Consider the following 143822-nt stretch of genomic DNA (forward strand, 5'->3'; position numbering starts at 1 on the left):
TTTGTTACGCATTGTATTGGTTAAATTTTATATTATAATTAATTATGCATATGTTTATATTACACTCATAATTATACTGTATTTATATTAATAAAAAAATTTAAATAATAATAAAATGTCACGTACTCATATTCAACGTAAGTGAAAAAATCAAAATTTTGAAATCAGAAAATGTAGGGATTAAATTTTAAATTTTCAAAAAATATAGGGACTCGTAGGAGAATTGAACTTAATAACAAGCTACTGCAACAAATGGGGTTCTAATTAAAGGGCTTTGTTTTCATTTTAATTACGGCTTTCGCCATTGATCCATCGGTTCTCTGCTATATCCACGCGCTTTCTTTCGTCCATCCAATAAAAAACACACAGATTCCCAAAACACGTGTTATTTTAATACCCAATCATTACTCGACACGTAATCCGAAGTACAGAAGATGCAAAATATCTCTTTAATAACGTCACCTTCTTAAGTAAGTTTGGACTGAGTTTTTTTTAATTTGAATAGTTTTAAAAATCGATTTAATTCAATTTATTTTTCTATTACTTTTAAGTTTTAGATTTTAAATTTATTTTAATAATATTTTATTTTATTTTATCAAATAAATAATAAATAATTCTTATATTTTATTTTTAAGAATATGTTTTATATGAAATTTTTGACTTATTTTTACTATTTTAATTACAAATATTTACTTTTTCATGATAAAGAGTTAAATTTAATTATAAATTAAATAAAAAGAAAATACGGTTAAATTCCATAATTATGATTTTTTAATTGTATTTCAAAATTATACAAATATTTTAGTTCATTGGTTTTTTTTCATGTTGACGAGCAATTCGTGACTTCCATCAATTAAAATGAAAAATAAACTTACTTGATTAATCATATATTTTATCTGATTAATCGATCGGTTTAAATTTTAAATATCTCAATCGAATCAACTTAATATAGATTACTTCAATTCACTAACTATTTTTTCTATTTTTCTCCTTCCAACTTTCAAGTGTGAAAGAAAAATAAAAATTAAATGATTATTTTGATCCCATTTTTATAATAAAAGACTTGTCTAGATGATAATTATAATTACGAATTTGAATACCTATTCAAATTTTGTGGATTAGAATATTGAAAAAAATTAAAACTATCTAAAATATGAGCTCAAGGTTCGAATCCATCATTTCTATTTTTATAATTATATTATTTCAATTTTATATATCTTGTAATTTAAAATACTTATTTTTAAAATTATAGTAACATGTAGTACTATATGTAAGCATTAAACACAATGTTAAGTTACATATAGATATGATTTTATAAAAGGAAAAATATATAATTATTAAAATTAAAATTAAAATAATTTAAATATTTTTCAAAGATAAATCCATAAATTGGGTCTGCATAAAATAGCTTGGGTTAGTTCCATATAAATAAAGTTATTATTTGTCTTTGTTTGTGGATAAAAATTATTTATTGTTATCTATTAAATTTATATCTTTGAGTAAGTTTTTATTTTGTAGATTTAAACAACTATTCAAAAAATCAATTTTTCGAACAAAAAGACTTAAGGTGTCGAGTATGGACAGTAAAAAGTTTCTCAACTCGGGACCCCGCCTCCTTGCAAGCATCATCATGATTAAAATAGACGAGATAGAAAATCACGCATAGTTGAGATGAATGCTAAGCAAAAGTCTCTATCAAATGGATGTACCAAGATGTGGCAACAACTCAGGGGTGTAGCTGGGGGTTGGCAAGAGCCACTTTGAGCCCATTTAAATTTTTTTAGTAAAAGTAAACTTACATTTAACTCTTTAAGATAATAAAATTTTAATTTAATTATTTAAAATTTATAAAAATATATGCTATTAAAATGATAAAATTATATTTTTATTATCATAAAAATTATAATTTAATTTCGGACTCCTTAAAAGAATTTAATGGCTTTATCCTTACAACAATATAAAAAGAAAAAAAATCTCTGCGATCATCTTCCTATTCCATCCAATGGATTGAGAAACAAAATTTTTTATACCTATCGAATCAAAATTCAATTTTACATTCTTTCTTTAGGGATTTTATATTTTTTATTCATAGCATAATTTTATAACAGGTTTTTAATTTATTTAATTTAGTCCATAATATTACAAAGTTTTCTAATAAGTTCAATTTACTTTTTAAGTTAGTCTTTATCACCATCTAAGCCTAATAACTATCGATTCCTTCAAATTAAGCCCAAAATTAAAAATTTCTTTCTAATGGTAATTTGCTAAAAACTTAATAATTGAACAAATTGATACATAAACTAGTTAAATCAAGCACTCATAATTATAAATTTATGAAAATTACAAGAAAAATGACTTAACTAACTTACAAATTGATGGTGGAATGAGAGCTTTAAAAAATGGTGATTTTTCTTTGTTTTGACGGTTGAGCACTTGAAGAGGAAGATGATATGTTGTCATCTCCACTAAGTTAACTTATATTCTTAGATTATATTATAATTAATCTTAATCGATTAGTTAATTAAGAAATTATCATGCTTATTTTAATTATAATTCAATCTCAATGAAATTAACCATCATTATCCATTAATTCATGTTAAATAATGGTTAAATAATCATTTTGACCTTTTAGACAAGTGCTATTCAATATTCAATATCGATTGAATTTTATAATTTAATTTCTGAACTTTAATTAATTATTTTTGATTAAATTACTTAACTAAACTTTAATATATTTTTATAATAACTTCATTAATCTTTATATTTTATATTTACGGATTCAATTTATAGAAATTAGATTTTGAAATTGTATTTTTGACACCATGATCTTTACCATACCCATAAGGCTATTGTTATTAAGTTTATTCTTTTTAATCGTAATGTGCTCTCTTTTTTAATCGCTTTGTTATCTAATCTTGTTTCTTAATTCCTTTTTGAAGCAATAAAATGATTGTGGGGATTGCGTTAATTATTTACTCCTACGTTGTTGCTGCAGCTTATGTGGTTGTTAGCTAACAACATTTCATATACGGCCTTTTGCTCAGGATTCATCCCCGCTGGTGTCTGATTTCTTGCCCTCGACTATTCCATTCGTGTAGATGTTTGTGGTGGGTTGGGATCCTATGTTGAGAATCTTTTAACTGTCTATGGCCGGCACCTCGATTCTTCTTCCTGCAAGCACTTTCCGCCATCATCATTCAGTGCGTGTCTATATCATGCACCAGGTGTTCCTGACACATGGTTTGCTGAGATCAACGAACATGACGTTCTGTGTACTGATGCTAAAGCTGGTATATGTGGTAATTTTCTAAAAATGAATCTTTCAGAGAAACTATAATTATAACAGCTTGAATCTTTACTTTGGAAACTTTAGATTCAGCAGCTCGAATTTTTCAGTTTAATGTTTTCGAAGTCAAGATTCAATCTATTCCAGTTTTAGGTTCTCCAAATATTTACATTTTTAGAAAATTACGGCATATACCAGCGTTAGCAGCAGTAAACAGCGCGATGTTCGTCGATATTAGCAAACCATTGGTCGGGAACACTTGCCGCCTCATCAAAGTTGAGAACGAGCAGCAGAGCAGTGCAGGACCAGACAGATAACAAACTTGGATACACACCGGATAATTCTGGAGGAAGGTGTTTCCACGGAGAAGAATCAGGGTGCCAAGCATGGAGAGTAAAAAGTTTTTCGGGCAGGACCCAACCCACAGCAAACATCACCGCGGATGGGATGGTGGAGGGTAGGAGTGTTAAAATTTCAATTAACATCAAATTAACCCATCAAATTGATCTAAGTCGGTTAATCGGTAGGTTTATTAATTTCATTCAGTGAAAGTCAGTTAATATTCTTTTGAAAGTTCAGTTATTATTTAATTCTGTTCGAAGCAAATTAAACAAACTTAATAATTAATAATACATTTTTGTAGTTTTATTTCGATTAATTCAGCCAAATGAATATTATTAATTTATATATTTAATATATTTTATACATTTTGATTGAATTCAAAACAACATATTAAAATACAATGGTTTTGTTACTTATCTACATTAAAAAAATGATACATTTATTGATACAATACCGATAACATTGCACTCAACCTATAAATAGTCTAAAAAGTATTGTTGGAATATGACTAAATCATCGATTGGATCGAAAATCAATTGATATATAAGTCTAAGTCTGAACAAGAGATTGGACTAAACTTTAAATGAACCACTCAAAACCAATAAAAAATGGAAACTAAAACAAAAAAATTGACCGATGAACTAAGATATAAATATATAAATATTTTTATGAATTTTTATTTTTGTTTAATTATTATTGGACCAAAGGTTCAACTAGTATTCTGGCTGGTTCGAGCATCGAAACATTGTAAAAAAGATTTCATTTCAAAGTAATAGAGGGATTAAAATTATAATTAACTCATAAATTTCAACATATTAGAGGGATTAAAACTATAATTAAACCAAAAATAAGGTGGTTTATCAACCCAGACTTTGATAAATCCGCCTCCCTCTCCTAACTCTTCTTGCCAACGGACTTAACAAAGCAAAACACATTTCTCACTGTCTCTATATTTCTCCTCAGATCTCTCTTTTTTTCTTTCACCCAAATAAAGCATTCCCTCTTTTTTCTCTCCATTTCTCTCTCATTTTCCCTCTTGCCAAACAGGTTAAAAAAAATGCATTCTATTTGCTTTCAAGCTACTGGAGTTCCTGGATCGAATTACATTTTCGATTCTTGTTCTCCTGCTTTAGCTATATCCAAGCCGATCAATCTCCGTTTCTGCGGACTTAGAAAGGAAGCCTTCGGTTTCTCTGGTTTGACTCACTCGAGTTCTGGCCGAGTTCATTTCTCGAGTCGTGGACATTCTAAGAAAGTCTCTGCTTCCGCTGAAAGCAACGGAAGTCCTCCAAAATCGTTCGATTATGATTTGATTATCATCGGTGCCGGCGTCGGTGGACATGGAGCTGCGTTGCATGCCGTCGAGAAGGTAGTTTGATCCTTTGTTTTTTTTTTCACTTAAATTTGAAACTATTTATCCTTGTAGTTTCAGCTGAAACTTACTGAGATCATATTTCTGTCTTTTTTTCTAGAAGTGGGTAATTATTCAAGTTTGGCTTGCTTATTCTGTCATTTAATTTTTACTTCAGAATCTAAAGAAGCTTCCTAGTTTTTAGTTATTAATCGTTGGCTTACTTGCGTTAAGTGAAGATCAATGGTGGATTTCCTTGTGAATGTATTGTTTATAGCGGTCTTTCAAGCAATTAATACTCGTTTTTAGAAAACATTGATTTCGTTTGAGTGTAATTATTCTGTAGTAATATGCGGTTTGTACTCAATGTTTGAAATGGAATTTTTATTTTTTCTGCTTTGCTTTTTGCAGGGATTGAAAACTGCTATTATCGAAGGAGATGTGGTGGGAGGAACGTGTGTGAACAGAGGTTGTGTTCCTTCGAAAGCTCTCTTGGCTGTGAGTGGTAAAATGCGTGAACTCCAGAGTGAGCATCACATGAAGGCTTTGGGTTTGCAGGTAATAGGATTGAATTGTTGTGATCGGTTATTTGAGAACTTAAGCCGAAGCACACAACATTAGTTTGAAAGAAATTAGCGTTTGCATTTAAAATTAGTTTCTAGGTTCAGCATGTGTTTATGGTGCAACTAAATGACTAACATGTATCTCTGCTGCTGACCAACAAGATTCCATGTCATGAAGTTTCTTAAGCTATAATATCGCAAACTGTGGTTTTTGGACTATTTTCACATTCTGTAATAACCTCTTATCATTTCCTTTTGTCCTGATCTTCATGTTACACTTGGTAGGTGTCTGCTGCCGGGTATGACAGACAGGGAGTTGCTGACCATGCAAATAATCTTGCTTCAAAGATTCAAAGCAATTTGACTAACTCAATGAAGGCGCTTGGAGTAGACATATTGACCGGTGTTGGTACCATTGTGGTAAAGCCTAACATATATATCCTGTAACAAAATGTGTATTCTGCAGTTTTCTGTAATCTCTGGTATCCTTACATTTTGTATGTGTACTCAGGGTCCTCAAAAAGTGAAATATGGGAAGGTTGGTTTTCCTGATAACATAGTAACTGCAAAAAATATAATCATTGCCACGGGTTCTGTCCCCTTTGTTCCCAAGGGCATTGAAGTTGATGGTATGAGATTTTTTCATTTTCTTCTCTTTAATCTGTCTCTATGGTCTACTTTTTCATTAAATGTTTGATCAAAAGAAATCTGGGTGTTCAAGACTGCTGAGGCACTTGTTAGAGTTTTACTACCCATGATACTCCTTTTATTGTCTGTCATCATCTTCTTTTACACTTTTCTCCCTTGATGAAGCAATTTGCATGAGATTTTTGGATGGTCATATGTCACATAACAAAGACATGTGCATCAGTTTTATTAAGTGAAATGTGGGTATAAAGTTTAGATAACAAACTCCTAGTTATTCAATTACAGTCAAACCGATGGAAATTTGCATCTGCCAAATATACATGTAGTTTGAGTTTATCAACCAGCCGGAAATAAACTTTTTGAATTTAACATTTATAGAAGGATGTGATCATATGGCAATGCTTTTCTGTTTTATTAGTATTCTAGGATTTTTTCTAATCATTCAGTGATAACCTGCAGGGAAGACTGTTATTACCAGTGACCATGCCCTGAAATTGGAGTCTGTTCCTGATTGGATTGCGATTGTAGGAAGTGGTTATATTGGTCTTGAATTCAGTGATGTATACACTGCACTTGGAAGTGAGGTGAGACCATGTTCTTTTTTCTTCTTCTTATTTTATATGAAATGAATATAGGAATCTTGCTTTGAGGATTAAAATACTGTAAATTTACGTTATGTTTCACATTAAGTTTCCACACCATCTGTTTTATCCTAGTTACAGACCTTCATTATGTTTTATCCTAATTCCTAAGTTACTGCAATATGTCCTTGTTCTTTTATTCCAAGGCAACAAAGTTTACATAACAGGTTTATGCAGGTCACCTTTATTGAAGCTCTAGATCAACTTATGCCTGGATTTGATCCTGAGATTGGTAAGCTGGCTCAAAGGGTGTTGATCAACCCTAGGAAAATTGACTATCATACAGGAGTATTTGCAACAAAGGTAATATATTGTTTAGATTTGTGTGTACTTTGAGTGGCTTTTAGATTAATTGATTACTGAGTTTCCTTGGTTTTTATTTAGATCACTCCTGCAAAGGATGGAAAACCTGTCATTATTGAGCTTATTGATGCCAAGACCAAGGAACCCAAGGACACCTTGGAGGTATGTCCATTGTACACTTTTCAATGGAAACTCCGGTATCTGCCTTTTCTTGTTTGCTAGTTATAGCAGCATATTTCCTCTGTAGACAATGCCATCATGCACAAAAATTGTCGGCTTATGATGCTTTTCCTGTTTTTTAAGTAGCATACCTGCTTGGCCTTACTCAATGGCATCTGTTAAAGTGACATTTTTCCCGGTTCTACTCCAGGTAGATGCAGCCTTAATTGCAACCGGAAGGGCACCATTCACCAATGGTCTCGGCTTGGAGAATGTAGGTCTTCTTGATGAATACTGTAATATGAAACTGTCCACTAAAAGGAAGTGGATTAAAATTTTTGTAATCTTTTTTTTCCAGGTTAATGTAGTAACACAAAGGGGTTTCGTGCCTGTTGACGAGAGATTGCGAGTAATTGACACAAACGGCAATCTGGTTAGTTTTAAACTTTGTTCCGGCTATATATTCTCCCGTATGACTTCTAGTTAATGCTAATCTTGCATTTGGTGTTAGGTTCCTCATTTGTACTGCATTGGTGATGCAAATGGTAAAATGATGCTTGCTCATGCAGCAAGTGCGCAAGGAATTTCAGGTAAGTGCCTGCTAACTTTATTCTTTACTAATTCAAGACAATATTTTCGTTTAGATCCACCTCATTTTTTCTTCCCTTAAAACTATCTTATCAGTGGTGGAACAAGTGACAGGACAAGGTCATGTGCTTAATCACCTTAGCATCCCCGCAGCCTGCTTCACTCACCCTGAAATAAGTATGGTTGGGTTAACAGAGGTAAGCATTACAAACACCCTTGTTCTTTTTATTCATTATCAAGTTTAAATTGCTGGATAAAAGATTGTGTGCATGGTGTTCAAATCTTGACATGCTTTTAATTCACAGCCTCAAGCAAGGGAGAAAGCTCAGAAGGAAGGATTTGAAGTAGGCGTTGCCAAAACAAGTTTCAAGGCTAACACGAAGGCACTTGCCGAAAATGAAGGGGAGGGACTTGCTAAGGTTATTTCTCTTCACACTTGTCTAAACCAATAAGCAAAATTGACTTGTTTTCTTTTAGTCCATGAGGTTCTCCGTCTGTTGTACAAAAGTTGGTCTCCAGATTTTACAAAAATTGCTTGAAACAAATATCTTATCAAACTTTTAAAACGATAAAAAAACACGGTTTCTCTGCATCCTTTTCTTTTCTCTTAAACATCATCGTTGTCTATCAGTACAGTTGCTCACTTCTACCAATGTTATATGTCCATGCAGTTGATATACAGACCCGACAACGGTGAGATACTCGGAGTTCATATATTTGGCTTACATGCAGCAGACCTCATCCATGAAGCATCAAATGCCATAGCTTTAGGAACACGTATCCAGGTTTGTCTTCGGTACAAAAACCAACTCATTTTTTAAACCACATTCGATCTTGTAATTAAGACCCTTTCCTCCCATCACGCAGGACATAAAATTCGCCGTTCACGCACATCCAACACTTTCTGAAGTTCTGGACGAACTATTTAAATCAGCCAAAGTGAGTTTCTGATATATATTTTTCCCGTTAACCATTTTCAATTTCACGGCAAGTTCATATTTTCCCCACATTCAAACCAGGTTAAAGCTGCTGCTTCGAGCCACGGTCCAGTAAGTGAACCGGTTGCAGTCTAAACCCTTAATCGACAGTTTTCGGATTAAAAAAAATAGGTATAAATTTTTTGAAGAACTTTGCTTGTATTAGGGACTATCAAGAAACATCATGGAGGAATTTACTTATAAATCTAAGATGATCGTTGTGCCCGAAGCTTTTTACAACATAGTCTCGTCGTTTGTTAAGTTATTTTCAAAAGCAATGCAGATATAGCTGTGCCGATATTTTTATTTATCCATTTTGGAAAATTTTATTCCTTGATGTTTGTGAAATAAATTATACTTAAATTTTTGTTTTCATTTTGAAAGGATTTTTGCATTTACAATTTATTTGAATATCATGTCTTTGCAAATTAATTCTAGCCTTTTTAACATTTGATTTAACCTAATGCCTGCATTCATGCCATGCACAATTCTACCAAATGGTTCTAAATCTAATTTGTGTTGGTGAACAAATGAAATGCTTTGAAAAGCTGGTGGTCAAGCTATTGTTTTGCCAGTGAAATCAATTCAATCGGTTTGATTGCTCGATTCAATTGGTTTTTTTTGTTTAGTAGATTCGTATTGATTTTTAAATTAATTGATTCAATGCTTTTCTTCGTTCAGTACTCTAATCAATTTTTTATTCAATTGATCCAATTAATTGTATTGAGAAATCAACAAAAATTGTTTTGTTTTGCTTCATGGCCTGCGACTAACCATAAATGTCAATTCTCTATATTACAATGTACAATGCACGAGATATAAGTTGCATTAGAGTTGCTAGCTGGTTGCAATAGTAATAAGATATACTGGAGTAAGAGGGTTTGAGTTTAAATCTTAAAGATACATTGTTAGATGAAAAATTTATGAATTCAATAAGATAATAGAAACGACAATCACAAATATAAAAAGAATTAGTCTTTATGTAAATATTATTAGAAAAAACAACCATATAACTTTAAAAGATTAATCACACTAAAAAATTATGAAATATACTTTAATCATAAAAAAAAGAGTATTCCAATTAAATGATTACAACTCACAATTCATTAACTCAAATCATTTTTCAAATTGATTCTAAAATTCAAACAACTCAATTTTTACCATCTAATTTGAAAATTAATTTTTTTCCAAATCAATTCAACCGAGTTTCATATCTCTTAACCATGTTATTAAGTGAAGCTGATAAAACAACTACTTCTGGATTTAAACAATACAACATTATTCTAATCAATCAGTATGATTGATCAATCCATTAATTCCCAATCCTATCAATACATCATAGTTATTCATTTTATTAAAAATAGATCTTAATTGATTTTTGCTTGATTCAACTGGTTTTTACTCCGATTCAATCTCTCTCCAATTTTATAATATTAGTTAAACTGATCTTCAATTTTCGACTCAACAACTTCAACCCATACCCCTATTTAGAAATGAAATTTATATATCCACTAAAATTGAAGAGGAAACCAAACATCATGATCATCCACAACTAAAACAACCCAAATTCCAATGCCAATTCAATGAATTGGTACTTTTTAACATTTAAAAGAAAAAAAAACAGTAGGTAAACTCGAAACATGTTCTCAATATTGATAAGCTCAAAGCTTCAAATATTTTATAACAAAGATAATAATCAAAATAGTGCTAATGCTGAAAAAAACAAAACCCTAATTTCCATTGAAACAAACAAAACAACCATAATTAGAAATCCCTAACCCAGGCTAGAATTTTCTTTTACCCCACTAAAAGCCTACTCTTCTTCATTGGCTGATTCTCCATTCTTCTTCTTGTGTTTCCTTGCATACCTTTGGTTCCTCAAGAACTTAGGATCCATCTATAAATGAAAAAAAAAACAATCTTTTATTAAAAAATTTGATGGAAATCAACCAAAATTTTCACATAAATCAATTAAAAAAAGCTAAATAAATACCCCTTTGGTGGAAGTGTGGCGGTGCCTCTTGGGTTTCTTGATTCCATTCTTGTGAGCCTTGTAAGATTGGTTGTGAGCCGTGTGATTCTTTGACTTCGCCATTACTGCAAAACCCCATATCCAAAAACAAAGAAGATGTTGTTAACTTGATTTCTGTAGAGAAATTAATGCTTTTATTTTTTTCACATTAAATTGCAATAAGAAGCTTACTAGAGTAAAGAGAAGCTGCGGCCCTAACTGGGTTTTTTGAATGGAAAAGAAACAAAAGAAATAAATTTTTGCCCCTTTTATTTGGAAAAAAATTCGAAACCCTAGTTTTTTATGTTTAATAACGAAATTGCCCTCAAATTTTCGGGCTTATTTTTTATGTTTATTAAGCTTTTCATTTGAAGCCCAAACATTATAGGCCAATAATTCAATCTTCCTCCTACCGATTGAACTAATTGGACCACCGATTTTCAATTGAATCGGATTCTAATGACCATGCCCGTAACCAGGGGCGACAGGGGTCGGCCCTTCCCTAAATGGGAAAAATTTCACATTAGTCCCTTTAAATTTTATAAAATTATAATTTAGTAAATGATAAAATTTTAATTTAATCCTTTAAAATTTATAATGATATAAGTTAATGTAATTATAAAATTACATTTTAATTCTTATAAAATTACATAACACAATTTTATCCCCAAAAATAATTTCTAGCTTTGCCCCCACCTATAATCCTTTCTTTATCATTATAATATTAAGAAAAGAAGAAAGATAAAATTGATAAGATTTAAACTTGCACGCAAATTGAGCAAAGTTTTGCTTGAAAGTTTTGCTTCTTGATAGAATCTTATTCTAGTTGTCATTTCTCACTTATGTTATAGTAATAGGTATAATTATTATTTTAATCCCTAACCTTTTATTTTTTGCATATTTAAAATTCAGCCCTCTACTTTTAATCTAATAAATTTAATCCCTTTTCTGATTTGATTTAATGATAAAATTCAATTGATAACATGTAAAATGAATTCCATAAAATATAAATATAAAAGACTAAATTCTTAATTTTCGAAAGAAAAAACTTATGACATATTTTAACCATATTAAGAATACTTGAATATCTAACTTGAGTTATAAGCTAAAATTTAAGTAAAGATAAAAATGGATAATACAAATTCAAATATTTACGGATATTCAATTTACGGTTTTGGATTCAAAGAAAAGGAGAATGTTAATGCTCAACCATTTGTTTACTTTTACATATAACATATACAATATGTTATTCATTTTACTTAATTCAAAAATAACTTACTTCAAATATATAACTGAAATTTTAATTAAATCATATTTTATTCTCGAAAATTTATGATTTCGATTTTTTATAAAAATAATTACCGTTATTATTCCTACTTTGATCTGATTCAAAAATCTGTTGAACTCAATGGCCTAACTAAATATTTTTAATGATTGCCAAAGATATATACAAGCAGACGTGGCATGTCAAGTTTAATAATTATTTTCATTTTCACATAACTTTTAGTAGAACCAAAGGATAAAGAAGAAAATAATATAAAATATAAAAAATATATATAATTGTAGATATGGTTTTGTATATTTATATCATATTCATATTTTTTATATTTTAATGTTTTTATTTTCATATAGAGTTTAAACCTAAAATGAATAACAATGTTATGTATTTTTTGAAAATTAAAATTTAGTCTCTATACTTTTCAGGTTTCAAAATTAGTATTCAATTGTTAATACTATTATTATTTTTATTAAATTCAAGTTAATTACAAAGTCTTTTATTTAATTACATAGCTACCAAGTATATGTATTTTTTTATTTGAAATATATCATAACAACAATTTTAACAAAAAAAACTGTTAACAATTAGACTTTAATTTTGAAATCTTAAAAGTAAAAAAATAAATTCCATAAAATATAAATACATTAACTAAATTCCTAATTTTCAAAAATATAAAAATTTATGACTTATTTTAACCATTTTTATCACTGTTTATTTTAAAAATTTAATAATTTAATTCACTAACAAATGACCATGCGTGTGGCTATGTATGTTAAAAAGAACATTATGCTTATAATTTAAGCAAACACTCAATTTGTAGGTTTAGGATATTATCATGTTTACTTATAAAAGGAAAAAAGCCACACACAGACGACAACATAAATTCGATTAACAGTGTATAAAATATATGAATTATTATTTCATACGATTAAATTTATTTATTAATAAACTATTTTTATTATAAAAATTCTAAGAGAAAAAAGAATAGATAAGATAGGAATTGATGAAAATAAGCAGACAAAGACTCAAAGAGTCAAGAGTGCCATTCTGTACGTCACTTAATTATTATTATTTTAAGGATAAGAATGTTCTATTTATTAATTATTATATAATTTATATTTTTATGTGAATATTATTGTCGATCTCATTGAAATCTCAATTCCCCAAATTTCAATTCAAAACATTTATTTTATCAATCTTTCACCTAATTGAAAGGAAAATGATGATACCATCTAAATTGATTTTAGTTCCATAAAGGGTTAATAACACCTTATGTCCTCAATTTATGGTTTGAATTTTAATTTAATTTTGAAGTTTGCAATGTTTTAATTGAGTTCTTAAAACGTAAATATTATATTAATTAGATTTTTTATCAACTTAATATTGTTAGGAAGTTAAATGTCAACTCGAATATAATATGAAGTATATTTAAAACACGTAAATCAAAATTTTAATATATATATTTATTACATAGGCAATTTGTGTCTAATGTATTAAAAAAATAAATAGAATTAATCTTAACAAATCTAAGAAGATAAATTCAAGTTGTTTATACGATAAATATAAATAATTGATTTGTAGATGTTAAATTTAAGTTAACATTAGACATCGGAAATCCAATTAAAGTGAGAATAAAAATTAAAATCTGAATTGGGAATGTTTAACCCTAAAGTAAATGTTGGATAAGTTAATTAAATATTATAATAAAAGTATGTATATTCATTCTCATCCTAAAATTGTTCAGATTTTCTAGGGTAGTTAAAGACCCAATGCCGGTCCCATTTAGAACCAATCGTTAGCCATTCTTTTGCATGCAAATTGTCAAGTGTCACGTTTGGGGTGTCAATTTAAAACCTAATTATTTAAACCCCACAATATCCATAAAATACATGTTGCTTTGAATTATGTTTTTGGGATATTAGAGTTTGATGTTAGCAAGAAAACAGCTGGGATTGGCTGCCAATGTCTGCAAAACCATACCTTCATATCACCTATTATCTCACAAATTTTTTTAGAGGTTATAAATTGAATTATAAAAATTTTAAATGTTATTTTATAGTTTTGTTGTTTTCTAAATAAATTCTTTTATCAAAATATAATTTTATTATTGATTAATTTGTAAATTTATTACTTTAAAAGGATTAAATTAAAAAAAATCATTTTTAGAAAGACTAAAACCTTGCCACCTATGCACTTCACGAATATTCACAATATGAGTTTAAAAACTAAGTAAAAATATTTATTTCAAAATGTTTTGATATTATATGAAAATATAAAAGAAGAGAAATACATTCTTAATATAATATAAATTATTTTGCATATAATGATATTTTAATAATTTTTAATTAAATTAGATATTAAATCAAGGGTTAAAAGAATATCACATGCTTTATTTTGGACTAGACTTATCCAAACTCTATTTTCATCTACCCAAATTTGAAAGAAAAGCTAGACTCGAAAGAGTAAAAAATAATATTGTGAATCTCATGAACTATTGCATGTTAATATATTAATTGGTACATGAGTTTGATTTTAATATTTAATTTGATATTTAATTCTTTTTGTCCTAATTTGGTATCTAAGTTTTATTTCAATGCTTACTTTGATACCCAAGGATTCTTGTTTTTTTTATTTTATTTTATGTTTTTTGGTCTCAATTAAGTACCTATGTTTTTATTTTTATTAGAGTACATGCATAATACATTCATTTGATTGTTTGATCTATGTACTAAATTTAACACTAAAGTCCAATTTAAGCACAAAATTGAACGTCGAAGCTAATTTCAGCTACTAAATAGTATATTAACCCAGGTATTGCAAATTGGTTTTGTTTTAGAATCTTTATGGCAGAAATATATGGATTTTTTGTACATGGAATGAGGAAATTCGAATTGTTTTCTTTGGATTTATCCCCTTTTTAACTTTCTTTTTTGAAAGAATTGAGTTGTAATAACCACTTTCGTCCTTGCATTTGACCAAAATTAACTCAATTTTGATTAATACAATGAATATGATTTTTTCCTTACAAGTTAAAGTGCATTAAATTCTTTAAACATGTCCAATGTGTATATGTTTGATTAACTTTTTCAACTTTGGTGGGTTTTTTTTTAATAAAACATGAATTTTCTAGAAATTACCTCGTTTTCACATGTTCAATAGTACAAAAAGAGGAAGTAGAAGATATTTGACAAGTTAAAAGGATTTGGAAATATGTGTTGGATATTAATTTTTAAAGATAATCGTCGAATGAATTAATTGAGTTGTTGTTTTTTTTTAAATTATGATAATTTTAAAAGAATTAATTAATAATATTAGTATTGGTATTGATATTGTTATTAGTGTAAAAACGTAAATTTAAATGGATTAAAACTTTAATAGTATTGGAATATTTGACATCACTAACCATATAAATTGTTGGGTTTTTTTAGGTGTTTAAGTTCAATGAGTAAAAAATAAACTTTGAATTTTCTTTTTTCTTCTCTTTTCTAAATATAGATATATTTGGTTGGCAATCAAGTTGCAAGTGCTGGTTGATGTTGTTGTTGACATTATGGTCCACAAAGAAGTTCCATTTCACAAGGGTGCCTTTCATCCTTGGGAAAGCAAGAGGATGATCATGATTAACACCAGTTTAGATATTTTGGATATTTGATATATTTTTATATTTTATAAATTTTGATTGAATAATATTTGGGTATGAATACTTAAATTATTATTTGTAATAAATTTTGATCGTATGTAAATAATGATTCTCAAATAAGGATAAAATTTTAAAAATGGGTATTAAAATTAAGTTGTATTATAAGAGTTTGAAATGTAATTTTATTATTTAATGGCTTATATCTTTATAATGCTTTTAAACAATAAAATTAAAATTTTATTATTTTAGAAAAAAATATAATTTTACCATATACAAACATAAAATTTATAAAATTTAAAGGACTAATAGTTAAAATTTCAATTTAAGAGCCCGATTCCCGCATATCTTTGAATCTAATTTACTTTTGCAAATAATGGGTTTATATTTAGATATCCATTATTCAAATTTTATAAAAAATACAAATATCCAACCTACTATCATTCTCAGTAACGTAGCTAAAATGGGCAGACAGGGGCTTTGGCCCCTTTGCTCAATGGAAAAATTGCTTTATAACCCTTTCTCAAAGTTAAAAGATTAAAATTTAGTTTTTATTAATTTTAGCCCATATGAAAATAAATAAATAAATACATTTTTAATACAAAATATTTAGCTTTAATCCCCAAATTTTATAATCTGATCCCAGGCTCCTAAATAAAATTTATGGTTTCATCGCTGTATATAAGAGAGATGATCTAATATTACAGATTATTTGCAATCCATATCAATGGAATTAATTTGGAATTGGTGAGGTTTATAGCTATTCATGTTGGTTATATTCAACTGTGCGCTATTCTCCATACCATGGCCATAAATGAAATAAAAACAATAGTCCATTAATGTAAAACTAAAAGGGTCTTTAACACAACAAACCTCTGAACAGTTGAAACTATAATAAATCTCAATTTAATGCTACATGAAACTTTTTAAAGATTATCTTTTAACGAAGTCACTTAATTTTTTTGATAAACTATAAATTTAGATTAGATTAGATTTGATAATGTGAGAAAAAACACGTGTAATTTCCAGCGAGGTAAAAAGAAAATCCAGTATATCAAATTAAAATAATTAATTAATTTTATAATCCAAAAAACAGTCTGGATTTGAAAAACGCATAATATTCCATAAAAAGCCGAAACTAAATTATATGCATGAATTAATAATCGTAAAAGCATGTGAGCGAATCGTAGGTTAATTGGTATTATGTCTTTTCATAATTTTCTTCAACTTTATGGGTCCCAAAACCAATATTAAATGGTCATATATTATCTTATACGTCACCAACCATATCCAGAAAATATTTGATCACCTCTTAAAATACTTACTTTCATGACATGAATAATTGATATATTGAACCCACCTTAAACTTATTCTTTTATAAAACTATATTAATTTTATAATTGGTCCTCATTTTTTTATTTCTTTGTATATAATTTGTTGAATTTTTATTTTCTAAGTTACCAGTTTAAGGTAAGGTTTACTAATATTATTCAATTTATTTACTTTTCAATTTTCATAAAGTATAAACTAAAGTAATGAAAAGTTTTCAATTTTATATAAAAAATTGGAATTCATAATTAAACTTCTTAACATATATAATTTTTCAGAACTTTCAAAAATAAAGTCTATAAAATGATGAGAAAATTTAATGTTTTATTAGGTAAGAATGGAAACTATATATTTATTAATAAATAAATATATTTTGACCCTAAAAGATAACCAAACCAAAGACAAATTGCATGATTTTTTCTTCGGATCATTCAGTAAGAGTCAGAGATGTTAATTACACGAAATGTCACCAATTGTTGTGATTATTTAATAATTGTAGAGGAAAAAATTTATGTTGTTAGGGATAAAATTATTTTATTTTATTTTTACGAGATATTTTAATATTTAATAGTTACAAATTGAGTTGGATCAAATTCTAAACAAGAGGTAAACTCTCTACTTTCTCATTATTTTTTCTCCATTCTTAATATTTAAAATTAAAATTTGTCCTCTTAACTCTCTAAAATAATAAAATTATAGATTAATCCTTTTAAAATTTCCATAATCACAAGGTAATATAAACCATTCTAAAACTCATAAATTATTTTTAATTCTCTTACAACTTTTTGAAACTTTATCTTCGAGTTTTGAATATCCAAATTTAAATTTTATCATATTTGTATTTTATTTTAATTTACTCACACATCGTTTTTGTGTAACCAAAACAAGAGCATAATTAATTCCTATAAATTACCTCATAATTTAATATGTATAACACGAAAAGCTAAGACTAAAAAGGGATTAATTTTGGATGTATTATAAAATTCATAACCCTATAATAAGTAGTATTAATTTGTTTTATGACCTCAACTAAACAAGAAGGTAAATACCCTAAATCTCAGTCATTGAAAGTGCGATTTACATGGCTAAGTTCAGAAAAAATAATAATAATAATAAAAATAAAAGATTCTTTGGTCCGTGACCCACTCTCTCCATTTTAATTTGTAAAATTTACGTAGAAATATTAGTTTATTATATTTTGTTCTTTTATTTAAAAATAAATATATAAATTTTTACATTAAATTAAAAAGTAAACTTATCATTTTTATTAATAAATTTAACCCTTTACACTATTAAAAATTAACGTGGCTAATGAATAAATAGACAATATACAAATTGCTAAGAGAAAAATAGAAAATTTTTCATTTAAATCCCTTTATAATTTATTAAGTTTTATATTAATAATGGTAAAACTATACTTTAACCTCCAAAATAATAAAAATATAACGATATAAGCTATTAAACAGTGAAATTGTATTATTATTTTTTAATATTATAATAAAATTTAATTATGTTAAGATGACTTGATTTATCAATTGAAATTTTTCGATCAAAACATTTCAATTTATTTATTTGAATAATTTTAAAATTTTAAAATCAAATCATTTTACAATTTAATATATTAAAAATATTACTCGTTTGGTTTGGTAGGTATGGTAAATATAAATCGATGATGAATAAAATATATATTTTAATTTCAACCGGACTAATTAAAATTTCAGTCCGAATTATAATTAGTAATATATTAGTTTATTTAAATATATTAATTTTAATAAAGAAATGAATTATTTAACTAATTTGCCCATTCCAGCATAAGAAAACACAAATTCTGACAGTGGCATAGCTCGTGAGCATCTCAAAGCTCTAATAACTAAGTAAGATATAGTTATCCCCCACGCCACTTTATATTTTGCTTTTGTCTTTTTCATGTTTTAGGTTACAGTTTTATCTTATTAAAGTTAAATTGGTTGCATTCACTACACTAATTTAAAATAAAGCAAATAGTTTATGTGGGTTATTGAATGGGGATTTATATATATATATATATATTTATGAATTTTAATTAATTATTTAATTGGAATCAGATGAATTAATTACAATTAGCATGCATGGTTTTCATTCTTTAATCAAATCATACATAATTCGTACGTTTTGTTCGACTATATATCAGTTTTTCTTTCATTTTGTATTACTTATAGATATAATTATAAAAATAAAAAAGAGGGTAATTATTAAAATATTTGAAACTATATATTTTAAAAGATAACTGCAAAATAGAGTTGAACTTAAAACTAGATTCTCTTTTTTCTGAAAGAGCAAAAAGCTTTCATGGTATTTTTAGCTTTAGCTTTCATTGACGTGGAAATCCAATCAATAAACCCCGAAACCTTTTTCACATATATATAACACCATTAAGGCCCTCACCCATTTCACTCACAGAATAAGCTTTCGAAAACATGTCTAGAACAAAACATGATTCTCTTATACTTCTCCTACTGCTTCTCATTGCTATCCTCTCCATTTCTTCGGTGGAGTCTGGCCGACCGCCTTTCGCCTGCGACCCGAGAAACGGGTTGACGAGGAGTTTACGGTTTTGCCGGACGAATTTACCTATCCACGTGAGGGTTAGGGACTTGTTAGGGAGGTTGACGCTGCCGGAGAAGATAAGGTTATTGGTTAACAATGCGATAGATGTGCCAAGGCTTGGGATTCGAGGGTACGAGTGGTGGTCCGAGGCGCTTCATGGGGTGTCCAATGTAGGTCCCGGGACTAAGTTCGGTGGTTCGTTCCCGGGCGCCACTAGCTTCCCTCAAGTTATCACCACGGCCGCTTCGTTTAACGAATCGCTATGGGAACGTATCGGACAGGTAAAATATTGAACTTGTTTCAACAATTTTAATTTATCATTTATTCCTAATAAGAAAATAAACCAACCGAATTAAAAGGATTGTAAGCTTTTGTCACTTTGTCAGTTCATTTCTTTAACTTATATAGACCCATGATTTTGGACGAAAGCGTATAAAAGAAAGAATATTCAAATATAATTTTAACTCATTCATATTTTAATCCGAAAACTATTTTTTTTTAAAAAATATGAGCTCATATTCTTTAACTAAATATTGAAAGCTTAAAGTTAAAAACAAATAAAAGGGTTATTAAATTTGGTGACATTAGAAAAATTATAGATATTGAAAAGAAACGTAATTAATAAATATTGTTACAAGTGGTAAGCTTTCTTTTTCTTAATTTGCTGTCGTTTCTTCTTATCTATTTTGTCTGTAACTTAAAAATTCCATGAAAGAGCTTTCAAAGGCCAACCATTGGAACTCAAATTTTCCAATATATAAAAGTTGAGTGCGAAAATTAGCATGTAGAAAATAAAAAGAGTGAAAGTGACTTTTGAGGTCAATAACATATTTCCATTACTTGGATTCAATCATTTTTATTATTCTATAATTAAGAATCCAATTTGAACTACTCATGTCAATTTACAAGCGCTCAGTAATAAATTTATTTTTCTGTCTTTGATTGAAAACTCAAATTATCTTTTTCATTTTTAATTATTAAAATCATTTTAATTAATAAATAGTAATTAAAAAGAATTGAATCTAACCCGAATTTAAAAAAAAATTTATTCTATAAATTGGTTAAAACCAATAATCCTATCTTAAATAAAATTAATTTGTGGTAGATAGATTTGAATATTTAGAATTCAATTATAAATTAATTAAATTAATGTTGATACGTTGGTTTGAATATAGAAATTGAAAATCGATAAAAAATTAGAAATCGAGACAAAAAAAAATTTTGACGATTAAATTGGTTTTGAAAATAAATGTTCCGGCCAATTTGACTATGGATCCAGTTATTACAACATTGCTTTCTACTGTTTGATAAATTATATACTGTTGGGATGACTGCAGGTGGTTTCCGATGAAGCAAGAGCAATGTATAATGGAGGAATGGCTGGTTTGACATATTGGAGTCCCAACGTGAACATATTCCGAGACCCACGCTGGGGCCGAGGCCAAGAAACTCCCGGCGAAGACCCCGTTCTTGCCGGAAAATATGCGGCCAGCTACGTCAGCGGCCTCCAAAGTGCCACCGGGAACCGCCTTAAAGTTGCCGCCTGCTGTAAACATTACACTGCTTATGATCTTGATAATTGGAAGGGTGTGGATCGATTCCATTTCAATGCTAGGGTAAGAAACTTAGAGCCCAACTATTTTTGTTACAAGCTTTTGTAGATCAAATAAATTAGGTTAAGATTCTCTTCAAATCCCTATATTTTTTTCATTTGAAATTATACATTTTAAAGTTGAGATCTAATTGTTAACATATAAATTTTTTTGTTAAAATTACCGGTATGATATTTTGAAATAAAAAAGTCACTTAATAACTGTATTATGTATAACATAAAATGATATTATAATAAACTTCAATTTAACACAAGAATTTTAAAAGTGCTAACAATTAAACTTACATTTTTAATTTTAAAAAAACAGGAGTTAAATTCTTAAAAATAAATAACAGATGACTAAATTCCGAATATACAAAGTCTATATTGTACCATATTTTAACCAATAATCTAATTAAATAATTTGTTTAACCTCTAAACCAAACAAGGGCGTCTCTCGGCTAGGTAGGGGTGTGCAAAATTCGGGTATAACAAAAAAAAATCGGTTAATCGGTCGGTTAACCAAATTAATTCAGTCAGGGGTCGGTTAATAATTTTTTGAGTTTTCAGTTAATGGTTAATTCGGTTCGAAACCGGTCGATTAACCAAATTTTTTCGGTTTAACTGAAAAATTAATAAATAAAATTATAATATATAAATAGCCCACTATTCACTCAAACCCAATTTAATATAAACCCAAATAGCCAATCTAATATATATTAACCCAAGTACCCAACCCAATCCAATCATAAAATTACAAATAATTTAATAAATAAAATAAAAATCTAAAACTAAAACTAAAAATAAAATAAAAATAAAATAAAACATATAATTTTATACAAATAATTCGGTTAATTTGAGTAATTGGTAATTTGATTAATTGATTAATTCGATTAATTAAGTTTATTTTATACTTATTTTAACCAAAATTAAAAAAAACATATAATTTTTGGTTAATTCGGTTAACCGAAAAAATTTCGGTTCGGTTAATTTTTTTAAAAGAATTTCAGTTTGGTTAACGGTTAAAAAATTTAAAAGGTCAGTTAATTCGGTTAATGTTATTTCGGGTCGATTAACCGATTGAACACCCCTACAACTAGGTCCCTAAGATGGGAAAATACCACTTTACCTCTCAATTAATAAAATTTTATTTTAACCCTTTATAAAATTATAAATATATCAATTAATATAATAACAAAATTATTTTTTAATAATCATAAAAATACATAACTTAACTCTAATTCTTTTTTTGTTTCTTCCCCTAAAAGCATATAAAAAGTACATTGTAACTGTTTGGTGTTTCGTCCCTTGAATAAAATGGTGTAACCTTACTTTTAGTCCTTCTAAAAATTAATAATTAAATTTAAGTTTTTTATCTAGTATAAAACTTCTAACTTTGCCCCTAATCAATTTATATTTTTATCTCGATGTCCCTAAAAAAAAAACCCTGCTTCACCTCTGACTCAAAGTTTAATTCAAGCTCGACAAAGTTTTAATTATTTTAAGTTCAAGTCCTATTCGAATTAATAAAAAAAATTCAACTCAATCTCAGAATCACTCGATCAAGTTAAATTAAACTCAAGGAAAAATAAGTTCGATAACATATAAAAAAATGGATAAATGAATGCAGGTTAGCAAACAAGACCTGGCGGATACATATAATGTACCATTCAAAGCATGTGTAGTGGAAGGGAAAGTTGCAAGTGTTATGTGTTCTTACAATCAAGTCAATGGCAAGCCCACTTGTGCTGACCCAGACTTACTTAAAGGCACCATTCGTGGCCAATGGCACCTTAATGGGTTCGTTCCTATCATACATACATACATACATACATACATACATACATACATACATACTATGTTTTTGATGTTTGATTTCATTTGCATTAGGTATATTGTATCAGATTGTGATTCGGTTGGTGTAATGTATGATACTCAACATTTCACTGTTACACCAGAAGAGTCTGCTGCAGCTACTATTAAAGCAGGTTCAGTCCCGATATTCGAGATTTTAATACAATCGTAGATACCGAGATTTGAACTGTTACGCATGTTCTGAATCTGATTTGTAGGTTTGGATTTGGATTGCGGGCCGTTTTTGGCCATATATACGGATTTGGCTATAAGGAGGGGTTTGTTAACTGTAACTGATGTTGACATGGCTTTAGCGAATACCGTTACTGTCCAAATGAGGCTTGGCATGTTCGATGGTGAACCATCGGCTCAACCGTATGGGCATCTTGGTCCGAGACATGTGTGTACCCCGGATCATAAACAACTAGCCTTGGAAGCTGCTAGGCAAGGCATAGTTTTGTTGAAGAACTCTGGGTCTTTGCCGTTGTCTACTTCACGTCATCGTACCATCGCGGTTATTGGGCCGAATTCAGATGTCACGGAAACAATGATAGGAAACTATGCAGGGGTGGCATGCGATTACACGAGTCCCTTGAAAGGCATTTCAAGATACGTGAGGACTGTTCATCAAGTAGGCTGTTCAAACGTTGCTTGCAAAGCAAACAATCTGTTTGGATTCGCCGAGGTCGCTGCCCGCCATGCTGATGCGACAGTTCTCATAATGGGGCTTGACCAATCGATAGAAGCAGAATTCAAGGACAGGACCGGGTTGCTCTTGCCTGGATACCAACAAGAGCTAGTTACCAGGGTGGCTCAAGCATCGAAAGGCCCTACTATTTTGGTATTAATGTCGGGTGGCCCGATTGATGTCTCGTTTGCCAAGTACGATCGTCGAGTAAGTGCCATTTTATGGGCCGGTTATCCAGGCCAAGCTGGAGGAACAGCAATTGCGGATATTCTATTCGGAACAACAAATCCCGGTAAATTCGATTCACTTGCTCAATGTCGAAAATATCAAACTTTTTGAAGCTAACTCAATGAATTCCACAGGTGGGAAGTTGCCAATGACATGGTATCCACAATCTTACGTAGCTAAAGTACCAATGACAAACATGGGAATGAGGCCATCCCCAGGCTATCCCGGAAGAACCTACCGGTTCTACAAAGGTCCAGTCGTGTTTCCGTTCGGTCACGGCTTGAGCTACACAAACTTTAAACAATCATTAGCCTTAGCTCCAACTGATCTCTCAGTGCTCATTAACACCAATTTATTTGCCACTAAAAACTACTCAACATTATCAAGCAATGCCATTAAGGTGAAACATACTAATTGTGATTCACTTTCATTACCCCTCCACATTGATGTTGAAAACATTGGCAACATGGATGGGACTCACACTTTGCTCCTTTTCTCCGAACCACCCACTTCTGTAAAATGGTCACAGAACAAGCAATTGATAAGTTTCCATAGAGTTCATGTCGTTGCTGGGTCAAAACAACGAGTGAAGATCGATATTCATGCTTGCAAACACCTTAGTGTCGTCGATGAATTCGGGATCCGAAGGATTCCGATAGGTCAACATAGCTTATACATTGGGGATCTAAAGCATTCTATTTCTCTCCAAGCAAATTTGGAGGGCATCAAGAATTAAAGTATAATTATTATTGTTATTATTATTAGTTCCACTGCATTTCCAAAGGAAAAAAAAAAGTGGTCATAATTGTACAAGTTTTTAGGCATTTGAGTCTTCAATCTCTTTTTTTTTTTTTTAGAATTGGCCAAATGAATAATAGTGTAATAATTCAAGAAATATTAGTATTTTTTCATAATTTCATCTTTGAATTTTTTCATTGACAATAGTTTTAAAATTGGTAATTTTGTTCAATTTGGTTTCTAAATTTAGATTTTTATTAAAGTTGAACATGTGACAATTTGAGATTGTGTCATATCATCACCTAAAAATATAAAAATTTTTATTACAGATTGTTAAAATATAAATATATTTTTAAAACCATTTAAATTTTTTAACAAAGGTAATAACATGGTAAAATGTCACACTATTATACCTTAACGTAATCTAAATTTAGAGAGCAAATTCGAAAGCTACCAAGTTTCAAGATTAATGTGAATAAAAAAAAATTTAGGGGCTAAGGTGAAAAATTATCAAGTTCAAAAATAAATGTTAATTTTATCTTCTTCTTTTTATCAAATTAAGTAAATCAAGTGATAAAAATTTCAATTTATCCTACATAAAATTTTGAATTTCAATTTTTAAATGGAAAAAAACTTATCTCATTAAAAAAATTATCCAATTTAATTTTAAATTTAATAAAAATTTGAATAAGATTATGGGAGACTTGGCATTCCAATCTTCATAGGATGCCCTTTAGCCTAAAAATGTATTTATTCTGATTAAATTTTAAGGTTTATTTATTGATTGAATAATTGTGTGAAAATTTCGTGAAGAAATTTTATGTATAAGTGCCTAATTTGATAATTAGGACTAAATTGTAAAATTAGCAAAATGTGTGTTCTAGATGATAAAGGGAATTTAATTGATTTAATAATTAGACCATTATATTTAAGTTTGGAAAAAAATGGGCCAGAATAGGACAAATTTGAAAGAAAAACCTTTAAGGGTATTTTGGTCATTTAGTAATTAAAAGAATTAAAAGGGAAAATAAAGCCAAAATTGGTCCATCTTCTTCATGGAGGCCAAATATAGCATGGGGGAAGCCATGGTTAGGGTTTCCAAGCTTTCCAAGCTCAATAGTAAGTCCGTTCTAGTCTCGTTTTTAATGTTCTTTACGTTTTTTGAGTCCCGGTAACTTGATTTAGCTTATTCTAGCAATAATTCATGCTAGGGTTCATATTTGGAAAAATACCCATAGGTTAAATGTGTTTATTTTGATGTTTTATGGTAGAATATGAAGCTTGAAATTATGTTAAACAACTTTTGTTAAGCGATTTTAAGTGAAAACGAGTAAAACGACATAATCGGTAAAAATACCTAATGTTCATAAGTACATGATAGAGTGGGAATTTGATGTTTCCATAGAAGGGAAAAAAATATTCAGCATGTCATAAAACATAAGAAAAATGGATAAATTTTAATTTCCGAGTCTAGGGGTAAAATCGTAAATCTATAAAAGGTTTAGGGGCAAAATTGTAATTTTACCAAAGTTTGAGTTAGAGAATGTTTTGAATATTACATTAATTAAATAATTAAAATATGATGTTTTAGATCCCAGAAAGTGAGATTTGAACCTAAAACGAGAGAAAAACTGAACATCAGGAAAGTTGGTAAAATGGTCGTTTTGGTATCGAGGTAAGTTCATATGTTTAATAAGCATTTAATTATGCATATTTGAATGATAAATTGATATTTTGGCCATAAATAATTTAGTATTGAGTTTCAGATATAATAATTAATGTTCGATAATAATTCGATATTGGAAAGAGAACTTGTATAATTTATATGTAAGACCATATTTTGTATTATGGATTTGTATGATAACAAGAAAGTATTGACTAGCATAGTTTGATGAGAATAAGTTAAGTTGATGATATGATGAGATTGAGAATGTAAGTATGTAAGTTGAGTAGCATTTTACTGTTATGCAGTTATTGTTATTAGTATTGTTATTATTGAGTTATGCGACTAACCTTGGGAATTTGAGCAAGTATGTTTCAACTATGACTTGACAAGGCATTGATATCTCAAAGTCCATGGTTGTACCATGGCAATTAAGGAAGAATTGACGGAAAAATCCATGTTCATAACATGGCATTTAAGGAGGAATTGACGGTTAAGGATACCATGTAAGACCATATCAAGACATGGCATTGGTAAGGCAAGGATCCCGTGTAAGACCATGTCAAGACATGGCATCGGCATTGATTAAGGACTCCATGTAAGACCACATCAAGATGTGGCATTGGCACTATGATAAGGATACCATGTAAGACCATGTTTAGAACATGGCATTTGGTAAGACAAGGATACCATGTAAGACCATGTTTGGAACATGGCATTTGGTAAGATAAGGATATCATGTAAGACCATGCCAAGGCATGACATTGATAAGTTCTATAAGGCAGGGAAATCATGAAAGACCATGTCAAGAAATGGCATTGATGAGTTACTATAAGGCAAAGGTCCCATGTAAGACCATGCTAAGGCATGGCATTGATAAGTTCTATAAGGCAAGGAAATCATGTAAGACCCATGTCAAGACATGGCATTGATAAGTTACTATAAGGCAAAGGTCTCATGTAAGACCATGCCAAGGCATGGCATTGGTGAGTTCATAAGGCAATGATACCACGTAAGACCATGTCAAGACATGGCAATGGTAAGTTTAAAAAGGACAAGGTTCCCGAGTAATCCAAAGAGTAAGTCAAAGAAACGACAAGGTGAGAACATGAAGAAAGAGTACATGTATGCATTTAAGGCTTATTTAATATTGAGATTGTAAGTAATTGAGATTATCAAGTATTAAGTAAGTGATGAGTTTTCAGTTATGCTTGTGACACTTTATGACATGATTGGCAATATGCCTATATTATGAAAAAGTACTCATGTGTTAAGTGAGATGTTGCAGGTATGTAAGCAAGCTATTAAGTAAGGTGCCTTTTGTATTCTGAGCCTTTGGTAAGGTTGTAAAACCCTTAACCCTTATTCGTCGCCGAAACAGGGTTACAGAGTGTTACCAATACATACAGAACATTTACAGATTAATCGAAACATTACTATTCACTTTCTGAGATCATATATATAACGACCTTTATTTGGGCCCTCGAAGCCCAACATGAACATTAAAATCAAGTCGAAACTCAACTGATTTCTCATAAAATTTTTCGCTTAATTTTTTTTAAAAAAAAATTTACTTGTGAACAATACCCACACGCCCGTGTGATTAGGCCATGTGGATTCCACACGCCCGTGTGGCTTGGGACATGCCCGTGTCCCTTGTCCGTGGAGCTTTCTGTTTATGACATCATCATCAATTTAGGGGATCACGGCCACATCGCACGCCCGTGTCCTAAAGTCGTGTTCCATATACGGCTGAGACACACGGCCGTGTCTCTGCCTGTGTGGTCAATATCTAAGCTATTTCCAAGCCTTGGTCAATCTTAATCTCTTACACACTTATACAAAATCAAAAGCATATAACATGGTATTCATTTAATGATTAAACATTCTCAATTAAACTACAAACATAGCATTTGTATGTCATCATACATGTGTCTCTCATACTCATTTTACCTTGTCTATTATGGTACCACTTATACTTTTATACCATGATTATCATCTTACCAAATATTTTCAGCTTAATCATCAAGTATTTATATTTAAAGCTAGATCATATCTTTATAAAATACCACATTTCAGATGTGCGGAATAAAATACTTGCCTTAGACATTTCAATCCAACTTCATACCCAACAAGCATCATATTGAAACTAGTCATATATATACATGTCATGATATGTATCATTCTCATACTGTTTTCTTATAAACATATATCATTTTCTTTCCTCCTCCTCCTCTCCATTCCACATCCTTAATGTATATAACATTCTTGTGAGTACAATTTCACAATTTACTTATTAATGCTCACATCAAGCTGTTCACACGAGTCATAGTCATTCAATTATTTATAATTCGAGATACAGAGCTCCAAAATAAGATCCGTAAATTTTTTCTGAAACTAGACTCACATATCATTCCACCATAAAATTTTCAGAATTTTTGGCTTAGCCAATTAGTACAGTTTATTCATTTAAATTTCCCCTGTTTCACTATCCGACAGTTCTGACCTCTCTTCACTAAAAATTAATTATATCATAGTACAGAACTCAGATAATGTTCTCATTAATTTCTATTGAAAATAGACTAATTAAGGATTTTAATAATATAAATTTGAGCCTCTAATTAATTTTCTCCAATTTTTGGTGATTTTCCAAAATCAAAACAGAGGAACCCGAATTCATTATAACCTTGTCTCACAAAATTCATTATATCTCATAATTTACAATTCAATTGCTTACACCGTTTTTTCTATGAGAAACTAGACTCAATAAGCTTTAATTTAATATATTATTCATCCTCTAATTTAATTTTTACAATTTATGGTGATTTTTCAAAGTCAACCTACTGCTGCTGTCCAAAACTGTTTTAGTTCAAAATGTTTATTACCATTTTTCCTCTAAATTTCACAGGTCATACAATTCAGTCCTTGCTCAATTAGCCCATCTATTAAGCTAATTTTTCTCAATTAACATTTTATTCCATCATTCTAAACTATTACACAACCTTTGAAAATCATAATTTTAACACTAAACCTTAATTCAAAACTTTTTCACAATTAGGTCCTAAAATCAATTTCTATTGAAATTACTTGATAAAATCATCAAAAAAAAAAACAAAATCAAAGCTTCAAATTCATTTTATTTCATCATAAACAGCCAATGCTTATCAATGATAGCTTTTAATTTTGTTCATAAAATCAAAACTAATGAATTAAACACTTGGACCTAATTGTAGAAGTCACAAAAACATAAAAATCTCAAAGAAAAGGGGAAGAATTGAACTCACATATGTCAAAGTATGAAAAACCAGCAGCTTTCAGACCTCCCATGGCGTTTTTGCTAAAGAAAAATGATGATATCTCTAGATTTTTCAAATTTGTCTTGTTTTATATGTTTAATTTGTAAAATTTCCCATTTTGCCCTTGTTTCTCCTTGTCTTTTTTTTGTTGATTTTCTTGCCCAACCGTCCAGCCCATACAATTTGGGTCCAATTGCCTTTTAAATCCCTCCTTTTTAATCACTTAAACTATTTAATCACAATTTAATAAATGTCGCACTATTTTCAATTTAGTCCTTTTTAATTAATTGACTAATTAAACGTTAAAATTTTCTAACGAAACTTTAATACTAACTTAATAACACTCCATAAGTATTTATAAAAATATTTATGGCTCGATTTATGAATCCGAGGTCTCGATACCTAGTTTTCAACCTAATTTAGCTGATTAATTCTTTTAAAATCGCAAAATTCATAAATTAAAAATAATTCTTTTAAGTTCGCGCTTGGCCTATAATTATTATTTGTTAAAATTTCTAAATTTACTCGTAAATTTAGTGATCTCGAATCACTGTTTCCGACACTACTGAAAAATTTGGCTGTTCTTTAACGCCTGCGTGCACTGAGACCGTCATTGAGTCGAACACGAGGTGTTAATGAGACTTAATTCATTACTTAAACAGCTCAAACAATTTATTTTTAAAATTTTCAGTCAAGCTAGCAATCTGCGTCACAGTCGCTTAAAAATTCATATCTCGAGTTCCAAAACTCGAAATCCAATTCCGTAAATTTTCCCTAAAACTAGACTCATATATATATTTACTAATTTTTTTCTAGAATTTTTGGTCTATATAATTAGTACAGTTTATTAGTTAAAGTCTCCCCTGTTTCAGGGTTCGACTGCTCTAACCTCTGTCTATTACGAATCAGATATCTTCTTGTACAAAGTTTCAATGACTATGCTGTTTGTTTCTAATAAAACTAGACTCAATAAGGAATCTGTACATATAAATCATGACTTATAATTATCTTTGAACAATTTATGGTGAATTTCCAAAGTCAAAACAGGGGATCCAGAAATCACTCTGGACCTGTTTCACAAAAATTTAAACATCTCATAAAATATAACTCATATACCTATTTTGTTCCATCCATATGAAAATAGACTCATAATTCTTCAATTCCATATTTTATTCATCATCTAATTGTATCTCTACTATTTTTAATGATTTTTCAAACTCATATCACTGTTGCTGTCTGAATCTATTTTATGGTAAATTTATCTATTTCATGGTTTCCATGGATTAGCTAGCAATTTAGCATACATAACACCAAATATGATCATGATTAGCCATTCCAATGGCTAATCATTACCAAGCATTTCCATACCACTCAATAACCATATCATAACACCATATATACAAAATGATTATAATGCTATACATGCCATACTCAAAATATACAAGCCATTATGCCAAGATGATATACGGATAGTGTGAGCGTGCCTCCGACCGTTTCCGATTTCCGAGCTGGCTTGTCAACACTACAAGGAATGAAAAGGAGGGAGTAAGCATAAATGCTTAGTAAGTTCACATGAAAATAGCAAGTAACATAACTATATAAGCAAACATAAAACTTCATTTGCATAATCATCACCGAGACATTCATATCACATTTTCATTTATCATCTTACCATATTGTTGTTATATCGAGTTTTCAACGCGAGGGTTAAGTACATACCTGTTCAAAGTATTCGTTTCACAACACTTACCAATATGTCCCTTTCATCTCGAGTATTCCTCCGCTTGAGTAGAATTTTACCCATTGAACACATCAGAATATAATTCGGATACATAGAAAGTTTGCACATAAGTGCTACATATGTAGTCAAGCTACCATGTAACCCGCCCATAAGTGAACTCGGACTCAACTCAACGAGCTCGGGCGTTCGCATCCATAAGTGAACTCGGTCTCAACTCAACGAGTTCGGATGCCTAGTTACATCTCTCGAACTCGAACTCAACTCAACGAGTTCAGACATTCGCATCCATAAGTGAACTCGGACTCAACTCAACGAGTTCGGATGCCCAAACATCCTAGTGACATGTCACTTGTATCCTAATCTATTCCTAAGGTTCAAACGGCCGTTTTCCTCGATCACACATCTTTGCCATCTTCCACGGAATATCGAAATTGATACTTCGGTGATAGTTCATACTCATCAAGTAATTCACATAATTACATATTATTCAACAATAACCACAAAGCATAATATTTCATGATAATAATCAGCATCATATCATATAAACAACATTAAATTGCTTAAAATGACAATTATGTTACTACATTTACACATGAACTTACCTTGTATGCGAAAATGGCTACTTTTACCATTTCGTCCACAACTTGGTACTTTCCCCATTTTAGCCTGAATTTTAGTTTTCCTTGCTCTATCATTTAAAATATAGTCTAATTAAGACTTACATTATTCAAATTGACCCAAAATCATATTTTGGAAAAATTACAATTTTGCCGCTAAACTTTCGCATATTTACACTTTTGCCCCAAAGCTCGTAAATTAAACTTCAGCCTATTTTCTTATGTTTTATGACATGCTGATCATTTTTCCCTTCTATGGCAACATCAAATTCTCACTCTAACATGTACTTATGACTATTAGGTATTTTTACCGATTAAGCCCTTTTGCTAGTTTTCGCTTAAAACCGAGTAGCACAAGTTGTCTAACATAATTTAAAACCTCATATTCTATCATAAAACACCAAATACACAAATTTCACCTATGGGTATTTTTCCAAATATGAACCCTAGGTTGAATTATTGCTAGCATAAGCTTAATCGAGCTATCGGGACTCCAATAACGTAAAAATCATTAAAAACGAGGCTAGAACAGATTTACAATCGAGCTTGGAAGCTTGAAAAACCCTAGCTATGGTTTCTCCTTGCTATATTCGGCCATGGGGTTGAAGATGAGCAAAATTGGCTTTTAATTTTGTATTTTAATTCATTTTACCCCTAAATGACCAAAATGCCCTTACTATTAAACTTTCAAAAAATTCCATCCATTTCCAAATTTTGTGCATAGACTTAAAAATTGGTAAAATTTCTATTTAAGACCTCCTAATTAATATTTCAAAACAATTTCATACTAGAAACTTCTAGAATGCAAGTTTTACAAATTATTCGATTTAGTCCCTAATTTCAATTTAAGCACTTTATGCATAAAATTTCTTCACGAAATTTTCACACAATCATGCAATCATATCATAAACCTCAAAATAATCATAAAATAATTATTTCTATCTCGAATTTTGTGGTCACGAAACCGCTATTCCGACTAGGCCCAAAATCAAGATATTACAACTCTCCCCCCTTTTAGGGATTTTCGTCCCCGAAAATCTTACCAGAAAAGTGGTCTTCACTTTTAATCTCATATTCAGTGCCGAATAACTTTCACTTAGGCTGTACCTCCAATACACCTCTTTAATTTCTCATATGATCTAAAAGCTTACAGTCTCAACTCTCAACTGTTCTTAAATTTTCAACCCTTCTCAGTTTCCCATGATATCATGACATAAAACTCGGATCTTAACTTGATTAATGGAGACCAGAATTCCAAGAAATCCAACAATCAAAAAGACCTAAAATTCCATGAATCTGATGAGTAGGAATTCATTCAATACAGATATGATTTATAGATCTCGCTAAACATTTAACAATAGGATACATCACATTTTCTTCTTTCTGCTATGGAATTAATTCTGATATGGCCTCAAGAATAATCCTTCTCATTTCCATCCCAATATCAACAATGACAAGGATAATTTTGATAGATTCCAATGCTCGGCTTTAACCCCTTTAACAACTCTGATTTTATGTAACATCGAAAGCTCTAAACTATCACATTACCTCACTGTCTTGAAACACATCACAATTCATACAACGGTACATTACTGAAAGTCAGGAAGTCTTTACTCAATGTAGACTAGTCTAGTTCAGACGCTTCGGTTACCAATATTCTCATCTATGCAAATTTTGTCAACATGTAATAAACTTTTCAGCTTTCACAAGACGAAAACCTTATCATTCGTAGTGACTTTAACTAATATCCAACTCTTTCTAATAAATATACACTTCTCGTTCAGACTATTTACTCTTTTACCAGTACAAAAATGAAATTATATTATCAGACTTGAGAAAAATAATCCTAACATAATTGTCACATGAAATCTTTCAAATAAATAATTCACCATACCGACTGAAACTCGCGCTTTATCACCTATGCCTTTACTGATGTCAAATCCTTATATAGAAATTAGAAAAAAATCCAATACTAAAATCACCACATTACCAAGATCAAATTAGAAGTATAGTCATATTTGACATGATTATCACGAGCTGAAGAACGTACTTCGAACATGAGTCATAATTGACAAATTATGGAACAAAGATAACAAGAAAACCGAATAAAGAAATCCAGAATAAAGAGATCCAGGATAAAGAAACCCAAGATACGATACTATGCCGGAGAATCGAAAACCAAACTCATAGAGAAAATACAGAATACCCCGATAATTCTTCAAAGAAAGAAAGTCCAAAAGAAAACATCATTTAATCCCACTGGAATCAAATATAACAAGAACAATATATCTTCCCATACATATATATCAGATGAAGCATCAAGAAGAAATAGAATCATAATATCATATGTATTCTCTCATCAATTCTTATCAGACGAAATGAAATAGAATACCCGATGAAATAGAGCAATATAAATTATAAACCAGTCAGACTACCAATGCTTTCATCCAACACCATAATTAGAAGACATTCCCATATAACAATAATTTCTTCAGAAGATCAATAGCCATAGAAATATTTCTGAGAACGGGTAAACACATAGAACATCTCAAAAGATCGCTAAATCATCCGGTCATAACTGTCACACTCAGATAGTTCATATTTCAAATATCATTTCCCCAACTAGTTTTGCCGTCACAAATTTCATATTAAACCATTCGCTAAAGAAGGCCAGTTCTGAATAAATTTCGATTTACACTTTTCTCGACCTTGCACCTGAGTAATTCGATTTACCAAAGAGAATTCCTTCTCTAATTGGGATAGTGCATAACTCCAATAATCTTTATGTCAATCCGATACTTTACTGGCTCTGACTTTACTTATCAGCTCATTTTCAATCTCTGATCATACTTATAATTATTCTATCACTAAACTCTTTGGGTTCTCAACCGGAAACTTATTCAATACAAATCTCATGAAATTCCATTATAAGTACCACTTGGTGAGGGAAGGGTTGTAGGACCTCTGACTCGACTTTCTTATACATACACATATGACACAACTTCCATCATCATAGCAACATCATCAAAATCATGTCATTCATTCAGGCAATGCAACATTCATGTTGGCTTACACAAATTTTCCTATTGTCCATTTAGACAATATACTTATGCATACATTCTATGTTTTCTAGATAGCTTTACTTATCCATTCATTTAATTAAATTAAGTCATACTCATGACATCATATAAGACCAAACAAACATAGATATTTGCATCACAATCACAACTTTCATTTCGTGCATCATCATGTACATATCATTACAATCATATAATTCAGTCCAACAATTTAACAATTTAACAATTTAACAATTTATCTCATAAAAATTATATATCATTAGCATTCATCAACATTCAACGTCCAAATCAAGACAAGGACATTTTCATTCGTATCATAATATTATGACTTTTATTCATACCTCTACTACTTTCTATTTATTCCGTTCATCTTATCAAGTAAGCCATATACACTACATCATATGAGCATGAAGCTAATATGGATATTTATCACATATGTATCATAAACTTTTATTCATACTTTTCTGAACCGAAACTTATCATAATCATAATTTTACTCAAATACCTTCACATAACATTGAACATGGTCGGCGCAGCTCGGTTGGAGAGTACCCTGTCTAAATAAGACGGTACTGCACTCATACGCGTCGGAAGACATCACACTATCACAGATCAGTGGCATGTATAGCTAAACTTTTACGCATGCTAAGTTAGCCCGAGAACCGACTAAATCTACTCTGATACCACCAAATGTAAGGCCCCGTACATGAGACCGTCGCCAGAGTCGAACACGAGGTGTTAACAGACTTAATTCATTACTTAAACAGCTCAAACAATTTATTTTTAAAATTTTCAGTCAAGCTAGCAATCTGCGTCACAATCGCTTAAAAATTCATATCTCGAGTTCCAAAACTCGAAATCCAATTCCGTAAATTTTCCCTAAAACTAGACTCATATATATATTTACTAATTTTTTTTAGAATTTTTGGTCTATCAAATTAGTACAGTTTATTAGTTAAAGTATCCCCTGTTTCAGGGTTTGACTGCTCTGACCTCTGTCTATTACGAATCAGATATCTCCTTGTACAGAGTTTCAATGACTATGCCGTTTGTTTCTAATAAAACTAGACTCAATAAGGAATCTGTACATATAAATCATGACTTATAATTATCTTTGAACAATTTATGGTGAATTTCCAAAGTCAAAACAGGGGATCCAGAAATCGCTCTGGACCTGTTTCACAAAAATTTAAACATCTCATAAAATATAACTCATATACCTATTTTGTTCCATCCATATGAAAATAGACTCATAATTCTTCAATTCCATATTTTATTCATCATCTAATTGTATCTCTACTATTTTTAATGATTTTTCAAACTCATATCACTGTTGCTGTCTGAATCTATTTTATGGTAAATTTTACCTATTTCATGGTTTCCATGGATTAGCTAGCAATTTAGCATACATAACACCAAATATGATCATGATTAGCCATTCCAATGGCTAATCATTACCAAGCATTTCCATACCACTCAATAACCATATCATAACACCATATATACAAAATGATTATAATGCTATACATGCCATACTCAAAATATACAAGCCATTATGCCAAGATGGTATACGGATAGTGTGAGTGTGCCTTCGACTGTTTTCGATTTCCGAGCTGGCTTGTCAACACTACAAGGAATGAAAAGGAGGGAGTAAGCATAAATGCTTAGTAAGTTCACATGAAAATAGCAAGTAACATAACTATATAAGCAAACATAAAACTTCATTTGCATAATCATCACCGAGACATTCATATCACATTTTCATTTATCATCTTACCATATTGTTGTTATATCGAGTTTTCAACGCGAGGGTTAAGTACATACCTGTTCAAAGTATTCGTTTCACAACACTTACCAATACGTCCCTTTCATCTCGAGTATTCCTCCGCTTGAGTAGAATTTTACCCGTTGAACACATCAGAATATAATTCGGATACATAGAAAGTTTGCACATAAGTGCTACATATGTAGTCAAGCTACCATGTAACCCGCCCATAAGTGAACTCGGACTCAACTCAACGAGCTCGGGCGTTCGCATCCATAAGTGAACTCAGTCTCAACTCAACGAGTTCGGATGCCTAGTTACATCTCTCGAACTCGGACTCAACTCAACGAGTTCGGACATTCGCATCCATAAGTGAACTCAGACTCAACTCAACGAGTTCTGATGCCCAAACATCCTAGTGACATGTCACTTGTATCCTAATCTATTCCTAAGGTTCAAACGGGCGTTTTCCTCGATCACACATCTTTGCCATCTTCCACAGAATATCGAAATTGATACTTCGGTGATAGTTCATACTCATCAAGTAATTCACATAATTACATATTATTCAACAATAACCACAAAGCATAATATTTCATGATAATAATCAGCATCATATCATATAAACAACATTAAATTGCTTAAAATGACAATTATGTTACTACATTTACACATGAACTTACCTCGTATGCGAAAATGGCTACTTTTACCATTTCGTTCACAACTTAGTATTTTCCCCATTTTAGCCTGAATTTTAGTTTTCCTTGCTCTATCATTTAAAATATAGTCTAATTAGGACTTACATTATTCAAATTGACCCAAAATCATATTTTGGAAAAATTACAATTTTGCCGTTAAACTTTCGCATATTTACACTTTTGCCCCAAAGCTCGTAAATTAAACTTCAGCCTATTTTCTTATGTTTTATGACATGCTGATCATTTTTCCCTTCTATGGCAACATCAAATTCTCACTCTAACATGTACTTATGACTATTAGGTATTTTTACCGATTAAGCCCTTTTGCTAGTTTTCGCTTAAAACCGAGTAGCACAAGTTGTCTAACATAATTTAAAACCTCATATTCTATCATAAAACACCAAAATACACAAATTTAACCTATGGGTATTTTTCTAAATATGAACCCTAGGTTGAATTATTGCTAGCATAAGCTTAATCGAGCTACCGGGACTCCAAGAACGTAAAAATCATTAAAAACGAGGCTAGAACGGACTTACAATCGAGCTTGGAAGCTTGAAAACCCTAGCCATGGTTTCTCCTTGCTATATTCGGCCATGGGGTTGAAGATGAGCAAAATTGGCTTTTAATTTTGTATTTTAATTCATTTTACCCTAAATGACCAAAATGCCCTTACTACTAAACTTTCCAAAATTCCATCCATGTCCAATTTTTGTCCATAGACTTAGAAATTGGTAAAATTGCTATTTAAGACCTCCTAATTAATATTTCAAAACAATTTCATACTAGAAACTTCTAGAATGCAAGTTTTACAAATTATTCGATTTAGTCCCTAATTTCAATTTAAGCACTTTATGCATAAAATTTATTCACGAAATTTTCATACAATCATGAAATCATATCATAGACCTCAAAATAATCATAAAATAATTATTTCTATCTCGTATTTTGTGGTCACGAAGCCGCTATTCCGACTAGGCCCAAAATCAGGATATTACAACTCTCCCCCCTTTTAGGGATTTTCGTCCCCGAAAATCTTACCAGAAAAGTGGTCCTTATGATATGGCTAAAAAATGGTATGTAAATATTTGATAATGATTAGCTATTGAAATGGCAAATGAAAAACATGTTTCGGTGTTATATATGCCTAAATGGTAGTTAATATAAAGAAATCATGAAAAAGTGAAATTAGCATTAAAACAGTATTGAATAGCAGCAGTGACGTGATCTTGAAAAATCACCAAGAATAATAGAAATGGAATTAGGTGATGAATGAGATATAGTATTAAAGCTTATTGAGTCTCTTTTCATATGAAAGAAACAAAGTGAGCAAAAGAAGTGTATATTAAGAGATATTTGAATTTTAGTGAGACAGGGTCAGAGCGATTTTCGAATCCCTTATTCTGACTTTATAAATTCACTAAAAATTGTACAAAAAGAATTAGGAGTTATAGTTTATATTTCTAGATTCCTTAGTGAATCTACTTTCAATAGAAACAAACGGCATGTTATTTGAATTTTGTACAGGGAGAAAATTGATTCATAGTGAGGAGAGGCCAGAGTAGTCGAATAGTGCAACCGGGTAAACTTTAACTCATAAACTGTACTAATTGCCTAGACAAAAAATTCTGGAAAAAATTTATCAAGAAGATATATGAGTCTAGTTTTAGGAAAAATTCACGAATTTAAATTTTGAGTTTTGTGACTCGAGTTATGATTTATTTAGTGACTATGACACAGGTGGGCAGTTTTATAAGGAATAATGAAATAAATTGTTTTTTGATTTGTCTAAGCATTCGGAAAATTTTTAATGTTCTCGGTTTGGTCCCGAACCGTTTCAATTGCATGTTTTAGGGTCTCGAGGGCCCTTTTTAGAGACATATTGAATGAATGTAAATTAATTAATTTTAAAAGCAAATTTTATGCCCCGAATTAGTAAGTTAAGTCAAGTAACGCCTCGTGCTCGACTCCGGCGACGGTCTCAGGTAAGGGGTGTTACAATTAATATGGACAAATAAAATTTAAGGGCTAAGGTGAAAAAATTATCAAGTTCAAAAAATAAATGTTAATTTTATCTTCTTCTTTTTTATCAAATTCATAAATCAAGTGATAAAAATTTCAATTTATCCTAAATAAAATTTTGAATTTCAATTTTTTAAATGGTAAAAAAAAACTTATCTCATTAAAAAATTATCCAATTTAATTTTAAATTTAATAAAAATTTGAATAAGATTGTGGGAGACTTGGCATTCCAATCTTCATAGGATACCCTTTAGCCTAATGGTTTGGACCCATTACATGCCATCCAGCTAATTTAATTGCCTTTAGGATTCTCAATCTCATTCCCACAAAATAACAAACAAAAAGAGATAATCAACATTTTGGTTGATTGTCCCCACCCTGTTTCCTTCCGCACTCGATCATTTTTTGACATAACACGAATATTAAATACGATGAATGGTGAATTTCTTTTTATTTTAATCATTATAATGAAATTTTTAAATAGGGGTTACCAAGATAAATTAATAAAATAAATAATTAAGTATGAATTTAATAAATATACTTTTGAATTTTAAGGGTTGAAATGATTTTTAATGCGTAATATTCTTTTTTAGTAAACATTTCATAATAAATTTTCTTTCAAAACAATATTTAACTTCAATATTTGTGAAAAGAGATGTGGCATTTTATTTGCCATCAATTTTGGGTAGTTATGGTTATATTTAAGTGGATATGACTCATTTCACTATCCACGAAGTTTTTTTTTAATTCTTTGATAATAATAATTTTAGTACATTACACCTAACTTCATTAAATAATTAGTAAATTTATATTTTGATTATTTAATTTTAAATAATTATAAAATAATTTTTTAACAAATAATTTAAATAAAATATCAAATAATTTAATAATAAATTTAAATTTTCTTTAATTAATAACTGAAATGTAAACTTATTGAAATTTTAAAGATGACAGGTATAATTTACCTAAATAAAATACTACAACCCACTTTTTCTCACATGGAAGTATGGTAAAGTAAAGGGATGATGGTAGACCTTTGAAGGAATGTACCATCGTGGAAAGCAAAGAAAAGTTGAATTAAACTATTCATTGTTGTACCATTATTTATTTCTTTTAAAAATAAATATTTGATTGATTATAATAATTTATTATATATTATGTCAATGATTATAATTTTATAAAAATAAAAATAAAATGATTTAATGGTGTAGATTCATCATTAATGCATCAAATATTAACACATGTTAAAAATAATTCAATACTAACTTTTTTTTAATGTTCGAAATCATCAAAAGGTCCAAATTAATAATATGATCTCTTATTTGAAAAAGAAATAAAACTTTAAAATTATTAAATTTTCATGTAATATTAATTATGTAACCAAATAATATGTGATTATTTAAATGATAATAATTAAATAAATTATCAATTTATGCTAAATTAATTTAGAGGATTAAATCTCAAATTGAAATTTAAAGGGATTGAAGCAAGTAAAATTGGATGCTTATTCAATGAAACCCTTTTATGAAAGGCAGCTCAAGAGTGTATATATATATAATTATTAACCAACTATTTAACCTAAGCTATTAACTACAACTGAGAAAAAAAGCTAGCATTGTGAAGATGAACTAAACTTGCTTATTAGTTTGTAATTAAACATTAATATGGAACGAAAATAGATACAAAATGATCATAAAACCAAAAATTAAAGGATAAAATCTACATCATTAAGAAGAAAATAAATATTAAAAAAAAAGGGAGAGAAAAATATTATTACTTCATATATCTTCAGAAATTTCTCAGTTCCCTTTTTTTTTTTCATCCCTGCAATGGCTTCTTCAGATCTGCAAATCTTCTACATTTATTTTCACCATCTTTTCTTCTTTAATTACATTTTTTTTTAATATTAAAAGAAAGAAAGGAAAAAACCCAACATGGAAATAAAAATAGAAAGCCAATGGATTGTTGATGATAAGCTTCTCGCCTCTGACGGTGGTGGCGGAGTATGGTAGTAAAAAGGGAAGTAAGGGACGATAGGGTTGGGTGGTGGTGGCGTTGGGTAGTTTTTGTACGTTGGTGGAGGGTAGTACATGCCACCAATGACACCACCGGGTGGTGGTGGAGCGTAGTAGTTATTTCCGCCGCTGGATTGAGAAGGTGGTGGTGGAGAGTAGTAGTAGTTTCCACCACCGCTGGAGGTGGGTGGAGAAGGAGGGGGTGGGCAGTAGTTGGGGTTAGGAACTGTAGGTGGTGGTGAAGATGGTTTAGGCGGCGGTGGAGATGGTGGTGGCGGCGATGGAGTTTGCTGACATGGATTTTCACATGATGAACACATGGTGCACTCGATCTGGTACTTTGATGTCGTGTTTGAAGTGGTGATGGTGTTGTCTGAAAAAACGACCGAACTCAGGAGCATCAGAGATGTTGTAATTACAATAATTGTCTGAAAAATTTCCATCTAATAACAAATAACCACTTTTTTTTAAAAAAAAATTCACTGCTTTTTTTTTTCTTGAATGTACCACCCCAAAGAACTGAAAAGAAATATAGATTAAAGGGAAAAAGAAGAGCTAGATAAGAACAATGCTTACATGCAGAATAAAAATAAAAGGGAAAAAAAAAAAGAGTTGAAGAAGAGAAGGAAGAGAAAGAAGCACGAAGCGAGTGTGTTTAAAAAGAAGTGGGGTTTAGGGCGCCTCTCTTCCCCCCCCTTTTTATGAAAGAAGCTGTTTTACGACGGATCAAATATATTTAGATTTAGCATAATATTTTATTACATTAGGATACACATATTAGATTATGTTTCAGTATAGATTGCATTTTGTTTTATTTATTAAAAAAATGGTTTTTAAAATTAGAATAAGATGAAAATTATTCTTATATTGTTTAGAAATTTTATTTATTTCTAATTTTAAAATTGATGTGACACACAAAATGATTAAAATATATGTGACTTGTTATGTGTTTCGTTTTGGCATTTAGAGATAATATTTTAATAGTAAAATGAAAGAAAATTTTAATAAAATAATCAATTTATTTTTATTTAATATACAATGATTATTTTATTTATTTTTAGTAGAAGATAAAATGCAATTAGATTCCTAATGCGAGATTTTGTGATACTTTTAGACATTTCGTGTGAAAGAAAAAGTTATATAATAATTAAATGCGAGTTCAATTAAAATGATAAAATTGAGTTTATGATGTAAGTTTAAACTTTTAAAATAATATTTATTACTTTATAAAAATAATAAATTTTAATAATTTTACTATTAAATTGAGATCCGATTAATGAGTAATATTATTTCAATAACTCTTAATAATAACATAAATATTTAATTTAATTTTGTTAAATTTTATTTTCCTCAAACATCAAACTGAGTTATCATTTACTTTAACCTACATTACTAGTATTTATGTGTTTATTTACCGGTTCAATATTAATGTATTGAAAAACAAATCTTAAAACTAAATGGTAATTTGTGTAAATTATATAATTACTTTTATTATAACTATTTTCTTATGTTATCTTTACTACAATAGATAAAAGGCCTTAAACCCTTTTTACATGACACGGGTGACTTCTTTTATTATATTATAATTTCTACCTCTTTATTATGATAACATTTAATATTTTAATGGCATAATTTAATATTCCATTAATTTTCTAAAATTTTAATAAACCCTCCAAAATTTTTATAATTAATCGTCTTAAAATGTTCAAAATTTTAATCATATCCCAAAATTTTGATAAATTTATTAAAATACGTGTCATATTATATTGATAAATTTTTTTCATATATCGAATTAAAAAATTATAATATAATGCTCAAATTTCTAAAAGATATCACCGACACATTTTACTTTTTTAACTTGAAGTCGCCGAATTTTACGCAAGGTGCGGAGAGTTTCATGTCCATTGAGTAAAAAGTAAGGGGTATTTTTGGTATTTTAAAGGCGAAATTGGTGTTTTGTTGAGTGGTCACTGAAGCGAGTTAAAAATGGTAGTAAAATAAATTTTTTCATCTTCGAGAAATTTGTACATATAAGTAGAAATTTTTTTTTACAAGTGGGAGGAAATGATTGGATAATGAAGTGGTGACGTGGCTAAAGGAGCGTAGATTTGACGTGAAGAAGACGCAAGCTAAAACATGGTGCTTTTGGCCTTATTGAGAATTTTTTGATAGTTCATGGAATGTTTATAAATTTTTTACGGTTTTTATTATTTTCGGCTAAAAATTTAAAAATTTGTTGTTTAAAAAGGTGAAGTTTTATTTATTGATGCACCAGAATTTAAAGAAAATTATGAATAATTTTAAATAAATTTATAATTTATTTTTTGAATTTTTCAAGATTTGTTAACTTTTAAATTTAGGTTGTTTAACATTTTAATCACTTAAATTTAAAATTTTAAAATGTTTCAACTCAATAATTATGAGTTTAAATAATTTGGTATTATGATATTTTTAAATTTAAATTATTTTAAGTTTGAGATAATTTTAAATATAATTTAATTTAAATTATTCAATCAATTTTCTATGACGAAATTAATTGGGTTTGAGATTGAATTAAGGTTTATCAAATTGGATTTTTAAAATCAATGCAAGTGGAGAAGCTTTTGAAGATTGGATTATTATTAAAATAATTTTTAATTTTTTAATTTTAGACTTATTTCAAATAATTTCTAGTAAGATAAACTAAAATTTAAAATGATTGTGCAAAATTCAACCTAAATCAAAATTTAATAAACAGTTTAAATATATTAATATTATTTGTTTAGCTAGAAATTTTTTCATATGTAATCTCAACTCTTATTAATATTATTATAATAATTTTTATTTTCATATTTTAATATAATTTTAAATAAAATAATTAAAAATTACGTAAGAATGAAACACATATTTAATCGTATTATTATTCCACCTATATCATCAGTAAGTAAATTTTACATAAAAAAATTCAATTACAAACATGATATAATCTAACATATTTTATGGGTTTATATTTTGTTAATTATAAAAGGACATGCTGATGGTTTTTTTTTTTGACAAATCACAATAGTAGAGTACACCTTTTCAAAGGGGGGGGGGGTGTCCCATGTGCCATTGTTTATCATCCAAATATTTATAATTAATGAGGACGTAATTGGGGCATTATAAATGTTTAAAAATCCTTTAAATTTTATGATATGGATTGATTAAAATTAATAAGACTTTGAATGGATAGGTCTCACCAAACAAACAATTAAAATGAGGTGTGGTGAGGACATAAATGTTGTCCATGTGAGTAAATGATAAGAAACAAAACACACCGATCCATGAACTTACCCCTACTTTCTTTTCTTTATGTACGGCCATACAAACAAATTGTGGTCTCAATACGTTTTTCTACCATTGTCCTACGCGATATGAGATTGAATTCATTTGTCAACTTATAAGAATTTCCTCCTTATTTATAATATTTTATAATTAAAACCACACATTTAATAGGGTTAAAATTATCCATCACTTAAGCATCACATATATTTATTATTTTAATAGCATTAATAGATGGAATAAATTTTAAAGAATACGTAGATATAATACATAAACCATGAAGATAACTCTCCATCCTTTAGATGAACTGTTACCAACCATCACAATATTTTTTTATTTTGCATAAAATATTCTCTCTTAAGCACTTGACTCATTTTATACTCATTGCTGCGATATAGTACCTTTGAGTACATGAGACAGTACATAATTATAATTAAAAAAACATGTTAAATATGATTGTGATTTTGTACTGATATAATTTTGATTTTTTATAATATCGTCAAGTAATTCAAATAATTAATATAATTAAAATATTGATACAATTTTAAAAAATTCTTCTAAATTTACATTAATATTTTATCGTGTTAAATGTTTTTTTTCTTTTTTTTTGAAATTAAGATAGTTACCGTTTTTATATTATAAGTACCTTCTGAAACACAAAATATATCTAAATTAGAATTGAATTCCCGGCCGGTCGACCAGCATGGCGGAGCTTTCCAGAGAGGTTGAGTGGGTGATTTGAGGAATGGTATGTAGCCTTTTATTTGAGCACAATATTGGGTGGGGTACCACTACGACTAGGGCGGCTCGTGACAATAATTTAATTTCTATTGTCTTGGAAGAGCACATGAAAGAGTGTCGGTCCACTTACAAATTTACTTTTTCTGTTGATGGATGAAATTCAAGTCAAATCAGCCTTTATAACCAAAACCAAAACTAAAAAAAGAGAAAAAAAGGTCAAATCAACTTAAAATTTGAGATTCAATTCCTTTAGCTCAACATAAATTTGTAATTTTATTGGTATATCATAACATCGTTTGTGATGATATAATGGCTACTTAAAAATTAAGAATTGGATTTAATTAATAATAAAATTTTAAACTTTTAATTTGTAAGTAAATTTGTGTGGGTCATAAATGACACAATACTTTGATTATAGTTACTCAATCTTGCTATGAATAAATATAAGATTAAAGAGGGACAAATCAATAATTAGACATATGAAATTATAGTTATATACAATTCATAGCATTTTGCATCAAAGGAATTTTGTTATCCCTTTATAACTTTTTGGATGTGTAAGGAATCTTCCGTTGGAAAACCTTTTCTTCTTTTTAACCATTTGATTGCTTAGTTGGAACAGCTTATGCTTAAAAACAACTAAGTATATATTTTAACTTTTTATTTATTTTTTTTATCTTAAAATCATTTTATATAAGAATTTATTTGGGTATCATCTCTAAATTGGTAAAAATTATTCAGTTAGTTTGATACATTCAGGGTCAATTTTCCGTAATTTAAACTATCACCCGAATTATTATTTAATCAATGAAAACATATTCTATATTTAATTATAAATATTTTAAAGGTTTAATATATTGTTTATCCTTTAAATTTGTCTAAAAGTACTTAGTTGGTATCTGAATTATATATATATATATATCTAGTTAATACCTAAACTTCTATTTTGTCACTCAGGTTGGTAACCTCTGCACTAACACCATTAATTTATGTTGACGTGACATTGATGGCTAATCATGTAATGATATGTGACAGCCTCTCAATGTGATACACGGTGAACATAAATTAAAAAAATAGTTTTAAAAATAAAATTAATTTAAAATGTATAAAATTTTAACAAGTTTATGTACCAATTAGATACTTTTAGACAAATTCAAGGGGTAAACTACATATTAACTCTTAAAAAGTTAACACTATTAACAAATGGAGGACAATGTGTGTCATAAAGTACAAGTTCAAATATCAACTAGGTAGAATAAATGTTTAGGTGCTAATTAGCTACTTTTGGAAAAATTTAAAAGTAAATTATATATTAACTTTATTTTAATTACTTAAATCAAGTTTAAATATCTAAATATTTTTCCATTCGATCCAACTTGAGATAAAACATATATGATGGTACCTACTAAATTGATGCTTTGATTTTGATTGATTCCATATACAAAAGCAGTTACAAATTGCTAAAACAATGTGGTTGAGTAAAATTTAAGGACAAATACCAAAAATACTGTGTAAACAATAGTAATGGTAATTTTCCTTTGAATGAAAATAAAATATATTCAAGAATTGATCAAAATGAGTTAAAATGGACCTTAAAAATTAGAAATTTGTATTTTATAATTTGAAAGTTGAGGTAGAAAGGCTGGTGAATTGTATAAGTTTCAAATTAGTCCAATTTGATTAACTAAAAGGAAAATATATGTTTTGAATCAAATACCATCTATATTATTATTATTATTATTATTATTATTATTATTATTATTATAACAATCTCATTATATTTTTCTGATTATATCATTCTTTTAAAGTACAATTGTCAGGAGGATAATGCATTTCAGCGCATTCAAATTCACATCTTTCTATATTAACAATAATGTCCATCTCAATCAAATTAAAACTCAATCGACTACCATCTACATTATTAGTTAATGGAATTTTGACATTTTCCAATATCGTTAGTACTTTTTGTCAAAAATTTCATTAAAATATTTATATAGTCATACTAAGTTTAAAAATAAAATATTATGAACCTAATAAATATAAGCAAAATTTGACTAAAAATATAAGGATTAAATATTAAAATCTTCAAATATAATAATTTAACTTAAAAATATCCAAGTTAAATATTTTCAATATTAAGTTGAATTGAATTTAAATTTTGAGTTTTAAAATATTTGGGTAAAGGTATTCATAAGTTAAGTTGGAACTCAATTCAAAAATTTTCTGAAACCAAGCTTGTTGAGGCCGATTCAAAAGACTTATTTTACTGTTTATAAACAATAAAATGACTCTAATTAAATCAACACGGATTGAAAAATATAAAACCAAATCCAATCCAAAATGAGATGGGTCATGTAGATGATAACGATGGGGTGATATAAAGAAAATGAAGTAGCAGAGGGGACGGGTGTAGAAGGGAACAAAACAAAACAAAGCCTGCAAGGAACCCATTTTACGGATAGCTTTGTGACCATGGATGATGATGGGATTGAAAAAGCCTTTAAAACTGTGGGTTCATGCTTCACTTCACATATTGGCTTCATCTTATACTTCCTAATCTTGCCTCTTAAAAAACGATACCACGCGTATCCTTTTCTGTTTTTAGATGTTTTCCAATGAATACAATAGTAAGTTGTTATATCTTTTTCTAGAGCACGACACGTGACAAATTGTTACATAATTTGTAAATAGCAGACGACCCTGCGCAATCCCTCAAAAAATCTCTTCGGAGGTGATCCGTGTTGCACTCGCCCGTTGGGACCATCCGGGCATAACAGTAACCCTAGAGTATCCTCTTTCTCTCTTCATCTATCAAAAGTAAACCGACACTTTCTTTCCCTGTCCTCTCCTTTCTGTCAACAGTATCAACAAGACTAGAGACAGAAGCAATGGATTAAACATTTAAGGAAAACAAAGAGAGTGTTTGTATTTATACCTAATCTTTGATTATTCAAAGGGTTGTGGGTGTATGTTAAATAAATATAAATATGTGAAAAATAACTGCCCAGAGTAGATGTAGCAAAATAACCGGCCCATCACTGCTTTTCAGCCTCAAATCCATTACATTTACTAAAAACCAACTTCATTTTGACTCCACAATTATATCCATTTTAATATATGTATATTTATTTTATCCAGAACTTTGACAACTAAATTTATTTTAATTTCTAAATTTAAAATTATAAAATTTGATTACCCTAAAATTATGTCACAATATCACTGGAAAAAAAATTATATAAACATTTAGATTGATATCGTGATATAATCTTCAAGTGTTACATACAATGTTTTATTAACTGATTGATTCGATCAAAACACGTCTTTTCAATTCAATTCGTTTGATCAGTGCAATTGCTAGACAAAAATAATTAAATAATTAATTAGCTTTCGATAAAAATTTAAATCTATATATTAAATCAATTCAACATATTCAACTACTTATTTTTGTCCACAGTTTTTATTTTTTTACCGGTTTCGACTAGGTTCCAATTCAATCAGTTCAATCCTTTTGTTAGAAATAATATATCGATCAATTCTCAGTTCAGTCGATCTAACCAACCGATCAAGTCATGTTCCAAAAACATTAGTTACATTATCAAATCTTAACAGAATCCAAATTTAAAAACCAAAATGGATCTAATTGCAAAATTCATATACCAAAGTGAACTAAAAAATAATACAAATACCAAAGTAGACCTAATTACCGGGGACCAAAAAGAATTAAATTTTCTAAATGAATATCGAACCTATTATCCATATAAATAAATCACATTCAAATATTCAAGTGGTCCATCCAAGCGTGAAGCACTGTTTAAATAAAGATATCTAACCCACTTTCATTTTTACAACCACAATTTCAACTTATTAATAAAAAACAAATTATAAAGAGATAAAATTCCAAATTTCAACATAATACGGGGACTAAAATCATAATTAGACCTAACACATATAGGAGGATATCATGATAAATTTGATAAATAAAATAGCTATAAAAGAATACCCAGACAGGCTTATATGTAGAGCAATCAAATGGTGTATATACATAACAGTCAATTCCTCCACAAAAACAGAATAACAATAAAAACAAAACCAAAATAGAAGATCAAATTTCATCTGTTATTTAGAGTTAGAAAATAAGTCTCCTATGATCTTGCTGATGACTAGAAAAACAATATGCTTCACCAACTTGAAAAAAGACCCTAAAAATTAGTGTTTTTTGGCCTGCCCGATTTCGTTACAGAAAAAACAATCAAAAATTTGCACGATCGCCTTTGCATTATCGTGCAGAAATATCTTACAAGCATTGTAATTGTCGGTCCAAATGGTAACAGATACCTGTTTAGCCGGTCCTGTTAAACTGGAATATTATCTATGGAATATCCATCGAAATCGAAATCGTTGTTTTCAGCTGGTGCGATGACGTCTTGCTGCAAGAAGATTGGAAATTTCGATGTTAAAATGAGTAATATAGTATCCCCATCAGTATCATAAAGAGAGAAGAAGGAACCAACCTGTTTCAAAAGAGCACTCATGAGATCCTCTTGTCCGAAGTGATCAGGGTATAGATTGGCAGGGGCTGCATCAGCAACTCTCTCGGATTTGACCCTTACTGTATTGTCAACAAAGAGGGAGTTGAGATGTTGATTACCGTTTTGAGCGTTCACATGGCCAGTACTATCTCCGGCTGAGAACATTGCCTTACTTATGACAGTTGAATTCCTGTTCTGTCCAGTCGAGAATCCTTGTTGAACTAAAACCGATTGTGTGTGATCAAGGTTACCTTGAAGAGAGTTCGAATGCTGAGAGGTATTGAACATCATGCCTACGTTCTGTAGTTCCCAGTTTTGGGGTTTATGCTGATTCAAGTCATTAAATATATCGTAACTTGGCATAAAACCCACTGATCCTTTGATTTCTGAGTTAACATCTTCCTGAAAAGCCACTTTGGGTGCTAGACTAGAAATCCCCGGAGTACTTACAAGAGGGAAACTGTTACCAGGTAGTTCTGAAGTGTGATTCATGGGGAAGTTCAACATTGAAGAGGTCTGAGAAACTGGATTATAACTAGGGGCTCGGATATTTTCCGGAACCCCATTTCTTGTAGAGACATTCGTAGCCATTCCATTGGATAACATGGGCTGCCCCATTGGTGAAAGAAGTCTCGGAGCAAGACCGACAGTGGAATCATTGAGCATTTGTCCTCTAGCCTGTGGCTGAGCCATCTGCATCAATAACGGATTATTTTGGCTACTTTGTGAACCGTGGGAAAGGACCGGCATATTCATGTTTCCCATTGATTGTGCCGTGTGGTGCAAGCCGGAAAGCTGTTTTGGCTCCATAGTTGTTGGAATTCCATGAAGTAAATTCATTTGCTTATTATTGTTCACATGTTGCTGCGCTTCTCCAAATCTTAACTTTGGGTTTTCGAAACTAAAAATGTTTCTTTGATCAACGAGGGGCATAGGTATGCCTGATTTAGCAGTTGACCGACCGAGCCCTGCTGCTTGAAGTGTGGCAAGACTTTGTGCGGGAAGTTGACCAGTGGCAGCAAGAGCTTGAAGATCAAGTGGCCCAAAAGTTGCATCTTGGGGATTCATAAAAGAATTATTCAGATTACTCGGGTGTTGCGATACCCCACTCAACCTTCTAAGATACAAGCGATATTTCTGATCACATGATAACAAAGTAATTATCATCATGAAACCAAACGTCACTATCAGAATTATTCACTAAATGCTCGTATTTAGTGAACTTTATCATACCTGAAGGTGGCTGGCAACATTTTCTCTAGTAAGTCCCGGAACGTTCATCAACTCCAAAATTTTCTTCGGGACAGCCTCTGTATTAGAAGATCAACCAGAAAAAATCATACAAAAGGGAAGACAACAACTGTCAATCGATTATTGAAGATGTAACATTCAGCAAATTGTAAAAGGAGTGAAGACTCGTACTTTCGATGCCTAGTTGATTAACTGCTGCAACAAACTGTTGATGGAGCTCAACAGACCAAACAACCCTCGGCTTCTTTAGCGTTGATGTATCATCCCTCTCATCATTTTCATCTTCATCATCCTTCCTCCGTTTTGAGCTTTTCCAATTCCCTTCATTAGCTGAGGATGAGTAATCTGCGTCTTCGGATTGTTTTGGCTGCCGATCTCCTTCTTCCACACTTCCCGATTGCTCAAAGTCCTTCCACTCATTCTTCCTCTTCCGAACCACATGCTGCCATATGTTCTTCAACGCCTCGATACGAACTGGTTTGATCAGGTAATCACAGGCCCCATGCGTAACACCTTTCATAACAACATTTTTTCCATCGTCCGCAGACATCACTGCAGGAAACACGAGTTGAATATGAGGCCAGATAGGGTGAAACTTTCAAACCATGCTCGATTAAAAGCATTTACGAAACATGATAAATAGTGTGCTTACTGATAACAGGCAGATCCATCTCTAATCCAATATGTTCAAGAAGTTTAAATCCATCCATATCTGGCATATGAACGTCGCTGATAACGATATCGAACCCATTTCTGTTCTCTCTTAGCATCGATAATGCGGTCTCGGCTCGATTACATTTAGTAACTGCAAAAAAATTACCAATCACAAATTAACCATTCATCTATCAAATTACAACAATATCAACCTCTATTGTACATATAAACAAATCAAGACAAATCAGATCATTGAAGCAATTTGTCGAACACAAACTATGCAGGAACAAAAATCATAGCTCAAACCATTAGAAAAATGCTATACTATTCCCCCAAATCTAAGAATCAAATACCATCTTCTTGTTCCTTTTTTTTTCCCCACTATAAACAAAAAAAATAAAAAAAAAACCCAAGAAATTATTCATTTACAGTTCATTCAAAGCTCAAAATAAATAAATAAAACCATTCCCTTTAAAAAAACCATAAATCAGTAATCAAAACGAAGAATTAAACACAACCCAAAGAGGAACTATGCCTAAAAACAAGAAAATACCATTATATTGACAAGCTTTTAACATCTTTTCTAAGATCATAAGACAAGTCGGATCATCATCGACAACAAGAACTCGTAAACCAGCAGGGAACTGATCAGCAACTACATCTCCACCAGCTTTCCAAATAACACTCGAACTAGCAGTTGACATATATGATTTTCCACTACTTGAATTCATTTTGACTGATCCAAAAACAAACCAGAAAAAAAATAATTTTACATAAAGATTCTAGCTTCTTTTTTTTTTACATGCTTAAACTTGAACTAAGTAGATTGATGATATACAACATAGTTGAAAAAATAAATTCAAAAAACCCCAAAGTTTATAAAAGCTTAAAAATTTTTGAACCAAAAGAGAGATTTTGGATTATTTAGAAGATAATTTTTTTTTTTTTTTTGTAGATTGGAGTTGAAGAGATTTGCATGTCTCTCATCTTTAAGTTTCTCTGGGTTTTTTTTTTTCGGGTGATGATTAATTATTATTTTGTTTTAATATAAAATAATTAATGAAATTTCTTTTTTTATTATTGTTTTTTTTTTAATTTAAAAGTGGGTCAGTCCTTGAAGAGTGGATCCAGCTCATGCATGAAGTTAACTAACTCCACACATCTAAATCTACTACAACACCCATGTCAAAGTTAAAAAACAAAAAGTGCCATGGGTTAATTTCCTAAAAGTCCTTGAATTATTGTCTAGGTTTTAAATTAGACTTTGAACTTTAAAATGTGCTAATTGGATCCTTAAAATGTTAGTATCCTGTTAATCTAGTGTTCTGTCACCTTAGCCATAAGCTTGAATGTTAAATGTCAAGTCAACATATTACGTAGAGCATATTTACAATATGTGGATAAAATTATAAGCATGTGTACACCTATTATAATAGACAATTTGGATCTGATAATACATCTAAACTATTTGTGCATCAGAGTACATTGGTTTTTACAATTTGATCCATGTGTCTTAACTATGCTTGTCATGATGTTTGAACTAGCATTTAACGTTGGAAAAACTCAATTGTTGCAGTAGTGGCACTTTGATGACTCAATCAAAAAGTTTTGAAATTTAGGGAGTAAATTAAAAATATAGATGATAGTTTGGAGGTGTTTAGTAAAGTTAACCCAAACATACTATATAAGCTTTTCTTTCTTTTTTTTTTACTGTACACACTTTTTTTATTATGACGGTAAAAAAAACTGCCCACCAAACTTCATATTTGATATGTTTTACCGAGTCAATTTTCTTATCCAAAATGTTTCGCATATTTTTAAATTTCATTTTAATTTAATTCTGTATTCTTTCAAACCAATTGAAAAACACACTTTAATTTCAAAAACTAATTTCTTTATTTATGTAAAATAACGCTTAATTCATACATAAAAATCATAATTTAATTTTAAATTTTATTATTTATTTATTTTTATTATTGAGCTCTTCTTTTTAAGAGTTTGATGTTAACATTTCAACTATTTTACGTCTGTCAAGTTATATTCTTCTCTGACTAAGCTTTTATTATAATAATAATATTATTTATCTCTTTATTGCCCCCCGTTGGCCACGTGTCCCATACAACCACTCTCATAGATAAGGTCTCTTTGGCTTATATTGTTTTTGCAGTCTTTTGATTTTTATTTTTCTTTTTCAACGTAAGTAAATTTTATTTATTTATTTCTTATTGTTTTTATTTATTAAATAGCGCATATAAATACGGAAACAAACTCCTTTTTTGCATTCAAGTTTTCATTCTCAATTTTAATTTTAAATTTAAAGTGAAACCTATAAAACAAGAATATATTAAAGGATCTTATAACTTTCTTTTTAAAAATATAATTTTCTTATTCGCTTTTTTTCTTTTTACTTTTAATAGCAGAATAAATTATGTGATAATTTAGTTTGTATTAATGGACAAATTATTGAATGTATATTTTAATAATTTCGAGACCTCAAAAATTATATTAATTAAGCATATCATATCTTTAACCTAATATCCAAAATATTAGCAAGTGCGCATAATCATTTTGAATCCAAATGTCCCACATCTCAAAATACTCAATTTCACTCGACAAAAAATTTACTAATCATTAGAAATATTATTTTTATTAAAATTATTTCACACCCATTGTCATTCAACTTCAAAATGTTACAAAATAATTAATGAATTATTCAATTTTTTTATTTAACTCATGCGATTGTTAAAACCATTGCTGTATGGCTTTCTCCGCTCGTACTACCTACATCAATCGAGAACTCTTCTTTCTTTTCTATTCTATAATTCAATTTAATTTTAATGAAACTGCTTTCAACATCATGTATTTATGAATCAAAATTCAAATAATTTTATTCTCATTTGGATCAATTTGGTCTATAGTATGTTATTCTACTCGTCAATGAGTACTAATCCACCATGTTGAATAATTCATTGACTTAAAATAAAATTATTTGAATAACTTAATGATCATTTTATAACTTTTTGAAGCGAATTGACCAAAATATAAAATTATTAATAGTGTAGTAATATCAAATATAGTTTACCCAAACTTATAAAAATATCAACACTTAATTGAGTTACCGAATTTTTTAAAAAAAATTGGATGGACCCGGCCCGGCCTAGTTTTAGCGGAGTCATAAGAGATATTGCTTTTTGGGAGTTCAAGAAAAGCTGTGACCCCTAAAAAATAAAGTATGCTGCAAACCGTATATTCCCTGTTTGGACCTTTTAATTCTTACGATGAATTTTCAATTCTTTTACTGTCAAAAAGAAACTTTGGTTTTAACCCATTTTACCTCCATTTCCCCAAATTATTATTAATTTTTTAACTCCAAACCCCAATAATAAAAATTAAAAAAGTAACCGTACCAAACTCTAAACCCTCAGGGTAACTTTATCTTTATTTCCTCTTAACGCAACCGATTTCCTTATTTTCTCTTTTAAAATGATTTAAAAATAATCTTGTTCTGTTTTGTTTTAGCTTTTTTATGTTGGAAGAGATGCTTTTTAAGAGAAATTTGAGTTTGGTATAACAAATGAAAGTGAATGATATTTGATAAATATATTAATTTCTCTACATGTTTTTAAATTTAAATCATTCTAAATTTTAAAATATTGTAATTTATATCATTAAAGTATCAATATTTCAGTATTATGATTTTTATCGACTTAATTATTAATTCAGGTATTAAATGTCAAGTAATATTATTTGAATTAAATTAGACATGTTAGATCACAAATGGATTAATATATTAATCAAAACAAAGGTATTAAATCGACATCTAAGTGAATTACTTGAAAATCAGAATAAAATCTGCTCTTAAACTGATTAAATCAATTTTATTATATTTTTAATTTTTATTATTATAAAACTAAAATTTAAATCAAAATTCAACTATTAATTTAATTATTCATGAACGCCAACTCAAATATAAATATAACGTAAATATTTAAAGTACTCGAAGCAAATTTCAAACACATGTATGGTGAATCGAGGACAAAATTAAAATATAAATTATACTTTTAGGATTTATGATGAAATTAACCATAATAAACATATTACAGTAATTTAAAAAGCAAGGTTTTGTTTTAAATCGTTTACAGTCTCAAAAAATTTATATAAAAAAGTGAAAAAATAAATTAATAACACTTTTTTAAAATAATAATATATATTTGTCTATCACTATCGAAAGAATTCCTTAAATTTAAAACAAGCTCTCTGGATCTACTTCCATCCATCTCTTGTACAAACATAGATAATTTTTTCTAGCATTAAAAGAAAATAGTTTAATTAAATTTTATGAATTCTTTTTACATGTTAAATCTAAGTTATATATTTGATAACTACATAATAAGCTGCTTGCGATTATATTTGAGCTAACACTTATCGTAAAAGCTGATAAAATAGCATGATTGATGTTGTATACACTTTAATGACTTAAGTAAAACATTTTAAGATTTACAGACCAATTAAGAATCTGAATTATAATTTGGGGACATTTAGTATAATTAACTTATAATTAAAATATTTTCAATAAATTTAGGGTAAACTATATGTAATATCATTAAATTATTAGTAAATTTATGTTTTGATTACTCAACTTTAAAACTTACATAATGGTCATGAAATTATTCAAAAAAATTCATTTAAGTTAATAGATTATTAAAATCGTGTTGCGTGGCCTTGTTTATTTGCATATTTGCACCAATTGAAAGGTCTCATTTCTCTTTTTTTCTACAATTTAATTTTTTTTCATGAAACAACTTTGAATGTAACGAACTTGTGAATCATAATCCAAACAGTTTTAGATCTAATGTATGTTATTCTACTTGTCAACATGTATTAATCAACCGTATTTGATTGTCGAAACGTCACTTGGAGTTCGCTAGCTAAATTTAAAAAAAAAACTTAACAGCATGTGATTTACATGAAAACTTTCAAATACTTTAATGACCTTTTTTAACTTTTTAAAATTGAATGACTAAAACATAAAATTATTAATAGTTTAGTGACATTGAATAAAATTTACCCGTAAATTTATAGAAAAAAACGAAATAATTTAATTTTATATGAAAAAAGGGGGGAAAATGAAAACTACTCCTAAAAGATCCAACTAAGTAACAACTAAGATGGCTGACACAACAAGTGTTAGAAGGGACCCACCAGCTAGCGAAAAAGACGGGACCCACTGACCTACTTTAGGTACCCACGTCAGCATAGAGGCATCAAACGTTTCGTGTTGGATGAGGAACACGTGGTGCGGTCTCTTGTGGCTAAAGAGTGGGTCCCATCATATACTAAAAAACAAAAAAGGGGAAAAACCAACGCTCAGAGATGGCGGGCCTACGCTTTTACAGTGTACGTGCGTCCCCTTTTAACACGTCCGTTTCCACCGAAAATTTAAAAAAGAAGAAGTTAAAATCTTCCTATAGTCCCTATATCTTTTAAAAATTAAGAATTTAATCCCTGTACTTGTATTTCTAGGAATTTATTTTAACTATTTTTATATTTCAAAATTAAGGTTGAAATGTAAACACTATTATCTTTTAATTAAATTTTTGCTAGTATTAATAGTTAGATTTGAATTTTAAAATCTGAATAATAAAGAACTTAATTTCTAGAAATACAAGTATAATGACTCAATTCCTAATTTTGAAAAATACATGAACTATAGGCATTTTTAACTAAATAAAATTATTAATTACAATTTTGAATTTTTAAAAACTTTGACTTCATTTTTGTCATGGATGGAAACTCAGAAAGAATTATCGAATTTGGATATCTTATTATTTTATTTAATAAATTTATAAGTTTTTAATTATTATTTTAAAATTTTATATTGGAATTAAAATATAAATTGAAACATTGATAATTAAGCTAATTTTTATTAGATAAACTAGACAAATACTAAATAATACGAATTTTTTTATCTCTAATTGAATTTCATCTTTAATTTTTGTTATCTTTTGGTAATATTGAAATATACTTTTGATAATATTATATTCAATCAATCAAATAATAGAATATTATGAATCCCGTATATTGGTCTAATAATTAAGATATTCATCATCCCAAGTATGATTTAAATTTAAGTTGCGCTAATCATATTATCATTAGAATAAAAATTGATAAATCACTTTTATATCTTAATTTATCAAAATATCAAATTTAAAATTCAAGTAATGTCTTGATCTTTATAAAGCATAGTGATCATAAAATTAACTTCTTAGTTTTCTGAAAATAAAGGTATATAATTCATAATTATACTGATTAAAATTTTTAATCCACTTGTCCAACAAAAGGAGAAAGGGGTAAAAGAACAATAACAGAAAGGGACAAGGGGTACTTTGAAAATAGATCCACATATAAAGGCTTATAGACTTATGGTACACTTTGCCAGCCTTGCAAAAACAGGCTGCTACTGCCACTTTGCCTAGTGTTTCGAGACAGAGATTGCACTTACCTAAAAAAGTTATTATACATTTTGTACTTAACATTCAGTTTCATTTTGAGGTTTTTTTTATTATCTTGATTTGATATTTAAATTAAATAAAATAATGTGGTTCAATGAATATTTAATATGTGCTCTAATAAAAAATATATTTAATTAAAATAAAAAAGTTTGAATGTCAAATTAAATAAACTCAATAAAAATACTATAAAAATCTTTGTACTAAAAATTAAATTACACATTAAAACTAAAATTAATAAAAAAATAATGCCATCAAATTTTAAAGTTCCTAAGTACAACTTTTTCTTTAAAACCCAAAATTCTTTCTTTTTTCTTTTTTTTACCATCGAATGCCTCTAGTCTTTTGTTGTTTCAAAACCCATAGATTGCCAATCATTGTCTTGTTTTGTATTCTCCAAATGCCAAAAGATTAAACCCAAAGTGGGGGCACTTCTTTGGATTTTTCAGTCTAAATTTTTCAAACTTCTTTTAAATTCTAATGGAAAATACCTAAGTTACTTTAATAATTTGGACCATGTGAATAATAGGTAAATTTATGGTATTGGTTTTTTATTATGCTTAGAATTAAGGTATAGTAATTATATTTTAATTTAATATTATTTTATCTTTATTTTTTGATGTTATTACTTTTTCCAAATAATTAATATTAAAATTGTTTTTATTAAAATGTTGACATGATATTTTTAAATCTTGATCAACATAATGAGTTACGATAATTTAAAAAATGAATTTCAACATTTTAATCAAGTAATTGTTGTTATAACTAATTGAACTAATTAATGACAATATAGAAATAAAACTTAAAATTAAAGTTAGACTAAATTTAAAGAGTATAATTGTTTATGTTAAAGTTAAAATTTTCTAACTTATCGAATGCAATGTGTAAAGGTATAGACAAGGAGACATATAAAGACCTTGGCTCTTTTAATTTTGTCAAAATTTATGTAATTATAAAATAATATGATAATAAAATTATATTTTAATCTCTCTAGACTTTAAAATGATTTTCACAATATTTATTATCATAGCATGACATTATCCTTAGTGTGGTACAAAGCTAATGATGATGGGAGTTTGAAACTTATATGTATCATTTTGCGAACAGAATTTTCATGAATCAATTGGCATCCAATGTGCAAAATGAAGAATTGTGTAGTTCTTCATATTGCAATTCCTAAAAAGTGCATCAATTTTGGACTTTGTATTGGCTCCATATGTAAATAAAATTTAAGGTAAATTTTATGAAATTATTTCTAAAAAGTATTTGTCCATTTAAATTGCACATGGGTAATGTTAGTGAAGCAACCTGATTTTTGTCCTTTCAAGTATTCCAAGAAAATGAATCATGAAAGAAAAAGAAACCCATTTTTTTTTTAGCCATTTGTGCCTTTTTATAAGGGCCAATGTGTGTGGTTGGCATATTATATAATCAAATGGAGAAGAAAAAAAGGGTACATTGGAAATGAGAAATGAGAAAAGGGAGGGGGGAGTGACATTATTGGATTTATCTCTAAGTCAACATCCATCATTGGATGGTGCCACTACCCACAACCTAGCTCCTTGTTAAATGAAAAAGAGAATTTTATGCAAAAACAATGGTTTGCATGCTAAGCCTAGTGGCTAGCTATCATCTTCATTCATTGGTTGATTTCATGGATAAGTTTGATTCTAAAAATAAAAAATAAAAAAATAAATTACATTCAAAGTCATTAAACTATTAGTAAATTTGTATTTTAGTTTTTCAACTTTAAAAAATTATAAAATAGCTACCGAATTATTTAAAAATTTTCATTTAAATCACTTAACTGTTAAAATTATTATTTTATGACATTTTTTGTTCACATCACGTGCACAAATTGAAAGCTTTCCTTTCTAATTTAATTTTTTTACCATAAAATAGTTTTGAATGTCATGAACTTATGAACTAAAATCCAAACAACTTGGAGTTCGATAGTTAGGCTTTAAAAAAAACCTTAACAACCCAATGACTTGAATTTTTTTTTTGAATAATATAGTAATTTAAATGAAAACTTTTAAATAGTTCAATAATTATTTTGTAACTTTTTGAAATTAAGTGACTAAAATATAAATTTACTAATAATTTATAGACATTAGATACAATTTACCTAATTTTTAAAATTCATTTTGAATTTGAGTTTCCGCTTAATATATTTAAATGAATGGTTTTATAGTTTAAAATTGAACCAAGATTAAAAATCTAGACGCAAGGTAACCCAAAGTTATTTAAGCGACCCGACTTAGACGAAAGGTTAAAATATGTAAGAAGTTTCTGTATTTTTAAAAACTTAAAATATTTTTGTTAAATTTGTTAGTATGATATTTTGATATTTAAAAAAATTTATTTAGTAATTATGTAATTAACAAATAGACGTTATAAGTAAATGGATTTAATAAAGAAAATTTAACAATTTTAACAGTTAGACCTAAATTTTAATTTTTAAAAGTTGAGAGACTAAGTTTAAAAAAATACATATATATATATATATAAAGACCAAATTATAAAATTTTAAAGAGTATAAATACTTATAACATATTTTAATCAAAATGAAAGCTATAATAGTTTGAAAAGGCCAAACAATGTTAGAATCATATTAACTGGTTGAACTGAAAGTTGGTGATTCAATCGGTACAACTGATGACATAAAATCAAATCTGTCCAAACAATTTTGAAGAATTTCAACAATTTCAGTAATTATTTGGTCCGATCAATTAATTGATTTAATTGAAAAAGTTAATAAATTTTATTATTTTTAATTTTGATTAATGTTAGAATTTTCAAATAATAGACATATATATTGGTTTGGGGATATTATAATAGATTTAAATTTGGGAATATAAATTTAATGTATTTATATTGTTAGTTAATCGGGTTATTGATATAAAAATCGATAGTTATTTAGTTTAACCTGCTTTTTAATGGATTTAAGATATTCAACTTTGATATTTGATATATGCTAATAATAGATTCGAGAATACAACCCTCCAAAAAACTTTCCAATACATGATTTTTTTCAGAAAATTTGATTTCTCCATTTGCTCTGATATATTGGAGCATTTGATTCAATAAATAATAAATAAAAATTTCATAAAATGAAAAATAGAATTTAAATTCTCTTGAAAAAAAAAGAAAAAGAAAAACCCACTAAAATGGTCGAGTCTATTAATTTTTTAAAATTAATTTTAAAACAATTTATTAATAAAAGGTCTCAAATTGAATAAAAACATTATGTTCAAGCTTAATATTTTTAAAATTATTATTTTGCCAAAATTTAAAAAATAATATTTTTGTCCGATTCTATGAAGAGAAACTTCGATGTATCTATAACAACATTTCGTTGTCCCAAACCCCCAGAAGTAAAAATGACAGCTCCATTGGACATGTGGACAGTCCAAAACATATGACGTTTGTAAAACGGGTTTCTACGAATACCCAATCAAATTCGTACGTGACGTACTTACGTCCTCGCCCAGTAACGCAATCACAGCCAAGTGATTGTACAAGTAGGGGTATTTTCACAATTCGGCTAAAATTAAAGGGCAAAGTATGCAAATAAAATAAAAGAAAGGCAAAAAAGATTAAAAAAACAATTTGTTTCATAAAAGATAGCAGAAATTCGGTGGGGAGTCTCTCTCTCTGTTTTTTTTTTCCCGATTGTTTCTTCCATCTTTTTAGGGTTTAATTTTATTTTTTTAATCTTGAAAATAATTTTGATAATTTTATGAAGCTTTTAGACATTTCATTTCAATAAAATTATCAAAAGATTTTCAAAAAGAAGAGAGACGAAAAAGATTCATAAATATTTGGATCAAAAAAGAAGAAGTTGCTTTGTTTTCTCGAGAAAATGGAGTCAAATTCATGGAGCTTTCGATTCTCCAATTCTTCTTCTTCTTCTTCGTCTTCGTCAAGGCGTCGTCAATCACGATCTGGTTAGTATATTTGTTTCCGTTTGTTTCTCTGTAAATTTTAGAAATGGTTAGAACTTGTGATGAATTTTGAATTTTTTTAAATGTTGTTTTTTAGATCTGTTTCTAGGAGGAGGATATGAAGAAATTGACGGAGATGAGGATTTCAAGGCACAGTTTTTATGTCCGTTTTGCGCTGAGGATTTCGACATTGTTGGACTTTGTTGCCATATCGATGAAGAACATCCTGTTGAAGCCAAAAACGGGGTACCCTTTTTTTCTTAATTTGTTTAAAATAATCTGATTTATTATTACTTTTTTTTTATGTTTTTGTTGATGAAATTTGTAATTTTCTTATAGGGTTTATTTCAAAAAGAGATTGAAAATTTTGGGATTAACTTTATAAGAAATTTGATAATATTCTCAGCTATGTGTCTTGGTGAATTTCACTGCTGCTAGAGTGATAATTGAAAGTTGCATTTTAAGCTGTTTAACTTTTAAAATAATTGTTTTAAGTTCTATGATTCTTTCTTTTTCCTTAATCCAATTGATGTGTATTGTAGGATATATGATGTTGCTTGAGCGTTGCTTATGAATTTTGCTTAATATGTGTTTGGTTCGATGTTACGTTTTCAGGTGTGCCCGGTTTGTGCGAAGAGGGTCGGAATGGATATTGTCAGCCACATTACCATGCAACATGGGAATTTTCTTAAGATATCCTTTCTTTTTTTGGTCTATTTTGCCCTGTTCGGTTTAGTCGTTATCTCTCACTTACTTTTTATGTCGATGGTGGTTAAATAATACCAAATCCGTATAGACGTGACACGTGGTCCAAATATTTATCTGTTTATTTTAGTAGGCTATACACTTTGACATACTTTCATATTCATCATGTCCATGGTGGTCGACTATGCACACCATGTTGAGGGAGGGGCATTTATTAGCATTTGTACGTTTTAATTTTTTTTAGTTTAATTGTGAGTAAGCATGCCATGGTGAATGGTTTAGTTTATTCCTTGACTGGACATTACGTTCAGCGCAAGCGGAGATTACGCAAGGGTGGGTCCAATTTGACATTTTCAATGTTGAGAAAAGAGCTGCGAGAGGGAAATTTGCAGGCCCTTCTTGGGGGATCTTCATTTCTTCCTTCTCCCAATGTTGAAGCCGATCCGTTATTATCTTCATTTATGTTTAGTCCTCCCACAGTTGATAAGCCTTTAAGCTTGCAACCTCTTTCTATTGCCGAAGCAAGTGTGGTAAAGGAAAGTGGAAATAAAGAATTTCTGGGAAGGTATAAGTGCTGGTGTCATTTATATTTGCTATATTAGTCCACTTGTTTCTTTGTTTGGTCCCCAAAAAATGACTGGGCTTACTGGTAGTCCACTATGCTCCTTTGATTTAGTGAACAACTTCGAGCAAAGTCACTACGGCTTGGAAATGTCATGGCTTAAGTTAATTTGTTTTATTGTTATTATTCTTTCTGGTCAGTAGGTAGATAATCTCTAAACCATAGTGGCTTAGGCGTTGTTTCTTCATTTTATTTTATGTGTATAGGGATATGACATTCAAAAACTCTCCAAATACGTAGAAAAGCTTTAAAAAAAGGTGAACTTATCCATCTTAGACAGATCCCTACTGTCAATTGATGAACACATTAATCGTATTGGATGCATAGAGTCTGCTTGCTTTTTTGCGGTTGGCATTCAATCTCGTAAGTTATTAACCGGACCTAAGTTTCTAACGCTAGTTTATCTCAACAGAAAGCCTCAACAGTCCCAACTGTCGGACAAGGATCATGAAGAGAAAGCTAGAAGGTGCGAGTTCATCCAAGGACTGTTGATGTCCACTTTTCTTGACTATAACTTATAAGTTGATTGGGGGTGCATTTGTAGTGGTTATGCCAATATAATATTAGGTCTGAGAGAGAGTAAAGCATAAAGAAGACCTTCACCCTACCTCAGGAAAACAGTACACCGGTTAGATCCCCGGAACTTTATATTCCTATTGTATTTAGAGCTTCTGTGCATAATGAAAAGATGGAAGAACTTTATCCTATATCTATGCTTTGCTTTTTATATACTATCGAAGATCTGAATTTCCTGATATATAGCCACGAATATGCATATGCATAATATTCTAAGAAAGAGTTGCTTTTATATCTCATGTCAAATAATAATTGAATGTCCATGTCATTATCTGCAATAGGGGCTTTGTCTTGGGTTGAAAAGTAGGGGTTATACTGTCTAGCTGAGTAGCTGCCATTCATGTCAGCATTTTAAGCGGAGCTATTGGGATTAGCTAACAACATTATAAAAGCAGAGGGATCATATAAACTAAATCTCTAATTTTAGCATAGTAAAGGAATCGAAATCATAGTAAAGAGAGCAAACTCGTTTTAGGTTGTTAAAGGAGTGATCGATGGGAGATTGTTTCAAAGAGAATTAGTAAGTAAATTATCAAGGGAATGTCTTAGTTGAGATTTTGAGATGCATAAGCACCGAAGATTAAGGAAAAAAAACAATAAAGTTATATCAACCTACATATTTGATATGCAATTTTGAGTTATATGTATGGGAACTTCTTGTTTCAAGTATGGGTAACAAAGAACCTGAAATCTGGATGATCAACTTGCAAATGCCTAAGCCAATTATCAGCCTCTTGTAAAAGGGAATTGGCTTTTGGAGACTCGATAACTTCGGGGGCATTCCAGATGGAAGCTTGGAACTTATAGAATGCAAGTCCAAAGGTAGGCAATGGTAGCTTTGAGGGCATTTCGGCAGCATCAAGCTCCCTGATGTTAAAACCTCGCAAGGGTAGGCTATCTGTGGCAGTACCTACTTGAAAAACAATACCGAAATCTGGTCATAGTTAAGTCTCAAAGAGAATAACGATGACACTTGATGGAATGTGAATGGTGGAAAAGATGTTTACCGTTTGATGGTGTAGAAAGGCAGTGATATGTTAGAAAGCAGGCATCCAGATTTTTCAAAGTTGGACCCATTGGCACCCTATATATAGGATACCTTCATTAAGAAAAAAAGACATTTCTGTCAAACATTATCGGGTTTAAATTCGGAATGACAATAAACGAGGAAAATATACCATGCCACGGAAATCCAGCTCGAAGGCAATAGATCACAGCTTCTGTACGTCGTCAAAGCTGGAAATTGGGATGCTAGATCCGAAACCTGTTGGATGCAAGGTTATTAGAGAAAGCACGATGAACTGCAAAAATGGATGCTAAGGAACTTACTGTGTTGGTCAAAGGCTTCCGACTAGATGGCTCATCTTGCTCGAAGTACTCGAAAACAAGTTGACCTGCAGGATTGTTACGAGTATCGGTTTCATGCCTATCTCTAAGTGACAATCTATTCAATGCCAAGATTTCAGCATCTCCAATCTCGACATGACTCTGAGCTCCCTGGATGGCATCATTGCTCCCACTGCTACTCGATGACATGATACTACTCTCCTCACCAGGCATCCTGTTCAACGATATAGCAGAAAATGAGTAAGGCAACAAGCACGATTCACAGCTCAATTGAACTACTCGACGAGTACAGGCTGGAGAGCAGATCTTTTAAAACATATCAGTAACAATCCAAGTTATCAGACTTTGAGCAACATGATCATGCAAAAGTCGAGGTCCATCAAGGATTCTCTGCTTAAGGCTCGGAACAACAGCGGGAAATTAAGATAAACAAAGGTAAGAAACAGTGAATGGTTTTTAGTTTTTTACCTTTGGCTTGTGGAGGGTCTTGAAGGGTCAATATACAGCTGAATGGCAGACAAGTAAGGGACATAGTATTGAATTACAGGGTACCCCTCCAACAAAATATGAACCCCAGCTCCATACACACTCCATTCCTCCATAGATTCCCATAAATCCTTGAGAACAAAATACCGAGGATTCTCCCGTGAGTGTCGCCGTCGCCGTCGCCGTCGGGTTATGATTGTCTATAGGATCACACAGTTTCATCAACAGAGTAGGGTTTCCCACCAGAATTGAAAGTAACAAAAAAAAAAAAAAACCAAATCCCTAAAATTTAGGTAAAAACAAGGAAAAAGGAAAGGTAAAAATATTGGTTTTTTACCTGAGGTAAACGTTGAGCTGGAACCACCGGAGTTGTGAACTCCAAGAACCGATCCAAATTCGTCGGATTATTGTTATTGTTTCTTTCACTGTTATCATAGCCACTATTCGCCGGCGAAAAAGAAGATGATGTTGGGGCTACCTCGTTATCCGTTCGGTTCTCCGACGAAGTCCCTGGAAGCAACGGCCTTTGTTCCTGCCGACGCCGCCACTCCATCTGCGGCTGTTGTCGGTGCCTCCTCGGCGGCAACCGCCTACCACCACCTCGGTTCCGAACGACGCCGGATTCCGACATTGTACGGGACGTAACGGGAAAAAACCAGGGCACGAGAAGGAGAAACGATACCGTTTAAGATGTTAGTCTCGTTTTCTTGGGTGATGTTCGAGCGGGAAATGGTCAAGGTTGATGCCTTTTTAATTACTCTTTTTATTGATGAATAATTGAATAATTATATAGGAAAAAAAATCAACATAATATTTGGTTGGTTCTAAAGATTAATTTGGTACCCAAATCAAACAAATATGTGTTCAAATGATTATTTGATATGTGTGTTTTAATAAAAAGGAAATACATAATTGAGATAAAAATATTTTGTATTAAATTGAATATTGAAATTAAATTTAAGTATTTAAGTGCGATAAAAAGTACACAAATATCAATTGAAAAATTTAGTTACCAAAATAAACATTAAAGCAAAATTTATGTATCAATTTGAGGAAAAAAACTTAAACATCAAATTAAGTATTGAAATTAAACTCGAATAATATATAATCATATTTAAATAAAATTAAATATTATTTTTATTTTAAGTAAACTGCTAACTCACTCCTTAAATCACAATGAAGTTTTTTCATTTATTATTTCAATAAAATCTAACAACCATATTTAAAACATTATGTCAGTTTCGGATTCATTCAAATTTTTCTCGATAATATCGAGTTTTATCATATGAGTTTAATATTCAAATTTGAATTATTTGAAATTAATTGTTTTCGTCGTTTTGAGTTTGAGTTTTTTTTTTGGTTAGTTTCAGATTGAATCATTTTTCTCGATAATTTTGATTTTTGTCATATGAATTTGATACTCAAATTTAAATAAATTAAAATGAACTGTCTTTGTCATTCTAAGTTTGTGATACATTTTTTTTTAATGTTAGTTTTGGATTGAATCATTTTTTTTCTCTCGATTATATCGAGTTTTGTCATATGAATTCGATACTCAAATTTGAATCATTTTAAATTAACTGTTTTCATCATTCTAAGTTTGTGATACATTTTTTTATGTCGGTTTCGAATTGAGTCATTTTTTTTCTCTAAATAATATAATGTTTTGTTGTCTTCGTCATTCTAAGTTTGGGATACATTTTTTTTGCCAGTTTCGGATTGAATCATTTTTTCCTGATAATATCGAATTTTTTCATATGAGTTTGATACTCAAATTTGAATTATTTGAAATTAACTGTTTTTGTCCTTCTAAGTTTGGGATACATTTTTTAATGTCAATTCTGGATTGAATCATTTTTTTTCTCGTTAATATAAAGTTTTGTCATACGAGTTTGATATTCGAATTTGAATAATTTGAAATTAATTCTCTTTCATCATTCTAAGTTTGGAATACATTTTTTTATGTTGGTTTCAAGTTAATAATTTTTTCCTCGATAATATTGAGTTTTGTCATATGAGTTTGATACTCAAATCTAAATCATTTGAAATTTGAAATTATTTGTCTTCATTATTCTAAATTTGGGATACATTTTTTTATATCGGTTTCAAATTGAATCATTTTTTTCTCTTGATAATATCGAGTTTTGTCAAATGAGTTTGATACTTGAATTTGAATAAATTTGAAATTAGATGTCTTCGTCATTCTAAGTTTGGAATACATTTTTTTTATGTCGGTTTCGGGTTGAATCATTTTTCCTCTATAATATTGAGTTTTGTTGTATGAGTTTGATACTCGAATTTGAATAATTTGAAATTAATTGTCTTTGTGATTCTAAGTTTGGATTACATTTTTTGATGTCACTTTCGGATTAAATCATTTTTTCTTGACAATATCTAGTTTTGTTATACAAGTTTGATATTTGAATATAAATATTTGAAATTAATTGTTTTCGCCGTTCTAAGTTTGGGATACATTTTTTTTATGTCGGTTTCGGATTGAATTATTATTATTTTTGATAATATTGAGTTTTGTCATATGAGTTTGATAATTGAATTTGAATAATTGTCTTTGTAAGTTTAGGATACGTTTCAGATTGAATCATTTTTTCTCTGATAATATTGAGTTTTGTTATATGAGTTTGATACTTGAATTTGAATCATTTGAATTAACTGTCTTAAACATATTTTGATGTCGTTTTCTGATTGAATCGTTTTTTTCTCAATAATATCGTGTTTTGTCATATTTGATTTTTAAATTTAAATTATTTGAAATTAACTGCCTTTATCATTTTAATTTTGAGATAAATTTTTGATGTCAATTTCGGATTGAATATTTTTCTTGATCATATCAAGTTTTTTTTTTCATATGAGTTTAATACTCAAATTTGAATTATCTGAAATTAATTCTCATCATATTCTAAATTTGAAATAATTTCGAGTTTTGGTTCAGATTAAATCGGGTATAAAATAACCATTCAACAATGAATGTTTTCATTTTACTGAATATTTTTGTGACATACAAACTAATTTTCTAATCTGTACTTCGTTGGATAAATTAATTGATATTGATTTCGTTTTTGGTAACTTTGATAATTTAATTTCTAAAACGTACTACGAATAAAAATAACGATCTAAATACAATATAAATATGGGTAAAAAGTACTCACAGTAAAAATAGAATGTTGGTTCATTTACATTTGATAAAAAACAAAATGATAAAATTATATTTCATATTTTTAAACTTTATAATATTATAATTAAATTTGATGTGGATTATTTTAAAATCATATAGATCAAATTAGAAAATAATCGACACATATCATATGAACATCTTAACTTCGATGGATAAAAATAATAATTTTAATAAAATTTAGGAGACTATTTCTTTTTACTAACATGTCATATTCAAGATAATCGTATGAAAGTATATACATTTTTTCATTTTAGCCCTCATATTTTAAACACTTGGAGCTCACATTTAAAGCCAAAGCTAAAGAAATAATTTAATGGCATATGGTTTAACTAGCTTTTAAATTTATAAGAAAAGTCATTTTAGTTATTTATTTAATTTCTCATCTCTTTAACTCATGAAATTGAATTGTTTATCAAATCACTAAAAAATAGATGGAAAAATTAGCTTTTGTCAACTTTATTGGCATGACACCCACGTGGATGTAACGCAAACAATTAATTAATTTTTAAAAATTAAAAAAAATTCAAAAAATATTATTAAAACTATTAATATTAATATTTAAAATTTTAAAAATTATTTAATTGTTGATGTGGCATATATGTGGATTGTCATGTCAGCAAAGTTAACAAACACTAATCTTTTATTTATTTTGAGGTGATTTGACAAACAATGCAAGTTTAAAAGCTATAAAAAGAGAAAATTAATTAAAGAGCTAAAATAATCTTTTAATAAAATTAAAAGGTCAAATAAATTATTATGCCTAATTTAATTGATGTAATGCGAATATTTTTTACCTATTTTAATTAAAACGTTTCAAAATTTTGAGATTATTTTAGCATTTAAGATATAATTAAAAATAGCTTAATACCTATTTTAGTCCCTATATTATAGTGAAATTAATTGATGTAATGCCAATATTTTTATACCTATTTTAATTAAAACGTTTCAAAATTTTGAGATTATTTTAGCATTTGAGATATAATTAAAAATAGCTTAATACCTATTTTAGTCCCTATATTATAGTGAAATTATCACTTTTACCCTTTTTTTTTTCTCCGATCACTTTGCTCCCTTTACTTTTATTCCTTCCATCACATTAGCCATTTGATCATTTCCGTTTGATAAAATCCCCTGTGTTTGTTTAAGCCAATCAAATGTGAAGACGTGGACAATAATAAAGGGACCAATGTGAGAATTTCACTATAGTAAAAGGGGTCAAACTGAGAATTTCGCTATAGTAGAGTGGCTAAAGCCTATATTAAGCCTTTTGAAAACCCTAAAGTATTTTTAACGTTCATTCAAGTAACTGTTAGCAAATTGCAGTAAAAACCCTAAAATAGTATTCATTTCCCTCTAAATTGGTGCTTTTGGCGTATTAACTGTGAGCAAAAAATTCTCCAACTATAATTATTTCAAGGCAAGTAAGTAATTTTTCATGGGTTTCTCTGTCAATATATATATATTTAAATTTAAAGGAATATACATTTTTTTTTCATTTTCTGGTTTCAGGGTTGTTCTTAGATTCGTGGAATTTGTTTAAGTGAACAGTACATGGAGGACTGGGGTAAATTCCTTTTTTTCTTTTTAGCCCAAATTTGATTACTTTTTTTGTTGTTTAAGTAGGGCTTTGATTATAAATTTATATTTAATTTTCTTTTGTTTGTTTTATTATGGTATGAACCTGTATATGCAAGCTTTAGATTATAATTATTTGTGTTGATTGAAATTTGGAATTTTTATTTGGTTTGTTTTGCTTAAGTTTTAATGGGGTTTAGGGTTTATTGGGAAATGGAGTAGATTATGGAGAAATTTAGCAGGTTTCTTTTTTCTTTTCATTAAAAAAAAAAAAAGAAGCTCCTTGTAGTAGTTAAGCTAGACAAGGCTTTGATTGCGGGAAAAGCAAATGCTTGTACCACACATATTTGTATCTGACATTTATGCTTGAGTCCGAGTAATATAAGCTAAAGTCAAGCTTTAGCCATCGGCTAATGGTAGCCCCAGAATCTTATCCAGTTGGTTTGAGGTGTGAAGAGGCTCCAAATGCCTTACAAAGCTTCTTTTAGTAGTTAAGCCAGACAAGGCTTGGATTGCAGGATTTGCAAATGCTTGTCCAATACATATTCATATCTGATACTCATGCTTGAGTCCGAGTAATATAAGCTAAAGTCAAGCTTTAGCCATCGGCTAATGGTAGCCCCAGAATCTTATGCAGTTGGTTTGAGGTGTGAAGAGGCTCCAAATGCCTTACAAAGCTTCTTTTAGTAGTTAAGCCAGACAAGGCTTGGATTGCAGGATTTGCAAATGTTTGTCCAATACATATTCATATCTGATACTCATGCTTGAGTCCGAGTAACATAAGCTTAAAGCGAGCTTTAGCCGTTGCCTAATGGTAACCCCAGAGTCTTATCTAGGTGATTTAAGGTGTGAAGAGGATCCAATTGCCTTAAAAAGTTCCTTTTAGTAGTTAAGCTAGACAAGGCTTTGATTCCAGGATTTGCAAATGCTTGTCTGGAACATATCCGTATTTGACACTCACATGCTTGAGTTCAAATAACATAAGCTCAAATTGAGCTTTAGCCATTGGCTAATGGTAACCCCAGAATCTTATTTAAGTGTGAAGAGGCTCCAATTGCCTTTAAAAGCTCCTTTTAGTAGTTAAGCCAAACAAGGCTTCAATTGGGGGATTTGTAAATGCTTGCCGGATAGGACCAATACATATCCATGTCTGACAGTCATGTTTGAGTCAGAGTAACATAAGCTTAAATCGAGCTTTAGCCATTGCCTAATGGTAACCCAAGAATCTTATCTGGGTGGTTTAAGGTGTGAAGAGGCTCCAATTGCCTTAAAAAGCTCCTTTTAGTAGTTAAGCTGGACAAGGCTTTGATTCCGGGATTTGCCAATTCTTGTCCTGTACATATCCATATTTTGACACTCATGCTTGATTCTGAGTAACATAAGCTCAAATCAAGCTTTAGTCATTGCTTACCGGTAGCCTCAAAATCTTATTATAGGTGGTTTAAGGTGTGAAGAGGCTCCAATTGCTTTAAAAACCTCCTTTTAGTAGTTAAGCCAAACAAGGCTTTGATTATGGGATTCACAAATGCTTGTCCGATACATATCCGTATCTGACACTCATGTTTGAGCCTGAGTAACATAAGCTCAAATCGAGCTTTAGCCATCAGCTAACAGTAGCCCCAGAATCTTATCATAGGTGGTTTAAGGTGTGAAGAGGCTCCTATTTTTACCTTAAAACAGCTTCAATTTATGTTTCATTTGCTTTTAAGTTGTTGATAAGTAACAAAATTTTATTCTGTTTTATTATGTTCAATCTTAATTGAAGAACCTTTCTTAATATGCCCTCTTTTTTTTTTTTTTTGTTCATGAAACCGTATGTTGTCATTGCAGAGGATGACATTCCGCCTCTTGTTTCAAAGGAGCAACCTAAAAGCAAATGGGATGATGAAGATGTTGATGATGCTGATATCAAGGAATCGTGGGAGGATGAAGATGAAGAACGTCTTCTGGTACGATGATTTTCATTATAATTTGGTATCTGTCTGGTTTTACTATTCTTCTTGGGTCTGTTGAATAATTTTGGATGTTTATACGGTAAAGTGGGGACAAAATGGCATTCATAGTAACAAATTTCTACCACCTAACCATAACCATAGGCTAGAATGTCTGGTTACAAGTTCATTACTTTTCTGACCGAATAAACCAATGGAAATATTAACACGAACTTAGTGCAACTGTGTGTTCGTAGATGATATGTTTTGAATTCATTAGCAAACATTAGTTATTGTGTATCGAAGTTGTTACTTGGCCATTTTGTACGGACATTCTATGCCAAGAAACAAGAATGTCCATATAAACTATTTGCTTGCATTGATGTTTTCTTTTCCTTAATCCATAATCAGCAACCCGTAGCAAAAGCTACTGAAGAGAAGGCCCCCAAGAAACCCTTATCGAAAGCTACCGAAAAAAAAGGGAAAACTATCGAAATAGCTAAAGAAGAGCCCCTTGATCCCATTGCCGAGAAACTTCGCCAACAAAGGTAGAACTTAGTTTAGGTCATTCCTGAAATTAACCGAAGCCATATTGTTTTTTTTTTCCACATCCGCATGATTGGATCTCGGGATTGTTACTGCACCTTGTTTTACTTGTATAAGTCTCCAAACTCAATATTTTTTATGGTTTTAATTCGGTGTTTTCTTTCTATTGTAGGCTTGTGGAAGAAGCTGATTTTAGGTCGACTACCGAACTTTTTGCTAAGAAAGGTGATATCAAGACTGTTGATAACTTTATTCCTAAATCTGAAAGCGACTTTGAGGAATATGCTGAGCTTATTTCTCATAAGCTTCGCCCATATGATGTGAGTTTTTAATCGTTTTTCTTTTTTGTGTCTTGCCTGTATATTGAGAAAGTTCTTACATTGCTCAAATACTCTCTTTCGATGCAGAAAAGTTATCATTATATTGCACTACTCAAGGCGGTAATGAGACTATCAACTACTTCTTTGAAGGCGGCTGATGCCAAAGATATCGCATCTTCAATCACCGCGATCACAAATGAAAAACTAAAAGCCGAGAAAGAAGCCACAAGTAAAAAGAAGACAGGTAATCGTTTCATTCTCGAATCCCATTATACACACACACATGTATATATTATACATGCGTTTAAAGCTTTATATATCTTTCTTCCTTGAGAGCCTTAGGCTTTAGCCGCGAAAGGTTAGGGTCGAACCATTACGAACCATTATGTTCGTAATAACAATTAAATAGAAGGATTCTCGAACTGCTTTTCAACCCTTTTTTTCCCCAGGTGGTAAGAAAAAACAGCTCCATGTCGATAAACTGGATGATAATTTGGTCGTTAATGCTTACGTTGATGTCGATGATTATGACTTTATGTGATTTGGCAAAATGCCACCGTAGAGTTGGATATGGCCCAGTGGCTTGGTGAAGAGCCGAAAGTCATTACATTGAACTTGAGAAGCAGAGTCTTGGAGATGGTTCATGGTGGTTTCAATGTGTTTTTAACCTTAAAAATGATTCATATGATGTTTTGAGAACTGTTTCTATTGTAAGATTATCCAATTCATTAATTGAATACTGGATTTTTCACATGATTTATTAAGATTTTTGACAAAACAATATATATGTCTATGTGTATATATATATATTTCTAAGTTAATTGCACCAAATATCCTCAAACTATAATTTATATTTTAATTAGTCCTTAAACATCTCTAAATTATCAATGTTATATCAAAAGGTTATTCTATTATTAAAATTGCTATTTTAACCGTTAAATAATCGCATACGATCTTATATGACAATTTATAATGAAAAATTTATAGAAAAATGAACGTTGTTAAAATTGTATGTTGTAAAAGTTATAGAAAAATTGTACTGTTCTTTAAATTTCATTTTAAATCTATTGACATAACATTAATAGTTCATGGATGTTTTGAAATTTACAATTTACTTCTCTTTTATCTATCAGCTATTTTATCTATCAGCTAAGTTGTCATTAAAAATCCGATGGGACAGAGATAAAAAAATTAATTCCTTACTTTTTTTTATTTTTATGAATTTTAATAATATAATTGATGAAGCCAATCAGATAAAAAACCGAAAATTGATTTGACTGATTCGAGGGACAAGAAATATTGCGTCCAAAAACATAAGACCAACAATTAGATAAGACAAGAACTAAAATGATTTCCTTTTTCCATTTTTGTCATTCTCAGCTGTAATGCAAAAGAATCCAATGCAATGGAATCTACCTTCTCAAAAGTGAGATAGTACTTATTTAATAATATTATATTTATTTCGAAAAATAATAAAAATTTAAAAAACACATTCAGTCAAAAATAAAATTAAACACCCATTTTGAATCTCTTTTTAACTAATGTAACTGGACCAAAATTAAATTAAAACAAAATTAAGTATCCTCAATACTAAAAATACCCAAAACCCCTTTTTCTTTTTTTGTTTTTTTACTCACCAATGACAAAAATTTGTTTACACAAGAATGAAGAAATGAAACTGTACAAAACAAATGCAAGACACTGCAACTCAAAGGGATGAACAAACAGGTATTCTAGATGTATCTTATTGGAAAGAATCTGACCTATTCTGTAAACCGGTAAAATTTTCCGAATTTATTTTTGTTTTTCTTCTTAGAAATTGTATTATAAGATCGCACCGCTACCACCTCTACCATTCGGCCTCATCAGGATGGAAAAGCACAAAGAAGCGTTTGAATTCTTAAGGTCGGCGCATGGTTCGGGAAAAACCATTTCGGAATAACCCGAAACGTTGGAACATGACCAACAAGATGAAAAGGTAGAACTCATTGATAAGGAGATGTTGAATAAACACATGGATTTAAAGGGTGCTTGTTGGATCCCTGAGAAATTACCGGCCATTATGATGTTTTTACCGATGATATCATGCAAGGTAATTTTCTCAAGGGATGGAAAAGCATTGGGATTGAATTTGTCATCCGGATGAGACCCGTAATCACCAATAGCACTGAACGCCATGTTAATGTTTAGCATGTTGGCGTCTGATATGATGATCTCTCTAAGGTAACCACCTCGACCTTTTGTTGTTCTAAACTGGATACCGATGAACGAATTGTAGAGGTGGACGTGTTCCACTTGGATATTGGAAATGCCACCAGACATTTCACTACCAAAGGCAAGGGACGAGCCAGTTGACGACTGGAGGTGCACTGATCGGATATGGACGTTTGTGGTAGGTCTACCATAGGCAATGCCGTATTCGTCCCAACCACTCTTGAGGGCAATCGCATCATGGCCTGTACTAATGTTGCAGTCCTCAATGCAAACATTATCAGAAGAATCTGAAAGCAAAATGTTAGAAAAACGATTTAGAAAGCTTTTGCAGCAGATAAAAGCACTAAACAGAACTAAGAAATCTTATTTGCAAGTAAAGCAACTGCATATAATGAAAGATGTTGACAATAGGTAAAATCTAAATGCAGCTTAGGTTCTTGATATGAACAAAATCAGAAATTAAATATTGCAAACCTGGGACTATGCCGACGGTATACGGTGATCCTGGTGGAGCATAGACTGATACATTATGTATATGTACATTGCTGCATAAAATCCGAGCAGATATCCATTTATTGACAGACCAACAAAAGTCAAAGAATGAGCAAAGCATTCAGAAAAGTAATGAACATGAACCTGCAATAAACCGGATGAATATTATATGCAGGGGCATTCAGGAAAGTAATGTTCGAAACATGTACATCTTTAGATGAAACAAATTCCACAAGGTGAGGACGAGTATAATTTAAAGAATGAGACGTGAACCATTCCCACCAAACTGAGCCCTGCCCATCTATGGTTCCATTGTCACCTAATGCAAGAAGCAAGTTGTGAGCTTATCCAAGACACAACCAAGAACAAGCAAAAACGAAGGGAACCTTACCAGTTATTACGACATCACGTAACATATATCCATTTACCAAACTTCGGTATCTTCTTCCGGGAAGTTCAATTCCTCGACCATACGAAGGTAATGGTTCAACAATATCCCAGTGAGATGGATCCTTAACAAGCAAGACAAGCAATTTTAAAGCTAAAAATTGTTGAGAATCACACCTTAAAACTATAGAACAATCATAATACCTGAGATCCAAGAATGACAGCACCTTTTTCAAGGAAAAGGGTGAGATGGCTAGTGAGATTGAAACTTCCTGTAAGCCATCGTCCTGGTGGAACGTAGAGTTGAGCACCACCTTTGTCGGCGAAAGACTTGAGATAGAAAATGGCATTTTGAAAGGCAATGGTATTCAAAGTTTTTCCGTCACCAACAGCACCGAATTCTAATATTGAAACGCTATGGGGTCTCGGTTGCAACGTCGGGTTATGATCACATTGAAGATAGTTACCTTCTCCATTAACTTTGATTGCATTGCATAATGCCAGCAGCACCAGCAACGCCACCTGCACCACCATGAAAACACAAACAAAAAAGACAAACCAATTGAAACTCTTCTACCTTTGCAAATACAACAATTGAGATAAAAGAGAAAACAATATCAAACCATTATTGGCTTTAAAAAAATTGCTTGAGAATACCAAAACTATGCCTTGTAATACATTAATGCCAAAAAAAGAGCCATTTTTTAATACATATTATAATTTAAGGTGAAAAAATAAAAGGAATCCAATACAAATCAAGGTAATTAAGGAAATAAATCTAAAATTTTGACTAAAATTAAGGAATTATCAGCAAATTAAGCAAGCATTAAGGTAACAATTAATTGTAGAAAAAAAAAAACTAAAAAAGCATCCTAAATGTCAATATCAAAAAGAAAAATCATAACTCTAAATGCAGAGAAGATGAAAAGTTGAAAGTTTTAGAATCCAATGAAACCAAAACTCTAAAAAAAAAAATCAAAAATCCGAAAAATTCAAAGAGACATAACATCAAACAATAAGAAGGCAATATATATTATATGTGAATTGCAACTATTAATTTAAATATTTAAAAACAGGAAAACAATGAATTTTATTCATCAAAACATATTTAAATTTTAAAAATTCAGAAATCAAAACAAAGAAACGTACTTACTGGCATCTTCATAGGTTTCAGATTATAGTGAATAAAGAAAATAAAGGAAAAGCTGAAAAACACTCAAACCCTAAAAAAATAAAACAGAAAAAGATATAGAAAAACAAAAGAAAAAAAGAATGGAAGAAGAATAGGAGGAGAAGAAAAGAACGACCGCAAAAACAGGACTTCCCTGTAAGCATATGAATTATGATCATTAATTATATATATAATGGAAATTTAATAATGAGGAGCTAATTTACTGAGCATAATCACATTCTTTTGTTATTTGCATATTATTAAAATTAAAAACAAATTATTAGATATTTAATGATTAATATAGGAGAAAAAAAGTACTCAAACAAATGATGAGATCTAATTAAATTATATTAATTAATAGTTACCTGTTTAAGTAAATATTATGATTAAAACGGCCCTCCACAGATCCAATAAACCATACAGAAATATTTGTTTCTTACCTTCATTTATAATAAAACAAATAAGATAATTATAAATAATGTAAAAGGTATTTTTATAAAAATATTCTTTCATGAATGAGACTTCATCCAGTTATCAAATACAAAGTTTTCAAATTTTGAGTATTTAAGTTTGAGATTTATCATATATAATTATATATGTGGGTCGTGAATCTCATCATGTATGAGAGTTTTAGCTTAGTTAATTCTAATTTATTAAATTTAATTTAAATTGTATCAATTTTTAATCCATTTATAATATAATAGTTTGATACTTATAATTACTCAAATTTATATTTATAATTATACTGTAATTATCACGTTTTTAAAAATTTCTTTTAATCAACATAAATGAGGTAATGAGGTGGTGGGAAATTATAAAGTCATTGATTTTTGTAAATTGTTAAAGGTTTAATTACAAAATTTACCTTTGCAATTTTCACTAATGATTAAAAGTAGTACTTAAATTATTAATTTCATTTTATTTTAGTTAAAAATGTCTGATGTTTAGTAAGAATTTGTTGTGTGTTACATTTTACTGATTGATATCGTGTTTCTAAAGCAAAATAAGATAAAATTAATAGTTTAGTTACTTTAAATACTTGAATGAAAATTTTATATAATTTGAAGACTAATTTCAGATTTAATCCTATGATAAATAAGATTTATAAGTTTTAAGTAGATTATAGGGATTGTATTTAAAATAATTCAATTATTAATAATTTTATATTTTGATTACTCAAATTTAAAAATTATAAAATAATTATTAAATTATTTTAAAATATTCATTTAAGTTATCGACTATTAAAAATCACTTTATGAATTTTTTATTCACGCTTATATTAATTGGACTTTTCTTTCTTTTTATTATATATAGTTCAAAATTTTATTCATAGAATAATTTTAAATATCACAATTTGTGAATTAATATTTAAATAATTTTTTAATCTTCATTATTTATCGTTAAATTTACTTATATCTAAATTATATTACTTTAATTATTAATAAATATTAATTTACCGTACTAATTATTAAATAATTGTTTGAAACTCATTAATCAAACTTAATATATATATATATATATATATTCCTGCGAATTAAAAATCATACCCGCATTATCCCGTTGCCACCGCTAAAAGAAGTTTGAAGTTAGAAGAGGCAAGTTTTGCTTGGTTTGTCAGTATGTTGGGACATGAAAGGTCCCGGATTGACACGTAAGGGGTAGGACAAAAAAGGAGGTGAAATGATGGGTGAGAGAGTTCATGGCATGTGGTGGATTGACAGTGGGCCCCACATTCAATCATGCCCAAGATTGCTAGCCTGGCGTTAGTCACATGACAGACAAAACATCACAATTCACACAAGAAATATATTTATTACACGTTACTAATTAGTAAATCTAAGTTTTGATAATTTTAACTTTAAATGTTATAAAATAATTTCTAAATTATTTAAAATTATTATTTAAGTTATTAGATTATTTTTTAAGTTCAATTAATGAACTCCAAGCTATTAATATAGTGAATTTGTACTTATTGACTAGTAAAAGAATATAACTTATATAAAAGTTGCTTTATAGTGTTAGATATTGAATAAAAAAGTTGTTTAGATTTTGATTTATAGATTCGTAACATTCAAAGTTATTTTATAAATAAAAAAATAAACTATAGAAGAGAAGAAAATGAGAGCTTTAAATTGGTGTAAGTGGTATGAACAAAGAAATGAGAACTTTAAATTAGTATAAGTGGTGTGAATAAAGGATGAGATATCACAAAAAATTTAACAGTCTAGTTACTTAAATGGATACTTTCTAATAATTCAATGATTAATTTGTACTTTTCATAAGTTGAATGACCAAAATGTAAACTTACTAATAATTTAATAAGTTTATCCTAATTTAATTTATAATTACAATTACAATTAAAATAAACCATTATAATATAATATTAAATTAATAATCTGAAATAAAATAAAATAAATTCAACTCGCCCCATTGCTTCAAATTACGAAACAAGGTCTTACTAGCACACCAAAATTGTATATGATGAAATTATAAAATGTAAATTTATATAATAAATATTATATATATAGAAATGTGTGAATAAATTTATTTTAATAAGATAATATATTGACTTTTTGGCGAATTTATTTGAACAAATTTTAAAAAGTACGAAAGAAGACGTATATTTCCATATGGAAATAAAATACTTGAAGTCCATTTAACATATATCATACTCCAACTTGCCATTTGTGTTCAACTAAGATCTCTCGAAACTCAGAAAATTTTAATTTATTAGTACGTTAATGTCGGATATTATATTTACTTTTCATATATTTAAGGTTTTCAAATAATTTGAAATAATAAAATGTTTATTTTATGACATTTATAAATTTGAAATTAAATGGGATCACAATCCATACAAATAAAATGGAAATTACATCTCATCATTCATATAATTCAACTATGAATATTGAATGAAAATAAACAAAAGAGGCATCCCTTTTATGTTTATAATGGATTCCATATTATACAAATTGTTTTCCTAATCTCATCTTATTTTATTTGTTTTGTTCGGTTAATATAAAATTTTATATTTTATTAATCATAAATAATAAAAGTTATTTTGAGAGTGGAATTTAATTATGAATTTATAAAAAATAATAATATAATCGATAAAATGTAACATTATAATTAATATGATCTTGTCACTCCGAAAATTAAATTCGAATCTCATTTTATATAAATAATAACATATTTGAAAAAAAAAATTAAACATTCTTTTGTTTGAAAAGGATACTTTACTTAACATGAGAGGCAGCATTATCTAATCCCTCAAACAATTCTTTGACGCTGTTGGAAGTTTGAACAACTCTCAAAAGCTTCCAGCTAATATAGGAAAATGACATAAAACTATGGTCTATTTTCGATTTTGTGCTTTAATTTCTGTAATTTAATGTGATATAATTTGATTTTTATTAGTTTTAATATTGTGTTGAGGAGGAATTTTGTTGGATTTATTGTTTGCCTGATGCGTTTTTTAAAAATTTAATTTTGTGATTTAATATCATTTTAATGGGAAATAATTAATTGTGTCAATAATTTGTTAAATTGAAGTATAGGTTGAATCAGATGATTTAATTGATTTGATATATATTAATTCAACAATATTCTTTCTTTTCCTTGATTTATTTTCTTAGTGAAAGATTTATTTATTTTATTTAAATTATAATTTTTATTTGGATTTTATTTATATTTATTTCAGATTTTCTTTCTTGTTTTAGTTTTAGTTTTTTTTTTAAGAGCATCTTTCTTGTTTTAGTTAGCCGTAAACGTAAAGTCATTTGCTAAATACTCCTTCTATTAAAAATAAGGGTAATTGTCATTAAATTTCACTCAATTTTAAAATTTATAAAATGATTATCAAATTGTTCGAAAGTTTTATTTAATTTAATGAACTGCTCAAAAGTTCTTATTTAAGTCACTAAGTTATTAAGTTTTTATTTTAAAGTCAGATATCGAAGAAGAATTTTATTTGGATTTTGATTTACAGATTCATGACATTCAAAGTTGTTTTATAAAGAGCAAACTAGTCATTCTATCTTAAATTCCATCCATTTCTACAATTAAAAACTAATCCGTCTATGTCAAAATCTGTTTAGTTATTCTACCAACCACACTAACTTTTAATTATAGAAATAAATGAACTTTTTAATAGAAATGACTAGTTTATTTTTGACAAATTCTCATTGTTTTAATAAAAATGAAAAATACAATTTAACTTTTAATACTACAGTCTCAAAGTGGTACTTTTATGGCTTAAGTATAATTTATTTAAAATATTTAAATATTTTATTTTTATTTAAAAATTATATACCAATTAATTTTTTTAAAACCAACATCGACATGTCACATGTTGGAACTCTTATTGAAGTTGTACCAATATATATATAATGTTGAAGCCTGAATCACATATATCAAATTCCAAATGGCAATAACTGTACAAAATGCCATGATTCACTACCAGGTCACCCTAACCATTGTGAAAAATGTTGATTTCATAATGTTGAGATTTGATAATGTTCATAATGTTGAGATTTGATAATGTGATCAATATTATAAGAATAAGATCGGATTAATGAGTCAAATTGTGAATCGATCAATATGATAATTCAAACAAAAAATTGAATTAATTGAATAAAAATTGTTTGAAATTGACTGCAATCGAAAATCAGGACAAAAATAGACAATTTAACATGTTAAATTAGTTTAATAATTTTTATATTTTTAAGAAATTTAAATTAACTATTTAATTACTGTTGGTCTAGCAGTCTAACTGATTAAACCAATTGAATCAGAAACCAATGATCTAACCAGTTCAACCATCAGCTTAGATAGTATGTGATTGTACCATGTCATCACTTGAAAATTTATATAATTTTTTTTAATTTTAAAGTAATGATGAGGCATAATCTCAAAATACAACATCATCAAACTTTTATATTATTCAAGTTTAGAAATCAAAATGAATTTAATTGTCAAGTTCAAATAGCAAAATAGATAAAAATAAAAAATAAAGTACCAAAATGAAAATCTAATTGTCAAGTTAAAGAAAAAATTCGTATTATCCAAAAATTAATTTGCACTTTTAACTTGAACATTTAATTAGGCAATTGAAAATGTTATAGTAGTTCAATATTTTATCTCTAATCAAACTTGAGTTCTAGAAATTCGATTTAAGTCAAATCAAGTTTAAGCTTATTACAATCAGAGCTCAAGTCAATCACATCCCTAATCCTAATCCTAATCATCTTCATTGTTGCTTAAAATACTCATGTCCAACACTCGTATTTAATATATATAGCCATAACTACGTAATATGATTTTCCAAATATATGAAACTTAACATACCCTTATCTGGCATTCACCTTTGAATCGGGATACATCGGATGTTCCGACATTTTAATATAACACAAATCCCACAAAAATCTTCATTTTAATATAACAGCTCTGAGGTTTCCAAAATTCTGTAATGTATTGACTCAAAATTTTAACATGAATGAAAACTGAGTTTTGCACACAAACTGCTACAGAGAAAAATAAAAGGGATTAAGACATGAAGTTTACTGATTTTCGCTATTTCATTCACTTCTTCGCCTTCACCTTCTTAACCATCCTGCGAAAAGAAAAAGGGAAATCCAAATTAGAACTGTTGAGAAACGGATAAGACAGCAATGCAGTGATCTTTATCACGCATCTTACTCGGCCTGTTGGTTTGCAGCTGCAGGTGCGGTCTTCTCAACGGGTCCCTGGATGGTCAAGAAACAGAGGTTCAGTCGCTAAGAACCAACTATAACTCAAAACATCCAAAACTTACAACATAGAGGTGAGCAAAAGTTGATTCCAGTTATAATGGTTAAACCGGTGAAGGCCAAGTCAATTCAGTCAAGTAGGTTATGATGGTTAATTATGTTTTGTAGACAGTTAAAATAGGTTACGCTAGTCGGTAATCTGTTATGAAACTGATTTAACCGACCAATGTTATGTCGGTTTGGTTAGCTAAGTTGATTTTCCCCTTTCTTTAACCAAAACTGACGAACCAACTGACTGTTTTCCTCTATAAATACAGAGGGTAGTGTAAACTGGTGTAGTGTTTGGGGTGGTGCAATGAGTAACCTGCATTAAGGTACTATAGCCTAGTATGCAAAAGCTACCATGTTCCAGTTTTCTTCTAAGGTAAATTTATGTTGAACTTTCGAAAAATTCAAAACCCACGATTCATTCTCACATAACGATTATCGACAGGTAAATTGAAACAGATGTTTGCATTTACCTGTGCAAGGCGTTCCTCTCTTCTGGCCATCTTTCTTTCCCTGCTTGCCTTGTTCTTAGCACGCTTGGCCTCGAACTGGTCGGATAGAGTCTTTTCTCTCGCTTTTTCGGCTTTGGACTTGTGAATACTTTCCATCAAGACACGTTTGTTCTTAAACACGTTACCCTTAACTTTCATGTACATGTCATGGTACATATGCTTGTCGATCTTCTTGGATTCCCTATACTTACGAAGCAATCGCCTCAGTACACGCATTCTCCTCATCCAAAGGATCTTTGTCGGCAACCTTGCCTCTCTCGTACCCTTCCTCTTACCTGAAAGTATTTAATATAAGTTATTATGGAACAGAACCCAATCATGTATGCAACACACTAAACATAAGCAACCAGAGATAGATTAATCGTATACCGTATCCAGAGTGTCGGCCCTTTCTCTTGGCATCCTTCATCCTACGTGCACGCGAACGGGAGTGAATCTTTGTAGGCTTCCTGATGATAAAACCGTCCTTCACCAGTTTCCTAACGTTCTGCCCTGCATGATAATTTTTTAACATAATAAAAAAGCCATGAAGCTGCTTCACATTAAGATAGAACACAAACCCAAACCATCCAAAATCGTAACTCAAACTACTCGAGTTTGACTTAAAAAAGAACTTGAATGCAACTCAGTTGTTGTCAAGTTCAAGCAGCTCAATGTATCAAGGGAGACAAATTCGAACATAATAATGCTTGACTTGACTTACTCGCAATGCGTTATTACTATTTGAATCGAAATTAATTGAATTATTCATCAGATAATCGAATCCGTCAAATATTCACATTTAGTACGTGAAAAATAATTTAAAAAGTAATATCCACAAAATATAGCATATTCAAATAATAGATAAATATCTGCATCTGCTTCGAATCTGCAACATATGGTAATTAAAACATCCAAATCCGACAAAAGCAATTCGAATAACTGCAAATATCCGAATCTGCACTATCAATTGCTATTCCTACAACTTGAAATTCAGAACCTAAACCTATCATTTTCCTTTCCTATGTTCACTTAGAAACCAAACAAACCCTAAACAATCAATGACGGACAACAACAACTTCGATCTATATGCTACAGCATATTGGATTAACAAATTTGGACTGTATTTCTAAAAATGAATCAAAGAAAGATAATAAAAAAGAAAGTTCAAGAGGGAGTAACTTACTGGAATTGGCCATGGAGATTTCATTAATTTCATTAGGGTCCAACCAGACCTTGCCACGACCACACTTGAGGACGCTAGCGGCAAGCCGCTTCTGAAGCTTCAAAGACACCATTGTTGTTTCCCCTTTCTCGTCTCCCTCTGTTACCGGAAAATCGAGGGTTTTGGGGGAAGAAATGTGGAGGTGGCTATTATAACGGTAGCGAAAATTTTATTTAAGGATAGGGTTTTGGGTATTGAAATATGAAGGTAAATTTTTTTGTTTTAATCCCTCAATTATTTTTAATTTATGCATTTAGTCCGTGTAATTTCTTTTTAATTTAGTACAATCTCAAATAATTTACATCGAAATAGTTATAATCAAATTTAATCATTATAATCGAAATATATTCGGACCCAAACAATGATAATTAATAAATCTCGAACATTTAATTCACGTATTTTAATTTTACTTAAATTTATTCATTTTACTTTTATAATATCCTTAATTAGGGTAAAAGTTATCATCATTAACTAATTCAATTAAAATATTATTATGAAAACATTGCTTTCAACAAAATAAATTCATGAGAGTTGTTTTCTCTTTTCCTTTTCCTCCGTACTTTGAATATTGATGGTTTGTGATAGAATATTGGTTGAGACTTGAACTGCTTTAACTTTGCGGAAATTTTGATTTATGATAAGTTATTTTCGAGTTGTACTTCGTAATATTTAATTATATTTATAGTAATTTCAATATACAAATAATTTGACAATATAGAAGTGATCAAAGCCTTAGCTAATAATAGGTGAGAAGATTTAGATATTACAGTGTTTAGAAGGTACGACGACTCTTGAGAGCTAAAAGACAATGGTAATTTAAGTATATACCTAAAGAATATAACATAATTCCGGATTACTTGTCCAAGTTGAGTCTTATGTGAAAATCAGACTTACAAATCTTTAATGCTATCTCTAATGAAGTCTCAAATATTTTTTATCGGGACAGAGTGAGGGATACTTTTGATCTTTTAATCTTATATTTATAATAAAGAAAAGAGACTAATAATTTGCTTAAAATATCTATATCTTCTGCCAACCTAGGCTGGTTTGAATTGATATCCACTACAACATTCTGAAATGTACAAAATAAGAAAAAAAAATCTTACTAAATCAAAATTTAAACTATTTAGTATAGATTTAAATTCAGAGTAGTATTATTAAAGTTTATATATTATTTGGTTAAGGTTTAGTTTTTAATTTGGTATTTAATTTTTTTGTCTTAATTTAATACTTAATTTTAGTTTGATGTTTATTTTGTTATCTAAATGTTTTTAATTTAATACTTGAGTTTTATTTTGTCTCAGTTCAATGTTTGAGTTTGACATTAATGTTCAATTTGATACTATTTTTTTTGTCTCGTTAAGCACCTATATTTTTCTACTAGAGTAATCATGTCAAATATTCATTAGGCTACGTGATGACATTTAATCTAAATATAAATTGAATATTGAAATTAAACTTTTAAACTTTTAAAATAATTAATAATTTAATTAATTTTATATTAATCTATTAAAAGTAATTTGCCTAAACCTGTTTATGGGTTTTTTTTTTTCGAGTTGAACAATCTAATAAAATCCAATTTTCATTACATCATTGAGTGGCATTTAAAGAAAACAGATTTTTTTTTTCTTAAAATGAAATTCCAAAAAGAAGACACAAGTGGACATTAGCTATGATTGAATTGAAGTAACCCATTAAAGTTTGAGCAATTATGTATCAATTCGTTTGACAAAATCTATGAAATTATTTAATTATATTAGTCACTTTATAAAAAAAAAAAAACCTGAACCAAATCCTAGTATTGTGCATGAACATTCGATCTAAAATGTTTCTATAAAGAATATATGATTCGAATATGTACATTTCTTTTAATTAAATATTACAAGTTGAATGTTCTAATGTTTTATTGGACAAAATAATAATGAACCCTTCAAGTGGCATTCCAAGGTTGCTTTCAAGGACCCATCAGATAAGATCCCATGAAACAACTTGTGACCAAATTAACTCCCAAAATCATACTATATTGTTATTTAATTATGTGTATTTTATATAATGTAGGTGTATATTTATTATAAAATGTTAAGATTCACAATCAATCATAAAATCAGGGATTAGTGAAGTTATAAAAGTTATGTTTGGGATTAGATAAAATTTAAAATAAATCATAATGTCAAAAAATAATTATTTGAGTTATTAATTTTATAAGGAGTTCATAAGTATATTTAAGACTATAAATACGAATTATTTACATGTCTGATTAATTAGAACTAGAATCAACTTAGTAAATATATCACAGATTGAAATTTAGAGTATATACTGAACAAAACCCACTATAATGAATATATCACTCGATGCTCAATATTCTAAAACAATACCAAAACCTAATTAACATTAAATTATTAATTTCAAAAGGGATTAAATGTGCAGTTGTACCATTTAACCAATAAAACCAAGGATCTATTAAAATTTAAAAAGTAACAATAAAATTTTCATTGTTTTTAATTAGAAAATAACAAAAAAAATCAAATAGAATAAGGAGAGGGCTTCAACCACTTTCATTAAAAATCTTTAGCACTTACTAATTTTTTTTTTAAGAAGTAGAAATAATTAAGCATTATTCATATACGGAATTTAAAAAAGATAGAAACCCATTAATTTATTTATATAAACTAAATTAAAATTAAGGTAACATTAGCCTGACTAATTATATAAATCTCTATTACTACGATGATTCTATTAGTAGGTTTGTTTACAAAATAAAGACAAAAATTGAGGAATTATTTTTTGAAAGTTGGATTGTTTCCAAATAATATTATATATATATAATTATAATCATTCAAATATTCATGACGCACCAATAGATTAGGTTCATGCATCTTCCCGATGGAGCTCTCAGTTTTCAATTGCTTTCCCACCAATAAATTCTCAATCCATAATGTGACTCCAAAAAGCCTATCGTGTTATTCTTATATATTTATGTTTAGAGGCGAATTTATAAAATTTTTAAATGTGAAAACAAAATTTTATTATTTGAGGGATTAAAAATATGTATGTTTAGAAGCTAAACCATGAATGGATTGAACTACAATTTTAGGCCCTTAGATTCGTCTCTCTTGAAATGGGGTTTTTCATGTATTAAATTCTAAGTTGGATATATTTAATAAACAAAATTAATGTAATTGATGCGGCAAAGGCGTAGGTTTGGAAGGTCGTATTATAGTATATATTAAAGAGACCAAACAAAATAAGGAAACGACACAAACAATAATAGCAATAATTAATTTTATTTGTAAGTAAAAAGTGAAGTTGTGTTTCCTCTTGGTGCATGCATGCTCTGTTTTTTCATTACATCCATCACTTTCAGTAGGCTGAACCTTGGGTTGCACAAGCTGTGTATCAAATTGGAGTTGGATTCTTTTGATAATCTCTGCTCTTGTGGATTTGGATATTTAATTTTGAGGGATCAATTAAGACTCTTTTTTTTTTTTTTTTACATATATTCTTTCATAACCAATATTACTGAAAACAATTAATAAGTTTAAATAATTATATTTTTACAAATTAAATGATGATCTTACCTAAAATATCGAAATCAAGTTCAATGTCTAAGCAACCTGATTTTTATTTAATAAGATACCTCTGTATATATATTTGATAAAAATTAATATATACTTATAATTACTCCAAATACATATAAAAAAAAACAATGCAGGTATGTGATACATATATACATAGAGCAAGCTTAAAATCTTCATCCATATCTCATTTCATTCATATAATTAAACCCATGCAAGTGCAATACGTTAATCCTTTATTCTTATATATATATATATATGCATTTGATGTATCCATACAAACATGAAGGATACATCAAATATTGCATTGATTAACGGGGATTAACTCATGCAAGTGCAACGTTTTAAATCCTTTATTCTTATATATATAATGCAACTAATGCATTGATACAAACATGAAAGTCATAAGCATATATATATAACAACATAATAAAAAACCCTAATTAACACACAAACATTGATTAACGCTAACTAATCCATGCAAGAGCAAAGCGTTAATCCTTTATTCTCATCTATATATATATATATATAATGCATGATAGCATAAATAAAAAAACCCTAATTAACACAAAAACATTTATTAACGCTAACTATTATTTAATTTTCGCCCCCACTGATGAACATGTTAGCGCCGTTGCTTATACTGAGTTACGAGGTCATCAAGTGTCCAAAGCTCCAGTGAGTCAGTCCCACCGTTACCACTCAGTTGAGTCATAGTTTCATGATTAGTCTCCAAACCCAGAAATGATTCCAGGCTCCAGATTTGTTCTTTCAACTCCAACTCACTCTCCACCACTTCAATCGGCTTATAATCTTCACTTCTTCCATACCCAAGACCCATAGGATAAGGTGGTGAGTCAGTCTGGAAACTCGGTTGAGTTAACTCGGGAACGATGCACCTTTTCTTAGCAGGAGGAAGCTGAGTAAGAGCTGGTGAAGCTGCTTGATTTTTGGTGGGCGTTTGAGGGAAGTTGAGCTTGGCTTTATCACCACGGATACGCTTGGCGGCTTCATCGTAGGCTCGAGCCGCTTCTTCGGCTGTGTTATGGGTACCGAGCCAAACTCGGACGCCTTTTTGAGGGTCTCTAATCTCAGCTGCCCATTTGCCCCATGGCCTTTGTCTTATTCCTCGGTAAAAGTTTTTCCGAGTTCGCTGAGTCTTTTCAACATTTTTAGTGACTCGGCTTGTCTTCTGAATCGTCTCGCTTCTCTCTAATCAGTAAATCAACCCCAAAGAAAAAAATAAAAAAAAACTTTCACAGGAAAAACCCCCACTTTTTTGTATGTTTATATTTGATCTTATTCTGGTTTTAGTTCTTCTACTATGTTGAACTTAGAAATTTAATTTTTTTTCATTTTAATTTAACATAGTTTGATCATATTATTAACACCATTAGTTGCTGATATTGAATTGAATTTTTTTTTCTATAACAACTTTAAGCATTTGGATTTTCACGCAGCCATAAAAAAATTCAAAAGACCACTAACTAATAATATTATCAAGCCGAGTCTACTAATAACATTAAATTAAGGGACTAAATCCCAAATAATACCAAATTAAATTAAAGTGATTAATCTCAAATTTTAATATAATAGAAGGACTAAAATCACAATTAAACCTTTATATTCCAGCTTCAAGTTCATGCAAGAAAAATGTTTTATGAACAAAAAAAAAGAACCAAAAATTTGACGAAAATCCAGAAAAAGAAAACCAGACCTTTGTTAAGTTGATTGTCTTTTGGATTGATCAGCTTCTTGTTGTTGTTATGAAACTGATGATTGACAAAGCTTTTGCCATTGTTGTCGAAACCTAGGAGGTCGGAGAATATGTCAATTTCAGACCAAAGGTCATCGCCGGTCAATTTCGGGTCATGTTTCACGGCGACGAAATCGGAAATAATTGCACCTCCACACATTTTTGGGGGTTATCTTAAAAGAAAACCTTTTTTTTTTTTTTCAGATGGAAAAAGCTTTGGTATTGAGGTCTTGGATTTATAGACCGACGGTTATAAATGATAATACAAACCAAAATATATATTTATAATAGACGGACAAATTTGCCATCACATTTTTCTAGCTTTTCTTATTTTAATATTAGATTTTAGGGTGTATCTTTGAAGGTGAAAATATTATGGAATTGTTTGTATTAAGAGTTATTCTTTTATTTGAAAATGGATAAAATAATCTTTTCATTATATTATATTAAAGAGTAAAATAATTTTTCTGTTAGAATGAGATATATATAACACACCAAGTGTAATTGTTTGATTATTTTAGCAGCAACGTCGATTTTTAAGAGTAAATTTTAATGAAAATTTTATTATAAAGAATCAATTTGCTATTTAATATATCATACAGGTAGTGGCGAAGCTAAGATGATAATCTTAGGGGGCAAGTTAAAATTTGATAGTTGGAGAATCTTCATTGATCACTGGTCAACTAGCATCACAAATATCATTACTTTTCCTTTTAAAAGAGTATCAATTTTCTTTACCTTCTTCCATTTTTTGCAATTTAATTTTATAAAATTATAAAAAATTAAGATGACTGTAACATCTAATAACGACAATTTCAGAAAATGAAAAAATTTCACCGAGAACAAGTGAAACAAGGCATAGCAAGTCATATCTAAAAAGTAAATGGTGAATAAAGAACTGCACTAAAAGGAGAAAATTAGCAAAACAAGTAGGCATAAACGTTGTTGAAGCGCCCCGAATGCATCATCCATCGCCTTATTTCCTATACTACTTCCTGGTTTGGATGAAAAATCAACCAAAAGAATCAAAATGCTCCTTCTTCGTGGAAGGACCCCCAAAATTCTGACTCTTACTATTATTATTATTATATCCACTAGGCCCCCAATTTGCACTACTTTTTGGCAATGAATCAGCCAAATTCTCCCATTGAATACAGGCTTTTTCTTAAATTGGGATTACCATTTTTTGAAGGGACATTAGAATTACTATACATTTTTCCTTGTCCAAAAGCAGAGCTAACCGAATCCCCAAACAAATTAGGGTTCTTGTTAACAATCCCGATCCCAGAACGATTACCTGCTCAAGGACCCGACGAGGTCCAGCTCTTTCCGAAAATGTCACCCACCGCGGACGTGGGTCCAGATAACCTGGAATGGCTTCATTCGGGGCGAGTTGGTGGGTCACGATTAGTTGGGTTGCCAAGCGGGCTTTGATTGTACAGTAGATGAATAAGATGAAGTTGAAGACAGGGTTTTGTTCTTTTGGTCATTGAGGGATTTGAGTTGATCTGAGGCCGAGATCGAAGGTTCAACGAAGCTGATGAACTATAGCGTACCTTTGCAAATGTGATCGGAGGCGTTGACTGTAACACCCCAAAAGTCGTTACAGTTTAAAAGTTATGAAAAATTGAGATTTTATCCTCGATAAAGTGAAAAAAGTGAAATAAAATAAATAAAAGTGATAAAAGGGGGAGAAGTTGAGTTATATCAATTAAAAATTTGATTAAGAAGTATATTACCATGTATTGATTCAAGTAAGGACAAAATTGCAAATGTGAGAAAAGTTGTGGCCTAAGAGTAATGACTCAGAAATTAAGAGGCTAAAGTGTAAATAGGAAAAACTTGAAGAGTCATTAATGTAAATATTTAAAGGTGAAATGATACCCAAGGAAAATGGATAAATTAAGACCAAATTAAATAAGTAGAAAAAGCACGAGGGATTCAATGGAGGAATTTTGAAAGATCAAATAATCATTAGCAACAAAAATAATGTTGAAGGGTAATGACAATGTTGATGATATTTTAGTGATGTTTTTTAAATACAGAAACAAAACAAAACAAAGGATCTGCGTAGTGCTTAAGGCTGGTCTAAGTATTTAGAATCATTTTTTCAAAGCAATGTTACCCAACCTCATAATTTCCACCCCTAAAAGAACCCGCACCATCAAACAAAAATGGATACAAGGACCCGATCCAACAAAAATCCTCCAAATATACAAAAACATACCCGTATCATACACTTACCTGTCCATATAAGATTTCAACCAACATTGATGCACTACTAGTCAAAAGCAAAAGAACTAGAAGTTTATAAAAAGCAGTGTCATGGACCAGTTTTTACTGCAAGAAATCAACAATTATATGCAAATGTTCATATTTCCCAACTTTCATAAATATGCTAGATAAACATGTATGAACTCATCACCATCAAACAAGATATATGTCAACCAATAGCATTTTACTCTAAAAGTTTCCTAAATCAAGGAAAAGGCCAGACCAACACGGTGAACCTAAAAAAGGGAAGAAGATGTAGATGGCAGTGGTGATTGGTTTCTTGTTACCATAGTCTCGAAAAGGTTATCTTCTTATATGCCTATCACCACGTCCTCGAACTCTGCTGCCGCTGGATGGCTGCACCGAGCTTGTATATTGTGGTCTATGAATGACTTTCCCATCAACAAACAAATCCCCTGATAATCAATCCACCAAGAAAAGAGATTAAATTTGTTGACAATGGGAATTTCAATGGCTATAAGCAACAAACATAATCTTTTAACTCTTGAATTCTTTAAACTACCCACCTCCATAATCTTTGTTCGGAACATCGAGATACGAATCCGGTAAAACCCAGAGTACACGAGGTAACCCTATAGAAACATAATGTCAATTGTATGAAAAAGATTGATTTTAGAACAAAGTGGCTGGCTCATCAATGATAAGCTCAAAACCACTCACAAAAACAAATGACTAACAATTTAGAAATTTTAAAATCTAAAACTAGCATGGAGGCCATTGTACTAAGAGTTAGATTACACTTTGCCCCCTTTACTCAGAAAATGGACAAGTTAGTCCTTGTATGTTAGATCAAAGAGCAAACTAGTCCTTCTCTTAAGAATTACAGGGGCTAGTTTGCTATTTTTTGAGTAAAAAAAGGCAAAATATAATCCAAATTCTGTGCACTTCAAAACAATTGGGGAAAGAGGGGGAACCGTTTAAACCCTAATAAAATAGCATAAAAAGTAATAACATTGGGAGATTTAAAGCCCTAAAACAGCTAATAAAACATCACACGCAATGAAAATCAATGTTAATTCTTACTCTCTCTCTCTTTTTTTTTTTTTCTGAAAACCCATTGCTTCAGAAAACACAATTCTTCTTCTAAGTACACTAATAAAAAGAGGAAAAAAGAAAGAAAACCATGTAAACCTTAAACCCTAATAAATGAGAAATGAAAGTACCTTTAACTTTATAAGACAACTCCTCAGAAATCAAAGCACCAAACCCAGTATACCTCGTTGTACAAACAGAGTATATTCTCTTTTTCGCTTCCTCTTCACTACAAGATTAGAACAAACAAAAAAGAAAAAGAAAACCCAATTCTCAAATTCCCCGAAACCCCCCAAAATTAATGAAATTTGAAGGAATTGTAATTATTTAAAAACCTGCCGACAACAGAAGCGAGGGTTTTAACATAGGCATCAATCATTTCTTCTTCGGAAGGTTTTGGGTCTTCTGGGAATTCCAAAACGATAAGCCAATGCTCATAATCACAGCCATCGAGGAGAATCGTTTCTTTCGGCGGTCGGTTACTCCAGTTAGGAGATGGGTCGTTCAAAGGCGAGTAACCGGATGCGGATGTCTTGGTTCGGGTCAGGATTTTGGTTGCTTCGGGGATAAAAACTGGAGTTTTGTTGAGGAGAGCAACTGTGAGGCGAGAATGGGAAGGAAAGGAAGAAGAAGAAGAGAGGGCGCGGCTTAGAAGGTTTGATAGAGATCGTCGGGCATTGACGGAAGCCATTTTCCGGCGAACGCTGGTTCTCTCTGATAATAAGCTTTGTTTCTTCGACGCTACTAGATTGTGATTGTAACATATATCACCGGTTCCAACGATTTATCGTTAAGAGAAAGAAATTTTTCGAAAAAATAAATAATAGATAAAAGATCAGAAAATTAAAAAAATTGAAAAAATTATAAACTCATTTTTGCCATAAAAAACCAATTATGCGTTACAAAATTATTTAAAAATCTAAATAATAAAACCCTAACCTTTTTAGTTCAAAACTTAACAAGCTAACATTAACAGCTTTAACATATGTATACCTGTCAAAGGGCCGGGTAGTTCGCCCGGCCCAAGTACAATAATTTTTGCATTTCAGTCCAGTTGAATCGAATTTAATTTACATAATAAAAATAATTTTAATTTAAATTTAAATAATTATAATCTTAGTCTTTATATTACACTTATATAGTAGATTTAGTCCTTATATTTTTATTTACTCATTTTGTCTTTATATTTTTTTAAAATTTAAAATTTTAATTTTGACTCAAATGATAATAGTTAAATTCTTGTTAGGTTAAAATATGTCATTAGTTCTCATACTCTTCATAAATTTAAAATTTTGTTCCTATAATTTTATTTATAAGAATTTTAGAAAATATAAGACTAATGATGTATTTTAATTTTTAAAAGTATTAGAACTAAATTCTTACGTAAAGCAAAATAAACTATATTCATAATTATACCAAAATTTTACAGACAATTGGAATTCATATTTTTTTGAATGCATTATAAAATACTCTCTAAACCCTATATTGGCTAAGATGTATTCACAACATTAACATGGTACTGTACACTAGCTCACTGCTTTCTATCCTTTTTTACCCTGTGATTTCGAATGCCATGCGCCGCCCTAACGGCACGGCGGAGGATTTTGTAACCCAACGTAGGAAACCTTGGCATTAGTACAATTAGATTCGAAAGGCTGTTGGTCACGTGGTGGACCGACGTACTGTAAGTCGATATTATTCATTTGAATACCTTCACAAGGATTCGATTTACTGCAAAGGAATTGTACCGCAACTTTGCTTATTGAAGTTCCCTTGATGTTCACAAATCGAACGTCGCTAATACTCACTTTCGATGTCTTTTTTTTTTTTTTTTCGTATAATACGCAACAAAAAAACGAAATAAAAAAGGAGAAAATTTTAGTTTTCTGAACGGGAAATTGGTATTTGTTAATTTGGGAGAATAAGTTTAAGTTACCTGAGTACTACGTCTATTTCCGTATTCTTGGTCTATGATAATAGGGTTCTTGACTCGATTCATAATCAGGTCTGTGAAAAATATGCTCGAAGCTTTACTTGGGGAATCGGTTTTGTATGTTTTGATTCGAACTCCATTTGTTGTGTCCGTTAGCGAGCTGTTTGTCACGACAATCTTGTTAACATCCGCCTCGTCATCATAATGGCCAAGACTACCAACACTGCCAATGATTATAGATGAGCAAACCTTTAAGTATGAAAAATTAACCAGTCTAATGTATAGGCGGGTGTAATAGTGAGGAACAATGCACTGCTAAAGAGAGGTTGCATGTTCAAATCTTACATAGACTGTAAAATGGACATCGAAGATATAAAAAATACCTGAAACCATGACCTGGGCCACAAATTACTTTGTTGACGCTGATGTCGATAGACCCATGGATCATCGAGACACAGTCGTCACCAGTGCCAATAACACAATGGGCTATTTTCACTACATTCGATTTACTAATGTGAATGCCATCGGTGTTGGGGCTATCTCCAGGAGCTTGCAACTTAAGGTTTAAAAGCCTAAAGTTTCGACAAACAGTGACCATTATGTGGAACCCTTTCGGATCTATAGAATTTATCCCATTGATGATAGCATCATTTACCTTATTGAACTTGAAATTCTGCATTTTTTGTACACCATAAATGTTAAATCCTTCAATTTATCTCAAACTAAATCATAGGAAAAAAGAAAAAAAAAATCTAATCTCCAATTGTTATTTTGAAGCTTACTGCGGCTAGACGGACACAATGTGACTTCTGGGCACAATCATTGTATTTCCATGCCTTAGCACCTTGGCCATGGAATGTACCGGTGCCGCTTAGAATCAACCCGTTGATGCTTTGAAACGTAATCCAATCCGTATCGTCGGCTCCTCCGGTAAAATACGACAAATCAGCTTGTGCTTTCACTATTCCGTTAGCTTGAATAATTAGAGAAGATGGATTGAAGCAAGGCCCTTGAAATATGATTGGCCCTATTAAGAAGTCCCCTTTAGGGATCACCATCATAGCATTTCCACGGAAATTGCATGCAGCTTTGAATGTCCTAATAAAATTCTGCAGCAAACCACAATTCAATCAAACAACACCATAATATATATACACATATATGGAACGATACTTACAATCGAGCTATCGGTCTTTCCGTTGGCCTTTGCACCATAGTCCAACACATTAAAAGTTTTAACATCAGGTCCTAACTTGCCGGCAGCGGCATTTTTAGCTTTAACTAAAGCTTCGGCTGGATTAAACGGACCTGTCCGTTCGCAACCATTGCGATTAACTAAGCACAAGAGAAGAATGAGGCTAATTCGAGCTTTAGTGACGAATGCCATTGCTGTCACCTTTCAATTTGAGCTACAATTTTTTCAAGTTTGAAGGATTGAAATGAAGAAACTTAACAATGAGATTAATTTGTGGAAAGCCATAGTTTTTCTTTTTTTATAATGTTTTAGCCCTTTAAGAAAAATTCTTAGGACTAAATTGTCGGAAGAATTTAAGTTTCTTCACCTTTTTGTTCTAAATATAACTTCTGTAAGTATCATTTTGTGTTTTTGTGCGTTCACCGTGAATGGTGTAGAGAAAAACCGGCGTGATTGATATATATATATCGAAAGTTAGATTATTGGTTGCTTTTTAATTGTACTTTGAATTCGAAAATTAAAAACTTTATTGATAAGAGTGAAATGGCTTAGAGTCTATTAAATATTAATTCTCAAATTTATTTAGAGGTCAATGAAGATATATTCATGGTAAAAATATTATGGATGTATTTTGTCCCAATTACTCAAAATATAGATAAATTAATTATGAGTAAACTGATTTCATCTATTTTTATTATTAAAAACTAAGAGAATAATAAAAAATGATATATGGTATGCAACGATATATTTCATGTTGACCAATTTTAATAATCAAGTAGATAAAATTTTTAATTAAAGGATAAATTTACTTTTTGATTTGACGTACTAAAATTATTTTTTTTCTAGGGTGAATTACAATATTTCATTTGTTTTAAAGTCAACAACTGAAACCTAATTTTTTTTTCCTTTGTACTGCTTTTCAATGTCATCCTTTTCCCTTAAAAAAAGTTAAATATTTGAAATGGAAAATGACACGACTATGAAATTCTAGAAGATATTTAATTAATTGGATATCAAATTTGGAAAAGTAGGAATAATATGTCCTTCACAATATCATCTTGGAACACAAATAATATCAATAAGGAATAGTTTTATTCAAATTCATTGCTGAGGCAAGAAAAAATAATAATAAAAGGAGAAATAATTTCCACTGAAAAAAGTAAGTTATTTTGGTTAACAAAGTGATATTCTCAAAGCCTTTTGTCATCCTTAGTTGATTCCAATATTCATTTTTTTATCATCAATAAAATTAATAATTAATCTAATCTAATATTTGTTAATACAAATAACTCACATTTAATTTAAGTTTAATTTTTAAAGAAATTATTTTATTTAATGAGATTTAAATAATTTATCATCTCATTTACTTAAATTTGTGTTTGGGTTAATATATATTTTAACCCTACAATTTGGCACCATAGAAAGCGCTAAGTAATTTGATTTTTATTGGTATTTAATTATTTTTTATTAATTTAAAACACGTGACGATGATGGGTTGAAATTGTAAAAATTAACTAAGTTAATCATATATCAATAAAATGTATCAATTTAATTAACGATTTTTAAATTTAAGTACCAATTAAATAAAAAGAAATGTACCAACTAAGTAGAAGCTATCAAGTTCTGAAAGCATAAGTCTATTATAGACCTTGATGCTTGAAAATCAAACTTATAATAAAAGAAAAAGAAACATAAGATCATAATACAGAAAACAAAAGAAAATACAACTATGGTAAATCACTAAAAAACACATGCATTTTAGTAACCAAGCTAGTATATTTGCTGAAAAATTATTCAAAATTACTTACTATTGAGACTTTGCCCAATTTGGGCCGGGTTTGCTGAACAATCTGACATTCGATCAAATCGTTGGCACTTGCTACGAATTTGAGAGTTGGGATAGTTGACAAACATACCATCTCGCATAGTTGGTGGTGGTTGGAATTTGATGATAAACTCCGGCATCGGGTTGTTGGACAACGGTAACAGCTTGCGGTCCATGATAAATGTATTGGTTCGGAACTGCAGATCGATAAACCGTTGCGCCTCCGACTTGCCGACCTTTTGATTCCGACGCAACCTTGATAAGATGACCTATTGAACATGCCATGGAGCTTAGTATTTCTTTTCGTTTGGTGTTGTTTTTTTTGCCCTTTCTTATATGGTTACTTAGAGGCTTAGGCATCAATATTTATATAGGAAGTCTAGGATATCTAGCTGAAGCTTTTTAATTTCCCATTTTTTTCCACCATAATTTAAATTTTTTAGAAATAAATGAATAAAATTATCAAGGAATTTTCTTAGGGAAAAGAAATGAAAAAAAAAGAAAAGAAAGAAAAGGAAGTGGTTCCCATTATTCTTCCATTTAACTTTTTTATTCTATTCTTGATTAACATGAAATATAGATGAAATTGAAATGACTAATCATCTTTTATTTACAAGTAGCAATGAGTAAAACTTGATTTAATTTGAAAAAATAAATTTTTGAATTACAAGTTATTCGAGTTATTTGATTTTTTGAATAAACTCGAATAAGTTTGAGTTTGAGTCGAGTTAACTTTTACAATTCGAACAACTCAAATAACAATTTAATGTAAATATTCCTTTGATCTCTATCAATTTTGAAAACAAGCAAATTTGTATCTCATTAACAAAATTAAAAAAATCCAAAATTTATATTTTAAATTTTATAAAAGTTAAAAACAATATAAAAAAGTAAAAAAAAATTGTGAACCTAAATAAGTAAATTAATAAATCAAGTTTCTCATACTAAAACGTCTTTGCTTTTCTATTATTTTGATTTGAAAGAGTTTTTAAATATATGTGGTTTTAAATTTATATGCTTTAACATATAACTGGTTATATTGTAATAAGATTTGGATTTGACATGTTTAACTTTTAATTTGATTTGACTCAATTCAAAATTCATTTCACTCGACTCGATTAAAAAATATGTCAAATCGAATTAGATTGATAAAATGAAACTCATCAACTTGATTCAATCAATGTTGACCCTCTCCTACAAATTGAAATATTAATTAATAATACAAATAATTAAATTTAATCATAAGAATATTAATGTAATATGAGGTATGCAAATATTGTAGATAACATTGGTATGAGTCATCATAATATTGACTTTTAACCTACTAACACCTTATTAAATAGCAATTGAAAATATATAAATTAAGACAAATATTTAAATAAATATTTTATCTTAAAATTAATTTACTCTTTTCAAAATCTTACCATTCTTTGATACTTTGAAATAAATTTAGTTATTTAAAATATGCAAATAAAAATATTAGTACACATGTTTTAGAAAATTGAGGTGAATTTAATTATTATTTCTATTAACTTTCCAATTTTTTACCTAACCATTAAAATAAAAGGATCACTTTTGTGAGCCAATAAATGGTGTAAAGATAAATTGTTTAAAATTTGAGATAAATTTATTGGTTCAGAAAAAGGCCTACATTTATGTTATCTTAATATTTATATAATTATCCTATTAATTTAAAATAAAATTCAGTTTTGCTAGGAAAATAAATTAAAATTTTGATATAAGTTGATTCATAATAAATATTTTTAAAATTTACTATCTAAATTTATATAATTATGCTAAATCTCTTAGGATTACATTTCAATTTAAATAAAAATAAATTTAATATTATATTATAATCTAAATAGAAATTGTGTATATACCATTTGTTAAATTAATCTTATCTTCAATTTTTAAATCATCGCAACTCACTAACTCGTCAATGAGATATTTAACAAGTAGGAGTAAGTTAATTTGATTTTGAAGATGATTAGCACCGTTTCAATTAAAAGAGATTATTTTAAGGTATTTAAAATCCAATAATCAAATTATTAATTTTGGTTTAATTCTAAAAGTAATACAATTTTTTAAACCCAAATAACCTAAACTATCAATACATTTCAAGAATCTGATTTTAATTTAAAATTTTAAATCCAATTATTTTGTTTTTATATTTAATAAAAATATGGATTTGGATTTATATAAAATCTCTTACTCTAATTTTCAAAAGATAAAATTTGAACTTAAAATCTTTTTACAAAATTTAACTAATATAAAAATTGAAAATGATAAAATAATCTTTTTTTCTCTCATAATCCGTTTTGAACCTAAATTATATTTTTAAATTTGAATGAGACAAATTTATATACAGGAATGAAAATTGGTAACAAACTGGGGAGAATCACTCTCCACCATGCAAATAATTAACTAAAAATAGTAATTAATTTGCTAAAAAGGGCTTACTTTGGTAGTATAAATATTACATTTGAAAGAGTGATTATTCAAGCCTGCGCTCAAGGGGCATCAAGTAATAAACAGCCCCCACAGCTTCAAACTAAGTGCCTTTCTTTCTTTTTTTGACTTTCTTTCAAGGGAAAGAAAGGGGAGAAAGATTTTATGCTTTTTTTATTATAAAATAAATAAAAAAACAATGGCGAACAACGTTGCTGTTATTGGTATTTGTTCGGTGTTCTTGGTAGCAGTGGTGGTGGCAGTAGTGGTGGGTGTGACACAGACACAAACAAAAGAGGAGAGTGATTCAAAGAGCAATAACATATCGAGTTCAAATAAAGCGGTGCAGGCGGTTTGTCAACCCACACATTTCAAAGATGCTTGCGAGAAGAGCCTTGCGTCATCTAATTCCACCGACACTAAGGAGTTGATAAGGACGAGTTTCCAAGCAGCGATAGAGGAAGTAAGGAAAGTGTTGGCGAATTCAACGACGATACAAGACTTAAATAAAGATGACAACAACAGAGAGGCGCTTAAGGTTTGTCAAGAAGTGTTGGATTTATCGATTGATGACTTGCAATTGTCGTTTGATAAGATGGGGGAATACGATATGAGTAAGATCGATGATTACTTACTGAACCTGAGAGTGTGGTTAAGCGGTGCCTTAACTACCCAACAAACATGTGTAGACACATTCGCGGAGGTAAGTAATGAACAAGCGGAGAAGATGAAATTAGTGCTGAAGACTTCCATGGAGCTTACCGCTAATGCTTTAACCATGGTCACTAAGTTATCCACCGTCCTGAAAGACCTTAACATTCCAGGCCTCGAAGGCATCGACACGACTGGGTTTGAACGTAAGCTCTTGTCTAATGATGGACCTGAGTGGATGGGCCATGCTGAGAGGAAACTACTTCAGGCACCGATTATTAAGCCTGATGTTGTGGTTGCTAAGGATGGTAGTGGGAAATATGACACCATCACCAAGGCCTTGGAAGAAGTCCCTAAGAAAAGTCCCAATCGATTTGTTATTCACATTAAGGCTGGTATTTACAAGGAAAAAATCAATGTGACCAAACAAATGACTAATGTTATGTTCATCGGTGATGGCCCAACCAAGACCATTATCACCAATGACTTTAACTGCATTATGAATCATCCGCTTAAAACATTTCAAACTGCAACTGTTGGTAAGTAGTATTATGTACATATAAGTTTGGTGGTGACGTGAGGTGACTAACTAGTATATATGTTTGTGAAATATTGTAGGTGTAGATGGGGTCGGTTTCATGGCCAAGGACATTGGATTCGAGAACACAGCAGGACCCGAAGGTCATCAAGCAGTGGCCTTTAGGGCAACTAGTAATAAAGTCATCATGTTCAACTGCCATTTCATTGGGTACCAAGACACCCTTTACCCTCACAAAGGGCAACAATTTTATAGAGATTGTGTCATCAGTGGGACGGTGGACTTCATCTTTGGGGATTCGGCGAGCGTGTTCCAGAATTGTTTGATCATTGTGAGGAAGCCAGGTGAGAACCAACACAACATGATTACAGCACCTGGAAGGCAATATATAGACACTGACTCAGCCCTTGTATTTCAAAACTGTACCATCACGGGTGCCCCTGATTACCTTCCGGTGAAGGACAAGAGTAAGACGTACCTTGGTCGTCCTTGGAAACCCTTGGCGAGAGCCATCATAATGCAATCTACAATCGAAGACATCATTACACCAGAGGGTTATGCCCCCATGGACGGCACCAAAGGATTGGACACCGCCTACTTTGCTGAGTTTGAAAACAAGGGACCTGGTGCCAAAACTGAAGGTAGGGTCACATGGCCAGCTATCAAGAAAATTGATACAAATGAAGCCAAGAAATGGACCCCTGGCGTCTTTCTTGGATCTGACCAATGGGTTCCACAAGCCGGCATTCCTTATTATCCTGACATGGTCCCTGTAGTGTAAACTTCCAAAACCATCGCCATTAGTCTTTTATTATTATTATTATTATTATTATTATTATATATCCTTCTCCGATTCGAGAATAAAAGGAAAAATTCATCATTATTATGGAAGTTGCAATCAGTAATTATTTTCTTATTATAGAATTAAAAGTAATAATATGTTATTAGAGATAGATACAAAGTCTAACCAACTTAATTTCGATTAATTATTTTGGATTAAATAGTTAAAATTTAAAGTTATAAGAGGCTTCAAGTTAAAGTTAAATTTAATCCCTAATTTTTTTATTAAATTTGTTGGTGTGACATTTTAAATTTAAAAAAAACTCACTTGATAATAATATCACAAAAAATGTCTTTATAATAAACTTGAATTTAACAAAAAAAAAAAAAAAGAAGAAGAGGCTAGTTAGCAATTCTTTAAATTTATCTTAGCATTTTAAATAGATTAACTAATGATCTTATATAAAAGAAAACTCAAATCTTAAATATAGTACTATTTTTATATAATTAAAAAGTAGGAGCCTTCCTTTGATATGTAGTAGTATAGTATAGATATGCTTTTAAACAAAACAAAAAAAAAAAAAAGCTATGTATACCATTAAATGAAATAATATGTCTTAATATATTTTAATTAATATAAACACAGTTTTTAATATTTTAATTTGTAATTATCATTTAACATAAATAATATTTTAATTTATAAATATACTATTGAATACAAATATTATTTTGAAAATGATATATTTTCTATAATTTTTATTTTGGTGTTAGCGTGGTTGCAAAATTGGCCACCTCCGTCTGGGTGTTAATCCTCGGGATTGGGAACCTATTATTCAAACGGTAAGGTCCAAGCTTCTGCAATGGAAACGAAAGCTTCTTAGTTTTGCGGAACGCCTTACGGAACGCCTTACTCCTTACCCTGGGGAGGTTACATAGTGAATCGGAAAGGAAATTAGCACGTGTTAAATGGGAAGTGGTGTGCAAAAGCAAGAAAGGAGGAGGTCTTGGGGTTATGAATTTACAGCTCCAAAATCAAGCTCTCCTAGCCAAGTGGCTTTGGAAATGTGCCAGCGACGCCAATTCTCTCTGCCTTGGTCAAAACCTCAATCTATGCCGAATTTTGGGCGTTGCATCATAGAAGATGTTAAGTTTATTGACTGTAATTATTTTTCTTGGTTTGTTGGTTCAGGTAAGGGTGTTCTACTTTGGATCGATTGGTGCTGTGGTGAGAAACCGATTAAAGATTCTTTTCCCAGTCTTTTTGCTCTCGCTTTAAATTAATAGGCAAAAGTTGTTGGTTACGCCATTGATGGTAGCCTTGATCATGATAGCTGGCATTGATTCTTCGTCCGATGCTTCCTTGATCGGGATATCTCAGCTTCAAGCCTTGGTCAAGCATACTACGTTGTTTCAACACTTGAAAGATGGAATTATATGGCGCCACGATCCCAAGGGACAATTTTCTGTTCAGAAACTCTCGGCTATTCTTTTACATTCTGATAATGGTAATGTAGCACCCCAAACCTGGCCCAGAAGTTATGGCCGGATCCGGCATGCCACATCAAAAACGTAAAAAAAAATTTCCATTCTAAGTCCAGAAAATCGTACTTAATGTTCAAAAGATTAATTCATTAAGGGTTAAAGTGAATGGAAGCTGTGCACCAGGTAGGAAACCAGAAAAGAGATGGTGAGTCCATCGGACTACTTAAGTACCAAGCTCCCTTCGGATCCAATCCTAGACATGCATACCGCCATTGCCACACCTTAACGTCATGGATATTTCTAGGAAACTGATTCGATTAAGTCATTTTTAGGAAAAGTGATTAATTTTGGAAAATACTTTCATTGCGGAAGCTTTGCTTGTTGTCGTGTTATTTTGAAATCAACTGTTGTTTTTGAAAACGCGCCCTAAAGCTATCCAATTTCAACAGTTAAAATAAGTATTACCTATCTTAGTAATACATATTAAAACCATCAAAAATAATTAAGCGGCCTTATTACATTTAAAAACCCAAAACTTCAAACTTAAATAAAAGAATGTCCAGTTCACCAGAAGAAAATCAAACTTTCAGAACGGGTGGCCATTCCAAATTCCCTCACAGCTCCAAGCCCAGTATGGTTGGGGATTTCCTGCGTGGATGAAAATAAAAGGGGTGAGTTTGGGGAAACTCAAAGTGTAAGGAAAACCCATTCAAAGCCCAAGTCACTCAAGCCTATTGGGCCTAAGCCCATTCAGTAATAATAGGGTATCGGGCGAGCCCTTTTCAGATTATAATAAACGGGCCTTAGCCCTTATTTAGATAACAATGATGGCCCATAGGCCCATTTCAAAATACATGCAATATCGGTAAACATATGCAAGCCCATTTGGGGAGACTACTCAACCCACCAACCACTACACTCCACCCGTACCAGCCATACACTCCATGTGGGAATAGCTCAACCCACCCATTAACACTCCACAGATTGCACCTTTGCTGCTCGATTATCAATAAATTGAGGCAAAGCCTCCAAGACGTGGACAAGCCACTTTCAAGACTTCCTCCGTCAATATCCCATCCCCATGCATCGATAATAACAACATGGCATGCAATAAATAACAACAATCAAACATGCATTTAGGTCAATTTAACCCTAGGGGTATTTTAATTTATCTCCTAGGGGTAAAAGCGTAAATTTTCCACTTTTAAAGGTATTTCAGTAATTTATCTATTTTAGGGTTTTTCATGCATATTCCTACTTTTCACGTACTAACGTAATCACGCATCGAGGGTTCTTACCGAATTGGGCAGATTGGCCCATCATTCCAATTTTGGCCCATTAAGCCCAAAAATATCGAGGCACGAAATCATGCACTTTGCAATCCAAACATTGCAGCTTACCAAAAACATTAATCGATTTACCTCACGAGCATTCGCACACTCGCAAATCTACAAAATACTGGTTTTGGCATTTCGCTTTTGCCGATCTAGACTAAGAAAGAGGGTGTTAGTTACACACATTGCTTGCGACGATATCTTGACGAGATCCACACACGAACCGCCTACAATTGGATTACTAACACGTTAATCTAACTATTCAAATACAAACTACGATTAACCCCTTACAATATTCGCCAACCACACCTACGAGATCATAGTAACCTTATAAGAAATCAATAAGCAACTCATTAACAAATTTTTGTCAATGTTTACCACATAATCATAATTTCACTGCAAGCTGTCTTCCTGAGCAACAGTCACTAAATTATTTATAACTGAGCTACGAAACTCCAAATCAAGTTCCGTTAATTTTCCTTGAAAATAGACTCATATATCTTCTATCCATAAAATTTTCAGAATTTTGGTTTAGCCAATCAATACCAGATTTTTCTCAAAGTTTCCCATGTTTCACTGTTTGACTAATCTGACCACACTTCATTACGAATCAAATTTCTCATTGTACAAAATTCAAAATATGTTCTCGTTTATTCCATTTGAAACTAGACTCATTAAGATTTAATTACATAATTTATTAAGCTTCTAATTCATCTCCCACAATTTATGGTGATTTTCCAAAGTCACGTTACTGCTGCTGTCCCAAGCAGATTTATTACCAAATCACTCTTTCACACCTAACTTGCATGCTTGTTATTTAAACATGTATATCACCAATCAATCATCACATATCTATGATTTTACTTAAGTATAATCTCCATTTCATCATTTTAAAGCACAACATGTTTGCCGATTTTTCCCTTTAACATCTAAGGCACATGCATGCTCATTTGTTTGGCTCAACTTCACCTATCTTCCATTTTTCATCAAAAGAACATGAAACAACAACCATTTCCTTCATTTTAATTCATGACTAAATGCTCACAACACAACTAAAAATCAAAATATACTTCAAGAGTTAAGGTAGAATCAAGAAGAACTCATGAACCTCAAAAATAGAAGCAAGGTACCAAGAACTTACCTTCAATTTTCCTCCTCCTAATGACCAAATACTCAAGAGCTTTCTCCTCTCCTTTCTCTTCTCTAACTTTCAGCTATGATGAACAAAGATGGACAAAACTTTGTTCTTTTCACCCCTTTTTCTTTTAATAAAACTTCATATTTCATCCATTTAATTCTTTAATACAAAAGACATGAAATTCTTATCATGAAACATTTACCTAAACCATTATCATGAAACATTTACCTAACCCATTATCATGGAACATTTACCTAACCTATTATCATTGAACATTTACCTAACCTATTATCAATTTGTACCATAAATTATGGATATCAAGTGTACATTTTGTCTACAACAACATGATGGCTGGCCACTTCATGTAAAATGGGAGGTTTGTCATGCAAATCCTCCTATTTTGCACTCCTATTTATTTGGCCACTTCAATTTAGCCCATAGCATTTTCAAACATTTTCACATAGGTCCTATTTCATAATTTCACCTCCTTTTTGTTATGGAACAAAAAATTTAACTAAAATTGTCGGGTTCTATCTTAAGTTTGGGCTTTCTAGAGGCCCACTAACATAACTAAACATATGCCAATATTCACAGGATTCCCGAAAATTGGGGCGTTACAGGGAACACTTTTAAAACAATATGGTCTATTGCTGTCCCGCGTAAGATTCAAAGCTTTATATGGATGGTCCTTATCGACCGCATCCCCTCGACGTCATTTCTTATTCAAAGTCCAGAGCAATCTCTTTGCCCCATGGTGTGTAGAAGAACCATTGAATCGACATATCATGTTCTCTTCACTTGTAATTTTGAGTAGTGGAAATTGACCTGTTGCCTACAAAACTCTTTAAAAAGACTTGTTAGTGGAATGTCTTGGAACAGTTTCCCAGCACAAAGGTCGTAAAGAGTGGCTGGCTTACTCATATGAAATCTCTTTCTCAAGACCAACTTCTTTTAACTACGATGGTGCTGATATCTCCCAAGGCTTTGGGTGGGAGAATCCATGGGATTGTGAAAGGGTTCTAAATGGCCCCCACCATCCTTGGGATATTTGAAATTTAACGTCGATGCATCAGTAAAAGGCAACTCTTCAGGTTGTGGTGGCAGTCTTAGAGGACCAAATGGGAGTATCCTTGCTCTCTTCCCTGCAGCAGCTGCTAATACTTGCGGTGTTTGCGGAGCTGAGTTAAGAGCCATCAAAATGGCATTGGAGCTATTTGTCAATGCTGGTAAGTTCGAATCTCATGGTTTGTTGATTGAATCAACTGCTGTGGAAATTCTGCTATTACTTTCATCAACATCTTTAGAGAAGCGGAATGTCTCGACATGTTCCTTTGGTGGTAAGCTGATGCGGTTTGTTCCTTATTCTGGGTATCGCCTTATGTTTGGTGTCTTTATTTATAACATTTGCTTATGATTTTATCCTATTAATAAAACTATACCTTTGTTGATAATAATAAACAAAATCAAACAAACCATTGAGGTAAATTAATCAAAATAATTAGACTATTTAATTAAAATATAAAATAAAATGTATGAAATAGTGCATACTAACGTAAAAAAATCATGTTTTATGAAAATGTGGCTACAAATATAATATTGTAATTTTATCACAAAAGTTTGTATTTTTAATTATAATTGATGTAATTACTAATTACTCAAATTTAAGTTATACTTGTATAATAAACTGATCTTGAATATAATCAAAATTACTTTTAATAATTTTATTAAATTTGCTTATGTCTGTTGGTCGAAGTCCCCATCGATTTATTATTTACATTAAGGCTGGTACTTATAAGAAACAAGTCATTTTGACTATGGATATGATATCGATTAATGTTATGTTCATCAGTGATGGCCCAACCGAGACCATCATCACCAATGACCTTAACTGCATTAGGGATCATCCGCTTAAAACATTCGGCACTGTAACTATTGGTAAGTAGTATTATATACATATAAGTTTTGGTGGTGAGGTGAGATGACTAACTAGTACGTATGTTTGTGAAATATTGAAGGTGTACTGGATGGGGTTGGTTTCATGGCCAAGGACATTGGATTTGAGAACACAACAGGAGACGCTGATAATCAAGCAGCGGCTTTTAGGGCAACATGTGATATGGTCATCATGTTCAATTGTCATTTCAATGGGTATCGAGACACCCTTTATGCTCACAAACAGAAACAATTTGTAACACCCCCTAACCCTAAACCGTCACCAAAAAAAGGTTATAGAGCATTACCGGAGTTTACAGAATAATTACACACAATTCCATTATTTTCTTATGTTTATGTCAAAGCTGTCTTCTTGAGCAGCAGTCACTAAAATATTTATAACTGGAGCTACAAAACTCCAAATTAAGTTCCGTTAATTTTTGTTAAAACTAGACTCATATACCTTTCTACCATAAAATTTTCAGAATTTTTGATTTAGCCAATTAGTACAGTTTATTCCTCAAAGTTACCCCTGGTGTACTGTTTGACAGCTTCGACCTTTCTTTACTAAAATTTAATTATCTCATAGCATAGGACTCGGATAATGTTCCCATTTATTTCTCTTGAAAATAGACTCATTAAAGATTCTAAATATATAAATTATAGCCCATAATTATTTTTATACAATTTTTAATGATTTTCCCAATTCAAAATAGGGAATTCCAAAATCAATCTGACATTGTCTCACAAAAATTCTAATTCATACCAAATTAGTCAAATCCTATTTTATACCATAACCAAACCTAAATTTATCTATTTCATCCTTACATTTACAATTTTAAAATGACACACACATAAGACATCTTAGGTACATGCCATTACCCATAGTTAACACACTTTACCTCATTGAATTCGGGATCGGCCTGGGATACTGATTTAACGTTCTATCTTTACTTAACCTGCGCACGGAAACAAACCGTGCGCTGAGTATGGTATACTCAGTGGTATTTCTATAATCCGAATACTTGATAATATAAGAATTAAACTTAAAATCACAATAACAAATATAACTATTCATTTATTTATTTTATAGATAAGTTTCATTTACTTACCATAAAAATTCTATACAAGCCATATAACAAACACAACAACATATTTGCTCAATTCTTTTCATTTGCTTACCGTATAAATTTTTTACAATATATTCACAATTCGCTTGTATTCACACTTTACTTCTTAACAATATACCATTTTAATTCTTTCTAACATCAATCATCATCCATTTGAACTTCACTCATTTCATGAACCTTTTGGTTCATGTTTTTAATCTCATATCTCATATCTCAATTTCAATTCTCAATTCAATTTCTTATTTCATTCCAATAGCTCAATCAATCAAATTCACTCGATTTATCTTTTCATTTATTTACCCCTATTAACAAGACTCGGACTCTGATAGATACGTGGATTCCTCCCAAACACACCAGAATATCCAACCCAAACACACCCGGAATATTATAAATCCTCCATAACACACCAGTATATCATATCCTCCCAAACACACCAATAAGGCATTAAATGGCTCTTCGGATAAACCGAAGTATATAATAACAGAAACATCTTCTCGGCCGAACTACAAATCTCCTCATCACATCACAAATTCAATGGCATGCCATTTGTATCCAATCTGGTCCGATACTGTTAATAGGGTATTTGATTCTTTTTCTCAATTTAATAAATCTTTCATCAATATACCATTCTAATAATCACATATATTCACACATTTTCACAATTTCATACATTTTCATTCAATTCAACATATATATTTCAATTATTCACATTAATTCATAATTCAATACAACTCAATTCACTTTTCAATATCAAATATTCAATTATCACAAATCTCATATATTCATATCAATTCCCTCATATTCCAATCAATATAATTTTTCAATATAACATTCATTCAACATTCAAATTTTTACATAAGTCATATATATATATTATAATTTCAATCAATATAAATTCAATCAAAATGATTTCAATCAATATAAATTTGATAAATTCATCACATACCAAAATCAATCCATTTCAATTGTAAAACATCATAATTCTAACACTAACAATTGTCACATGTATATAAATATAACAAATAATGACTGAGTTCGGATTATATAAATACAAACTGTATTTTCTTGAGCTAACTCCTCAACGATCTTTTCTTTTCCTTTAGATGCCGATGCCTCGTTTTCCTTGTTAGCTAAAAATAATAAAAATTTACATTATTAATTACAGTATTAATTTAAATAATTAATTAAATTTCTACTCAATTTATGCCTAATGTTCGTTTGGTTGCAACTCCCAAAATTTCTTCATACTTTATCCGAAATTATTACTTGTTGTTCTGGCTTCATCAATAACTTTATATTTCATCCGGATATATTACTTTATTGCTCTAGTTTCAACAATAGCTTCATATTTCATCCGGATAACTTAGTTATTTTCTTTCCTTTTTTTTTCTTCCTATGTGAAAAACCCAATAAAACTCTTGCTAGTTGAAAATTCATATATTTATTTCATACTTCAATTCTATTCATTTTCTTCCATATTTATCCTAACTATCAAGTATTCATAATATAATGCTAATTTAAAATTTCTTTTAATTTAATCCTCTAATACAAAACTTATAGCTTAACTTACAATTTAATCCTTTATTAATTCTAACTTAAAATTTATTCAATTCCATCCTTAATATATCTTTTTCTTCAACATGAACCATGCTTAGAAATCTCATAACTTTCAAAATTTCCACTTAAAACAAGTAGTATTTATCTCTAGGATTCCAAAAACTCAAAAATCATAAGAAAATGGGCTAAATTGACTTACTTGGAACCTTTAAAACTTTATTTTTGCCTTTTTCTTTTCTTCCTTTCTCCCTTCTCTGTTTCGTCCCCTGCTATTCTGTTTCTTTTCTTCTTTTTCTTCTTTTTGTTTCTTTCTTTTGTTTCTTTTATATATATATAATGACAATAATAACTATATTAAAAATCTATTTAATAACAAATATTTATTTATCACTTGTACCAATCATTTTTATACACTTGTTTTTCTTTTCTTTTATATTTATATATATTTAATATTTTAATAATATACTTATATAATAAGTAAACATATATGAATTTTATAAATGTATGTATACTAATATTACACATGTCATTATACATACCATATATTTGTCATTCTTTTCTTTATTTATCAAACAAAAATCTCATTATTTAATTATTTAATTAATAAATATCTTTTATTCTAAAATTAAGTAAATATACAATTATATTCCAAGTGTTCAAATACATATATTACACTTGTATAATTTTATCATCATACATTTGTCTTTATTTCAATTTATTTTATAACATAATAATTTAATATCAATTAAATAATAATAACTATAATAATAAATTAATTAATTAATATAAGAAAATCCTAGACTCTTCCATCTTTTGCCGCCTAAATTCATACATTAGGCATAATTGCCTACTTGGTCCTTTTTATTTTCTTTTAATCTACAATTCAACTTTCATCCTTTATTCAATTTAGTTATTTTTCCTAATTACTCTTAATTAAGCTAAATTTACTTAATTAAAACTCTAATTAACCACTCGATTAACTTAATAAATATTTTTAATAAATATTTTCTAATCCATTTTTCAAAAACAGTGACCCGAAAATACACTTTTCTAATAACCTTAAAGTTTGGGTCATTACACAATTTTATAGGGATTGTCTCATCAGTGGGACGGTGGACTTCATCTTTGGGGATGTTGCGAGCGTGTTCCAAAACCATCTGATCATCGCGAGGAAGCCAGGTGAAAACCAAAACAACATGATTACTGCCCACGGAAAGAAATTCCCATACACTCACTCAGCTATTGTGCTTCAAAATTGTACCATCTCGGGCGCCCCTAACTACCTCTTGTTGAAGGACAAGAGCAAGATGTACCTTGGTCGTCCCTGGAAAGCTTTGGTAAGGGCCATCATAATGCAAAGCAATATTGATGACATCATTACACTAGAGGGTTACTCCCCCATAGAAGGTATCGGTTACTTTGTAGAGTTACAAAACAGTGGACCCGATGCCAAAACCGAAGGTAGGGTCAAATGGCCAGCTATCAAAAAAATCTATATGAATGAAGCCAAGAAATGGACTCCTGGCGTCTTTCTTGAAATTGAAACTAACAAATGGATTTCGCAAACCGGCACTCCTTGTTATCTTGACATGGTCTATGGAGTGTAAACTTCCAAAACCATAGCCATTAGTATTATTTTATTATCATTATTTGTAATCATACTGTCAATTATTGATTAATTTAAACAAAATTTTCCTATTTTTATTTATAATAATAATATTCTACCCTTATCCAAGGTAAAAGGGAATCATAATTATTATGTATGGTCCATCGTGAAATTATTTTCTCATTCCCTTAATAAAAAATAGGGAATAATTTATATTAAGATGATAGTAAAATATATAATTTATAAGTATCAATAAATTAGTGTCACCTCATCAACTTTTGAAGATGTACAAATATTATTATACACATTCATATATGATATCTTTTTAAGTTACCTTTTATCAAATAACTTTAATTGAGTTACTTAAAATTAATTAATTTTTTATTAGAAAAACGAAACAAACACATTAAAACTAATATGCAACAAAGAAAACATAAACAAAACAATTGGAAATTAAAATGATGAAATCAATAGATAAAAAAAGGGGTGAAAATTTAATGTAAAAAATTGAAATCAACAACTAAAAATTAAGAAAAACTTTGGTAAAAATTTAAAATTTGAAAACTTATCACCATAAATGGTGACATTATCAAATTTTGGTATTTAATTAAAAGTTAAAATAGAAAATTAAAAATGAAAAAATTGACTGCCTACAAGAGAATAAAAGACAATTAAATTTGAGAAAAAACTAAAAATGATTAAAATATTATAAGGAAAAAATTCATTTTGTTTATTTAATAAAAAGTAATTATTTTTAAATATTTTAATTAAAGTTAAAAATTCATATATGAATAGGCATTCAATAATACTTATATGTTTTTAAAATTGATAATGTGACTATTTCTTTGGTGACTAAAACTATATATTTTAGAATGATCATAAAATAAATTATTCTAAAAATACAATATGTCATTATTAGAGATAGATATAAAGTCTAATATGCTCTTAAGCTATGAAATTATTCTTGAAATTATTAGAGATAAATATGAAATTATTCTTGGAAGAGCATCAAATACTCCTTAATTTCGACTTCCATTATAGAGGTTGAGTTCGTTTCATGTTTTGAGGCTACCTCACATGGAGTATGATTGAAGAGTTTCACATCCGAGTTTAGATTTGTGGATTTGACTTCTATACTGTTGATGATATATTGTGACAATTCAACTGCAGTCTTTATGGTTAAGAACAACAAAAGTGAAAGTCGAAGTAAACATATCGACATTAAGTATTTAGCTATAAGGGGACATGTTAAAGAAAAGAAAGTGGTCATTGAACACATTAACACTGAACAAATGTTAGCTGATCCTTTGACTAAAGGCAAGCCACCACACAAAGTTAAAGATCATACTGTCACTAGTATCACTGAATTACTGATTAATTGTTATTATTACTAGTATTTATGGACAATACGAACCAAGTAGGAGAATGATGAATGTGTTTTATGGTTTGTGGGAATAGCCCCATGTTTGCTTTCATTGCTAACATTTTTGATCCACTTTCACTTTGTATGTGTGGTAGTGAGACATGTTTTGGCGGTTTTTGATGGGGAACCACCGCTATAAATCCTCCCAAGCATAAGGTCCCTAAGCATAAAAAAAATTCCATTTAATGAGGTTTTCGAGTGCTTAGAAGACTTTGGCGATTTTTGTGTTTTCATATAGATAAATTTGACGTCCTTGCCGGTTGTTTGACACACTCAATAGTGGTGTTACAAAGCCTAGATTTTACATTTGGTTCATGCAATTGTCGGAGGTATTTATGTTCGATATTTTCCACTGCACTTTAACGTTTAAACTGTAATTTATAATTACATTTAATATTTAATTAGTTTTTAAATATTATAATTTTAATTCTAGTAATTAGCCTAAAACAATATTTCTTATTTTAATTGTTAAATATAATTAAAATATATTAACAATTAGTTTATTAACTCAAATATTATAATAAAAAATTAAATAATAATTAAAAAAGTTGGCATCATAATTTAAGTTAATAATAAAATAGAATACTAAATAAAATAAAATATTGTATATTATACAAAAAAATTAATACAAAAGTAAAAAATAATATATTGTAGTTAATAATATAGTTATACTTATTTGTTTATTCTTTGGCTCTCTCAAATCATCAAAATATAAACACATTTGTAAATTGTAGAAGTTGTTTTGTAACCATAGAATTCAAATTTATTATGAATGATAATAAACCTACAAAAAGATATATATATATATATACTATGTATAGATTATTTTCTTCTAATTTTTAATTAATACATAAAACTATTGAAAATAATATAAGCATGCATCAATAATAGTTCATCATAACTACGAAAAATATTTACATTAAATTAATTAAATATGAAAGAGATTTACATTAAATTAATAAACATATTTAATAACGATGATTAGAAATAATTATTAAAATTTTATATGAAAACTCCTTTTACTTTTTCAATATTTCTCTCATCCGTTTACAACTTCGGTGTAATAATAATAGTAATGCTAATAATAAACTAAAAATAACCATCAATTTGCTATTAATTTGCTCAGAAGGGGTCACTTTGGTAGTATAAATAGGGCATTTCAATAACGTATTATTCAAGCCAAGGGGCAATAAGCAATAAGCAGCCCCACAACTTCAAAAAGTTTTTCTTTCTTTCTTTTCCTATCTCTATTTGAAATCTGTTTCAGGGGAAAGAAGAAGGAAAATTTTATGATTTTTTGAGGGCTTGTTAATAATAAATAGAAAACAATGGCGAACAATGTTACTGTTATTGGTATCTTTTCGGTGTTCTTGGTGGCAGCAGTGGTGGCAGCAGTGGTGGGTGTTACGCATTTAAAAAATAATGGTGATTCGAAAAGCGGTGAAATATCAAGTTCGACGAAAGCGGTGCAGACAGTTTGTCAACCCACACAATTCAAAGAGGCATGCGAGAAGAGCCTAGAGTCATCTAATTCCACCGACCCTAAGGAGCTGATAAGAATGAGTTTCCAAGCAGCGATAGAGGAAATAAGGAAAGTGTTGGCAAATTCAGCGACGATACAAGACTTGAATAAAGATGACAACAACAAAGCAGCCCTTAAGGTTTGTAAAGAAGTATTGGATTTATCAATAGCTGATCTGCAACTTTCATTTGATAAGCTGGGGGGATACGAGATGAGTAAGATCGGTGACTACATACTGAACCTGAGGGTGTGGTTAAGCGGTGCCTTAACTACCCTACAAACATGTGTAGACTCATATGCGGAGGTAAATAATGAACAAGCGGAGAAGATGAATTCAATTTTGAAGACTTCAATAGAGCTTACCCAAAATTCTTTAACGATGGTGACTAAGTTATCCACCATCTTGAATGGCCTTAACATTCCAGGCCTCAATATTGACACGACTGGGTTTGAACGTAAGCTCCTGTCTAACGATGGACCTGAGTGGATGGGCCACACTGAGAGGAGACTACTTCAAGCAAAACCAACAGATTTGAAGCCTAATGTTGTGGTTGCTAAGGATGGTAGTGGGAAATATGATACCATCACCAAGGCCTTGGCTGAAGTCCCTCCAAAAAGCCCTAATCGATTTATTATTCACATTAAGGCTGGTACTTACAAGGAACAAGTCCTTTTACCCAAGGAGATGACTAATGTTATGTTAATCGGTGATGGCCCAACTAAGACCATCATCACCAATGACCTTAACTGCATTAGGGATCATCCGCTTAAAACATTCGGCACTGCAACAGTTGGTAAGTAGTATTATATACATATAAGTTTTGGTGGTGAGGTGAGGTAATTAACTAGTATGAATGTTTGTGAAATATTGTAGGTGTGGACGGGGCTGGTTTCATGGCCAGGGACATTGGATTCGAGAACACAGCAGGACCCCCTGGTCATCAAGCAGTAGCTTTTAGGGCAACATGTGATATGGTTATCATGTTCAATTGTCATTTTAATGGGTACCAAGACACCCTTTATGCTCACAAACAGAAACAATTTTATAGGGATTGTCTCATCAGCGGGACGGTGGACTTTATCTTCGGGGATGCTGCGAGCATATTCCAAAATTGTCTGATCATCGCGAGGAAGCCAGGTGAAAACCAGAACAACATGATTACAGCCCACGGAAGGAAATTTCCATACACTCACTCAGCCATTGTGCTTCAAAATTGTACCATCTCGGGCGCCCCTGACTACCTTCTGGTGAAGGACAAGAGCAAGACGTACCTTGGTCGTCCCTGGAAAGCTTTGGCGAGGACCATCATAATGCAAAGCAATATTGATGACATTATTACACCAGAGGGTTACTCCCCCATGCAAGGCACCGTAGGAATAGACACTGGTTACTTTGTAGAGTTCCAAAATAGGGGACCCGGTTCCAAAACCGAAGGCAGGGTCAAATGGCCATCTATCAAGACAATCGATATAAATGAAGCCAAGAAATGGACTCCTCGGGTCTTTCTTGAAACTGAAACTGACAAATGGATTTCGCAAACTGGCACTCCTTGTTATCCTGACATGGTCCCTGGAGTGTGAACTCCCAAAACCATCGCCATTAGTATTCTTTTATTATCATTATTAGTAATCATGTTGTCGATTATTGATTAAGTTAAAAGATATTTTAACCTTAAGTATTTGTTATTTTAACTTATTGGTAATGATTATGTTTAAACTTTTACTCAAGTTATAATTCTATTATAAAGTTAATAAATAAAGTTATAGTAACCTCCCCAACTCGGCCTAAACATTAGTGTAATATCCTGATTTTGGGCCTAGTCGGAATAGTAGTTTCGAGACCACAAATCTGAGATAGAAAGAAATTTTTTTTTATAATTATTTTGAGGTCTATGATATGATTGCATGATTGTGTGAAAATTTCGTGAAGAAATTCTATGCATAAAGTGCTTAATTTGAAATTAGGGACTAAATTGAATAAATTGCAAAACTTGTGTTCTAGAAGCATTTGCATAAAATTAAATTAGATTATTAATTAGAGGTCCTTACAAAGCAATTTGACCAATTTGTAAGTCTATGGACAAAAATTGGACATGGATGGAATTTTTGGAAAGTTTAGTAGTAAGGGCATTTTGGTCATTTGGATATTAAATGAAATTATGTAGTATAGGAAGTTGTAGATAAAACGGAATAAAAACGAGGTATCGAGACCTCGAATTCATAAACCAAGCCATAAATATTTTTAGAAATATTTATGGAGTGTAAATAAGTTAGTATTAAAGTTTCGTCAAGAAATTTTAAGGTTTCGGTAATTAATTAGGTGAAAAGGACTAAATTGAACTAAGTGCAAAATTTGTGAGATGTGATTAAATAGTTTAAGTATTTAAAAAGATGGATTTAAAGAGCAATTAGACCCAAAGGTTAATGGCTGGACGGTTTGGGTATGAAATAAGCAAGAAAACAATGTGAACAAGGGGCAAAATTGGAAATAGTATAAAAGTTAGTAATTAAATAATGATGTAATTGAAAAATCTAGACATTTCTTCATCTTTCTCAGCTAGAAACGCCGTAGCAGGTCTCCTATGCTGGTTTTTCTTATTTTTGCACCATGTAAGTTCAATTTTTACTTTTTCTTAGTAATTTTTATGTTTTTGTGACTTTTACAATTAGGTCCAATCATCTAATTCATTAGTTTTTGATTTGGTGGATGAAATTGGAAGTTCCCCTGGCTGAGTAAGGGCAGTTTATGATGAATTATTTATTTTAATATTATTGCATGGTCTACATTATGATAGGAAAGACGTATGAAAATTTTGATAAGAAAATTTTATCGATTTTATGTATAATTAGGAGGAAAGGAATTCTAGTAGCTAAAAGGATTAAATAGTTATGGAATTCAAAACTTGAGGTCCTTATATGATAATTATACCATTAAGAGAAGTTAGTAGATATTTATGATGAATCATCCATGGAAATTGAAGAAAAGAAAATGATTAAATTGGAAAGTTAAAAAATTAAAAGATGATAAGTTAATTAAAAGAATAAAATAAGTTTATTTCATCATCTTCTCCAAATTTTCTTTGGAAACCCTAGCTTAGAGAAAGAGATTCAAGCAAGCTTAATTAGGTAAGTAATCATGTCCCGGCTTTAGTAATTTTTACATTTCTGAGATCGTAATAACCTAATCTATTTATTTGGGGATCAATTTGCAAAGTTATAAAAGTATTTAAAATTTTCCATGGATTATTATGCTGAAATTTTGAAATTTACGGTAGAAAATGAAAGGTTGTTGATAGATAAATGATAAACTGTAATTTATACATATTTTTACCCCATGCTTAACGTATTTTATGGATGATTTTTCCTTAGAATTAGTGAATTCGATGCTCCTAATGCCTTAATTTCATGTTTTATACTTAGGTGAGCATAGGAGTGCGAAAGGAACGAGAAACGAGTCAAAAATGGAGAAAATGGGCCAAAGTACGAAATCAACACGGCTTGGACTTCCTCACACGGACAGCCCACGCGGCCGTGTCAATTTGGCAGAATCGAAGCACAACTCACACGGGTAGAACACACGCCCGTGCCAATCTAACAGGCTCGAACACGGCCTGAAGTAATCGCACACGGGCATGTCACATAGGCGTGTCCCTGCCGAGCCCAAGTTTAGTCCAATTCGAAAAAGGCCAATTTTGAGGGTTTTTAGGCATTCCAAAGCTTATAAATACAACCTGGAGGAGGAAGAAAAATGGGAGGCACAGAGAGGAAGGAATGAATTACTTGAAGGAAGCCGATTGATCCATCTCAGAAGCCGAATTCATCATCAAGACTGAAGATCTCCCTTCAATTTCCCTTCAGGGGTTTTTGGATTTCTTTATGTTTTGCATTCATTATTCTTCTGAGATGTTTTCCTTTTTAGTTATAAATTAAATCCCCTAAACACCTAAGGGGGATGAAACCTAAGACGAATCTTGTTATTATTTTCTGAATTGTATGATAAATATTTAACTTGTTCTTAATTATGTGTTCTTAATTCTTGTTTTGATATCCTAGGATACTGATTCAAGATAAGCTCTTATTCAGAGGAGGAATAGACCTTGTCTAAGAGTACATTTGTCATAATTAAGCGGAGTTGCTTGCGCGCCTAGAGATAGGGTGACAAGATTTTGTCGGATTAGGGTGAAACCTAATAAGGGGATCCATAGATCGAGTTAATGCAACCCTAGGGTGTTAATTAGAGAAAAGTCTCAATTATTCAATCTAGGGATTAGACGTTATTAGTATTGAATAGGGATAATAACATAACTTAAGGATCTCTACGGAACAAGTTAAATGAATAAATCGTCTGATTCAGAGTCAGAATAACAAGTGAAGTTTAGGTGGATTTTTCCTTAGGTATTGTCTTAATTCAATCGTTTTTCCAAAAGTAATTCCCCAATTCTATTTTCTGTGAATTCTTAATTTAGATAATTAGTTAGTTAAAACAAACCCCCTTATTCTTAGGCTAGATAATAAAAAGACAGTCATTACTAGTACTTTTAGTTCCTTTGGGTTCGACAATCCGGTCTTGCTAAAGCTATACTACTATTCGATAAGTACACTTTCCTTCATCGTGATAAGAGTTAGTTTCAAGAACGATTCATTATAAATATTTAAAACCTGTCGCAAATATCGCGTATCAATAAACAACTTTTGTGAAGTGAATTTTGATGAAATCGTGATTTAGGGACTAAATTGTAAAGATATAAAATTCAATGAAATTTTCTAATTTTTATGAAATATATCGACTGTTTTTGTTATATGAAAAATTCGACTAGGCTTGGAATAAGGATTATATTACATGAATTTCATTTTCCGAGCCTAGGGATGAAATTGGAATTAATAAAAGTATAGGTGCAAAATTATACTTTTTCCTAAAATGTGAATTTGAGTGAATTGAATATGAATTTCATTAAATTGAGTTAAATTTATCCGTATAGATCCAGATAGACCTAGTACGAAATTGGATCGAGGAAAATAAAAAGTTTCGGATTAGCAGATTCTCATATATGAACAAGTATCGAGGTAAGTTCGTGTAACTATATTGTGTACATTTACATGTCTGAATTGAATATAGTATAAGTAAATTGTGAATTTGTTATGAATATCAAAATGATTATATATCCGACATGTTTGAGAAATGTTAAGTCCCGTCTGAACAAATGAAAATCAATGGTTGCAAGTTTCTCGATTGGTTGTGATGTAGCATATGTTGCAGAAACACCATAACTTGAAAGACCATCCCGTTATAAGCCCTCTTGAGCTTCCCGTTATATGGTTCTTGCGAACTTCACGTTATAGTTCTTCGGAGTGTCTCGATAGGTTGTGATCCTACATGTGTTGTGGAAACACCTTAGCTCTTATGAGCTTCCTGATATGGGCTTTTCGTGAGCTTCTTGTTAAATTAGCTCTTTATGAGCTTCCCGATAGTGCTCGCTTGAACTTCCCAGTATATGGTTATCTGGAGCTTTCCGATAGGCTCTTCGTGAGCTTCCCGATTAAAAGTTCTTTGTGAACTTCCTAAGTATGGTTCTTATGAGCTTCCTGTTATAGCCCGGATAAGCTTCCCGTTACATGGCTCACATGAGTTTCCTGTTATACGACTCGAGAGAGTGCTTCCTGTTTAGGTGTTCTCATGAACACTTCTTAATGTCAATTGACGGATTATAGATTCTTAATGTCAATTGACGGATTATAGATTCATACACTTCATGTATACTACCGGATATCCATCGATATTTCATAAGGTTCAACGGTCAAAATTCCGATAGAAGTTGAGATAAGGTCTGAAATAAATAATAATATTAACTGCTTGAAATTACATAGAATTGTTTACATGATGAGCTCATCTTTGTTATTTGAAAATACTTGGAAATCATGACTAACTTGCTTGATGAGTATATGTGTTTAGGCAAATGGCCAATTTGCTTTGGATACATGTTGTTTGTATGTTTACTTTAAATGAACCTGAGTGGTAAGTTAAATTCCCGTTATGCGAACTTACTAAGCATTAAATGCTTACTTGGTTTTCTTTTCTCTGAACCTGAGTATATGTGTTTAGGCAAATGGCCAATTTTCTTTGGATACATGTTGTTTGTATGTTTACTTTAAATGAACCTGAGTGGTAAGTTAAATTCCCGTTATGCGAACTTACTAAGCATTAAATGCTTACTTGGTTTTCTTTTCTCTGTTTTATAGTGCTCGAAAGCTCATAAAGGTTGGAAATTGGTCGGAGCATCATCACACTATCCTTCAGATTGTTTTGGTATAAATAGCAAACTTTTTTTTGGTATAATGGCATGTATAGACTAAGTTGGCTATGTAAATGGTTGTTTGTATCTAACTATTGGAATGGCTAGTGATGACATATTTGATGTATATGTAAGAGGATATATCATGTTTAATATATGCATATTTAGTAAGGTTGAATTGAATTCTGATAAATTTACATGATTACACAATTAGGTAAGTTGGAATACATGAACATATGTGATGATATGTCATACATAATACTTGTATTTGGCTTGATTTAAATGTATTGAATTGGTTGGTGAATATACTTAAATGTTGTTGTAGGTGGAAAGCAAAATGGGTGAGAAATATGGCCTATTTTCGTCCACACGGGCAAAGACATGGGCATGTGTCTCAGCCGTGTGTGACACACGGCCTTGCACACGGGCATGTGGCTGGCCGTGTGACACAAGTCAGAGAGTTACACGGGTATGAACACGTGTTAGGATATGGCCGTGTGACACAAGTCAGAGAGTTACACGGGTATGAACACGTGTTAGGATATGGCCGTGTGCCTTACATCGAATGCCCACACGGCTTGGAACATGGGCATGTCACTCACACGGCCTACCTACACATGCGTGTGTCCCCTACACCTAAGAAAAATTTTGAAAATTCTAGAAAAATTTTCTGAGTTCTCGATTTAGTCTTGTTTCTAATACATATATTGGGCCTCGAGGATCCATTTAAAGGAAAATATGATTGAATATGTTTGGTTTCGATTATGAATAGTAAATGAAATGATTTAACCGTAATTGTTCTATAAACTACGGTAATGCTTTGTAACCTTGTTTCGGTGTCAGATATGGGTTAAATGTGTTACATAACAGTTCAAAATAAAATATTATATTCATTGAATAATTAAATAAATAAAATAATGAGCCTAAAATAATTTTATAATTAAAAACAAACCGAGACTCTCTAGATGCCATGTTCGTGTCCTAACCTGGTGAGTTATCTGTAAGGATGAAAATTTAAGGGGGAGTGAGCTATAACACTCAGTGGGAGTTCCATCACAAGAAAATCAGTGCAAATTAATAAACTAAGCATACATAATAACAATTTTTAGTACGATAATAATCATATGATATAACGGTATTTTTTGCAGTTCAACAATCATACTTATACGTGTCGATGCAATGCTATACAAGTTAAGTTTATCAGTAAAGATAGGACCTACCCCACCGCTACACTCCACAGTAAGAGTTCTCCAGAAATCTTATATCTCGGACACTCTAATTTGTGGATGAACCACAAGTGTTCCAGGTTAATATGCTACCAATAGTTGTGAATACACAATGGGTTTGCAGATAGAAGTTGCTAGTAAAAGATGTGGATAAACCACTAGTATTTGCAGGTTAATACGCTGCCAATGGTTGTGAATACACGGGTTTGCAGATAAAAACTACCACTAATTTGTGGATAAACCACCAGTGTTTTGTAGTTAAAATTGCCAGTATTTCTTCTTTAAAAAGAATCTTACCCTATGCAATACAGTATGACATGTAAGTATCAATACAATACAGAAACAATAGACATGTTTGTCCTGGATTTGGTATGTCAATATAGTAAGCATGCTATTCACGCAATTAGTAATTTTGCGATACTAGTAAAAATAACAATTAATCAGTAATTTAGTCATAGAAGACATGTATTCATCACATATCATGCATATATAGTAATAATCTAATAAATCAAACAATTTATTCCACGTTATTCATAATATCAGAGACTTAATTAAAAGAAATAAAGCACTAAAAACAATTCAATGATCATGCAGGGATTAAATTGAACAATTTACAAAAATTTTGGGAAAAATTGTAAAATGGGGGCACATGGCCGTGTGGAGGGGTTACATGGTGGTATGGTTAGGCCGTGTAATAGATTGTGGCTGTGTGGAATTTACAAAATCAAGGTATAGGGGAGACACAATTATGTGGCAGGCCGTGTGAGAATCGAATATCCTAAGGTTTCAGGGGGACATGGTTGTGTGAGGGGTCGTATGGTCCACATGTGTATCCCACATGCCCGTGTGGTTGGCCATGTGACCTTATTTCGAGGTATGATTTACCCCAATTCACTTGTAAAATAACACACACATTCCACCGGGATCTCGAATGACATCCCTCACAATCAAATTGGTCTGATGCACCTGTAACGGGTCCTTCAAACAACATTTATACACGGGTTAATGTTTATTTTCAAAATCTATCAAGATTACCAGGAATTTCAGCAAGATTCGTAAAATATTCATCAATTAAAACGAAAGATTAGCATCAGATGCAAAAACTACGAGAATTTGGGATTAGTTATCAGAATTTAATTGAACTTGCCAACAATTCTTAGCAAGGATTAAGAACATTTCTAATGGCGACTATAAAACTGATTAAAAAATGTCTTAAATCGAGAATAGATTTTGATCCGGGAAGAAATAATAAATTCAGCAATGGAGAGAAAATATCTTGCAAAGAAGAAGCTAAGAAAGAAAAGAGAGAAGAAGTAGGGAAAAAGAAATAAAAATTTTTTGTTTGGTTTGGAAAAGGAAACAAGTGTTCAAATGCAATTAGGAAAATGATTAAATATTTAGGGGTTTCAAACTTTTAGGGGGTTGGATAGCAATTTATCCCTGCTTCCGAAAATAAAAGGATAATGAAGGAGAGTGATTAGGCTTGATCTTGAGCATGCAAGGGAAAAGTGTAAAGACTTAACCATTGACTTGTTGCCCATAATTTGTTAAGTTTTTACTCTAAATTATATATGTTTTAATGTGGTTTTCATCCTAAGTTGCTAAAAATAAAAGGAAAAAAAATGAGAGAAGAGTGAATAGAACCTAAGACCTTTAAAAAGTACACTAATTACTTAACCATGAAGCCTAGGTTAATTTTTGATTAATTATTTCAATTAATCTTCTATATTTCAAGGCGTGACACTTATAACTAAGAATTATAATTAATTTATAACTATTTTAAATATCAATTTAATAATATGTTAGAAAAAATATTCTTATCAGTTCAAAATTTTTCACCTCATATATATATTATAGATGATTAGATATCAAATTTAATTATAAAAACTTAAAAAGTCCAACCCGCTGGCATACATGTAAATTACCATCAACCTAACACTTCGTTTGTTTGTCAGTAAAATATTTTCCGGAAAATGATTTCTAAAAAATGATTTACTTTTCTGGAAATGATTTACTTTTCTGGTGTTTGAATGAATCTGTGTAAAATATTTTCTGTTGTTTGGCAGATTTCCTGAAAATATTTTCTGGAAAAGCTATTTTTATATATATTAAAAAATTTATATTTTAAATTATTTTTATATATATTGCAATGATCAAATTAAATATATAATAATACTCAATTATTGCATTGTTCATTCTTCATTCGGATTTATTGCATTGTTGCTCTAGATTTAGATAGAGCTTCATACTTCATCCGGATAAATTGCTCAAAAACTCCAACAAATGTAACTTTATAAAGAGGAACAGAAAATCAGAAAGAAAACCATTTGTTTGACTATATAGAGCTAATAACTTATGCATGAACTCGAATGTTGGATCACATAAACAACATTTTGCAAGAGAACAGAAAAGATACATGACAAATGCACTTAAATGGGGGCATGCATACCCATGTTACGCCAGTGCATGAAAACTTACCTAAACAATGCCCAAAACATCAATAAGCCTGCACCTTGCAGAGGAAACAACAAAGCAAAGAAAGATTATAGCACTACAATGGAATTTTCTCCACCAATGAAGATGGCTATTTCAAGCAAACAAATGGCTCTGAGTTTTAATTGATTTGTGCATTCATGAAGCTAAAAAGAAGAGCACATATGAATTTCTTGAGTGATATTTTTTAACTTTGCATAGTTAAGTGACCAAAAGGGAAAAAACCATAGTTAAGTGGCCTCTACTATAATTTACCCAAAGATATATAAATACACTTGCAGCAATATTTCTTATTTCAATTTTTGAAAAATTTAAACTTTTAATTAAATTAATATTCGATTAAAGTAACATTTTTAACTTAAAAATGTTCTAATTTTTACCAGCAATCTTGGCTGTTCTTTCCTAAAGAAAAAAAAAAAGAACAGAAACCTAAGCAAAAAATAAGTTACACGTAGTGTTGTTGTAAGTCAAATTTTACAGGCTATTCTCTGCCATTTATCATCCACCCCCCATTATAAGTATACAAGCTGTGTACATTAATGCATAGAAGTTAAAACCTCCAAAACATTAAGTTATTGTCTCTGCTACATTATTACAAGTATTTGCATGTCTAGAGCATAAACTACGGCTGAAAGCTAATGGTTCTTAGAGCTGTAAGACTGATTTAATGATGAATATACACTTCACTGACAATGGGTTGAGCATAAATTCAATCGCAGATAAATTTTAGCTACTTCTTTCAGTAATCGACTCCTCTCTAGTTTCACTTTAACATCCATTTAGATCCTGCCATTTGAGGTGAAAAAGCTGGTGGCTGTGCCCAGCAATGTCGAACTTCCCGGGCATTCACCGTTCAGGTATCCTTGTCACATAGACCAAAGCTCTAACGCCATAAAAAAGCCCCATCAAAACCTCATACCCAGTTGTGTGAAGTGCCTCAGGCTGGTGCCAGAACAAGATGAGCTTGTGAAGAATGGGTGCTATTCCTGACATGCCCATGCCAAAGAAGAGGGATGCACGAATGCTGCGAAACTCTGGATTCTAAAACACTGGCAATAAGGAAACTAAGATCGTTGCGACTCCCAAGATGGTTATGAATCCCAAATAGAGGTTGCAAAAGAATGGATCACACATGAAGGAGTAATACACTGGAGGATAGAAGGAAGTAGAAATGAGAGCCGCGATCGCAGCATAGTCTAGCCTGAGCATGATATATAATAGGCGCTCAGAGTGGCAAGAGAGAAGTGGCATGTGATGCTAGCCAGCAAGCAGAACATTACACCACCCAAGAAGGCAAAGAAAGGCCACCGTGTTATCGGCCTCACCATCAGGGGTGCTATTATGTTTGCCACATCCTCCTTCACGCTTTGTTGCAATTAGAAAGAATAAAATGTATTAGCTGCATGAAGCTCCCACATGCATAGTGTAACCATTGGTATTAAAAGAACAGATATCACTACGTCATAGAAAACCACCGTAATAAGACAAAGAAACAAAATACAAAGAAGAAATCAAAGAATTAGAAAAAAAAATCTGATTGATTCTTTTCATTCACAAAAAAACTACTTTTCTGATAGAGCCTTCTTAACTGCTCATACCAGTTTTACAACCTCTTTAACCCTGCAACTAACAGTAACTAACAACATTACTGCTATCACCACTTAACTTTCCAAAATTATTAAGGATAACAATTTCCAGGGAGACAAGATAAAACATGAAATGTTCATGCATACACATTTATCTTAAAATTGTATCCACTATGGATCCATAAGGTTAAAACTGGCAGCTGCAAAAAATGTTACAGGATTCAAGCATCGCTACCCTCTCATTTTTCAGACTCTGAAGTGCACTTCCAGTAAGATCCTATTAACATGAATATACTAAAATAAACTTTTGAACTATCACAATCGTGGCAGTTGATTTCCCATTGCAAGGACGCTAGCAAAATAAACTACATACTTCGTATTTAGACCTGCTCATGGGTCGGGCTACTTGGCCCGGCCCGAAGGCCCGCCCGAAATGTGAGAGAGTTTGGGCAAAAATAAAGGCCCGAAAAATGAGCTTGGACAAAAAAATAAGGCCCATTTAAAAAACGGGTCAGGCTTCGGGTAAGGTATTTTTTGCCTGAGCCCGGCCCGACCTGGCCCGAATTCACTAAATGACAAAAAAAAATCTGCTATTTTTTTGTTTTTTAATGTTATTTTCTTATTAATTTTGTTATTATTTTAAAGGCATTTGTTAATTTTGTTATTATTTTAGATGTATTTGCTTGTTAAGTTGCATCTATCTTAGTGCTATTTAAGTCTACATATTTTTTAAAATTTATTTTCAATTTGTTGGAAAATATTTATTTTGATTTTTTAGTATTTTGATGTATTATATATATTTAAAATTATATAAAATAATATAAAAATAATATGGGCGGGTCGGGCCGGGCTCGGGTTTTAGCATTTTTATTTGGGCGGGGCTGGGAAAAAATTGTAGGCCTATTTTTTAGGCCCGGCTCGGTCCGAGCCTAATGAATGGGCCTAAATTTTTAGTTGAGCCCAACCTAAACCCGGCCTGACCCGACCCATGAGCACCTCTATTCGTATTTAAAGTTTCACATATTGTGTTCAAAACATTGTAAGTTAAGGGGAAAAAAATCTACAAGACAGACATATACCATATAGGATGTTATATGCTTAAAGAAGATTTCCCTGGATAACAATACTAAGCTTTCCATGGTTTTTGCTTATAAGAGAAGCCTTTATTGAACCATGTCAACACGGTAGATATCAACTTTATAACTTAGCACCTATGGCTATAATCATAGGCCTTCAATTGTTTATAAAGATTCTTGAGTAAAAATTTTCAGCAGAAAGTATACTAACAGAAAGACCTATTTGATGCCCACAGGTCTTTCGGTTCTTCACATTTATTGACCCGAAATACTAAAACTTTATGGATAGGTCTTAGGATTATAATTCCTTTCACTGACAACAATAGGACAGAGGAAAAGCAGTCTTTATGGATTCTCTGCCTCAGAAATAAGATTCAGTGTTGTCAGGGCATGCGCCTAGGCACACCTGAGCTGTCCGCCTTAACACTAGACAACAGAAGTGCCTCAAACCCTTTCAGGCAATACCCATTTAACCAGGCACATACCTTTTTTGCAAGGCAATAGGAATAAAAAGCATCCGCCTCATATAAGTTCTCTTTAATTTAATTTAATTTTCACTTTTTTCATTAGATATACCTTTACCAATAAGAAACGGTTAGTATTAAACTCTAACCTTATCAAAATTCGTGTATTAAACAATAGACATGAACCATAAGTAAATCATGTATATTGACCAATAATAAAATTGCATGTTTTGTAGATATAGATTACACTTTAGAGTTTATTATATATCTTATGCTATATATATAGACACAGAAAAATGCAGAGATATACATACTGCACTTCATTTCACTCAAGCTACTACTTTTTTTTTACACCTTGCACCTGAGGCTGTAAGGGACAAGAGTAGCCCCTTCCCCGGTAAGACAGCAACCCAACTATTCCTTTCTTACCTAGAGGCTTTTCTTATTCTAAAATTTATGATATTCACTAACCTATAAAATCCAAAGTCCTTTATTACAGAATAATTTAAGGCTTTCTTAATTTCTATAATTGACCACCAGAAATCCAATTAATGGGATATCAGAAACCCAAAACCTTTCTCTACTGCTCACAGAGACTTAAACATGTATTTCACTAAATTTGGCTCAAACATAAACCCAACATAAAAATCTAAAATGATATTGCAGCAAAAGAAGCTATAATTGACATACTTGCATATTATCTTTATAGTGTTCAAGTATCAAAATTGATATGAAGTACAGGCAACTTCAAAGAAGATAGAGGCAACCATTTCCTAACATTGATGAAAAAACCACACAAAAACCTTGAATCAACAGAATTTACCCAAACCCAGAAAAAGAGCTTTAAAAAGAACAAGAAGAAAATGTGGACAAGTAAAGAACAAGAAAAAAAAAGCTTTAAAAAAAAGATGCCATACCTTTAAGTCAAGACCTTGCGAAGAGGAATGAGATTTGCCTCAGAAAGAGAGAAACAGAGGAATGAGATTTGCAGAAAGAGAGAAAGAGAGAAAGAAGATGAAGAATGGAAGGAAGGGAGAAGGACTTTTACCAGGATGAAGAAGGAGATGGAAAATGTCTTACAGAAAAAAAATCCTTAAGGCATTTTCCCTAAAATGAATGAGATTTTACCCGTGTCTTGGAAAATAATTTCCAAAACGGAGCCTAAATGTAACTTTAGTTACCAAATCATACCAGTTAAAAAATTAGAGTAAATTATATTATTAATTACTTAATTATAGTACAATTATTTTCTAGTTACTCAATTATGAAAAGTTACAAAATAATCATCTAATTATTCATTTTTTTATTTTTTGTCACCGGCTGGCTAACGTGTAAAAAGAAAAACCCAAAAATTAAATATAGTTGAGTAGCCAAAGAAAAAATTTACTAATAATTAGGTGACTAGTACTATAGTTTACCCTACAATTTAAAGGTAAAACTTTTCAAATGAATGCATTTTATAATAATTAATAAAATAAAAGTTATATTAAGTAATTGAAAAGTTACTCAACTATCTTAGATTTTTGTTATTTTTATTTTATTTTTACTCTAGTTATTAAAAAGATAAAATTAAATAATTGATAACCATATTGTAACCTTTCATACTTGGATGACCAAAAAGAAACCTAACAATAATTGAGTGATTGAAATTTTTTTACTAATAATTATGTGACTAATAATATAATTTACCTATAAATTTAAAGGTAAAACTTTCCTTATGAATGCATTTTATAATAATAAATAAAAGAAAAGTTATATATAAAATTAAAAGTTGTAACAAATTGGGGTGATAATATATCCGTGAAGCACTCCCCACCATGCTAATACCACCAAGCTAATAATAAACTAAAAATAACCATTAATTTGCTAAGAAAAGGGTTACTTTGGTAGTATAAATAGGGCATTTCAATGATGTATTATTCAAGCCAAGGGGCAATAAGTAATAAGCAATAAGCAGCCCCACAACTTCAAAAGGTTTTTTTTTTTCTTTTCCTATCTCTGTTTAAAATCTGTTTCAAGGGAAAGGAGGAGGAAAATTTTATAATTTTTTGAGGTTTTTTAAGAATAAATAGAAAACTATGGCGAACAATGCTGCTGTTATTGGTATCTGTTCAGTGTTCTTGGTGGCAGCAGTGGTGGCAGCAGTGGTGGGTGTCACGCATTTAAAAAACAACGGTGATTCAAAAAGCGGTGAAATATCGAGTTCGACAAAAGCAGTGCAGACGGTTTGTCAACCCACACAGTTCAAAGAGGTATGCGAGAAGAGCCTGGAGTCATCTAATTCCACCGACCCTAAAGAGCTGATAAGGACGAGTTTCCAAGCAGCGATAGAGGAAATAAGGAAAGTGTTGGCGAATTCAGCGACGATACAAGACTTGAATAAAGATGACAACAACAAAGCAGCCCTGAAGGTTTGTAAAGAAGTGTTGGATTTATCAATAGCTGACCTGCAACTTTCATTTGATAAGCTGGGGGGATACGAGATGAGTAAGATCGGTGACTACATACTGAACCTGAGGGTGTGGCTAAGCGGTGCCTTAACTACCTTACAAACATGTGTAGACTCATATGCGGAAGTAAATAATGAACAAGCGGAGAAGATGAATTCAATTTTGAAGACTTCAATGGAGCTTACCCAAAATTCTTTAACCATGGTGACTAAGTTATCCACCATCTTGAATGGCCTTAAAATTCCAGGCCTCAATATCGACACGACTGGGTTCGAACGTAAGCTCCTGTCTAATGATGGACCTGAGTGGATAGGCCACGCTGAAAGGAGACTACTTCAAGCAAAACCAACAGATTTGAAGCCTAACGTTGTGGTTGCTAAGGATGGTAGTGGGAAATATGATACCATCACCAAGGCCTTGGCTGAAGTCCCTCTGAAAAGCCCGAATCGATTTATTATTCACATTAAGGCTGGTACTTACAAGGAACAAGTCCTTTTACCCAAGGAGATGACTAATGTTATGTTCATCGGTGATGGCCCAACTAAGACCATCATCACCAATGACCTTAACTGCATTAGGGATCATCCGCTTAAAACATTCGGCACTGCAACAGTTGGTAAGTAGTAGTATATACATATAAGTTTTGGTGGTGAGGTGAGGTGACTAACTAGTATGTATGTTTGTGAAATATTGTAGGTGTGGATGGGGCTGGTTTCATGGCCAGGGACATTGGATTCGAGAACACAGCAGGACCCCCTGGTCATCAAGCAGTAGCTTTTAGGGCAACATGTGATATGGTTATCATGTTCAATTGTCATTTCAATGGGTACCAAGACACCCTTTATGCTCACAAAGAGAAACAATTTTATAGGGATTGTCTCATCAGCGGGACAGTAGATTTCATCTTTGGGGATGCGGCAAGCGTGTTCCAAAATTGTCAGATCATCGCAAGGAAGCCAGGTGAAAACCAGAACAACATGATTACAGCCCACGGAAGGAAATTCCCATACACTCACTCAGCCATTGTGCTTCAAAATTGTACCATCTCGGGTGCCCCTGACTACCTCCCGGTGAAGGACAAGAGTAAGACGTACCTAGGTCGTCCTTGGAAAGCTTTGGCGAGGACCATCATAATGCAAAGCAATATTGATGACATCATTACACCAGAGGGTTACTGCCCCATGCAAGGCACCGTAGGACTAGACACCGGTTACTTTGTAGAGTTCCAAAACAGGGGACCCGGTGCCAAAACCGAAGGCAGGGTCAAATGGCCATCTATCAAGACAATCGATATAAATGAAGCCAAGAAATGGACTCCTGGCGTCTTCCTTGAAACTGCAACTGACAATTGGATTTCGCAAACCGGCACTCCTTGTTATCCTGACATGGTCCCTGGAGTGTAAACTTCCAAAACCATCGCCATTAGTATTCTTTTAATATCATTATTAGTAATCATGCTGTCGATTATTGATTAAGTTAAACAATTTTTCCTATGTTTTATTTATATTAATAATATATTCATTATTATGGAAGGTGCAAACTAAAATTATTTTCTTATTCCCAAATTATAAAAAAAATAAAACTGCTAGAGATAGATATAAAGTTTAATATGCTATTAAACAAAAAAAAACAATATTATTAATTTTGCTATGTATTTCATTAATTAAAATAGTACATCTTAATATATTTTATTAATTAATATAATAATTTTTAAAAAATATTTTTTAGTATATATGATTTTAATAATTTGTAATTATCATTTAACATAAATGTTATTTTAATGTGTAATAAAATATTTAATATAGATATAATTTCAATACTTTTATTATTTTAATTTATAAATGTAATTTATAATATGCTATTTAATGTAATATTTAATATAAATATTATATTTCAAAATTATATTTGAGCTAACGAGTCTAAAAAACTTCCGCTACTCCTGGTTCGATTCATGCATTTCTATCGTTGCATATACTAAGAACGACAACTTGGAGTCCTACATCTGCTGATTTTTAACACTTCTAGTGGAATGCAATATATGACATCGGTGTCGGCGTACTACATTCATCCAAATTGAAAAACAAAATCGTAAATATCATTATATATGAATTTTTTTACGAATCATTACGTAATTAATATAGGTTTGAAAGAACAAGTAACAAACATCGGCTTCTGAGCATTGATCTAACAACAACCTAATATCTTTTAACTCCTCGGGTAGTTCCACGTAGCTCAACCCATGGTTCCACCTGTACAAGCGAAATGTTAGTCGAAACGTATAATAAAAAAATTCTACATTGAGTACGTATTTGTTAATAAATGATATTTACCTTATCACCAATGGGAACATATATGGGCCGGTCACATTAAGACGTAGAAATAGTAGTCACCACCAGGACCACGACTACAGTAGGAATAGATAACCACAGATCAACGCTGCACTCAGTATCGTGGCCCGACACATCTCCCAGTATAACGTGGACAATATGACAAATTCCCAATTTAATTTCCCGCACTCATTGAAGTCTACTAAATATAAGTCCACTAAATGTAGTAGCAACCTTACGTGTAACAAATTTCAAAAATTGACGGGTATTAAAATGCCTTAATTAACCTCATGATGTATGCTTGGGCGTATTGTTTTATGTCCTCCTCCGTTCGGTCTACAAGGTCTTCAAGGAGCTCGTCAAAATTAGCATTTAACTAGTTCATTGATATCTAACCACTTTCAAACTTGTTTGGAACCTTCCACAATAGTGATTAGCAGAGGCCCACTTTGCTTAAAACGACCCCTGATCCCCTGGTGATTGACCCATCCACTGGCAAATCGAGTTGTAGCGTTACATCATCGAGTGTGATTGTACACTTGCCGCATAGAAGGTGGAAATTGTGTATTTCAGGCATCTATCTTTCCACCAATGTGTTGATTAGTGCCAAATCGAGTTTGTAGCCCCCGAACATTTGAGACGCATGTAAGAATCCAGCCGCTTTCAAGTGACCACGAATTTCAAGGATCGCAGTCTTTCCCATATTATGAATGAAGGCCTACAGAATATGATCATCACCTATTTACACAATAAAAACATTTTGAAATTAAAAAATAATTAAATTTAACATTATTGAAATTAACGAAATTTAAATTTTCGACTTACCATTGCTACTTGTGTAACACCCTAATTTTGGGCCTAGTCGGAACAGTGGTTTTGGTAGCACAAATCCGACGATGAAAATTTTATTTTTTATTATATTTTATGGTCTACAATTACACGGAATAATTTCGTGAAAATTCCGTTCGAAAATTTTGACGTTCGGGCACTTAATTTAGTTAAAAGGACTAAATCATAAAAAAGTTCAAAAGTTGAGTTCTACATACTAGAGGTGTCCAATTGTTATGAAATTTTAAATTGAAGGTCCTTAATTAGACCATTGGTTAATTTCTGGACAAAAATAGACATGAAATGGGTGTAATAAAACATTTTTAAGTTAGGGGTATTTTGGTAAACTAATAATTAAAAGAATTAAAAAGGGAAATAAGCCAAATTAGCTATCATCTTCTTCATTCAACCCTTTCTACCAGAAACAGCCATGGTTAAGGTTTTTTCAAACTCCCAAGCTCAATTGTAAGTGCTCCCTAACCCCGTTTTTAAAGTTCTTTACATTTTTGAAATCCCGGTAACTAGGTTAAAGCTTATTCTAGCAATAATTTAACCTAGGGTTTATATTTGGAAAAATACTCATAGGTGAAATGTGTTTATTTTGATGTTTTATGGTAGAATATGAAGCTTGAAATTGTGTTAAACAACTTTTACTAAGCGATTTTACGTGAAAACGAGTAAAACGACATAATCGGTAAAAATACCTAATGTTCATAAGTACATGTTAGAGTGCGAATTTGATGTTGCTATAGAAGGGAAAAATGATCAGCATGTCATAAAACATAAGGAAATAGGATGAAGTTTAATTTACGAGCCTAGGGGCAAAAATGTAATTTTGGCAAAGTTTAGGGGCAAAATTGTAATTTTTCCAAAATACGATTTTGGGTTAATTTGAATGATGTGAGTCCTAATTAGGCTATATTTGAAATGATAGATCAAGGAAAAATTGAAATTCGGGATAAAATCCAAAAATATCAGGTTGTGGACAAAATGGTAAAAATGGTCATTTTCGCATACGAGGTAAGTTCATATATTTTTTAATAATGCAATGTGTAATTTAATGTTATTGCCTTGATATTAAATGAGATGTAAGTTCATGTGTAAATGTGGTAACATAATTGTCATTTTAAGTAATTTAATGATATTTATTTGATATGATGATTATTATCATGAAATATTATGCTTTGTGGTTATTATTGAGTAATATGCAAATTATGTGAGCTACTTGATAAATATTAAATGCTACCAAGTATCGGTTCCAACATTCCGTGGAAGACGACAAAGATGTGAGATTGAGGAAAATCCCGTTTGAACCTTGGGAATAGATTGGGATACAAGTGACATGTCACTAAGATATTTGAGTTCCAAACTTGTTGAGTTAAGTCCGAGTTCACTTATGGATGCGAACGCCCGAGCTCGTTGAGTTGAGTCCGAGTTCGCTTATGGGTGGGTTACATGGTAGCTTGGCTACACATATATTCCGCAGGCTATTGAGTTTGTCTAGTTGTGGGTATGGCACTTATGTGCATGCATTCCGTGTATCCGATTATATTCCGAGTGTTCAACGGGTAATTTGGCAAAGTATTAGTTGATGATCCTAATGAGATAAGCCATTGGTGAGTATGTCTTTGAGTTATGTTACAAGTTGTATAGGTATGTACACTAAACTTATGTGTGATGCCTTGACATGTGATGATCTATGATGTATATAGTATTTGGTGAATATTATGAAAATGACATGATTTGGAATAAGTATTTGATACTTGATAACATTGAGATTATGGATTTATGCTTATGAAGCATAATTATGTGTTCTTACCATTATGAATGAAATGTTATTGTATGGATTTGGTGAATAATAGTAATGAATGAGTAAATTTAGCCTTGGCAGTTTTGGGTTATTGCAGTGGTGCAAATTTGGAAATTCACCATAAATTGTGGAAATTTAATTAGGGGCTGAATAAAATATGAGGTTAAATCCCAATGAGTCTAGTTTCACATAGAAGAAACGGTATATGCAATCGAAATTTATATTATGAGATATTTAAATTGTTGCAAGAGAAAGTCTGAATGACTTCGTGATCCCCTGTTTCGATTTGAGAAAATCATTAAAAATTGTATAAAAATAATTATGGGTTGTAATTTATATTATTAAAATCATTAATGAGTCTATTCTCTAGAAAGATAGATGAGAGCATTATCCGAATTCTGTACTATGAGAAAAATAATTTTTAGTGAAGAGAGGTCAGAACTATTGGACAGCAAAATATGGGAAACTTTAATGAATAAACTGTACTAATTTACTAAATAAAAAATTCTTTAAATTTTATGGGAGAAAGGTATATTAGTCTGGTTTCAAGGAAAATTAACGAAACTTAATTTTGAGTCTCGTAGCTCTAGATATAAATGAATTAGTAACTGTAACTTGGTAAAACAACTTAACCTGAACAAAAGTAAATTGTACAATTATGATGTTTTACCTAAAAAAAAAAACATGTGGGTAATTGCTTATTAACTTTATATGGACTTACTAAGCATAAAGCTTACCCTTCTCTCTACTTCTTCAGTTTTGGCAGATCGGCTCGGGGTTGGAGATCGTTGGAGGCAAAATCACACTATCAAGCTATCATTTTTGGGAGAATTAATTCAAATATTAGAAATATCAAGTGAGTGGCATGTATAGGAAGTTGGTTTATGATGTGTATTATTATTATGACTTTGACCATACGTATTGGTCTGCATTGAGTCATCGTATATGATCATGAAATGTAGTCCTTATCCATTATGGTTTGTAAGTTTAATTAATCATGCCATGTCCTATGTTTTGATGTGATGATATAATTAGCTTTGTTTGTTATGCATGATTGGTAATACATCAGGTAAGTTAAATGCAGGCCAGTGGATCATGAATTAAATGGAAATGAGTAATGTTGCCTTGAATATGAATGTTTAATGGACAAATTGGTAACTACATTATGATGGTATAAAATGAGAATAAGATTTAGCATGTCTAGTTCTAGTTAATGTAAGAATATATATTATATACAGGATGGTAAGCAAATATGTTTAAAGTGAATGATATGTTATTGCATGATTATGGATGTGTAAGTGCTCATTTATGCCACGTTATATTTCTTTAAATATGAGTCTATGCATGTGTTCGAAAAGCTTTGAATTAAATGAAATTTTATGGCCCGATTTTCGTCTATGTGTATGGTTAAGTCTAGTAATGCCTCGTACCCTGTTCCGGCCTTGGATACGGGTAAAGGGTGTTACAACTTGGGTGGTAGAAATATACTTGTCGTCGAAGCGAATTAGAGAGGTGACTATTCGTGAAAAATCGATTTGAATGATTAAAAATAAGATAATTAAAAAAATATTATTTTTAAATGAAAATATCAAAAAAAAATTAAAACGAGAGAGTTGAGAGAAGGATGTGAACGAATAAAAATAAAATTTGGGAGTATTTATAGGGTAAAAAAATAACCGTTGGTATATTTAATTTTTTTTTTACTGTTGGCGCGACAACATACAAAAAGCTATTGTTGGAAAGTGCGTCCAACTAAATGAGCTTTCCAAAAAGCACGTCCATCTAGGCGCACTTTCCTAACACCTGTACAAAAAGCTTACCCGGCTGAACATGCTTTCTATTCAATTCAACTTATTTCTTTAATTAATTTTAAAATCGGCCTAAAAACCTAATTAATTAAAAAAAACGACTTTTGGACTTATTTTGCCCAAATTAATAGCCCTAAGAATTAGTTATTGAAAAAAATTATGCTTTTAATTAGAGGGAAAAGAATGAAATTTAAAATAAAGTGCTTTGGACTTTTTTTAATACTAAAGTTAACCCAATAAATAATATTTAAATTGTTTAATTTGTCAATAACATTAATGCTGTATTTGGATTGAATTAATATGTTGTTTAAAAGATAAAATAAATACAAAACAAATTATGATGTTACTAAAATACATATATAATGAAAATTTAGTAAATAATAAGTTTTTTAGACTCGCTTGCCCAAATAGAATAAAGAGATAAAAAAACATCCCCACAAATTGGAGGCAAGTATCTGCAGCAAGTAAGATGCATTGAAAAAAATAGTGTCTGCCTTATTCTCTTGAATTTTATGGCAGTTAGGAGGGTTCTGAGTGTTTTGATTTGATTGTAGTTTTTTTTATTTTCTTAGTTTTTCTTATTGGTTTTGCTTGGTGGTTTTTTCGACGCTTCTGTTTTGATTACGATTTTTCTGACGTTGATTCTGGCGGATAAGACGTTTCTTGCTAGGCTTTTATCTTTCTTTTTTTCGGTGATTTTTTGTCTGTTTTCTCTTTTCTTTATTTTTTCGTGGGTTTCTGTGTATCTGTTTATTCTGGTGGCATTTATTGTCTTATGTGTCTTTCTGGGATTTTGAGTTGGAGTTTGTTTGAGGGTCCCACGGTGCTCAAAAAAAGTTTCTTTCTTTTGACTTTGCTACGTTCCAATTGCATCGTCTATGCATGTTTTTAGGGTTTCTGAAGGGTCAAAGTACTGTTTAGAGGGTTTCATGTATGCAGGTTTTTGCATGCTTTTGACTTGGTTTATTAAAAGTGATTGGTTGTTTTCGTTTTTGAGAATCCGGTGTAATTTTCTTTGTATTTTTTTACGGGTTTTTCTTTTTTCTTTTCTGTGGTGTTGTTTTTTCTTAAGGCTGTATTAGAGTGTATTGCACTTCTTGGTCCTTTGGCTGGCTTTTCTGTTTGACAAGTCCTCTCGGTTCTGTTTTGGTTTTAGGTGTTGTTTTTGTTTTTTTAGTTTTTTGCTTGTTTTGTCTTCTTTTCTTTTCTTTTTTTTTTTTTGCAGAAAAATCCTTTCTTGGGTGGGTATCTCGTTTGGTTCCTGCGTTGTGCGCAGTGTCCCCGTGTCTGTGCACGTTTGGCTAACAAAGGGAGGAAAGACCAGAGATGGATTCAACAATAACGGCAGATGAGATAAATGAACTTCTGAGAAGTAATGTACAGGGTGTTCAGGTCACTTTGGTATACAAAGGAGGAAGTGGATTTTGTGGCCTTAAAAGAAGGGGTTGTTATTGTTAAGTTCGATTGTCTGGAGGATCGTAACCGAATCTTCAACCTTATGCCTTGGTTATTTGATAAATGCCTATTCTCGATGGTGCCATTTGAGAGAGGAAAGGACGTCGAATCATATGATTTTGGGTGGTCGCCCTTTTGGTTATGAGTTTATAACATCCCTTTAGAGCTTATGGATCGTCAGGTAGCTTTGGATGTGGAGAAGGCTCTCGGAGAACTAATGGCAATTGATTGGAAGGATCAAAATGGAGGATAGACAGAGTTTATGAGGCTGAAAGTTAAAATTAACATATCCAAACCTTTAAGGAGAATTGTGAAATTGGTCAGCAAAGACAGGGAGGAAATAAAATGAGTTTTAAAGTATGAGAGGCTTAAGAATTTTTGCTATCTATGTGGGTTGATAGGACATACCCTCTAAAAGTGTCACAATAATGGGGAAGGGGATAGGAGTGATAGGTTAAACATTCAGTATGGGGCTTGGATGAGGCACCTTTGGTGACCATGAATCAAAACAGGGGCATGAGGAGGAATGGGGTTGAAATAGTGGCGACTACGAATATTTCGAATGATGATGGGAAGGAAAGCCAAACAAATACAAATGATGATAGTGGGCAACATATTCAAAAAGAAAAAGAGAAAGATGTAGAAGAAGATTCGATATCAACTTCACCTATGGAGGAAAGGAGTCACAAGTTGACTAGGGGCAATATGGGATGTTTTAGGCTCAAAGAAAGAGAATGAGGAAGGGGAACGGAGAACACCCTGATAATAGCCCTTCAAAAATTGTTAGATGAAGACTGATGGAGAGTGTCTAACCTTTAAAGGTAGGGGCTGGCGATCAGCCCTGCTAGGAACCATGAAGTTCTTTTGCTGGAACTGTCATGGAGTTGGAAACCCTACGACAGTTCGTGAGTTGGAGCAACAGCTTGTTGCTAATGTTTTTGATGTTGTCTTTTTGTATGAAACCAAAATTCACTCTAATAGTTTCTCTTGTATTCGTTCGATGTGTAGGATGGAAGGATGCATGGCTATCAACTCGGAGGGTAAGAGTGGGGGTCTTGCTTTAATGTGGAAAGAGGGTGTGAAAGTTGAAGTGCAAAGTTATTCTAGGTACCATATTGATTCCCTGGTCTCATTGGACGGGAATGTTGTGGTTCGTTTTACGGGATTCTATGGTCAAACTGACCTAAACTTAAGAAATCAATCGTGGGATATGTTAAGAAGGGTTAAAAGATCGGTTAAGGAAGGTTGGCTTGTTGGGGGGACTTTAATGTTATCCTTAACAATACTAAGAAGGAAGGGGGTCGCAAAAAGCCGAGAAAACCTATGGATGAGTTCGAGGACATCCTGGATGAACTGAATTTGGTTGATGTTAAAATGGGCAATGGATGGTTTACGTGGTCTAATAATAGAGAGGGAGCAAATCTCATTAAGGAAAGGCTGGACAGGTTTTTGGTTTCAGAGGATTTGATTGAAAAGCTGTCTTTTATTACTTTTAAAATGGTGCTCCAATCGAAGTCGGATCACGAAGTTATTTTATTGGGTACGTTGGGTAGTCAGCTGGGGGATAAAGGGGGAGATTATAAGTCTAGCTTTAGGTATGAGGTTTGCTGGGCTAAGGTGCAGGAAGCTAAGGATATTATTACCCGCATTTGGGCTGACAAGGATAGTAATATTTTGAATATAATAAATAATCTCAGTGAGGAGCTGGGTCCGTGGCAATATCATCGTTATAAGAGAATGAAGTACAAGATTCACGGGTTGGAAAGGAAAATTGGTAAGATTATGGATGGGCCTATTAATGAGAGGTTGTCAAACTTTCTGAAGGCTACTCGCGATTAGTTGGGTCATTTATACGAGACGGAAGAAAGGTACTGGGCGCAAAGGGCTAGCATTCAGTGGCTCAGAGAAGACGATCGTAATACTCGGTACTTCCATGTGTGTGCTATGGGCCGTAAGAAGAAAAACAACATCGATAAGCTAAAAGACATGCAAGGGACGTGGCATGAAGACAAAAATGAGATTTGCAATATTATTTGAAGCTACTTCCACGATCTCTTCAAGACATCCATTATGCCAGAGGAGGACGTTGACCTGAGTTTTGTCCCGATATACATTACGGATGATATGAATAGTTTCTTAAACAGTAAGTTTACGGATGATGAAATTATGACAGCTCAAGCAAATGGATCCCTGATAAACCGTAAATTATATATATTTTTACCCCATGTTTAATGCATTTTATGGATGATTTCCCATTAGAATTGGTGAATTCGATGCTCCTAATGCTTTAATTTCATGTTTTATACTTAGAAGAGCATAGGAGAGCGAAAGGAACGAGAAACGGGCCAAAAACAGATAATAGGGAGTAAGTTCCAAGGAAGCCGATTGATCCATCTCAAAAGCCGGATTCATCATCAAGACTGAAGATCTCTCCTCAATTTCCTTCAGGAGTTTTGGGTTTTCTTTATGTTTTGTATTTTTTATTCTTCTGAGATGTTTTCTTATTTAGTTATCAACTAAAACCCCTAAATACCTAGGGGAATGAGACCTAAGATGAATCTTGTTATTATTTTCTAAATTGTATGATAAATATTTAACTGGTTCTTAATTATGTGTTCTTAGTTCTTGTTTTGATATCCCAAGATACTAATTCAAGATAAGCTCTTATTCAGAGGAGGAATAGACCCTGTCTAAGAGTACATTTGTCATAATTAAGCGGAGTTGATTGCGCGCCTAGACATAGGGTGACAAGATTTTGCCGGTGTAATGGCCTAAATTCAAGGTTATCGGAGTAGTAGTTTCGTAACCACAAATCTGATTTAAAGAGAAATTTATTTCAATATTTTTTCATGAAAATTTATATGACAGGAAAATCGTATGAAAATATTGATAGAAAAAAATTTACCGATTTAGTGGTTAGTTAGAAAAAGAAATTATTGAAGAAATTGGGTAAGAACAAGTTATCGGGACCTCTATCTCGTAAAACCGAGTCAAAAATAATTTTATAAATATTTATGAAATGTTAGTAATGTGGTATTAAAATTTAGTTAGGAAATTTTAATGTTTGGGTAGTCAATTAAATGAAAAGGACTAAATTGTAATAGGTGTAAAAGTTGCTAGAATGATTAAATAGCTTAAGAGTCTAATGAGAAAGGAT

General features: G+C 30.9%; 16 protein-coding genes, 1 long non-coding RNA gene and 1 pseudogene across 20 annotated transcripts; 7 read left to right on the forward strand and 11 right to left on the reverse strand.

Annotated features, from left to right (window-relative positions):
* The first annotated feature begins 4512 nt into the window (after positions 1-4512).
* LOC108457062 (dihydrolipoyl dehydrogenase 2, chloroplastic-like) lies at positions 4513-9241 on the forward strand. The gene is made up of 15 exons (XM_017755880.2): positions 4513-4997; positions 5391-5537; positions 5828-5962; positions 6054-6171; positions 6650-6774; positions 7009-7134; positions 7216-7296; positions 7505-7567; positions 7652-7726; positions 7805-7883; positions 7978-8078; positions 8187-8300; positions 8553-8666; positions 8749-8820; positions 8901-9241. The coding sequence occupies exons 1-15, from the start codon at positions 4686-4688 to the stop codon at positions 8952-8954; spliced, it is 1716 nt and encodes a 571-aa protein (XP_017611369.1). The 5' UTR covers positions 4513-4685; the 3' UTR covers positions 8955-9241.
* A 1184-nt stretch (positions 9242-10425) lies between these two features.
* LOC108457063 (60S ribosomal protein L29-1-like) lies at positions 10426-11213 on the reverse strand. The gene is made up of 3 exons (XM_017755881.2): positions 11062-11213; positions 10852-10955; positions 10426-10755 (listed from the first exon to the last, which is right to left on the reverse strand). The coding sequence occupies exons 2-3, from the start codon at positions 10951-10953 to the stop codon at positions 10672-10674; spliced, it is 186 nt and encodes a 61-aa protein (XP_017611370.1). The 5' UTR covers positions 10954-10955; positions 11062-11213; the 3' UTR covers positions 10426-10671.
* Positions 11214-19401: 8188 nt separating this feature from the next.
* Positions 19402-24956, forward strand: LOC108456950 (beta-D-xylosidase 1-like). Its single transcript, XM_017755717.2, has 6 exons — positions 19402-19981; positions 21038-21316; positions 22922-23091; positions 23182-23279; positions 23364-24125; positions 24196-24956. The coding sequence occupies exons 1-6, from the start codon at positions 19571-19573 to the stop codon at positions 24795-24797; spliced, it is 2322 nt and encodes a 773-aa protein (XP_017611206.1). The 5' UTR covers positions 19402-19570; the 3' UTR covers positions 24798-24956.
* Positions 24957-41293: 16337 nt separating this feature from the next.
* LOC108465332 (leucine-rich repeat extensin-like protein 3) lies at positions 41294-42395 on the reverse strand. Its single transcript, XM_017765657.2, has 2 exons — positions 42270-42395; positions 41294-42066 (listed from the first exon to the last, which is right to left on the reverse strand). Exon 2 carries the CDS (start codon positions 42011-42013, stop codon positions 41585-41587), a length of 429 nt encoding a protein of 142 aa, XP_017621146.1. The 5' UTR covers positions 42014-42066; positions 42270-42395; the 3' UTR covers positions 41294-41584.
* A 7349-nt stretch (positions 42396-49744) lies between these two features.
* Positions 49745-53211, reverse strand: LOC108465632 (two-component response regulator ARR2-like). Its single transcript, XM_017766006.2, has 6 exons — positions 52722-53211; positions 52167-52319; positions 51686-52066; positions 51497-51573; positions 50246-51400; positions 49745-50161 (listed from the first exon to the last, which is right to left on the reverse strand). The coding sequence occupies exons 1-6, from the start codon at positions 52897-52899 to the stop codon at positions 50087-50089; spliced, it is 2019 nt and encodes a 672-aa protein (XP_017621495.1). The 5' UTR covers positions 52900-53211; the 3' UTR covers positions 49745-50086.
* A 9076-nt stretch (positions 53212-62287) lies between these two features.
* LOC108465628 (protein DEHYDRATION-INDUCED 19 homolog 4-like) lies at positions 62288-64747 on the forward strand. 2 transcript variants are annotated; one of them, XM_017765999.2, is made up of 5 exons: positions 62288-62627; positions 62722-62870; positions 63240-63317; positions 63635-63894; positions 64364-64747. In XM_017765999.2, exons 1-5 carry the CDS (start codon positions 62543-62545, stop codon positions 64470-64472), a joined length of 681 nt encoding a protein of 226 aa, XP_017621488.1. In that variant the 5' UTR covers positions 62288-62542; the 3' UTR covers positions 64473-64747. The 2 variants fall into 2 exon arrangements, with proteins under 2 accessions (XP_017621488.1, XP_017621489.1); XM_017766000.2 differs by having other exon boundaries at positions 62734-62870.
* A 282-nt stretch (positions 64748-65029) lies between these two features.
* Positions 65030-67207, reverse strand: LOC108465627 (uncharacterized). The gene is made up of 6 exons (XM_017765998.2): positions 66698-67207; positions 66343-66560; positions 65857-66088; positions 65706-65791; positions 65535-65626; positions 65030-65437 (listed from the first exon to the last, which is right to left on the reverse strand). The coding sequence occupies exons 1-6, from the start codon at positions 66989-66991 to the stop codon at positions 65190-65192; spliced, it is 1170 nt and encodes a 389-aa protein (XP_017621487.1). The 5' UTR covers positions 66992-67207; the 3' UTR covers positions 65030-65189.
* Positions 67208-70823: 3616 nt separating this feature from the next.
* Positions 70824-74741, forward strand: LOC108465631 (uncharacterized). 2 transcript variants are annotated; one of them, XM_017766003.2, is made up of 7 exons: positions 70824-70974; positions 71063-71117; positions 72959-73077; positions 73471-73607; positions 73778-73925; positions 74013-74169; positions 74375-74741. In XM_017766003.2, the coding sequence occupies exons 2-7, from the start codon at positions 71105-71107 to the stop codon at positions 74464-74466; spliced, it is 666 nt and encodes a 221-aa protein (XP_017621492.1). In that variant the 5' UTR covers positions 70824-70974; positions 71063-71104; the 3' UTR covers positions 74467-74741. The 2 variants fall into 2 exon arrangements, with proteins under 2 accessions (XP_017621492.1, XP_017621493.1); XM_017766004.2 differs by having other exon boundaries at positions 70824-70970.
* Positions 74742-75445: 704 nt separating this feature from the next.
* On the reverse strand, positions 75446-78524 carry LOC108465630 (probable polygalacturonase). The gene is made up of 6 exons (XM_017766001.2): positions 78172-78524; positions 77223-77540; positions 77023-77143; positions 76776-76950; positions 76614-76684; positions 75446-76426 (listed from the first exon to the last, which is right to left on the reverse strand). Exons 1-6 carry the CDS (start codon positions 78181-78183, stop codon positions 75750-75752), a joined length of 1374 nt encoding a protein of 457 aa, XP_017621490.1. The 5' UTR covers positions 78184-78524; the 3' UTR covers positions 75446-75749.
* A 5060-nt stretch (positions 78525-83584) lies between these two features.
* On the reverse strand, positions 83585-85896 carry LOC108454387 (60S ribosomal protein L19-2-like). The gene is made up of 5 exons (XM_017752834.2): positions 85662-85896; positions 84866-84988; positions 84458-84771; positions 83887-83933; positions 83585-83800 (listed from the first exon to the last, which is right to left on the reverse strand). Exons 1-5 carry the CDS (start codon positions 85771-85773, stop codon positions 83770-83772), a joined length of 627 nt encoding a protein of 208 aa, XP_017608323.1. The 5' UTR covers positions 85774-85896; the 3' UTR covers positions 83585-83769.
* A 3721-nt stretch (positions 85897-89617) lies between these two features.
* Positions 89618-91312, reverse strand: LOC108455748 (ethylene-responsive transcription factor RAP2-3-like). The gene is made up of 2 exons (XM_017754290.2): positions 90993-91312; positions 89618-90487 (listed from the first exon to the last, which is right to left on the reverse strand). The coding sequence occupies exons 1-2, from the start codon at positions 91189-91191 to the stop codon at positions 89901-89903; spliced, it is 786 nt and encodes a 261-aa protein (XP_017609779.1). The 5' UTR covers positions 91192-91312; the 3' UTR covers positions 89618-89900.
* A 2026-nt stretch (positions 91313-93338) lies between these two features.
* LOC108454734 (multiple organellar RNA editing factor 3, mitochondrial) lies at positions 93339-95340 on the reverse strand. Its single transcript, XM_017753284.2, has 4 exons — positions 94694-95340; positions 94490-94587; positions 93833-93898; positions 93339-93721 (listed from the first exon to the last, which is right to left on the reverse strand). Exons 1-4 carry the CDS (start codon positions 95047-95049, stop codon positions 93609-93611), a joined length of 633 nt encoding a protein of 210 aa, XP_017608773.1. The 5' UTR covers positions 95050-95340; the 3' UTR covers positions 93339-93608.
* A 394-nt stretch (positions 95341-95734) lies between these two features.
* Positions 95735-99691, reverse strand: LOC108456578 (exopolygalacturonase-like). 2 transcript variants are annotated; one of them, XM_053019334.1, is made up of 5 exons: positions 99295-99691; positions 97074-97400; positions 96675-96964; positions 96295-96514; positions 95735-96175 (listed from the first exon to the last, which is right to left on the reverse strand). In XM_053019334.1, the coding sequence occupies exons 1-5, from the start codon at positions 99589-99591 to the stop codon at positions 95942-95944; spliced, it is 1368 nt and encodes a 455-aa protein (XP_052875294.1). In that variant the 5' UTR covers positions 99592-99691; the 3' UTR covers positions 95735-95941. The 2 variants fall into 2 exon arrangements, with proteins under 2 accessions (XP_052875294.1, XP_052875295.1); XM_053019335.1 differs by lacking the exon at positions 99295-99691 and adding an exon at positions 97469-97816.
* A 2101-nt stretch (positions 99692-101792) lies between these two features.
* LOC108455254 (pectinesterase-like) lies at positions 101793-103909 on the forward strand. Its single transcript, XM_017753835.2, has 2 exons — positions 101793-102949; positions 103029-103909. The coding sequence occupies exons 1-2, from the start codon at positions 101959-101961 to the stop codon at positions 103727-103729; spliced, it is 1692 nt and encodes a 563-aa protein (XP_017609324.2). The 5' UTR covers positions 101793-101958; the 3' UTR covers positions 103730-103909.
* A 7756-nt stretch (positions 103910-111665) lies between these two features.
* LOC128280622 (uncharacterized) lies at positions 111666-112677 on the reverse strand. The gene is made up of 2 exons (XR_008270715.1): positions 112501-112677; positions 111666-111874 (listed from the first exon to the last, which is right to left on the reverse strand). It is a non-coding gene; the product is annotated as an uncharacterized LOC128280622 (long non-coding RNA).
* A 3797-nt stretch (positions 112678-116474) lies between these two features.
* LOC108455253 (pectinesterase-like) lies at positions 116475-118642 on the forward strand. The gene is made up of 2 exons (XM_017753834.2): positions 116475-117646; positions 117727-118642. The coding sequence occupies exons 1-2, from the start codon at positions 116659-116661 to the stop codon at positions 118431-118433; spliced, it is 1695 nt and encodes a 564-aa protein (XP_017609323.1). The 5' UTR covers positions 116475-116658; the 3' UTR covers positions 118434-118642.
* Positions 118643-127256: 8614 nt separating this feature from the next.
* Positions 127257-130049, reverse strand: LOC108455252 (heptahelical transmembrane protein 4-like; annotated as a pseudogene).
* A 1831-nt stretch (positions 130050-131880) lies between these two features.
* Positions 131881-133983, forward strand: LOC108455251 (pectinesterase-like). Its single transcript, XM_017753833.2, has 2 exons — positions 131881-133053; positions 133134-133983. Exons 1-2 carry the CDS (start codon positions 132066-132068, stop codon positions 133838-133840), a joined length of 1695 nt encoding a protein of 564 aa, XP_017609322.1. The 5' UTR covers positions 131881-132065; the 3' UTR covers positions 133841-133983.
* The last annotated feature ends 9839 nt before the right edge of the window (positions 133984-143822 follow it).

The sequence above is a fragment of the Gossypium arboreum genome, chromosome 9, assembly GCF_025698485.1.
Source record: "Gossypium arboreum isolate Shixiya-1 chromosome 9, ASM2569848v2, whole genome shotgun sequence".
Classification (NCBI taxonomy): domain Eukaryota; kingdom Viridiplantae; phylum Streptophyta; class Magnoliopsida; order Malvales; family Malvaceae; genus Gossypium; species Gossypium arboreum.

Coding starts and splice junctions, on each gene's coding strand:
- LOC108465627 (XM_017765998.2), bottom strand. CDS start 66,991: ATGTCGGAATCCGGCGTCGTTCGGAACCGAGGTGGTGGTAGGCGGTTG. Junction 65,792..65,856: donor GGAAGCCTTTGACCAACACA/GTAAGTTCCTTA, acceptor TGCATCCAACAG/GTTTCGGATCTAGCATCCCA. Junction 65,438..65,534: donor CCTTTCTACACCATCAAACG/GTAAACATCTTT, acceptor TTTTTCAAGTAG/GTACTGCCACAGATAGCCTA.
- LOC108455251 (XM_017753833.2), top strand. CDS start 132,066: ATGGCGAACAATGCTGCTGTTATTGGTATCTGTTCAGTGTTCTTGGTG. Junction 133,054..133,133: donor ATTCGGCACTGCAACAGTTG/GTAAGTAGTAGT, acceptor GAAATATTGTAG/GTGTGGATGGGGCTGGTTTC.
- LOC108455748 (XM_017754290.2), bottom strand. CDS start 91,191: ATGTGTGGAGGTGCAATTATTTCCGATTTCGTCGCCGTGAAACATGAC. Junction 90,488..90,992: donor AGACAATCAACTTAACAAAG/GTCTGGTTTTCT, acceptor TTTACTGATTAG/AGAGAAGCGAGACGATTCAG.
- LOC108454387 (XM_017752834.2), bottom strand. CDS start 85,773: ATGGTGTCTTTGAAGCTTCAGAAGCGGCTTGCCGCTAGCGTCCTCAAG. Junction 84,772..84,865: donor GGGCCGACACTCTGGATACG/GTATACGATTAA, acceptor AAATACTTTCAG/GTAAGAGGAAGGGTACGAGA. Junction 83,801..83,886: donor GCTGCAAACCAACAGGCCGA/GTAAGATGCGTG, acceptor TTCTTTTCGCAG/GATGGTTAAGAAGGTGAAGG.
- LOC108465332 (XM_017765657.2), bottom strand. CDS start 42,013: ATGTGTTCATCATGTGAAAATCCATGTCAGCAAACTCCATCGCCGCCA.
- LOC108457062 (XM_017755880.2), top strand. CDS start 4,686: ATGCATTCTATTTGCTTTCAAGCTACTGGAGTTCCTGGATCGAATTAC. Junction 5,963..6,053: donor CCGGTGTTGGTACCATTGTG/GTAAAGCCTAAC, acceptor ATGTGTACTCAG/GGTCCTCAAAAAGTGAAATA. Junction 8,821..8,900: donor AACTATTTAAATCAGCCAAA/GTGAGTTTCTGA, acceptor CATTCAAACCAG/GTTAAAGCTGCTGCTTCGAG.
- LOC108465630 (XM_017766001.2), bottom strand. Junction 77,144..77,222: donor CTGTCATTCTTGGATCTCAG/GTATTATGATTG, acceptor TTGCTTGTTAAG/GATCCATCTCACTGGGATAT. Junction 76,427..76,613: donor TACCGTCGGCATAGTCCCAG/GTTTGCAATATT, acceptor TTTTGCTTTCAG/ATTCTTCTGATAATGTTTGC.
- LOC108465631 (XM_017766003.2), top strand. Junction 73,926..74,012: donor ATAAGCTTCGCCCATATGAT/GTGAGTTTTTAA, acceptor CTTTCGATGCAG/AAAAGTTATCATTATATTGC. Junction 74,170..74,374: donor CACAAGTAAAAAGAAGACAG/GTAATCGTTTCA, acceptor TTTTTTCCCCAG/GTGGTAAGAAAAAACAGCTC.
- LOC108455253 (XM_017753834.2), top strand. CDS start 116,659: ATGGCGAACAATGTTACTGTTATTGGTATCTTTTCGGTGTTCTTGGTG. Junction 117,647..117,726: donor ATTCGGCACTGCAACAGTTG/GTAAGTAGTATT, acceptor GAAATATTGTAG/GTGTGGACGGGGCTGGTTTC.
- LOC108455254 (XM_017753835.2), top strand. CDS start 101,959: ATGGCGAACAACGTTGCTGTTATTGGTATTTGTTCGGTGTTCTTGGTA. Junction 102,950..103,028: donor ATTTCAAACTGCAACTGTTG/GTAAGTAGTATT, acceptor GAAATATTGTAG/GTGTAGATGGGGTCGGTTTC.
- LOC108454734 (XM_017753284.2), bottom strand. CDS start 95,049: ATGGCTTCCGTCAATGCCCGACGATCTCTATCAAACCTTCTAAGCCGC. Junction 94,588..94,693: donor CTCGCTTCTGTTGTCGGCAG/GTTTTTAAATAA, acceptor CTAATCTTGTAG/TGAAGAGGAAGCGAAAAAGA. Junction 93,722..93,832: donor TCCGAACAAAGATTATGGAG/GTGGGTAGTTTA, acceptor ATTGATTATCAG/GGGATTTGTTTGTTGATGGG.
- LOC108457063 (XM_017755881.2), bottom strand. CDS start 10,953: ATGGCGAAGTCAAAGAATCACACGGCTCACAACCAATCTTACAAGGCT. Junction 10,756..10,851: donor GCCACACTTCCACCAAAGGG/GTATTTATTTAG, acceptor TTTCATTTATAG/ATGGATCCTAAGTTCTTGAG.
- LOC108456950 (XM_017755717.2), top strand. CDS start 19,571: ATGTCTAGAACAAAACATGATTCTCTTATACTTCTCCTACTGCTTCTC. Junction 19,982..21,037: donor TATGGGAACGTATCGGACAG/GTAAAATATTGA, acceptor GGATGACTGCAG/GTGGTTTCCGATGAAGCAAG. Junction 21,317..22,921: donor GATTCCATTTCAATGCTAGG/GTAAGAAACTTA, acceptor AAATGAATGCAG/GTTAGCAAACAAGACCTGGC.
- LOC108465628 (XM_017765999.2), top strand. CDS start 62,543: ATGGAGTCAAATTCATGGAGCTTTCGATTCTCCAATTCTTCTTCTTCT. Junction 63,318..63,634: donor AACATGGGAATTTTCTTAAG/ATATCCTTTCTT, acceptor ACTGGACATTAC/GTTCAGCGCAAGCGGAGATT. Junction 63,895..64,363: donor AATAAAGAATTTCTGGGAAG/GTATAAGTGCTG, acceptor TTATCTCAACAG/AAAGCCTCAACAGTCCCAAC.
- LOC108456578 (XM_053019334.1), bottom strand. CDS start 99,591: ATGTTCAATAGGTCATCTTATCAAGGTTGCGTCGGAATCAAAAGGTCG. Junction 97,401..99,294: donor AATTGGGCAAAGTCTCAATA/GTAAGTAATTTT, acceptor GGTTTGCTGCAG/AATTTTATTAGGACATTCAA. Junction 96,515..96,674: donor GGCCCAGGTCATGGTTTCAG/GTATTTTTTATA, acceptor AATCATTGGCAG/TGTTGGTAGTCTTGGCCATT.
- LOC108465632 (XM_017766006.2), bottom strand. CDS start 52,899: ATGAATTCAAGTAGTGGAAAATCATATATGTCAACTGCTAGTTCGAGT. Junction 52,067..52,166: donor GATGGATCTGCCTGTTATCA/GTAAGCACACTA, acceptor TGTTTCCTGCAG/TGATGTCTGCGGACGATGGA. Junction 50,162..50,245: donor TGAGTGCTCTTTTGAAACAG/GTTGGTTCCTTC, acceptor ATCTTCTTGCAG/CAAGACGTCATCGCACCAGC.